The 142,837-nt window shown below is 34.5% G+C and overlaps 14 protein-coding genes, 2 long non-coding RNA genes, 1 other non-coding gene and 2 pseudogenes across 22 annotated transcripts; 8 read left to right on the top strand and 11 right to left on the bottom strand.

Annotated features, from left to right (window-relative positions):
- The first annotated feature begins 1,105 nt into the window (after positions 1-1,105).
- LOC142531444 (polyadenylate-binding protein-interacting protein 12-like) lies at positions 1,106-4,472 on the top strand. The gene is given in 11 exon segments (XM_075637560.1): positions 1,106-1,217; positions 1,220-1,623; positions 1,904-2,014; positions 2,100-2,144; positions 2,249-2,321; positions 2,404-2,516; positions 2,604-2,663; positions 2,746-2,793; positions 2,878-2,946; positions 4,030-4,091; positions 4,187-4,472. Coding segments are annotated over 11 exon segments (1,140 nt in total). The 5' UTR covers positions 1,106-1,120; the 3' UTR covers positions 4,245-4,472.
- A 481-nt stretch (positions 4,473-4,953) lies between these two features.
- On the bottom strand, positions 4,954-5,034 carry TRNAL-AAG (transfer RNA leucine (anticodon AAG)). Its single transcript has one exon. It is a non-coding gene; the product is annotated as a tRNA-Leu (tRNA).
- A 1,322-nt stretch (positions 5,035-6,356) lies between these two features.
- LOC142532017 (growth-regulating factor 7-like) lies at positions 6,357-8,598 on the bottom strand. Its single transcript, XM_075638315.1, has 4 exons — positions 7,992-8,598; positions 7,708-7,866; positions 7,226-7,583; positions 6,357-7,130 (listed from the first exon to the last, which is right to left on the bottom strand). The coding sequence occupies exons 1-4, from the start codon at positions 8,365-8,367 to the stop codon at positions 6,536-6,538; spliced, it is 1,488 nt and encodes a 495-aa protein (XP_075494430.1). The 5' UTR covers positions 8,368-8,598; the 3' UTR covers positions 6,357-6,535.
- A 19,101-nt stretch (positions 8,599-27,699) lies between these two features.
- LOC142531221 (uncharacterized) lies at positions 27,700-30,080 on the bottom strand. Its single transcript, XM_075637311.1, has 4 exons — positions 28,885-30,080; positions 28,671-28,814; positions 27,998-28,580; positions 27,700-27,859 (listed from the first exon to the last, which is right to left on the bottom strand). The coding sequence occupies exons 1-3, from the start codon at positions 29,464-29,466 to the stop codon at positions 28,035-28,037; spliced, it is 1,272 nt and encodes a 423-aa protein (XP_075493426.1). The 5' UTR covers positions 29,467-30,080; the 3' UTR covers positions 27,700-27,859; positions 27,998-28,034.
- A 6,535-nt stretch (positions 30,081-36,615) lies between these two features.
- Positions 36,616-38,924, bottom strand: LOC142531933 (uncharacterized). Its single transcript, XR_012816420.1, has 2 exons — positions 38,660-38,924; positions 36,616-36,867 (listed from the first exon to the last, which is right to left on the bottom strand). It is a non-coding gene; the product is annotated as an uncharacterized LOC142531933 (long non-coding RNA).
- Positions 38,925-51,443: 12,519 nt separating this feature from the next.
- LOC142531389 (pyridoxal reductase, chloroplastic-like) lies at positions 51,444-55,034 on the top strand. Its single transcript, XM_075637493.1, has 9 exons — positions 51,444-51,763; positions 52,041-52,269; positions 52,755-52,848; positions 53,104-53,227; positions 53,608-53,709; positions 53,880-54,031; positions 54,289-54,382; positions 54,470-54,651; positions 54,865-55,034. Exons 1-9 carry the CDS (start codon positions 51,638-51,640, stop codon positions 54,866-54,868), a joined length of 1,107 nt encoding a protein of 368 aa, XP_075493608.1. The 5' UTR covers positions 51,444-51,637; the 3' UTR covers positions 54,869-55,034.
- Positions 55,035-58,832: 3,798 nt separating this feature from the next.
- Positions 58,833-63,741, top strand: LOC142530479 (rab GTPase-activating protein 22-like; annotated as a pseudogene).
- Positions 63,742-64,262: 521 nt separating this feature from the next.
- LOC142531473 (cytochrome b5-like) lies at positions 64,263-66,118 on the bottom strand. Its single transcript, XM_075637602.1, has 4 exons — positions 65,960-66,118; positions 65,770-65,865; positions 64,790-64,856; positions 64,263-64,685 (listed from the first exon to the last, which is right to left on the bottom strand). The coding sequence occupies exons 2-4, from the start codon at positions 65,854-65,856 to the stop codon at positions 64,435-64,437; spliced, it is 405 nt and encodes a 134-aa protein (XP_075493717.1). The 5' UTR covers positions 65,857-65,865; positions 65,960-66,118; the 3' UTR covers positions 64,263-64,434.
- A 7,644-nt stretch (positions 66,119-73,762) lies between these two features.
- On the top strand, positions 73,763-74,311 carry LOC142530478 (protein S40-2-like). Its single transcript, XM_075636315.1, has one exon. It carries the CDS (start codon positions 73,763-73,765, stop codon positions 74,309-74,311), a length of 549 nt encoding a protein of 182 aa, XP_075492430.1.
- Positions 74,312-76,615: 2,304 nt separating this feature from the next.
- Positions 76,616-80,214, bottom strand: LOC142531471 (metal-nicotianamine transporter YSL3-like). 2 transcript variants are annotated; one of them, XM_075637598.1, is made up of 8 exons: positions 79,948-80,214; positions 79,313-79,742; positions 78,957-79,129; positions 78,697-78,794; positions 78,419-78,553; positions 78,139-78,328; positions 77,934-78,051; positions 76,616-77,827 (listed from the first exon to the last, which is right to left on the bottom strand). In XM_075637598.1, exons 2-8 carry the CDS (start codon positions 79,659-79,661, stop codon positions 76,893-76,895), a joined length of 1,998 nt encoding a protein of 665 aa, XP_075493713.1. In that variant the 5' UTR covers positions 79,662-79,742; positions 79,948-80,214; the 3' UTR covers positions 76,616-76,892. The 2 variants fall into 2 exon arrangements, with proteins under 2 accessions (XP_075493713.1, XP_075493714.1); XM_075637599.1 differs by lacking the exon at positions 79,313-79,742 and having other exon boundaries at positions 79,948-80,210.
- Positions 80,215-82,034: 1,820 nt separating this feature from the next.
- On the bottom strand, positions 82,035-83,382 carry LOC142530477 (uncharacterized). Its single transcript, XM_075636314.1, has 3 exons — positions 83,163-83,382; positions 82,594-83,016; positions 82,035-82,513 (listed from the first exon to the last, which is right to left on the bottom strand). Exons 1-3 carry the CDS (start codon positions 83,380-83,382, stop codon positions 82,035-82,037), a joined length of 1,122 nt encoding a protein of 373 aa, XP_075492429.1.
- Positions 83,383-83,555: 173 nt separating this feature from the next.
- LOC142530476 (uncharacterized) lies at positions 83,556-84,340 on the bottom strand. Its single transcript, XM_075636313.1, has 2 exons — positions 84,244-84,340; positions 83,556-84,142 (listed from the first exon to the last, which is right to left on the bottom strand). Exons 1-2 carry the CDS (start codon positions 84,338-84,340, stop codon positions 83,556-83,558), a joined length of 684 nt encoding a protein of 227 aa, XP_075492428.1.
- A 4,461-nt stretch (positions 84,341-88,801) lies between these two features.
- LOC142532070 (uncharacterized) lies at positions 88,802-92,023 on the top strand. The gene is made up of 5 exons (XM_075638385.1): positions 88,802-89,160; positions 90,068-90,368; positions 90,911-91,069; positions 91,240-91,535; positions 91,888-92,023. The coding sequence occupies exons 1-5, from the start codon at positions 88,963-88,965 to the stop codon at positions 91,966-91,968; spliced, it is 1,035 nt and encodes a 344-aa protein (XP_075494500.1). The 5' UTR covers positions 88,802-88,962; the 3' UTR covers positions 91,969-92,023.
- An 887-nt stretch (positions 92,024-92,910) lies between these two features.
- LOC142530475 (AAA-ATPase At2g46620-like) lies at positions 92,911-96,568 on the top strand. The gene is made up of 2 exons (XM_075636312.1): positions 92,911-92,949; positions 95,405-96,568. Exons 1-2 carry the CDS (start codon positions 92,911-92,913, stop codon positions 96,398-96,400), a joined length of 1,035 nt encoding a protein of 344 aa, XP_075492427.1. The 3' UTR covers positions 96,401-96,568.
- Positions 96,569-100,197: 3,629 nt separating this feature from the next.
- LOC142531420 (uncharacterized) lies at positions 100,198-106,188 on the top strand. Of its 2 annotated transcripts, none has more exons than XR_012816295.1 (5): positions 100,198-100,545; positions 100,735-100,792; positions 102,555-102,742; positions 104,070-104,436; positions 105,704-106,188. It is a non-coding gene; the product is annotated as an uncharacterized LOC142531420 (long non-coding RNA). The 2 variants fall into 2 exon arrangements; XR_012816294.1 differs by lacking the exon at positions 105,704-106,188 and adding an exon at positions 104,826-105,692 and having other exon boundaries at positions 104,070-104,741.
- A 1,677-nt stretch (positions 106,189-107,865) lies between these two features.
- Positions 107,866-111,283, top strand: LOC142531418 (putative UDP-arabinopyranose mutase 1; annotated as a pseudogene).
- A 14,722-nt stretch (positions 111,284-126,005) lies between these two features.
- On the bottom strand, positions 126,006-127,692 carry LOC142531959 (dof zinc finger protein DOF4.6-like). Its single transcript, XM_075638245.1, has 2 exons — positions 127,533-127,692; positions 126,006-126,947 (listed from the first exon to the last, which is right to left on the bottom strand). The coding sequence occupies exons 1-2, from the start codon at positions 127,557-127,559 to the stop codon at positions 126,135-126,137; spliced, it is 840 nt and encodes a 279-aa protein (XP_075494360.1). The 5' UTR covers positions 127,560-127,692; the 3' UTR covers positions 126,006-126,134.
- A 2,612-nt stretch (positions 127,693-130,304) lies between these two features.
- Positions 130,305-134,337, bottom strand: LOC142531472 (uncharacterized). Its single transcript, XM_075637601.1, has 8 exons — positions 133,936-134,337; positions 132,690-132,821; positions 132,438-132,561; positions 131,837-132,273; positions 131,614-131,690; positions 131,344-131,479; positions 130,961-131,164; positions 130,305-130,665 (listed from the first exon to the last, which is right to left on the bottom strand). The coding sequence occupies exons 1-8, from the start codon at positions 134,320-134,322 to the stop codon at positions 130,606-130,608; spliced, it is 1,557 nt and encodes a 518-aa protein (XP_075493716.1). The 5' UTR covers positions 134,323-134,337; the 3' UTR covers positions 130,305-130,605.
- A 1,531-nt stretch (positions 134,338-135,868) lies between these two features.
- On the bottom strand, positions 135,869-140,097 carry LOC142531255 (uncharacterized). 4 transcript variants are annotated; one of them, XR_012816239.1, is made up of 8 exons: positions 138,373-139,867; positions 138,194-138,284; positions 137,892-138,049; positions 137,757-137,808; positions 137,544-137,626; positions 137,339-137,432; positions 136,030-137,209; positions 135,869-135,925 (listed from the first exon to the last, which is right to left on the bottom strand). XR_012816239.1 is itself a non-coding variant. In XM_075637349.1 (8 exons), the coding sequence occupies exons 2-8, from the start codon at positions 139,243-139,245 to the stop codon at positions 136,680-136,682; spliced, it is 1,881 nt and encodes a 626-aa protein (XP_075493464.1). In that variant the 5' UTR covers positions 139,246-139,492; positions 139,967-140,097; the 3' UTR covers positions 135,869-136,679. The 4 variants fall into 4 exon arrangements, 2 of the variants coding, with proteins under 2 accessions (XP_075493464.1, XP_075493463.1); XR_012816240.1 differs by having other exon boundaries at positions 135,869-136,158; positions 136,496-137,209; XM_075637349.1 differs by adding an exon at positions 139,967-140,097 and having other exon boundaries at positions 135,869-137,209; positions 138,373-139,492.
- Between the last annotated feature and the right edge of the window lie 2,740 nt (positions 140,098-142,837).

Raw genomic sequence — 142,837 nt, 5'->3', positions numbered from 1 at the left:
GTGACTGTCATTTGCATGTGGTTGCTGCTTTAAATTTGGGAAGGAAAAAAGAAAAGAAAAGAAAAGAAAAATAAAGAAAAGAGAGAAGTCTAAGCCCATCTCCAACCCAACACCACGTTGGTGTAATACTCCATCGTAGTGTGAATTTTTCTTCTCCAACCCAACACCATTTCCTACTCCATTTTGGTGGTGTGCTACAGTATTGCACCAATAGCGTAAATCTATGTTAGTAATTATTTTAATATTGATTGTATGTTAGTAATTTATGTTCAAATTATTTATACGTGTGATTGCAATTTTTTTCCAGATTAATTAATTACATTAAATTAAATATTAAGCTTAAGTATGGTAAATACTAAAAATTTTAACGTAATTCAAAAAAAATTATTTAATTAAATTTTTAATTCATGTATATTTATAATGAATTTCGATAATGATATTTAATTATTGTGTTTAAAAATATTGTGTGAAATAATTATTTGTTGTGAATAAAATAATAGAGAATATTCTGAGAATATTTTTTTGGTGTAGAGTTTAGAGTTGATGGATTGGAAATGAGTTTTAGATTTAGTGTAAGAATTATACTATTTTAAAGTTAGTGTGACACTAAGATAGTGTAATGAGTTGGAGATGACTTAAGAAAACATATATTTGCCTAATTTTATCTCACTAAAACATTTGTATTTCTCTCTCTACATATACATACACCTTATGTGTGTATGTATGTGAAAGTTATCGTACTGCTGATACTCTCTTCTCATTTCTCATTTCTCATTTCTCCTCGGTAAAATATTCTGAATACTATAAAAAAAAAACAAACAAATACTAAATCAGCTCTGTTCTCTTTCTCGTTTGATATTTTTTCTTCGCTCGCGATCTTCCTGTTCAATGGGCACCGTTTAGAACTCACCCATCAGGTTAAATTTTATTATTATTATTTATTATCTTGATTTGTTGCAAAGGGGTAAAAAATTGATGCTTTGATCGATGGAAGTAGATAATTAATTTTGGGTTGGTTTCTTGCTTTTTCGGGTGTTTGTTTTATGGCAGAACACGTGTAGAAATACAAGAGATAAAGAAAAAATATTTAGTTGAGAAAATTCTCCCCAAGGGTTTGATCATGGCGGTGGTGGAAGATGCTGGGGGGCTTAACCCGATGACGTCATCGAATCGGGATGTGGCGCAGCACGGAGGCGCTGGGGATCATCAGCAGCAGTCAACGAAGCCGCCGCCGACTCCCAAAAGTCAACGAAGCCCACCGATCAGAGTTACCATCTGATGCAGCAGAAAGTTTCCAACGGACATCGTCAGCTGCAGCAGCACGCCATCAACGCCGATGGAGTGTCTCTGGAGAATAAAATTTATGGGGATGCTGATGGAGGGGAGGCGTTTAAGAGGGAAATGAGAGATTTAGAGGAAATGCTGTCCAAACTGAACCCGATGGCGGAAGAATTTGTGCCACCATCGCTGGCTGCCTTTAGCAGCGGCGGGCACCATAGGTTGCTGATGGCGCCGACACATGTTGCTGCGGCGGCTGCAGGGCACTTTGGGTACAGCGCCAACGGTTTTTTATTGCAGCAACATGCTAACTCGGGAGCTCCGACCGGAAATTCTTTCAGAAGGGTTGGTATTTTATTTGGCAATTTTTCTCCACCCAAATGAGTTTCTATTGAAATGGTTTCCCACCTTTTCTTTTCTTCGTATTTTTATGTTTCATTGTAATAATCAGGTTTTATAATTGCATGTTTCATTATTTGGTTGATGAAGATTAATTCTGAATTACATTAACTCAATGGTTTGAATGGACTATAGTAATCAGTAATCTCCTTTCACCATTATAATCACGTTTTGTTATAGGGCTTAAGTTTGTTTTTTATTTTGCTTACGGTATTGATATGTACAGAAGAGAAATGGCTATCCTCAAGGAAAACGGAGGATGAATAGCCGAACAAGCATGGCTCAAAGCGATGATGTGATCAGGAGGACTGTGTATGTATCTGACATTGATCATCAGGTACAGAGAATTTAGATTTTGAGGTCTGTGTTTTTCTAGTACCTCTTATAGTTTTTAATAACAGCATGTCTTGTTTGAAATACAGGTTACTGAAGAGCAGCTTGCAGCTCTTTTCATTAATTGTGGACAGGTAAGTGCCTGTTAGTAACTATTCCTTAAACTCTGTGGTTTTGAATCTGCTTTTACTACACAGTATATGTTTCAAGTGTTTTTACCAAGAGATTCTCGATGAAGGTGGTGGACTGCCGTGTTTGTGGCGACCCTAATTCTGTTCTACGTTTTGCGTTTGTTGAATTCACTGATGAAGGTAAGTTGGTCAGTTGTTTGGTGACGTATTACAGTTATTGACAGAGTTGTATCACATGACATTCTCTGGAGAAAACTTGCAGAAGGGGCTAGAAATGCTTTGAGTTTGGCGGGAACTATGCTTGGATATTATCCTGTGAGAGTGCTGCCTTCCAAAACTGCAATTGCACCGGTTAATCCGACATTATTACCTAGGGTAAGAATTTACTTCATTTTTATGCTACCTGTAACACGTATTTGTTGGGAATTAAACACTAACTCATTTCTGTTATTGTGCCACTAGTCTGAGGATGAAAGGGAGATGTGTGCTAGAACTATTTACTGTACAAACATCGATAAAAAGGTAGTTCTGGAGTTTATTGTACATTTGACATGTTGATGATAAGTATTTATAGAACATTGGCCGGTTTGCTTGTTTAATGCAGGTTACTCAAGCTGATGTCAAACTCTTCTTTGAGTCCATTTGTGGTGAGGTATGTCTTTGCTCATTCGATAACTCAGAATTAACTCATTTCTCGATAATTTTACCATCCTATGGATCACATTCTTTGGTTCAGGTTCATCGATTGAGGTTGCTTGGTGACTTTCATCACTCTACTCGTATAGCTTTTGTGGAGTTTATTATGGTAAGAAACACTTATTTAAAGATCTTGCTGGTTAGTGTTAACATATGAGATTTGATTAGTCTTGATTAGTCTTGGGTGTAGATCTTTTCCTTGTGGAGAGATCGACACGAGAAAATGATTTTTTGTGATATATTGGAGTGATAATTTAGCCACACTCAATACAAGATTTTCCACATTAACAGATTTTTTGCCGATTCAAGGGGAAATGCATCCTGTTTTGTTCATTCACCTTCTGTCAGGACATAGATTCCATCCAATGTGTGCCGTTTTAATTTTATGGAAAGTCTATTTACTAACATAAATAGCCTTTTTAACATAACAATGAATATCATTTGCAATTATGTCAACCTATTTGGAGTTTGTGCACGAGGTCTTAAGAGTATAGATTTTGTGGTTTGTTAAGGGTTAAAGAGCTGAAGGATTTATTTAGTTTTTTGTTTGTATTGAAGAAAAACCTGAGAAGTATTTGATAATTTAGTTCCAACTCACTCCTTAGGCACTCCAGATGTTTGTCAATGAATCCTTGCTTTTAAGCTTCTGGTGGCAAGTAAGTTTACCTGATTTTGACGATCTTAAATTTCAACTCGATTATCTTTAAACTTCATCGTTTTAATTTCATAATGTCATTTTCCCATATTAGTATCATTTTTTTTTTCGTTTTGCGTATAAATTGGAGGATGAGTTTAAAAAAATTACTTTCTTTTTGGTAATTCTGTGTTTGATGCCATTTATTGGCCCCTTTTCTTGATGTTTTGTAGTTTTGGTTTTGATTGTCCTCTTCACAGGAAACTACCAATTATTCTGGCATATTCCTGGGTAGAGTCTTTTCAGGCGCTTTTGCTTATTTTTTTCAATATTGGATCTTGATTTATGGTGGAATCCTTTATTTTCTTGTAAGACTGCTAGTATATCATTGTTACGTTGAAGACTGCATGACTGAAAAATTTTGCATCACTACACGCAGTCCCTTTCTTTTTTGGCCGTTTCATAGGAGGGGGATGGTGCGGGTGTGGGACAGATTTTCGGTCTTCTTCTTGTTGCAACTTGAGATGATATTCAACATAAGCATTTATCGTTTGGCAGGCTGAAAGCGCAATCGCTGCTCTTAACTGCAGTGGTGCAGTCTTAGGATCGCTGCCCATAAGGTTTGATTCATCCCTTTGTCACCATTTCATCTGTTGTTCCCATAACCTCTTTTCCTTGTGGACAAATAGGCCTCACCTTAATACAATTTCTGCAGGGTAAGCCCGTCGAAGACCCCAGTACGACCTCGTGCACCACGCCAGTCTATGCACTGAGTTTCTCTCATGAGCTAATTTTCTGATAAACACCTCTCTCTATATGTATAAACCCATTGCATAGATTCGGAAAGTTTTAAAAAGTATATTGTGGCATTTATGTTATTAGTTTTTCTTCTTATCGCGTCTATGGTGGTATCTTCACCCGCATCGGATATTTATGGTTTGCCTGTTAAGATTGTAGAGAACGACGACCATGTCCGAGACTTTAATTATCGTGTCGATTTCGGTAGGCTGAGCCTCAATGTACCTCTACTGTTTCCTGATTCTGACCTGAAGTGAAACTAAACTAATTTTTGCGAATTAATCATATCATCTTTTCTTTTATGATTTGTATTGTCGTATAGCAAGAAATTTTGTTGTTTAACAATTTAGTAGGAAAGATTTTCTTCATTCTTTTTCTGGTTTTGTGATGGCTATTTTGAATGATGAATCCAAACGTATTTTTGCGTCCTATTTTGACTCGACAAGTCCGGCTATATATATAGTCTAAAATATATATATGTGGATGAGGAGGATAGCTCAAAATTCGAGTTTAGTAAAATTAATGAAAATTCTCTAACCTCTTCAACCTAAATATTGTAATACATATTTTAACACTACTTATTGTTATTAGCATCTCATTGTTTACAGATCCTAAAAACCTTTTTTCCTATCTTAATGGTTTTATTAAAATGCACAAAAATGGGAAAAAAAAAAAAAGTTTATTTGTTGAGAGTGGGATTTGAACCCACGCCCTTTCGGACCAGAACCTTAATCTGGCGCCTTAGACCAACTCGGCCATCTCAACGGTTATGCATGTCACGCACCACAAAACATTTTTATTTTGTTTGTAGCACAACTATGAAGAGTGAATTATATCAATTGAAAGTTTGTATGACATTATATTGATTGTATTATTCAAAAAATGTAGAAGTGCCAAAGGTTCACCACAAATCTCAATTTATTACGCACAAGTCAATTAATTTGCGTTCCAAAATATTTTGTTTAATAATTTGAAGTTGGTCCTGAATTTTAATGTTTTAGTAATAATATAATAAAAATATAAGAGATATTTTGATCCTTTGTTTTCGATTGGCTTAATTCTAGCAAAACATATTAGAATTTTCGAATTTCCAATAGATATCGAGCTCAGATAAATCTTCTTCAAGTCAAAATCACATTCGATTGGTTTACCACTCTTAACCTCGATCCATCGGTAACAAGGGGGAAAGTTAAAATAGTACTGATACGAAAATGGCATGTGGGCGCCTGCCTACGTGGCACGCCCACAACCACACAAAATTTTTTGTTTTGTTTTTTAAAAAGAAGACTGACCAATCATGCACCGCCACGTAGGCGGTGCTCATGATACCCTGCACACCTGGTGTGCAGGATAACAAATTCGTATATATATATATATATATATATATATATATATAAACTTTAAAACAGTCAGTCTCGCACAAAACAAACTAGATATTTTTTTAAACTTTTAAAATCAACAAGTTTGCCAGTGTTAGTAGTGACACAATGTCCTCATTCAAATACAATCAAATTCTTTTCGTTAGGGATGTGAACGAACCAAACCGTTTGTGAACTATTCGAAGCTCGATTCGATAAAAGCTCGTTTGAGCTCGTTGAATGAGGCTCGTTAAGATAAACAAACCAAACTCAAGCTTTACAGTATTCGGCTCGTTAGCTCGTGAACATGTTCGTTGGTAAGTTCATTAGTAATCTTTTAGATGAAAAAATAATAGTTTTGATATTTGATTTATTGATTTTGCATATTATTTATGAAATATATAGAAAAATCTATTAAATTTATTTATTATAATAAATTTACAAATTTTAATAAGAATAATATATTTTTCTTTAAATATATAATTTATTTTTTAATTAATCTTGTTTAGGTTCGATAAAAGTTTGAATAAGCTCGTGAGCCATGCATATATTTATTAAATAAATTCGAGCTCGGCTCGATTATAAACGAACCAAGCTCAAACATTCAAAAATTCGGTTTGGCTCGATTACATCCCTGCTTTTCGCCAAACACAACCAATATGCATTTTGAACTGAAATATTTGAATTCCAAGTTAATCAATCAAAGGACACAAAAACCATTCCAATATCTCAAGCAATTCCATCAATTTTGTAATGTGAAATTATTAAAAATTCCACCTCAAGGTGCTCATACAGAGAATAAAGGTGACAAGAACAAAATACAACAACAATAAAGAGCCAAAAAATCCAGATATCGTATTTAAAGAACTAAGACAAAAAAAGGGGGGATTTCTTAGCTTCTCTTTGCTCTAATTAAGCCACTGGAACGCAGCTTCTGAAGGGGGAGCTGCAGGTGTTGGGCTATTGCAGACACTGCTATCCGAGTTAGAAAACAATGCTCTCTGATTAACTCCAGACGGCGAAGAAATCGTAGTAGCTGGGGTGCTGATCGAACGGTAAGGGGATGCTGGATTCGATTCCCCTAAAGCAACTGTACTCACTTGCAAGGCCTCGGCAAGCGGCCCTCCACGGGCAAATGGCTCCCAAGAAACTGGAGTTGAATCTCGCAAATCATCCTTGGTCTTGTGACCATCAAAATGCTTCACATTTTCAGCAGTCATATCCACAGGTAAGTTAACTGAAGGGGAAAGATTCCTCTGATCGCTGTTTAGATTATCAGTGGACCAAGCATCAGTGAATCTCGATGGGGGCTCGATTTCTGTGGCGGATAAATTTGAAAAAGGGAGCAAGTTCAATAGCTGCTGCTCCGGATAATCTTCATGAAAATTACAAATGGGGGAGCTTCCATTTGTTACTCCAATGTGCGCCTCCATCATATGTTGCAATTGCAGCTGAGTTCCTTCCAATGTAGCCAAGCCACTTTCTATCATCAAGCCCATATCCCTTCAACACACAATCAAGATTACAATACAGAGAAAACAAATTAACAAATCACAGTGCACCAAGTCACCCCCTCATAGAAGCCAACAATGTTATACCTGTAATTTCCTTTAGAGGAAGGCGTAGAGACACTAAGATCACTTCTAGGATTGTACAACAGATGGGGCTGATATGCAGCAGCAAACTGTTGAGAAGCATCAGTACTGGCTTGAACAGCGGCGGGAAGTGGGCCTTGTTCAAGGCGTGCTTTCTTTTGGGTTTCAGCATTGCTTTTAACTTCCACAGGCTTTCTTGAACGGGGACGGCCTCTGTGAAGGTGGCGCTCGCAGTACTTCTGTTGGGGCGCCACATCCCTTGAACACCTCCATTTCTTGCCATCCGTTCTCTTACACCTCCCAGGTTCTGGATCTCCTTTTTTAGAATATCTAGCACTGTACATACAATCGCCACCAGCCACTACCACCAGATCCCAATTAAAAAAAAAATAGAAAAGACCCATCTCAAATCTGATTCAAAAATAAAACACTAAAGAGGGGAAATTTTGAACAGAGAAGATAAAAGAAGCCATTTTTTTCTTTACATGTCACAGAAGAGTCCGGAAAATTTCTTGAAAGCGGGAAGAGAAGATCAGCAGGCACAGGAACAGATGCTATCATGTACTTGTAAATCATAGCTTGTCTTTCAAGCTCTTTCCACTGAGCAAACGTAAAAGGAAATCCCACACTGGCCACCATCCCTCCTGCATCAACACAATAGAACAACAAAAGGACATAAGAAAAATATGCAGTGACCTTTATCTTTCCAACACTGTTGACATAATGAAAGAGGCTATAAAAGGAATAAAAGATAGAATATTTAATTAACCTGAGCTTTTGTTGCGGGTGGTAGAACAATAAGGAAAAACTTGAAAAGGCTGCAAACTCGTACTCGTTAATTTTTCAGCACAAACACCAGAAGCTGAGACATTGTCAAGGTATATATTGGCCACAACCTCGTTAGCTCCGCCGCCACTGAGCCCCAAAACCCCACCACAGGTACTACGGCCTCCACCGCCACCATCATCAACAGCACAATCACTAAAATGGTGGAGATTATTTTTTCCATTGAAACCCATCATGCAAATCTTGGATAGGCATGATGCTTCTGTACCCTGTAGCTTCATCAAACAAACATCAGTGGTGAATGACGATTTCTTGTCTGAAACGCAAAACCCACTACTATTATTAGCTCCTTTTTCCATAGAACTGTTTCCTTGAAAAGAAATTTCCCCTTTGTTTCGATATAACCACTACAAACCAAAACAAGAAAAACCCCACCGCCACAAAAGTTCTTGTTACTGAGAATCGAAGGCACTACCACTCATGAACAGGACCCCCACCTGCCTTTTCCCAAATTATGAACCAAAATGAAATCTCAAGTGAAAAACTCTTGTAATTGGAGTTGTTTAAGAAACAAACGCTAAATAAACAGGGGACAAAGCTGCCCTTTTTTTTATTTACTACTACAATTTACTGACCGGGCCAAAAATACCAAAAACAAAAGAAAAAAAAGGTAAATTGATTTTAAATACTTAAATCCAAACTCAACTTTATGCTAACTTCTTATCAATCAAAAATTTTGTCCAAACTCCCAAAATAGTTTAAAATTTACAAAAATACCTTTATAATTTATATCGGTCGATTTTCCTGGGAAAAATGATATCAGAGCCTAATGTTAATTTATTTCAAACACAAATTTTATTATTATTAAGTAATTAAATGTTTGAGGAGGAGAATTTTCTCAATTAACATGAATCCGAACCCTGGTTCGAGATTAACTTTTTACATGATTTATTCCGGAACTCTAGAATATTTACAACAAGAAGATCTAACTAAGGTTAGATATCAAGAAGAAACTTATCAGAGTCCTAAGGTAAACTTATGATTCAAAATAACAGGTTCTTAGAGATAGTACCGGATTCCTCTAAACTCTCGGAAGATCTTAGAGAAATTCAAAAAACGGTACAAAATTATGGCAATATGCTATATTATGTACCATAGAATGTGGAGAAAATCCTTAAAAACCAGGAAGAACTTCTTGAATATTAAAGGATATTCGAACAAGAATTTAGAATCTAGAACAACAACCAAGTTCTAGTAAGAGGACTTCAGAATGAAGGTTGCCACCATCCTTTGGTACTGAACCCTCATTACATCAAAGAGGGAAGGCCAAGGTGATGCCAAAACCTTTAACTGAAGAAGAAAAGATTATCAATCTAATCAAAACAGTCTCAGAAAAGAAAATAATCTGATGACAACGTTAGAAAGGATTGGTCTAGAGGATCTACAAGAGCTTGCAGAATCTTTTGCAAACCTCAAAGTTGTAGATCTATAGATGAACACGACTGGAGGTGAACAACCTTCCATAACATGGTCATCTTCGCAAGAACCACCAAGAGAAAGTGTGGGATCTCAAAACATAAATATGAGAGAATCTCAACAGACTTTTACACTGGTGGAGAATAGCACCCTGCGGGAACAAGGTCAAGGAAGAATCAAATTCCCTTGCACCAAACACCCTACGGGAAATCTGTTTTAGAACATATACATCCTTACGGGGTTATGCTTAACCTAGATGTATTAGATTTCAAAAATAGAGAAGATCTCATAGATGATTGGACATCTGCTATGAGAATCGCAGCAGGAACATTTGATCTCAACAGAGAATGATTCATTAAACTTCTGGAAATGATTCTTATGGGATCAGTGAAAATTACTTGGGACATGACTTCAGTAGAAATCAAAGAGTCAGTCCTAGCAGGAGAATCTCTTAGTGAGATAGCCGGAAGAATGACTACCCTCTTTAAAGCACAATTTATAGGGGTGGACTATTTTAACAGTCAAGATACAGATAAGAAAAAGAAATACACTCAAGCTCTGTATAGTCTTGAATTACATGATAGTTGTTTAGTGGATGAATACATAATGTTATTCATTAAATATAGATGGAATTCAGGAGTCGAAGAAGATATAGCAATGCAGCTCTTCTTCGCCAAGATTTCAAGTCCCTGGAGAGAAATGCTCATAAGAGAATATGTACCTGGAAATCCAGATACATTGGCACGAAGAGAATCTTTCCTTAAAATAAAATAGGCAGAATGGTGCCATTTGGCAGCATTACAAAAGAATTACAAACGTTTAAGGGGTATTAATAAACGTACTCCTTTGTGTTGTAAGGAAAATGATATTCCAACAATTATTGGAAGTAAACCACAAAAGCATAAGAGGAAAAGTTTTAGAACGCATCCTTATGCTAGAAGTGGAAGATGTTCTTGGAAACCAAGAACAATTTGGTCTAGAAAAAAGGCCAGATCTTATAAATCTGGGCAAAGAAGTGGACCATCAAGAAGTAAGATATCATCCCAAGCATCGAGTACATCTCGAAGCACAGGAAGAACACTTACGAAGAAAACTTTCAGAAGAGCTCATACTCAAGCTAATGAAAGTTTCAAGGATTGTAACTGCTGGACATGTGGAGCAAGAGGTCATATATCAACCAATTGTCCAGAAAATGAGAAAAAAGGTATTAAACATTTAGATCCAACACCGGATATTGAAGAAGCTGTTTATTACCAAGATCTTATTCAGGTATACCGATTTGAGGACACTGCCTCAGATGAAAGTATATATGAAAAAGAAGAAGCCTTGAGTCAGGGAGAATTTGATGGAACTGAATCGGAATTTGACTGAGGACGAGGTGTTTCGACACGAAACACATGAGGATTTGTCTGGTTTCTTTAGGCAGACAACAATATCTCATAACATGGTCCAAAAGATCATGAAGAAAAATCCTAGTGTACAGAGATATCAGGGATTCTCTGCAGGACATGTAGAAAAGTTCTTAGGAAATCTTGGCCTAAAAACAGAAAATATCATCTAATCTATAAAGTCTCCATAAGAAAAATGACAATTCCTATGGAACTTACAGGAAATAGAATGGAGATGCAATTAATTCATTCTGAAGAAATTAAGGAGGAATTACAAAAACTCAAGATAGAAGTAGCAAAGACTATGTCCTGGATTCATATCAGAGCAATCCAGATTATGATAAAAGCTACTTTCAAAGAAGGAATATATTCACCTATTGATATTGCTATATACGATAAACGAATGGGAAACCTACAAGATTCAGTACTGGGAACTATCTCAGGAAATTTCTACGCAGGAAAAATTGTGGGAGTAATCTATCCGAGAATTGCCTACAACCTGGCAGATTGAGATTTCAGCTGAGCCTTGACATTACATCAAAATTTCAAGGAAAAAAGGCTGATGAAAGAAGGTAATAGATCATATTCTATTACCTATCAAATTTCATATGCTATATCTAATACACATCATTCAGAGTTGTTTATTAGAAATGAGTTTATTGAAATACCTGAGATATTTGGAAAAGTTGCTCAAGCAATTTATCCAGAAAGAGTTGAGTTTCATTTAATACAAGAAACAGATATCCAAATTCAGGACAAGCCGACTCTACAAAGGAATCAAAGTCTTAGATTGGAATCAAGAAGACTATCTTTTCAATGAGATATAATTACAGGTCACAGGTGGGAAAAAACACCTATCCAAGAAACGCAACAGGATCCAAAAAGTTTTTCTACAATAGGAAAGCTTAGATGCCCAGAATGGTGGAATTAATAGCCCAACCTTTTATCATGTTAATATCTATGGTTCATTATTGTTATGAACATGTTTTATGATTTAATGATTGAGATTATGTGATATGGTTATTGTTTATGGTGATGTTTATTGAAATAGTACTAGAATGGTTATGGATATGTTCATTGGAATGGTTTGATATGGTTATTGTTTGAAGTTATGTTTATGGTTAGTGTTGTTTATAGAAATGAATGAGTTCATTGATGGTTTTTGGATGGTTTGAGTTTGTGTTGGTATTGGATTTGATGGAGGTTTTGGAGTGGATGCTTTGATGACTATACTTTTTAGAAGATTGGAGTGCAGAAATTGTATGAAAATTATGGCCGTAGTTGTGGTTTTTAGCATAATATTTTGTATATTGATCTAATTGATGTGAGGCCACTTCCATTAGAAAGATAAGATATAAGGCTATAAATTTCATGTTCTGAGTTTTGTTCAAATCAATAGGGAAGACGAGCCAAAAGTAGCCCGAAGTGTGTCGTGTGTATCGTTGTTCCTGCACTGACATATGTTGGGAGAATGAGCATAACTCTTTGCTCAAACCTTCAAATGGCATGAGGTCAATTGGAGTGCAAGAAAACACATAGGGCTACAACTTTCATGTTGACCACTTTTGCAAATTCGGAAGTTAAAAATGAGTTTTTCGGCGGAATGTGGTGTTAGGTGGGATTTATTTAATGAGGTGGGGCCCACATTAAATATAATAATAAAGAAACTTGTTATCCTACATCGAAAGAATCTTAAAACTGAACGAATGAATTAGTTATAAATAGAGCTCAATTCCTTTAGTTTTTGTATCCCAAAATCAAAAGATTTTCAGCTTTGATAAAAAGAGAGTGCATAGAAAAAAAGAGAGTATTTTTTTCTTGAGTGCGGGAATTCTCTTGTGTGAGTTAGAGAAAATATTTTCTCGGTTATACTCGGGGTTTGGGAGTGAGAAATATTGAGTGTATTGGTGTATATACTTGTTGTAATATTTCTTACAGTTATAAAAGTTGCAGTGCTCCGTGGACGTAGCCTATATTGGGTGAACCACGTAAATCTTTTTGTTCTTGTTGGTTATTTTATTCCGCATTTTTTGGGTGCTATTATCATCGTGATCGGCATCGCTTCGGTGTAATCTCCCAACAACTAGTATCAGAGCCTTGTTGTGAAAATTTTTAAAAATTCTGAGTATGCTCTGTGGTTGCAGCTCTGTCTGATCTTCCACATCAGAAAAGATTTTTTAGATTTTTTTTTTAAGGCTAGAGAAGTGATGGCCGGAGATGATGGATTGGGACCGGGAATCAGCAAGTTCGACGGAATAGATTTTTCGTTCTGGCGATTACAGATTAGAGATTATCTGTATAGAAAGAAGTTGCATCAACCTCTATCAGGAAAGAAGCCGGAAAAGATGGATGATGATGACTGGAAGCTTCTTGACCGACAAGTGTTAGGTGTAATACGATTGACCCTAACGAAGAACGTGGCACATAACGTGGCGGAGGCAAAAACAACGGAGGAGATGATGTCCATTTTGTCGGACATGTACGAAAAGCCATCAGCAAATAATAAAGTTCATCTCATGAAGAAGTTATTTAACTTGAAGATGAGAGAAGATGCATCGGTGGCTAAACACATCAATGAATTCAACACGATTATCTCACAGCTAAAATCGGTTGAAATTAAATTTGATGATGAGATTCGGGCACTTATTCTTTTGGCGTCTTTACCAGACAATTGGGAACCAATGCGTGCAGCGGTTAGCAACTCTGTTGAAAAAAAAAAGCTACAATTCAATGATGTCAAAGATCAAATTCTTGCCGAGGAAGTTCGCAAGATGGATTCTGGTGAAGAAACATCATCAAGTTCTGCTCTAGATCTCGAGAATAGAGGAAGGGGCAGGAGTGACGAAAAGAGTTTTAACCAATGGCATGATAGATCCAAATCAAGAAATGGAAAAGACAATAAAACATTTGAAAAGAATATGAAGTGCTGGAGCTGTGGTGAGACTGGTCACTTGAAAAAGAATTGCAAATCAACAAAGAACGACGCTAATGTTGTTACTGAGGAGGTACATGATGCTCTATTACAATCCATGGAAAGCCCGGTTGATTCTTGGGTTATGGATTCGGGAGCTTCGTTTCATACCACTGGTAATCGTGATGTATTCGATAATTATATTGCGGGAGATTACGGAAAAGTTTTCCTGGCTGATGGAAAACCTTTGGAAATAATTGGTATGGGTGATATCCGGATGAAGATGACAAATGGATCTGTCTGAAAAATCAACAAAGTAAGGCATGTACCAAAGTTGACACAAAATCTGATTTCAGTGGGACAGTTTGAAGACGAAGGTCATAAAGTGACCTTTGGTGATGGTTCTTGGAAAGTGAAAAAGGGAGCCATGATTGTTGCTCGGGGAAAGAAGACTGGAACACTTTATATGACTTTCAGTTTGAGAAATAAATTAGCGGCTGTGGATGCTGGAGCTAATTCAAGTCTATGGCATAGTAGGCTTGGGGGTACGAGTGAGAAGGGAATGAAAATGCTTGTTTCAAACGGAAAGCTATCGGAATTAAAGATCGTTGAATGCAAGCTGTGTGAAGCTGTATTTTTTGGAAAGCAGAAAAAGGTGAGCTTTTCAAAAGAGGTTAGAGAACCGAAATAGGCGGATTTGGAGCTGATACATACTGATGTATGTGGACCATCTCCTGTGGCATCCCTTGGAGATCACTCAAGATATTATGACACTACTGTTGACGATTCGAGCAGGAAATTTTGGGTTTATTTTGTGAAAAATAAATCGGATGTTTATGAGACCTTGAAATAGTGGGAGTTAGCCATGAAAGATGTGATGGATTCACTGTCATCCAATCACATGTGGGAGTTGTCAGAACTTCCTGAAGATAAAAAGATTTTACATAGCAAGTGGGAGTACAGGTTAGAACATGACGGTAGCAAGCGGTACAAAGAAATACTTGTTGAAAAAGGTGAAAAGGAAGTCATTGGTTACACTGATATTTTCTCTCTGATGGTAAAGTTAACTACTATCAGGACTGTACTTGGATTGATGGTAAAAGAAGATTTACATCTGGAACAGTTAGATGTAAAGACGACGTTTCTTCATGGTAAGCTAGATGAAGAAATGAATCAATCAAAAGGATTTGAAGTACGAGGGAAAGAGAAAATGGTGTGCAAACTTCTGAAGAGCTTGTATGGTCTCAAACAAGCTCCAAGACAGTGGTACAAGAAGTTTGATGGTGTAATGAATAATGATGATTTTCTGAGGTATCAGGCTGATCACTATTGTTATGTGAAGCTTGATGGTTATTATATCATACTACTGATATATGTAGATGATATGTTGATAGCAGGAGCTTGTCTGGAGGAGATTGATAAACTCGAGAAAGAGTTATCAAAGGAATTTGCTTTGAAGGATTTGGGTGCTGCAAAACAAATCCTTGGAATGAGGATCCTTAGAGATCGGGTGAATGGAGTCTTGAAGCTTGAGAAGATTCCTGGAAGCAAGAATCCAGGTGACATGCTCACGAAGGCTGTTATCATTGAAAAACTGAAGTTGTGTTTGACTTCAGTTGGTCTCCTGGAGTAACAAAGGAGGTATGAGCTGCTACACTGATGGTGTGAAGACATGATTGAAATCAAGTCTTCAAGTAGGAGAATTGTAAGGTGGGATTTATTTAATGAGGTGGGGCCCACATTAAATATAATAATAAAGAAACTGGTTATCCCACATCGAAAGAATCTTAAAACTGAACGAATGAATTAGTTATAAATAGAGCTCAATTCCTTTAGTTTTTGTATCCCAAAATCAAAAGTTTTTTAACTTTGATAAAAAGAGAGTGCATAGAAAAAAGAGAGTATTTTTTTCTTGAGTGCGGGAATTCTCTTGTGTGAGTTAGAGAAAATATTTTCTCGGTTATACTCGGGATTTGGGAGTGAGAAATATTGAGTGTATTGGTGTGTACACTTGTTGTAATATTTCTTACAGTTATAAAAGTTGCAGTGCTCCGTGGACGTAGCCTATATTGGGTGAACCACGTAAATCTTTATGTTCTTGTTGGTTATTTTATTCCGCATTTTTTGGGTGCTATTATCATCGTGATCGGCATCGCTTCGGTGTAATCTCCCAACATGTGGAGGGCATATGCTCCTGATTTCGCGCCATTGCGCGTGTTGGACAGAACTGGGCGCGCATATGCGCCCGGAAGTCGCGCATATGCGCCCAACAGTCTGTATAAAAAATAAAAAACACGTTTTTAGGCACTAAAAGGTTTATATATTGCATTGGATAGGGCTTATTCTTATTTCCAATTTCCTTTCCCTTCTCCTTGATCAATCAAACCCTTCCTCCCTCAAGTTTTCTTCCCTTCAATTCTTCACTCCAAATTTAAGGATTATAGTATATTTCTTAGTTGCTCCTACCTAAATCATCAAACTTCAAGGTAAGAACTTACTATTCTTGGAGTTTATAAGGGTTTGGAGTATTGAGGGTTAAGTTGGGTTCATGATTCATTGGATTATTGGAGATGATTTATGATTATGATTGTGATTATTGTTGTAGGATTCATTCAAGATCATCATAGCCATCATAGTGATTGTGGGTAGTAAGTAGAAGCTTTTTCTTTTATTGCTCACATGATTTATATGTTTAAAAGCCATAGTTATTGATATCTAGCTCCTTCACTTGTTAAATTATTGATGTATGTATTGTTAATTTTTTATTGAGCCAAGAATATCATTGAATTCATTGATAAGGAGCTAGTACTCTATTGTTGCTTACCAAGTATTTGTTGAATTGCTTCAATGAAATTTTCCTTGATCAAAGCCAAGAAATGATAGTTATTACATGCATGTCATTGGCCAATCACATGATTATGAAGTATTTCTCACAGTTTTGATATTTATATCAAAGAGATACTTGCCACAGGTCACAGGTCACAGAACTGTCATTTCCTTCCTTTAATTCATGATACGATAGCCTTTACATTGATTTTAGATTTATGATTCATTCTTTATTGTCATTGCCATAGCCATGTTTTAAGCCAAAGCTATGTATATGTAATTGCTATGTACAGCTTCTTACTTACTGAGTTTTATTCTCATTCCAGTTAATGTCATGTGATGCAAGTGATAAAAAGGACTGAAATGGATTGTTCGAGGCGGGAGAAGTCATATAAGATGCCATGGGAAAGACTTGTTGGTTATGTCGCTTTGAATTGTGATGGAGTGAACATATGTAAAGTTTTAAAATATCATGTATTTTGGTAATGAATGATGATAAAGATTTTTATTGGCTTTTGATTATGTATAGATAATATGTTGTGACTAGTAATGTTGATAGTTTTAAAGAAATGGTTATAATGTAAATGCTATTTAGTACTTTCCTTTTAAATGAAATGCTTCCGCGTACGTTATTTTTGTTCAATGTTATTGTCATGGGAGTGGGTTGTTTCAATTGGTATCAGAGCAGGATATTCACAATGACAAAAGAGGGTGACAATCCTAATTCTTCAGTCATATCAGGTAATATTCTAATATCTGGCAAGGAAGCACTTACATTGAATGATACTGGTGCAACGCATTCCTTTATGTCTGAAGTATTTATGAACTCCTTATCTCGCGAGCCTACTATCATGCCTTTACAATTCAATTTTATGTTGCCTTCTAGTGATGAGATTTGTCATACTAGTATTCTTAAGGCATGTCCGGTACAGATAGGTTCGAGATTGTTGTATGCTGATTTTATTGTAATTCTGATGGTTGATTTCGATGTTATTTTTGGTATGGATTGGTTATACGCTTATCGTGCCGTGATTGACTGTGTGGAAAAGACCGTGAGGTTTTTAACTGATGATCATGAGGGTGATGAATTTGTTGGGCTAGGTTCCTCATTAAGTATTCCCCTTATTTCTTGTCTCTAAGCTACAAAATTATTGAATAAGGGTTGTACTGGTTTTCTGGCCTTAGTATCAGATGTGAATAGGGACAATAATATGCAAATTCAAAATATTGATGTGGTTCAAGAATATCCTGATGTATTTGCTGATGATGTGCCTGGCTTACCTCCTGATCGAGAGGTAAAATTTGTTATTGAATTGAGTCCAGGTACAGCCCCAATTTCTAAAGCTCCATACAGAATGGCTCCAACTGAAATGAAAAAATTGAAGAATCGATTACAGGAGCTATTAGATAAAAGTTTTATACGTCCTAGTTCCTCGCCATGGGGAGTTCCAGTTTTGTTCGTGAAAAAGAAGGATGGATCATTGAGATTATGCATTGATTATCGAGAACTCAACAAGGTAACTATTAATAATCAATATCCTTTGCCTCGAATCGATGATCTATTTGATCAATTACAAGAAGCCACTGTGTTTTCAAAAATCGATCTTCGATCCGGATATCATCAATTGAAAGTAAAAACTGAGGACATACCCAAGACTACTTTTAGAACGAGGTATGACCATTTTGAATTTTTGGTGATGTCGTTTGGATTAACTAATGCTCCTTCAGTGTTTATGGATTTAATGAATCGTGTCTTTAAACTGTATTTGGATACTTTTGTGATTGTGTTTATTGATGACATTTTGATATATTCTACGACACGAGAACTTCATAGGGAGCATTTGAGGATCGTGTTACAGACGTTGAGAGAAAAACAATTATATGTGAAATTAAAAAAATGTGAGTTTTGGTTATAGCAAGTGGCGTTTTTAGGCCATATTGTGTCAAAAGAGGGAATAGCAGTCGATCCATCCAAGATTGAATCTATTAAGCAATGGTCCATTCCAAAGACAGTTTCAGAGGTGAGAAGTTTTCTTGGCTTGGCAGGGTATTACAGAAGATTCATAGCGGATTTCTCGAAAATAGCATTACCATTGACGAGCTTGGCACAAAAGGCTATCAAATTTAAATGGACCATAGAATGCCAACAAGCTTGCCAAACCTTGAAAGATAAGTTAACTTCTGCCCCTGTATTAGTACTTCCCTGTGGTACTGAGGATTTTTTTGTGTATACAGATGCTTGAAAGTAGGGGTGTGATTGTTTATGCTTCTCGTCAGCTAAAAGAATACGAGAAGAATTATCCCACGCATGATTTGGAGTTGGTGGCGGTGGTTTTCGCCTTAAAGATTTGGCGGCATTATTTACATGGTGAGGAATGTGAAATTTTTACAGACCATAGAAGTTTGAGTTATTTGTTTTCGCAGAAGGAACTGAATTTGAGGCAGCGGAGGTGGTTGGAGCTGGTAAAAGACTACGATTGCACCATTAGCTATCATCTTGGAAAAGCTAATGTCGTTGCAGATGCTTTAAGCCGTAAATCCAGTTATTTATTGGGTTCCATGATTCAGAAACCGTTGTTACTCGATTTGAAAAGGAACGAAATAACTCTTGTATCTTCAGGTACAATAGATCAGTTATCTGCACTAGTTCTTCGCTCTACTTTGATTGATCGAATTTTAAAGGTGCAACAATTGGATATTCAGTTATTAGAGTTGAAGAATAAAAATGATTTAACATGAGTTTCTGAATTTGGTTTGAATCGTGATGGTTTATTGACCTTTCGAGGTAGAATTTGTGTTCTTAAAGGTGATGACATTCGAAAAGATATACTTATTGAAGCTCATACAGCACCATATTCAGTTCATCCTGGCAGTACCAAAATGTATCAAGATCTTCGACGTCTTTATTGGTGGCCAGGTATGAAGAAAGATATCATGTTATTTATTTCTGAATGTCTAACCTGTCAGCAGGTTAAGATTGAACATCAAAGACCTGCTGGAACTTTACAATCTCTCCCAATACCTCAGTGGAAATGGGAGCATATCACCATGGACATCGTAACAGGACTTCCAAGAACACCAAAGGGTTACAACTCCATCTGGGTGATTGTTGACTGGTTAACCAAATCGGCTCATTTTCTTCTAGTCAAGATAGCTTTTACAATGAACCAATATGCTGAAGTCTATGTAGCTGAAATTGTAAGACTTCATGGAATCTCTGTGTCAATTGTATCTGATCGTGACCCAATGTTTACTTCTGAGTTCTGGAAGAGTTTGCACAGAGCCTTGGGTACCAAGTTGGCCTTTAGCACAGCATATCATCCTCAGAGTGACGGGCAATCCGAAAGGGTAATTCAAATTCTGGAAGATATGTTACGAGCTTGTACAATTGATTTCCCAGGAAGTTGGGATTCCAAATTGCCTCTTGTCGAATTTACGTATAACAACAGCTATCAATCTTCAATCAGCATGGCACCCTACGATACTTTATATGGAAGAAAGTGCCGATCTCCATTGTACTGGGAAGAAGTAGGTGAAAGGAAGATGTTGGGCCCGGAGTTGGTTCAACAAACAGTAGATGTTGTGGCATTGATCCAAGAGCGAATAAAGACTACTCAGTCTAGACAGAAAAGTTACGCTGATGTACGTCGACGGCCTTTGGCATTCGAGGTTGGTGATCATGTGTTTATTAGAATAGCTCCTCTCAAAGGAGTGATGTGTTTTGGCAAGAAATGGAAATTAAGTCCTCAATACATTGGACCGTTTGAAATTCTGGACAAGATTGGAGACCGAGCCTATCGTCTTGCATTGCCACCGAACTTGGATCGAGTTCACAATGTCTTTCATGTGTCTATGCTACGCAAATATCTTCCCAATCCATCGCATGTTCTTCGACATGAATCATTAGACCTTTTACCTAACTTGAGCTATGAGGAAATACTGGTTCAAATTCTTGATCGCAAGGTAAAAGTATTAAGAAACAAAGAGATTGGTATTGTCAAAGTTCTTTGGCGGAATCATATGATTGAAGAGGCGACTTGGGAATAGGAGGAAGAAATGAAACATCGTTATCTCAATTTATTCATCGGTAAGCAAATTTCGGGGACGAAATTTTTATAAGGAGGGGAGATTATAATAGCCCAACCTTTTATCATGTTAATATCTATGGTTCATTATTGTTATGAACATGTTTTATGATTTAATGATTGAGATTATGTGATATGGTTATTGTTTATGGTGATGTTTATTGAAATAATACTAGAATAGTTATGGATATGTTCATTGGAATGGTTTGATATGGTTATTGCTTGAAGTTATGTTTATGGTTAGTGTTATTTATAGAAATGAATGAGTTCATTGATGGTTGTTGGATGGTTTGAATTTATGTTGGTATTGGATTTGATGGAGGTTTTGGAGTGGATGTTTTGATGACTATAGTTTTTAGAAAATTGGAGTGCAGAAATTGTATGAAAAATATGGCAGTAGTTGTGGTTTTTAGCATAATGTTTTGTATATTGATCCAATTGATGTGAGGCTACTTCCATTAGAAAGATAAGATATAAGGCTATAACTTTCATGTTCTGAGTTTTGTTCAAATCAATCGGAAAGACGAGCCAAAAGTGGCCCGAAATGTGTCGTGTGTATCGTTGTTCCTGCACTGACACATGTTGGGAGAATGATCATAACTCTTTACTGAGACCTTCAAATGCCATGAGGTCAATTGGAGATGAAAGAAAACATATAGGGTTACAACTTTCATGTTGACCACTTTTGCAAATTCGGAAGTTAAAAATGAGTTTTTCGGCAGAATGTGGCGCGCATATGCGCCCGATTTTGCGCCATTGAGCGTGTTGGGCAGAACTGGGCACGCATATGCGCCCGGAAAGTCGCGCATATGCGCCCAGCAGTCTGTATAAAAAATAAAAACATGTTTTTAGGCACTAAAAGGTTTATATATTGCATTGGATTGGGCTTATTCTTATTTCCAATTTTCTTTCCCTTCTCCTTGATCGATCAAACCCTTCCTCCCTCAAGTTTTCTTCCCTTCAATTCTTCACTCCAAATTTAAGGATTATAGTATATTTCTTAGTTGCTCCTACCTAAATCTTCAAACTTCAAGGTAAGAAATTACTATTCTTGGAGTTTATAAGGGTTTGGAGTATTGAGGGTTAAGTTGGGTTAATGATTCATTGGATTATTGGAGATTGATTTATGATTATGATTGTGATTATTGTTGTAGGATTCATTCAAGATCATCATAGCCATCATAGTGATTGTGGGTAGTAAGTAGAAGCTTTTCCTTCTATTGCTCACATGATTTATATGTTTAAAAGCCATAGTTATTGATATCTAGCTCCTTCCCTTGTTAAATTATTGATGTATGTATTGTTAATTGTTTATTGAGCCAAGAATATCATTGAATTCATTGATAAGGAGCTAGTACTCTATTGTTGCTTACCCAGTATTTGTTGAATTGCTTCAATGAAATTTCCCTTGATCAAAGCCAAAGAATGATAGTTATTACATGCATGTCATTGGCCAATCACATGATTATGAAGTATCTCTCACAGTTTTGATATTTATATCAAAGAGATACTTGCCACAGGTCACAGGTCACAGAACTGTCATTTCCTTCCTTTAATTCATGATACGATAGCCTTTACATTGATTTGAGATTTATGATTCATTTTTTATTGCCATTGTCATAGCCATGTTTTAAGCCAAAGCTATGTATATGTAATTGCTAAGTACAGCTTCTTATTTACTGAGTTTTATTCTCATTCCAGTTAATGTCATGTGATGCAGGTGATAAAAAAAGACTGAAATGGATTGTTCGAGGCGGGAAAAGTCATATAAGATGCCATGGGAAAGACTTTTTGGTTATGTCGCTTTGAATTGTGATGGAGTGAACATATGTAAATTTTTAAAATATCATGTATTTTGGTAATGAATGATGGGAAAGATTTTTATTGGCTTTTGATTATGTATAGATAATATGTTTTGACTAGTAATGTTGATAGTTTTAAAGAAATGGTTATAATGTAAATGCTATTTAGTACTTTCCCTTTTAAAGGAAATGCTTCCGCGTACATTATTTCTGTTCAATGTTATTGTCATGAGAGTGGGTTGTTTCAGAATCAATTTCCTTGTAATACCATATATTATTTAGAACAAGCGCTGATAGGGACTTACCAAGGAATGATTCAGATCGGAGAATTAGAAGTTCATATCAAAGGAATTTCAGGAAAAGAACCAGATCGATTGATTCTTGGATTAGATTTTCTCGAGGAACATAAGCCTTGGAAACGTCTAGAGTTTGGAATGGAGTTTATGGCAACTGACAGGATGTGAAAAATCCAATGACCACAAGATCATTCTCAATATACATTCCAGTAGGAATGTTGTATGAGAAATATAAGGCAGAATATTTTGCTGCTTATGTTGATTAAGGTACTGGAATCTTTACAACAAAAAGAAGAGTTTTTCCAAATAAATCGGGTATACATGTACATTAATCGGGTATACATGTGTTATAATCAGGTATACATGTACATTAACCGAGTACTAAAATTCATGTTATATGTGAATTTCATGAATTTTATATATCTTCAATTAGAGTACTCGATTTATGTACATGTATACCTGATTTTAAAACATGTATAACCGATTTATTGTGTATTGTACCTCGATTATTTAATATGTATAAATAATCAGACATTTTATGGTCTTCGAAATTGACATAATAACAACTTCTTTATAGAAGAATACATATATATGAGATACAATACTTCACCAAGTAAAGTAGAAGGATGGATATCATTTTATAGTACCATCACTTGATGTGTTGTACAAGAACTTCTAAAGCGTACAAGATCACTTCTCTTCTTGCTGTGTTTTGCGGGTGGACATTGGTTATTTTCAAGGTAAATCCAACATACTCATCTATATTTTGATGAAAGTACATATCATATGTTATGAGGTACATTACACAAGAAATCGGGTATACATGTGTTATAATCAGGTATACATGTACATTAATCGAGTACTAAAATTCATGTTATATGTCAATTTCATGAATTTTATATATCTTCAATTAGAGTACTCGATTTATGTACATGTAAACCTGATTTTAAAACATGTATAACCGATTTATTGTGTATTGTACCTCGATTATTTAATATATATACTCAATCAGACATTTTATGGTCTTCGAAATTGACATAATAACAATTTCTTTATAGACGAATACATATGAGATACAATACTTCACCAAGTAAAGTAGAAGGATGGATATCATTTTATAGTACCATCACTTGATGTGTTGTACAAGAAATTCTAAAGCGTACAAGATCACTTCTCTTCTTGCTGTGTTTTGCGGGTGGACATAGGTTATTTTCAAGGTAAAACCAACATATTCATCTATATTTTGATGAAAGTACATATCATATGTTATGAGGTACATTACACAAGAAATCGGGTATACATGTGTTATAATCAGGTATACATGTACATTAATCGAGTACTAAAATTCATGTTATATGTCAATTTCATGAATTTTATATATCTTCAATTAGAGTACTCGATTTATGTACATGTATACCTGATTTTAAAACATGTATAACCAATTTATTGTGTATTGTACCTCGATTATTTAATATATATACTCAATCAGACATTTTATGGTCTTCGAAATTGACATAATAACAATTTCTTTATAGACGAATACATATGAGATACAATACTTCACCAAGTAAGGTAGAAGGATGGATATCATTTTATAGTACCATCACTTGATGTGTAGTACAAGAACTTCTAAAGCGTACAAGATCACTTCTCTTCTTGCTGTGTTTTGCGGGTGGACATTGGTTATTTTCAAGGTAAATCCAACATATTCATCTATATTTTGATGAAAGTACATATCATATGTTATGAGGTACATTAAACAAGAAATCGGGTATACATGTGTTATAATCAGGTATACATGTACATTAATCGAGTACTAAAATTCATGTTATATGTCAATTTCATGAATTTTATATATCTTCAATTAGAGTACTCGATTTATGTACATGTATACCTGATTTTAAAACATGTATAACCGATTTATTGTGTATTGTACCTCGATTATTTAATATATATACTCAATCAGACATTTTATGGTCTTCGAAATTGACATAATAACAACTTCTTTATAGACGAATACATATGAGATACAATACTTGACCAAGTAAAGTAGAAGGATGGATATCATTTTATAGTACCATCACTTGATGTGTTGTACAAGAACTTCTATAGCGTACAAGATCACTTCTCTTCTTGCTGTGTTTTGCGGGTGGACATAGGTTATTTTCAAGGTAAATCCAACATATTCATCTATATTTTGATGAAAGTACATATCATATGTGAGGTACATTACACAAGAAATCGGGTATAAATGTGTTATAATCAGGTATACATGTACATTAATCGAGTACTAAAATTCATGTTATATGTCAATTTCATGAATTTTATATATCTTCAATTAGATTACTCGATTTATGTACATGTATACCTGATTTTAAAACATGTATAACCGATTTATTGTGTATTGTACCTCGATTATTTAATATATATACTCAATCAGACATTTTATGGTCTTCGAAATTGACATAATAACAACTTCTTTATAGACGAATACATATGAGATACAATACTTCACCAAGTAAAGTAGAAGGATGGATATCATTTTATAGTACCATCACTTGATGTGTTGTACAAGAACTTCTAAAGCGTACAAGATCACTTCTCTTCTTGCTGTGTTTTGCGGGTGGACATAGGTTATTTTCAAGGTAAATCCGACATATTCATCTATATTTTGATGAAAGTACATATCATATGTGAGGTACATTACACAAGAAATCGGGTATAAATGTGTTATAATCAGGTATACATGTACATTAATCGAGTACTAAAATTCATGTTATATGTTAATTTCATGAATTTTATATATCTTCAATTAGAGTACTCGATTTATGTACATGTATACCTAATTTTAAAACATGTATAACCGATTTATTGTGTATTGTACCTCGATTATTTAATATATATACTCAATCAGACATTTTATGGTCTTCGAAATTGACATAATAACAATTTCACCCAGATAATGACTTGGTGATCCTAGCGTGAATATATGAACTACTCTACGTTGTGCTGAATTGACAAGTCATTGTACTCGATTCATGTGTTCATTATACTCAATTTATGGGTACACTGTACTCAATACATTTGTACATTGTAATCAATTCATATGTATGTTGTGCTCAATATATTCATCTATTGTACTCAAATCGTGTTTACATTATCCTTGATTACTTAACCAATGTGTAAATTATTCTAGATTATTTAACTTATTTACTCAATTAGACATTTTACGTACCTCGAAATTGACACACTACAACTCTAGATAATATTATATCTTGGTGATCGATGGAAGAGATATTGTACTCAATAAACGTTTAAATTATCCTGGATTATTTAACTTATATGCTCAATCGGACATTTTACGTACTTTAAAATTGACATAATAACAACTTCACCCAGATAATGACTTGGTGATCCTAGCATGAATAGATGAACTACTCTACGTTGTGCTGGATTGACAAGTCATTGTACTCGATTCATGTGTTCATTGTACTCAATTTATGGGTACACTGTACTCAATACATATGTACATTGTAATCAATTCATGTGTATATTATGCTCAATTTGTGTGTACATTGTCCTCGATTAGTTAAAAACTATTGTGTGTTTACTAATGTATGACTAAATATTAGATTAGTTAGATATACTCGATTATTTAACATTTGTACTCATAGTTACACATAATATACCCAATGAAGCAATTTTTGTACTCAATTTTCTGTTCTAAATTGATATGTACCATTTAAAATATCACGTAAACCAAACTCTGAAAAGTGAACAAATGATACACCAAACTTTCCCGGAAACAAATAAATTTTAACAGAAATAGATATTGAAGTGCGTAACAGCTAACACAAAAACGATAATAATCAATTGTGTGTCTTCATTACATAATTTAAACCAACAAAACAACATAGACTTGAAATGTTCAAACTCCAGTACTACTGTAACTTCTTAACCATCAGAATAGTGAGGAGTAATTAATTACTCAAACTTGTTTTTCAACAATCCATTTTCATCAGATAATATTGTGGCTGCCAAACGTGCTCGATAAGTGTCCATCTTCACATCATGTGCATAGCTCCAGATCTCATCTGTGTCACGGGCTAGACACTCCAACCACATGCATGCATAGACGCCACAATCGAGGGTTGCACCTTGTTGATGACAAGGTTCTCTTAACACTGGCTCACTTATAAGGTCGAATCCCCATAAGTGACGTACGGAACCAACCAAAAACTTTGTCTGCAACAAACAATACTTTCAAAATTTAATCTAAATTTGTAAATATATTATGGTTAAACTTACATAAACTTTGGCTTTCCCAACTGCGAATGGATCATGCATGGAGTTCCACAGTTTAAATATCCCTTCATCTCTTTTGTAAACCAACAAAAACCAATGTCACCTGTCATTCATAGGGAAAATGATGTATCTGCATCTTCTAAATAATTCTCCAGTCAGTTCCTGCAGTCTACCCATCGTGACAGATGTCATCAGTGAAAGAAAAGCTCCATAATCATCCCGATGTACCATCGATCTTTTCCCATGTTGTTCCAATTTCGTAAGGACTTCTTTCTACACATTCAAGAACACATTTACTCATTTATCTTAATAAAGTAAAACGAAAACAAAAAAAACGTAAAACTCGGACTGCTACAAACCTGCACCATTGTGTCCATGCAATAAATCTCAAATCCATGCTGGAAACTTTGCTTTTGCATAATTCTCATGTAAACATTAATTATCTCAGACTCAACAGGATCACCAAAAAGAAAATGACATAATATCGGTCCACTTAAACTCATAACCGTATCTTGACAAACGACAACACTACAAAATAGAAAATTCAATTTCATTAAAAAAATTAGGACACATTATTACGAAAATAAGAAGAAGAAATATACGGAAGATCAATGTACTCCAATTTTTTTCTAGCAAGAAAGTTTGTCACCAATTTTCTCTCTTCATCATCAGCTTCTTCATGTCCACAGAAATCTGATCTACCTTGAAACTCATCCATGGCAACCTTGCCAGGAGTATTGCCTTTCTTCTCAACGTCTATAACTTCATGTCCAAAAGCGGCGATATATTCAGCAATTTAACAGAAAATCCAAACATCAATAACAACAATAGTACTGAAAAACAGAAAAACTAAATTAAACTTAATACAATCGATTTGGAAATAATTGACACTTCATTTACCTGTTTTGTCACCTTCCTCTTACGTCTTGGTGTAGAGCTAGGTGGAGTAACAAACATGGAGGCTTTTTTTTTTCTTCACACGATCATCCCTAGCCCTCACATGATCTGCAATTGAAGATTGAAAATTAGTTTTCTTCTTCACTTCAGAAGTAGCAACAAAACTACCACCAATGCTCTCATCAACCGAAGCATTCAAAGAATGTGATTCATCTAACTCTTTCTTTTCTTTAGCCAAATCAGAAACAATTTCTTTTACCACTACGTCAACAAAATCACTAAAGTTAGCTCTTGCATCATGTGCTAACTCAGAAGTCATCTTTTCTTCTGTTTTTTCAACATTTTCCTCAGATTCAACAACATTGTCACATTTATCCACCACAAACATTTTTCCCTTCATTCTACGTCGAACCTTTTCACCCTCTAATTCAGCACATCTCTTTCTCAGCATCTTTATATCATTCATTTGTTTCATGACAAGTTTCTCAAAACGTTTTACTTCAGATTTATTCGTTTCTTGCTTTAAAACAATATTCATGTCCACTAACAACTTCTCCTCCTCACAAAATGGATGTATCGACAGAACCTATTCACAAATAAAAATAAATACAACTGTCAATCAACTAAACATTAATTTTGCACAACTAGATTAATAAACTAAAATAATTATAAATACCTGAGTTGAATCTATGCGTTTCAACAATGCTTCAGTGTCAGCTGCATTTAGTGAGATCTTGCTTTTCCCCCAACAAAACAACCGAGGGTAAACATTTAAACCACGCCTTACTCCTAAAATTGGGAATATCTCATATAACCAAGCCTAAAACAAAAAATAAAATAAAAGTTAATGAAAAATACTAAGATCATAATTAGTAAAGCTGAATACCAACCATTAATCCAACCGTGCATCCATCAACATAAAGCTTTTTCCCGATCTGACATATTTCTCGATATAAAAATCGGAAGGCAGCATCTCCCCAAGCATATTTAAAAAATATCGTAAGATCATCGAGATAAGGAAATATAAATCCAGGAGTGATATAATTGCCCGTGGGAAATATTATGCAGTTGAAAATGAACAAAATGAAAGTTCTCACAAAATCATCAATATCACATTCATCGTCACTTCTTGCAAGGAAAATCAATTTTTCATAAATAGCTATTTGCTTGGCATTGGTGACCTTGCCGTCAAAATGACGTGTCAAATATTTGGACTCCATTTTCAGGTCCAAGTCAACTGGTTGTCCAATGTGATGTAGGCCGAGCACAAAAGAGAAATCAGCTGATTTGAAAGGGATGGTAATGTTATCACCAACAAAAAAAGAACATGAATCACCTTGAAATCTGTTTAGAAAATAATCAATCCGCCCACTACTAATAGCAAGGACTGGCATATCAATCCATTTGGCGAAAGGAGTATCATTTATCCGACTCATATGGTGCTCACCTAGAATTGACTTCAATTCTCCCATCACAGTTTTAAAATAAGGAGGGGAACATCGTGAAAAAAATTCTTTACCACTCTTCTTCTCATGATAATCATGAATTAGTTTGTCTTCTGCAGTAGTTTCTACATTAAAAAACAAAAAACAATTATACAATAATGATTAGAAACACAATTACAAAAAAGAAGAAGAAACAGAACATAATTGCATATACACAAAAACAAAAAATAGCATTTAGACATGTCTATTTGATCTACAAATCTAGCCATGGTATTAGACGCAAAAAATTTAATTGCACTGGCCACAACAGTAGACGGTAAAAAAATAATCACATAAAAATTGAATTGTGCATAACACAAGGATTCTGGAACAACAGCTTCGAAATCAAGCACAACTACTAATTTTTGAATTTAATCAAAATTTCATAAAATATTAACAGTACAACTAAAAAATCGAATGGATAACAATATCAAGAACAAAGCCTATAAATTGGGGGGAAAATGTTGTCAATAACCTAAAACAAGCAATAACAGTTTCAAAACCACAAAAAAATTTCCACAATTAACAAACCCTAGACATTGATGAAAATGTGGTTCTCGTTCGTACCTTGCTTGGATTTCTTCTTATTTCTAGTTCTTCGACATTTACTCGAGGTGGTAGCTTCTGCAGATTTGTTTGCCTTTTTTTTCCCCATTTGCTGCGTCTCAGTTGAAGCTTTCCCTCTTTGTCATGATATCCTTTCACTCGGCCGAACAAGCTCTGAAGAAGAAAGGAGAGAAGATATAATACAATAATAAAGTAATAGTATCAGCAAAATTATATAAGTAGGAGGGTAGTAATGGGCTTTAATCAAATATGAGGGTAATTCGGTATTTTCATCTTCATTGGGAAGTTTAAACATATAAATAAAATTTGTCAGGCATTGAATATAAATATATTAACTATTGGATACTGACCGTAAAGTTCAAAACTCAAATAGGAATTTATGGGCAATTTGCTGATGAAAAATTGAATTTGAAACTAAATAAACTATGTCGGTAATTTGGCTAGTCACTAAAATTTTGTTTAACTTTAATTTCGATATATTAAAAATTAGTTTTGATTTTTACTTTAGTTATATTTTCTAATATTAAACTACTAATCCTCATATAATACAATTAATGTTTAACAGTATGAGTACGATTACTGATTAATTGTATATAATTAATCAATTTTTTATTACAAATTTTATTTTATTTTTTGGGTAAATATATGTAGTTTTCTCATAATTTAAATAAAATATCGAGGCAATTTACGAGTCATTATTATATTATAATATAAATACAAGTATGGTTTAAAGTATAACATGATTTTATAAGCATGTTATAAATATCAAGTGAAATTATCGTTATCTTTTTAAAATTCTGAACAAATTAACCATTCTTCTTAAACACACAACAGATAAATATTGCAATATCAACAATAAGATAATCATGGAGAATTAAACGATAATCTATAAAAACTTCACTGAGGACAAAAATACACTTGTTTATAAATTTATTTTAAAACAAAGAGATAAATTATTGCTCGTAGAAGTCAAAAACAGAAAGAGGAAGAAAAAAATACCTTTAAAATAACCAACATTCAGCTAATAAACCATGTCAATATGAATGAATTCGTTATTATTTTTTAAATCTTATGATATTTATTTAAAAATTGTTGATTGTTCAAAGTAAAAATTTACGGTAAAAATTAAAAATCTCAAACTCTCAAAATATATCAAACTACATACTTTATAAAATTTTATCTCTACTCAGTTGTGATTTTCTTCACATATTGAGAGACCTATTTATAGAATTTCTCTGGAAATAATCCAAAAATAAATACATCATTACATACATCATCACACACTAATTTTAAATATTTTCAACTTTCTTATTTTCAACATTCAACTTTCTTATTTTCAACATTCAAATATTCCAACTAATATTTTTCAACACTCCCCCCTTGTGATGATGATCATCATACAATGATTGTCTTCATTACGTGTTTTATATTGCCTCGTTAAAAACCTTACTAGGAAAAATCTATTGGGATAAAAATCATAGTAAGGAAAAAAGAGTGCAGTCACGTAGACTCCCCCTCATGTTAACACGAACGATTCTTCACAAATTTCGTAGATTGCGTATCTCAATGTTATATATATGTTTTCTGAATATTGTCGTAGGAAGTGCCTTTGTGAAGAGATCTGATGAGTTTTTACTTGATTGAATATAACGAATATCAATATTTTTATTCTTCTCAAGCTTTTGTGTGAATGCGAAGAACTTAAGGGGAATATGTTTAGTTCTGTCGTTTTATGTATCCTTCTTTTATTTGAGCAACACATGCAACATTATCTTCATATAGTGTCACGGGCTTTTTGTCGAATGATAATCCGCATGATGTTTGGATATGTTCGGTCATTGATTTTAGCCACACACATTCACGGCTTGCTTCATGTAGTGCAATAATCTCGGCGTGATTTGATGAATTGTTACAAGTGTTTGTTTCTGTGAACGCCAAAAAATTGCAGTGCCTCCATGAGTAAATACATATCCGATTTGGGAACGTGCCTTGTGTGGATCAGATAAATACCCAGCATCAGCATAACCAATTATGCTTTGATTGGTATCTTTTGAATACAAAAGTCCCAAGTCTGTCGTTCCTCGTAGATAACGAAATATATGTTTAATTCTGTTCCAGTGAATTTTTGTTGGATATAAACTAAATCTTGCCAATAAATTTACAGCAAAAATATATCAGTGTCTTGTACAATTTGCAAGATACATGAGGACACCGATAGCACTTAGATATGGTACTTCTGGACCAAGAATAACTTCGTTATCTTTACATGTACGGAATGGATCATTTTCTATGTTTAATGATCTAACAACCATTGGAGTACTTAAGGGATTTGATTTATCCATATTAAAACGTTTAAGGACATTTTCTGTATAATTTGACTGGTGAAAAAATATTCCACATTCTCTGTGTTCAATTTAAAAACCAGACAATTCTTTGTTTTTTCAAGGTCCTTCATTTCAAATTCTTCCTTCAAGTACGACACAACTTCTTGAATTTCCTTATTCGTTCCAATGATGTTTAAATCATCAACATATACAACAATAATTACGCATCCAGATGTTGTTTAATGAAAACGCAATGGCATATTGAATTGTTTACATATCCCTTTTTCATTAAGTATTCACTTAGCCGATTATATCACATTCGGCCATATTGCTTTAACCCATCTAATGATCTTTGTAATTTCATAGAATAACCCATAAAAACTCATTTGTATCCAACAGATTTTACACCTTCATGTGTAAAGACTATAGGCCCAAAAACGTTTTGTTTATTTAGCGAATCAAATTCAACTTGGATGGCGTCTTTCCATTTTATCGAGTCCTGTCAATTTTTACATTCACCAAATGATTTTGGTTCATGATCTTCATTGTCATTTATGATGTCAAATGATACATTGTAAGAAAATCTCATAAATTTCTTTTATATCTTTTCGGTTCCATATTTTTCCAGTATTAATATAATTGATAGAGATTTCAAGATTCTCATCAGTTTGTGGTTTTGACGGAACATTTTCATCATCATGTATTTCTGCCGGAATTTCATTCTCTATTTTGTGATCATCGTGTTTCTCTATGATTTTTTTTTCGAGAATTTTTATCCTTGGAACCAATTGGCCTTCCACGCTTCAGGCATTTTATGACATCATGAGTATCTTCAATTTGTTTCTTTGGAATTTCAATTCGAGCATGGGCATTTACAGCATGTATATATGATTTAGTTACCCTTTTTGTGTCTGCAAATGCATCTGGTATCTGATTTGCTATTCTTTGCAAGTGCACAATTTTCTGTACATCTTTTTCACATTGTTTAGTTATTGGATCCAGATGTATACCATGTAATTTCTTTTTCGATATTTTTCTTTTCTCCCCCTAACATTGGGAAGATTTCCTCATAAAAATGACAATCAGCAAAACGTGTTGTAAACACATCGCCTGTCTGATGCTCAAGATATCGAATGATTGATGGGCTATCATAATCGATATAAATTCCGATCTTTCTTTGTGGTCCCATTTTTGTTCAACATCAAACCAGATGTAGTCTGTTGTTCTTCCTCTCCTCCAAGAACGGATATTCCAACAAGACCAAGAGCCATCAGTTGATCCATCAACGGAGAAGGTGCAATAGGCACATATACCATACATCCAAAAATACTCGGATGAGAAATGTCTGGTTCTTTACCAAATGCAAGCTGCAATGATGAGTATTTATGATATGCACTTGGTCTGATGTGAATTAATGCAGCAGCATGTAAAATTGCATGACCCCATATAGAAACAGAGAGTTTTGATTTCATAATCATTGGTCTAGCAATCATTTGTAGACGTTTAATCAATGATTCAACTAATCCATTTTGTATATGTACATGAGCAACATGATGCTCAACAGTGATTCTCATCGACATACAATAATCATTGAAAGTCTGGGAAGTAAATTCACCAGCATTATCAAGTCTAATTTTCTTGATTGTATCATAGGGAAATTGATTCCGCAATTTTATTATTTGAGAAAGTAATCTTGCAAATGCCACATTCCGAGTTGACAATAAACATAAATGTGACCATCTGCTGGATGCATCGATCAAAACCATAAAATATCTAAATGGTCCACATGGTGGATGAATTAGCTCACAAATATCACCCTGAATACGTTCGAGAAACATAGGTGATTCATTTTGGATTTTAGCTGGTGATGGTCTTATAATAATTTTTCCAAGAGAACATGTTTTGCATTGAAACTTATTATTTTGAAAGATCTTCTGGTCTTTCATCAGATGACCATGTGTATTTTCTATAATTCTTCGCATCATTGTTGAACCCGGATGTCTTAATCGATCATGCCAATTGACCGGTATTGAATAATTATCAACTACCATGTTTGATTCAATTGGACTTATATATGTATAATGCAATCCAGTAGGGAGCATTGGTGGTTTTTCAATTATATATTTCTTTCCTGATTTATATGTGGTAAGATACATATATTTCTCATTTCCTTCATTTATTGTCTGAGTATTATACCCATGAGAATATATGTTATTAAAACTCAACAAATTTATTTTCGATTGTGGTAAATACAAAGCATCATTTATCAAAAATTTTGTACCATTAGGTAACAAAAAATGTAGTTTACCACAACTTTTTATCAAGTCTACAGGACCTGATATTGTATTCACCATTGTTTTTGTTGGTTTTAGTTCCAAGAAATATCTTTTATCTCGGAGAATAGTGTGCGTTGTACCACTATCAGGTATGCAAACTTCCATAGGATTAGTTCCTTGTTTAGCTCTGTTCATAGCAGTTTTTATATTTGAACTTCAAAAAAATATGCAATAAAAAAATTACTGACAATACATATGTAATTTATTGAAAAATATAATGCATATCATAATTATACAATAAAACATTAGCATATGAGCACATGAAAAATAAAATATTTTACATTTTACTTCCACCAATATATTGATCATTTTCAGAGAAATCATTCAGAAAATCTGCAGCATCAAAATGAGTTGAATCACTCAAACGGTCACTGTGTTCAGTGAAGTTGGTCTATTTTTCTTTCCCCTTTATAGATTCTTTATAGAGCTTATAAAGATGTTCGGGGGCTCGACAAAAACGAGACCAATGTCCTGGTGTGCCGCATCTAAAACAAGAACTTTGAAATCGTTTTGAGTGATTTTCATTACCACTCATGTTCTCATGATGCATTTTCAGTGGGTGGTTCGTGACGTCCTTTTGAGATGAGTTATAAAAATAACTATCTCGATTGTTTTCAAAACCACGGCCACGACCACGACCACTTCCACTTCCACCACCACGACCTCGACCTCGACCAAAACCTTGTCTCTAAATTTGATTTTGGTTTCCAGTTTTAAATTCATTTTTACTTACAATATTTATTTCTGGAAATGCTGTTGATCCAATGGGTCGGGACTGATGATTTCTCATTAGCAGCTCATTGTTCTTTTCCGTCACAAGAAGATAGGCAATAAGTTCAGAATATCTCGCAAATCCACACACTCTATATTGTTGTTGTAGAGTTATATTTGATGCGTGAAATGTGAAAAATGTTTTTTCCAGCATTTTCGATTCCGCAACTTCATGTCCACAAAATTTTAACTGCGAGATTATTCGATACATCAACGAATTGTAATCACTTAGTTTCTTAAAATCTTGGAATCTCAACATATTCAATTCATCACGGGTGGTCGGAAGTATAACTTCTCTTATATGTTCAAATCTTTCTTTTAATCCTTTCCACAGAGTCATGTGATCTTTTTCGATAAGATATTCACATTTTAAACCTTCATCAAGATGTCGACGTAAAATTATTATAAATTTTGTTTTTTCTTGTGATGAAAATATACCATTTTCTTTAACAGTATCACTTAGACCCAATGACTCAAGATGCATTTCTACATCGAGAGTCCATGGCATATAATTTTTTCTGGTAATGTCGAGCGCAACAAATTCGAGCTTTGCCAAGTTTGACATGGTGGTACTATAAAAATAACAATGCATTTTATTAGTTAAGATCTAAATTTATTAATATGGCAATAAAAAATAACGGATAGATTATAAGTACAAGCATTCTTAGAAATAAAGAAAAAACGCGATGCGGATATTCTCCGATAAATACAAGACTGGTGAGTATAATAATCAAAATAATTATACAAAATATCCTTGAAAAACCATCTTCTTTTTTTTCGAAAATTTTGATTTAGAAAATTTTTAGGGATGAAGAATAAGTTTGGAGTGATTGAATGTGTTTGTGAAGTCATATTTATAGGGTAAAAACGACCGTTACAAAATTTTAAAAAATAAATGTATGTATATGTAAATTTTATGGTAATAATCTAATGTATATGTTAATCATCTTTAAATAATTATGTATATCATATCACAATATTATAATGAGGTGTCAGATATTCCTTTTATATAATAATGTGACATTATACATGTAACGTCTACTAGTTTTAAAAAGTACTGAAATATTTTTTTTTTATAAAGCTCACATTTTTTAAATATCATTTAAACGTTTTGCATGCATGCGCTGCACAGAAAAATATAACATTTAAAAATAATCTTAAATATTTGACAGTAAAAATAGCGCAGTTTAAAATAACCAAACTCGTCTAAAATCATACGTAAACATAAACGTATAAAAAAATCTTAAAATAATCAACGTAGGAAAATGTTTGTATGCTCCCAAAACTCGTAAATCATAATGCGGAAAACATGTGGTCCTCGGGTCGTGTCATTACACCAGGTCTGCCTACTCAGAGTTCGGCACCTCCAGTCTCCTCATCATTAAGCTCACCTGCATCACACACGCCTAGTGAGTCTAAAGACTCAACACACATGCACCGTTAATAACAAGTACATATACAAAACACACAGCAGTGAAAAATATCATACTCAACATATCTTTCATGAACTTAAAAACATAACATAAACGTGTATTGTAAAATCATATCGTGTCAAAACATGTCATCTCATGTCATCATATACGTATACGTGTCGGGTAAAATCATATCGTCTCAAAGCATGTCATCTCATGTCATCATATACGTATACATGTCGTGTAAAATCATATCGTATTAAATCATGTCATATCATGTCATCATATACGTATACATTTTCTTTTTAATTGAATTCAGTTCATTAGCTGTGACTTTCGTATCATCATGTCAGACGAGGGATCCATCTACTTGTAAAAACGGTACCGGGCGGCGGGAACATCAGCGAACTGAGCCCTGGCCTATCATATCATCATATCATGTCAATGGAAATACGATCGTCGGGCTCCCTCTGGGGCCTTTTTTCTCACGATATCTCCAATCATATCATCATGTCATCGTGTCATCGTGTTAGTCACAACTAAATCACTTCCTTCAAAATGTGTCATCATATTCATCACTTAATAAAATTATGCATATGCGTAATTTTTTTCCTTTAAACCAAGCATGCACCGTATTTATCATAATTGCGTAAAAATCGTAAACATGATGCATAAACATTTAAAACATGATAAAATGTACTCAGGGCGCTTCCAGGTCCAAAATCTCATCCCGGGTTCAAAATAACCATATTGCCCCTGAAAACCCAAAAATTATCGTTTTATCCCTACACGTAAAATTTCACGTTTCGTGCGGCGACTAAATCTCGGATAAATCCAAAACTCATTATTTTGATCTGAAGCTTACCAAACTCCTAAAAATATCCCATAACATAATTAAAACCATTCGTAGACGTAAACTCGAGCTCATTTCATAACTTAACTGAATTGTTTTAAAACTTGGACTCGGGTCCCGGTTTTAACCCATATCGAACCGAAACTTTTCTCAACTTTTTACCACATCTTAGTAACACTTAAAAGTCCTAAAATCATCAAGACTAAGCCCCTGAACCTTTCGGCCAACCCATAAATGCTGCTGGACATATTCTCCCACAACCCCACTCGACCCTAAGTGTCCCCTCTTCGCTATTTGCGTCTCTAACCCAAAACCAACTGAACCAACCCATACTCAGCTTATCATAAACCATCCTAGGACTCCTCTGGACTCAAGGCAACCACGGCTACAACCCCATGCACGGAACGCAGCTCGTACGCTCGAGGCTCACTCACAAAAGCTAGGCGAAACCGATCTCCCTAAACCAAGCTCGATCACCTACGAGGCTGGTCCAGCAGTTCTCGGGCCTCCCTAAACCGTCTCTCAGACCCGCAAGGGCCTGGTTCATGGTTTGGTTCAGCCCTCTGTGCCACTGGTCCAAGCAAATCAATCGAAACCTCTACCAGCTAGCTGAAGCCAACAAGAGTCGAACCACCCCCTCAAAACCTTACTCTCGGCCCTTCCCTTGCAGCGTCCAGCAACTGATCTAACTCACAAGGCAACTCCTTGACATCAAATACAGCCCTTATACAACTAAAAACAGCAGCCCCTTGCACCACAGAAAACAAAACGCGAGATGTATGCAACAACGTACAATTTTTGTGCCAAACCAAGAGCATAAAAGTTTTGTCATGCCAATACCGAAAAATGCATAAACATAACACACATGACAGCACATATATGACGTGAATGATGCGTAAAAGAAGATACATGGCGTGCCTTATGAGTTTGGAGAGCAAGAACGAGACGAGGGAACTCGGGAGAACTTTTCGTTTGCAAGAACAAGAGAAACCGAAGCACAAAGAGGTTATTTAATGAAGGAAATCGAGGAGAGTTGGCTGAAAAGGAGAGGAATTGATGGGGGTGGGTTGTGTCGGCTGTTGGGAGATGGTAATAAGTTTAGTGGAGCCTAGGATTTAATTAGGAAATTAATTAAAAAGATAATGGTTCCTAAATGATCTTTTAAGAACTTAAAAAGAGTTTTAAGTCCAATAAACTTAAAAATAGGCCCATTAAATCCAAACATACTCCCGCAAAATATTTCGTGTTGGAAAATTTTTGAAAACATTAGCCAAACTCTCAAAAATTCCCTCGATTCGATAAAATTTACGTTTCGTTAAAAAAAATTAAAATTCTGCGGTTAAAAATAGCCAATAAATCTCAATTCTTGAAAAAATACATTTAAAACATCTTATGTTAATTAATAAAAATTAATCGTGAAACAAAAATAATTTTCTTGAAAATTCTTCGGTTCGATCCCCATTCCTCGTTCGAGTGTGAAATGCATCTAGAAGCCATAATGCATGAACTTTTAAAATCTTATGAAATAATTACTACTATGTATTAATTATGCATAAAATGCATAAAAATAATTAAAATAAAATCCTAGATTGCATGCATTCAGGTTACATGAATTAAATTTCTTGACCTTACAATACAAATATATATATATATATATATATATATATATAATTATTATATATCACAATAAAAATATATAAATAGTGAAATAATCACATCACATTATTATAATGAGGTGTCATAGACTCCTTTTATATAATAACATGATATAATACATTAAATATATATACAATAAAAATAAATAAACAGTAAAGTAAATACTCTTACTTTTGAATATTGTTACCTTTTTCTTGTGTTTTGGAGTTTGAAAAAAATATGGAGAACCGAACCTTCGAGTATCGTGCTGATAACGTGATTAAAGTAAAAATTTAAGATAAAAAATAAAAATCTCAAACTTTCAAATATATCAAACAATACAGTTTATAAAATTTTCTCACTACTTAGCTGTGCTTTTATATATATATAAATTCAGTATTATAATAATCAGAAGTGTTAAATGTAATATTCACTTTCCAACTTTGTGATTACCAAGAACATTTTCTTTCATGTCACTTGTCAGTATCAAAATGATAGTGAAGTAATCTTTGGATGGTTCTTGAAATTTTTTTACACATGATTAAATGTGCTTGAATAATTATAGATTTTGTTCGATAATATAGCTTTTTACTCAAAGCTAGAAGGAAGAAATTAAACTTTGATGGAACGTAACAAAAGAATGTGATAGGAAAAGAGAGAAAGGAACAAGGGAATTATTACAAAATGAATGGACCCGACCACCTACTGTTGAAACATTAATTACTCTCCACCCCAACCAAATAAAATAACGATGGGATATCTCATCAACTAATACAATTTATTATTTTAATAAATAAAAAAAGTTGTTGAATGAAACCATAAATATCACCAATACTGCAACTAAGTCATTGATTACAGATTTTAGAAGAATCCCATCACTGATATTTTTGAGATTCAAACACTCCACATTGATTTTTATGACATCCAACCTATTCGTTCCTCAGGTTTAGTCTAGACTAGATAATATTTAATGTTCTTTTTGGGGAAAGAAAAAGGAGAGCAGGATAATGGTCAAATTCAAGATAATAAAAAAATACCATACACACCTCATAGATAATCATGCACACACAATCAAGTGGAGAGCTTTGTATATTGATGGCACCTCTCTGGTAGAACCCGTAGTACTCCTCCTTCAGCAGCTGCGTCAACAGCCAAGTATCCCTTGGCAACACCCCTGTGGCATATCACATACATTATTTATTCTGCTTATAAGTTTGAATGATCAAGATTTTCGATTAATTATTTTTTCCATTGATAACATATCTAGACCATTCAATTTTTCTTGTGACATTGTTGATCGGATATAAGTCTTGATTAGCTTCAACTTGGAGAATCTTCTTTCTGCAGATGTTGTGACACAAACTTTCACAAGAAACCAAGTAACAATATGGTGAAGAAAATACAGCAGACCAAAGCATAAAACAAAGCAAACCGAGGATCAACTTGGATGTCTATTTTCCAGGATATAATGGAATAACCAGCAGTAACCTAGCACGAGGCACTACGATGACGAAATGAAAAATACCTGAACTTTATCACGAGGCAGAGCAAAGGAGCAGCAACCGTAACAAGAAGAGAGTTAAACGAAATATTGGAGAGTGTGTTGCGTGTTGTTAAAGGACTTGAGGCTGCCTCTATATATAGTCACTCGGGTTCCATAAGGACAGTCACTGATCGGCCATCCGAAAGGCCAAAGGTTGGTCATCTGGAACACGAATAGTCAGTCTAGCTGGAGCACCAACAGGCAGAACATATTGAGAGTCAGGCAGATAGAAGGTCATCCAAAAATGAATTTTCGAAAATAAAAATAACAAAAGCTAGGTGATTTTAGGTGGGCAAATTTGCCTTGATTGGTCCGATGTTCGACGTACCTAGATCGCGCTCGTACGTTTTCACACAAGTAAAGCTTTTTCCAGTGCAAATCGGGCCCTTGATTTTCACCCCCTGCGCAGGCACGCGGAGAGAGACTCTCTTGACCAATCATTCTTATACATTCACAAAATGTAACTCAATATAAGTTCACTAATGCTATGATTATTTTCCTATATGAGACATTCTCCATTTACCATCTACTTATCAAGGCATTGATTGTCTCATATTCCATTCAAAATGAACAAGCCCAATAGGCCAAATGCTTTAAGTCCAACAATCCCCCACATGAATGTATATTGAAAGATATTCGACGATTTGCATTATAAAGTTCAACAGTTGAATCTTGCATAGAATAGGTAGGTATCACCCTTCAAACCTTACCTTGTAAAAACATAATAATTCACTGGTTGACAGTAAAAGTGATGTCTTTGAACTATACAGCCGTTTGTCTGAATTAAGATATACTTCACATAGGATTCTTCTTGATACTATTCAGTTCTCATGATTGTATTCGTTTTGGCCATGAACATATTTCTGGTTCTGCAAGAGGGTCTAGAATTGAGCCTTGTAATTCTTTTGAAGAGAATCCATTTCTCTATCAAATAGGTGATTCTATATTGCTTCTCATCCTAATCATTAAAATTCATGTGTTTATCATCTACATTCACTGTTTCATAATATGAATGAGCTAGGTATAACCCGTACACTGATCCACCAAATCAATGAGAGTAGGTTGTCCTATTGAACCTAGTTCTTGGGATATCCAGTCAGCTTAGGTTGGGTTTTCTTTCCAACAAATTTATTCTATAGGCTTGAGCCTCATTCCCCTTGACGATTTCACAACTAACTCTATGTTTAATCCTTTGGTTAGTGGATCCGCTATATTATACTTTGAGTTTACATAGTCAACAGAGATAACTCCAGTTGAGAGTAGTTGTCTAATGGTATTATGTTTACGATGTATATGTCTAGACTTACTATTATACATATTATTTTGGGTCTTTCCAATCGCAAATTGGCTATCACAATGTATACATATAGTCAGCACAAGTTTTTCCCATCTTGAAACATCTTCTAAGAATTGACGCATCCATTCAGCCCTTTCAGCACACTTGTCAAGAGCTATAAACTTAGATTTCATCGTGGATCAAGCTATTACAGTTTTTTTAGAAGATTTACATGCAAGTGTTGCACCTCCTAAAGTGAATATCCATTTGTATATTTTGAGTTTTTCATATCAGATATCCAGTTTGTATCACTATATACTTCAATAACAACGGGATATCCGGTATAGTGTAGTTCAAGGACACAAGTGTATCTTAAGTACCTTAACAATCTGATAATTGATTTCCAGTGTTCAACTCCTGGGTTACTCGTGAATATATTCAATTTGCTTACTGCATAAGCTAAGTCTGGTTTTGCACAACTCATTAATTACATTAGACTTTCAATTACTCGAGAGTACTCTAATTGAGATATACTCTCATCTCGATTTTTTGATAGATGTTGAATTGCATCTATCGAGAGTCTAGCCAATGCAGAGTCATCCTTATTGAATTTCTCAAGGATTTTGTACACATAATGTGACAGACTTATAATTAGTCCTTATGATGTTCTATGAATTTTAATTCCAAAGATCACATTTAATAATCTTATCATTCCTACTAATGATAAGTATGTCATCTACGTAAAGACATAAAATGACATATCCATTTTCAGTGTTTTATAAGTATACACATTTGTCACATTAACTGAATTTAAATCTACTTTCTATCATGGCTTTATCAAATTTTTCATGTCATTGCTTTGGTGCTTGTTTTAAGCCATATAGATATTTCACCAGTTTACAAACCTTATCTTCTTGTCCAGTCGCAGAAAATCCCTCAGGTTGTCCTATGTAAATTTCTTCTTCCAAATCTATATTAAAAAAAATTGTCTTTACGTATATTTTGTGTAATTCAATATTTCTCAAGGCGGCAATCGCAAGTATCACACGAATATAATTTATTCTCGATACATGAGAATATGTGTCAAAGTAATCAAGCTCTTCACGTTGATGGTAACATTCGATTACCAATCTAGCTTTATACTTATCTATGGTTCCATCTGATTTCATTTTCATTTGAAAATCCATTTACAACATAGTTGTTTGCTTCCCGAAGGAAGATTCACCAATTCTCATGTATTTTTTATAAAATGGATTCCATTTCAGAATTGATAGCCTATTTCCATAGAGGTCCCTCAGATGAACTCACTGCTTCTTTGAAGTTTTGATGTTCACTTTTCCATCATGAAAGTGATGAAATTTGGACCAAATGATTTCTCAGTCTTAGCTCTCTTGCTACGTCTAGGTTTAATATCTTGGTTAAGCTCTTGTTTTTTTTTTCAATTGTCTCATATAATCTTTTGGAAGAACTTGTTTCTTCCTTAGATTTGCATGGAAATATGTGTTCAAAGAACGAAATATTTCTTGATTCCATTATCGTATTCTTGTTAATATCAGGTATTTGAGATTCATATACAAGAAAACGATAAGCGCTACTGTTTTGAGCATATCCAATGAAAATGCAATCAACAGTTTTTGGTCATATTTTTACTTTCTTTTGAGTGGGTACTGCTACCTTGGCAAGACATCCTCACACTCGCAAGTATTGGTAGGAAGCACTTCTACCTTTTCATAACTTATATGGACTTTTATCTTGCTTCTTTCGGGGCACCTTATTTAAAAGGTAATTTGCTGTTAGAATACTTTCCCTCCCACATGTTCTGAGGTAAACCAGAACTTAGTAACAATGCATTCATCATTTCTTTCAAGGTGCGATTATTTCTCTCTGCAATGCCATTTTGCTGAGGAGAATAAGGTTCGGTTCTTTCGTGTTTGATCTTGTTGAGCACAAAACTCAGCAAATGGTGATTCGTATTCACTTCCACGATCACTTCTTAGCACCTTAATTTTCTTGTTAATTTGGTTTTCAACTTCATTTTTATGGCGGACAAAATTTTCAATTGCTTCATCCTTACTTTTAAATAGATACACATAACAAAAATTTTGTGTTATCGTCAACAAAAGTAATGAAGTATTTATTTCCACCACGTGTTTGCACACCTTTTAAATTATATATATCACTGTGAATTAGATCAAGTGATTCACTATTTCTTTTAGTTGTTCAAAAAGATGATCTTGTTAGTTTTTCCGCAACACAATTATATCATTTGTGTTGGTTATCAATTTGGAATGCGTTAATGCTTTTCATATTAATTAGTCTACGAATTATATCATAATTAATGTGTCCAAGTCTACCATTGCATAAATAAGAATACTCAAGCAAGTAAGCAAATTAATCACGGGCTTAATAGTCATTACATTGAATTTGAACAAACTATTGCTAACATAGCCTTTACCAACAAACATTCCACTTTTTGACAAAACAACCTTATCTGACTCAAAGACAATGCGGAAACCATGCTTGTTAAGAAGCAACCGGTACACCAAGTTCTTACGGATGTCTGACATATACAACATATTGTTCAGAGTCAGCTCTTTTCCAGATGTCATCTTTAGAACAACCTTTCTTTGACCCTTGATCTCAGAACTAGCAGAATTTCCCATGAATAGTTTATCCCCATTCTTGAATTCCTCAAGATTTGCAAACATTTTCTTGTCAGAGAAAACATGGCGAGTGACACTATTGTCGATCCACCACTCCCTTGGGTTTGAACCCACCAGATTAATTTCTGAGATGACTGCAAATAGATTCATGTTTGAAACCTCTTGATATATGTTCTCTACCACATTCACCCCTCAGTTTCTCTTCGGCTTCTTACATTCAGAGGCCTTGTGACCCATGTCGTCATAGTTATAGCATTTTCCAGATAACTTCTTCTTTGAAACGCCTCCATTGGGTCCCAGGTTCATCTTTTTGTTGAAAGGAGAGAAGTTTCACTTTTTCGAGCTTTGGCCATGCTCGACAACATTTGTTTGGCAGCAACTAGATAAAATAATCGTCTTTTAGAACTCTTATTGTCTTCCTTGATGCGAAGTCGAACAATGAGCTCTTCAAGATTCATCTCCTTGCGCTTGTATTTCAAATAATTTTTGAAATCCTTCCAAACTGGTGGTAGCTTCTCAATAACAGCAGTCACTTGGAAAGATTAGCTCAAAGGCATCCCCTCACCGTGAATCTCGTGAATAATCACTTGGAGTTCTTGAAGTTGGCTGATAACAGGCTTTGAATCCACCATTTTAAAATCCAGAAAAGTGGCCAACGAGAAACTTCTTGGCCCCGACATCCGGTTTTGTACTTTCTGTCAAGGGATTCTTTTAGCTTTTTGTCGTTTTCTTTTCGCAAAACACATTGTAGAGCGAATCGACCAATTCGTTAAATACATATTTTTGGCATAACAAATCAGAATGATTCCACTCATCCACAGCACTGACGGATTCAAAATCTCCCTCAACCTCTTTGAGTTTAAGAGCATCCTCGGACAGGAATCTGGATAGGTTCAGTATCGTGAAGTAGAATAGCATCTTTTGTTGCCACTTTTTCAAGTCCACACAGTGAACTTCTCAGGTTTTTCGTCGTGACTAGCTGGCACAGCAACAGCCGCAACACGTGGGGCAAGAAGAGGCGTCACAGTGGAATAAGGGACAACAAAACCGGTTTCCCTCAACACATTTGTTTTAGAAGCCATGTCTGAAAGTAAGCACGTAATGAGTATGTAGGGTCTGTTTTAAGATTGTTACGCAAACTTTTGCAAGAAACCAATGAACAATATGGTGAAGAAAATACAGTAGAACAAAGCATAAAACAAAGCAAACCAAGGCCTGTATGAAAAACAATGTCCTTAAAACAGATTTGTCTCCTCCGGTATGTGCTTTGAGGATCAACTTGGACGTCTGTTTCCCAGGATACAACGGAACAACCAGCAGTAACCTAACACGAGACAGTACTACGACGATTTGAAAAATACCTGAAATTTATCACGAGACAGAGCATAGGAGCAACAACCGAAACAAGAAGAGAGTTGAACGAAATATCAGAGAGTGTGTTGTGTGTTATTGAAGAACTTAAGGCTACTTATATGTCTAGGTACTCAGGTTCCAAATGGACAGTCACTGATTGACCATCTGAAAGGCCAAAGGTTGGTCAGCTGGAACACCAACAGTCAGTCCAGCTCGAGCACCAACAGGCAGGCCATATGGAGAGTCAGGCAGATGGAAGATCAACCAAAATTGAATTTTCGAAAATAAAAATAGCAAAAGCCAGGTGTACCTTGGTGGAAAATATTTCTTTGATCGGTTTGACATTCACAATGCACCCAGGTCGCGCTTCTTACATTCAGAGGCCTTGTGACCCATGTCGTCATAGTTATAGCATTTTCCAGATAACTTCTTCTTTGAAACGCCTCCATTGGGTCCCAGGTTCATCTTTTTGTTGAAAGGAGAGAAGTTTCACTTTTTCGAGCTTTGGCCATGCTCGACAACATTTGTTTGGCAGCAACTAGATAAAATAATCGTCTTTTAGAACTCTTATTGTCTTCCTTGATGCGAAGTCGAACAATGAGCTCTTCAAGATTCATCTCCTTGCGCTTGTATTTCAAATAATTTTTGAAATCCTTCCAAACTGGTGGTAGCTTCTCAATAACAGCAGTCACTTGGAAAGATTAGCTCAAAGGCATCCCCTCACCGTGAATCTCGTGAATAATCACTTGGAGTTCTTGAAGTTGGCTGATAACAGGCTTTGAATCCACCATTTTAAAATCCAGAAAAGTGGCCAACGAGAAACTTCTTGGCCCCGACATCCGGTTTTGTACTTTCTGTCAAGGGATTCTTTTAGCTTTTTGTCGTTTTCTTTTCGCAAAACACATTGTAGAGCGAATCGACCAATTCGTTAAATACATATTTTTGGCATAACAAATCAGAATGATTCCACTCATCCACAGCACTGACGGATTCAAAATCTCCCTCAACCTCTTTGAGTTTAAGAGCATCCTCGGACAGGAATCTGGATAGGTTCAGTATCGTGAAGTAGAATAGCATCTTTTGTTGCCACTTTTTCAAGTCCACACAGTGAACTTCTCAGGTTTTTCGTCGTGACTAGCTGGCACAGCAACAGCCGCAACACGTGGGGCAAGAAGAGGCGTCACAGTGGAATAAGGGACAACAAAACCGGTTTCCCTCAACACATTTGTTTTAGAAGCCATGTCTGAAAGTAAGCACGTAATGAGTATGTAGGGTCTGTTTTAAGATTGTTACGCAAACTTTTGCAAGAAACCAATGAACAATATGGTGAAGAAAATACAGTAGAACAAAGCATAAAACAAAGCAAACCAAGGCCTGTATGAAAAACAATGTCCTTAAAACAGATTTGTCTCCTCCGGTATGTGCTTTGAGGATCAACTTGGACGTCTGTTTCCCAGGATACAACGGAACAACCAGCAGTAACCTAACACGAGACAGTACTACGACGATTTGAAAAATACCTGAAATTTATCACGAGACAGAGCATAGGAGCAACAACCGAAACAAGAAGAGAGTTGAACGAAATATCAGAGAGTGTGTTGTGTGTTATTGAAGAACTTAAGGCTACTTATATGTCTAGGTACTCAGGTTCCAAATGGACAGTCACTGATTGACCATCTGAAAGGCCAAAGGTTGGTCAGCTGGAACACCAACAGTCAGTCCAGCTCGAGCACCAACAGGCAGGCCATATGGAGAGTCAGGCAGATGGAAGATCAACCAAAATTGAATTTTCGAAAATAAAAATAGCAAAAGCCAGGTGTACCTTGGTGGAAAATATTTCTTTGATCGGTTTGACATTCACAATGCACCCAGGTCGCGCTCGTACGCTTGCCCACAATTCAAGCTTTTTTCGTCCAAATCGGTCCCTTGATTTGCACCCACCTGCACAAGCGCGGGCGAAAGAGAGTTTCTTAACCAATCATTCTTACACCTTCACAAAGTGTAACTCAATATATGCTCACTAATGCTATAATTATTTTCCTATGTGGGACATTCCCCACTCACCATCTACTTATTAAAGCATTGATTGTCCAATATCCCATTGAAAATGAACAAGCCCAATAGGCCAAATGCTCTAAGTCCAACATATGCAATTCAGGATCGCCAACTCCATAAATAAATCATGCCCATCAATATTAGAGTTGTCATTGTGTCTCAAAGTTTTTTCCAAATTTTCACAAGATCTCAATAAACTATCATTAGCAGCACACTTTAACTTCTCCAAACTAAATAAAATCCCAAAAGTTTCTTCATATTTTTTAAATTGTTCAAATCGCGTATGTAGTGAAGAAAGAGTTCGATCAATTAAAAGGAGAAAATAATTAACCTTAAAGATTCTTCAGCTGATTGTGTTACCTCCTCATCACCATTTTCATCAAAATGCTTCTTTCTTCGAATATTACATTTGTCTTTTAATACAACTTCAACTACCATATAATCTGCAATTTGTTTAGCTTCAATCACGACTTTATCAAACCCAGATTCTCTATAGTCTTCCAAAGTCATAATAAGTCCTTTTAACTGCTTTATGTCGACATAAATATCTATGTTTTTAGCATGAAGAAATTTACCAAGTGTTGATTGCGTGCAAAAATTTGTGCCAAATTACCATCCCGATCAAAAATTCAAAGTTCCCAAGTTCCTATGTTGCTAAACATTCGGCTTCACTCCTTGCTTTAGGATTTTCACTTTTATCTACCAAGTTAATTAAAGTATCTCATATCTTTTAAGTTTGTTCTTTAATAGATTTCACACTTTCAGCACTAGTTTCTCAACATGTTTGTGACAATAGCTTAAGTGTTAGCCCTTCGACATGATCTTTAAAAAAATTTCATCATTTGATAGAAGAGAACAATGTATAAATGCGTTGTATTACTCCAAAAAATGACATAACTCTATGACAATAATTAACCATATGACATAACGCTAAATTAAGACCGTAACATCCACATAATGTATAAAAAGCTCTGGAATTTATCTCAAGTAATCTTTTTATATATCATTGTGTTTATTTTTCATATTTTATCTATTGTCATACGTTCAACCTCTTATATCATCAATACTAAACTCAAATTGTCCCAAAACATCTAGTAGTTTGGTAAAAAGTCCATGCCCTTATGCATCCACCTTAAAAAAAGTATATCCAATATTCTTCTACCACTACAAAGTTTGTTGAATTATCTACACAACATGTTACAAGAGACATTTATTCCTTGTGACACGCATATGAAGTACAATCTAGTATGATTGAGTAACATTTTGCTATTTCAACTTTTGTAATGATCCAACTTTTCGCTTTATGTGCCAACATTTGTATCAACTCATTTTGAGTTTTAGGACCAAGATATGTATATTAATGAATCTCATATGCTTGAATACACTGAATGTACTTTGGCATTATAGGATCAAACTCAATAATAATTTCAATAATTTGTAAGAAGTCGTAATTGTTTGCAACATAAATATTTTTTTTTTTTTGCAAGTCTTCTCATAACGTCATATATTATCTTTAACACTAGTTTCCAATGTTTTTTTTTTTTTTTTGTTAATTTCGACTTGCAAAATTTAATCTATTGTCTTATTTTTTTTGTAATATTCTTTCCAATTCAATCCATGTAGTCATGCAATAAATACGCTCCTTATTGCTTCATGATTTCCAAGGATCCGACTCAAATTATGCCAATATTTGTGCCCATCAATAGCCAACTGTGGAACCTTCGGTTCATTTCATCCTACATGTAGGGGCACTATCCCCATGATAAAATCAAAGGTCCAAATTTAGCCATACATACATGGGATCCACTAATGTTTTAAAATCACATATGTCTGTGAATCTTGTCCATTCAAACCATGTGAGGGCATTGCCCCCACATGTAGCATCGACCTAACCGGAACGTTCTCAATCACCCTTTTTTTTCCTTTTAATACAACATGGGAAATTAAGAAGTTTGTTGTCGCCACGGTTTGAACTGCGGTAAATGGTGTCAAAGTTAAAAGGGTTTAATGGAAGCTGCCACTTGTGGAACATGTTAGCTCGGGTGCAGATACATGAGGCAGTTAACTGCATTATATATTGTATATTGTATCATCAACGGTAGCTTCGATGCTACATGTTGGGGTACTGCCCCCACATGGTTTGGATGGACAAGATTCACACACATATGTGATTTTAAAAAAATTAGTGGACCTCATGTATGTGTGGCTAAATTTGAGCCATTGATTCTATCATGGGTGTAGTGCCCCTACATGTAGGATGGAATCAACTAGTAGCAATTGTGGTTGATACAATCAAGGTTGTAAGTAATAATAGTTGTATTAATTGCACGTTCATGTTCACATCTACAACAACACTTATATATAGTATGGATCTGATAGTAGAGAGAATTTGGGTGCACAGGTAGCTACAATTAAGATTATTAGTAGCCGTTACTTTTTTATGTGCAATGAGTAAATCCTCAAGATAGCAAACAGAACAATTTACAAACCACGTTAATCAGCTAAATTGCACCGTGTGAAATGCTTGTCCGAAAATTTTTTGTTTCACCAATTAAAGACGACAATGAGTTGGATTCGGATATGATTTCATATATTTGATCATCATCTCCATTTATTTATTATATTCATTCTTATCCTCGTTCTCATCTTTTTCATCATCATTAGATATCAATTTTCAACTACATCCACATATCTGTCGGAGGATTAGATATTCATACTTTATACAAATATCCTATAAAGTACAATTGTATTTTTTCAAATTTGAATTATTTTGATAAAGTTATGTATCTTTACCAAATTCTTAAGAGTCCATAAAACAAAATGTTGAAGTTAAAAATTAACAAACTAAACATCAAAGAAGAAAAAACAAAATATTAAAAATATTATATCCCAATTTTATTTTCTTAAAAGAAATAAAATCAGGTCTATACTAATATTTTTTTTAATCACATCCAACTTTCATCATTCAACAAAAGCTTTGTATTCAAAAATAATTATTCAACAAATAAGATTAAACATCCACAGAAACATTTTTCTATTATAAATAAATATATACTCATAATAAATATATATACATATATATTGTAATTTAATCGGATATTCGAGCATATGACCCACCTTCCAAAATCCAACCCGAAGATCTTTATCCCTTATTATTTGACGAAGTGCAAAAAATCACTTCGTTCAGATCGATTATCCTATTCTCAAACGAAGTTCGGTGAAAATTTACAATGACTCTCAACCTTTGATCTTGAATAGAGATCACATTGTCCAATCCAATTCCTTATCCATCCCCGACAGAGACAGACAGACCGCACTATTCTTTCTACTGCCAACTCAAAGAAAATTAGAAGCATCACTTAGCAGCAACGATGGCCCTTTCCATTGCATTTTCTGCGCCTACTACGCATGTTTGCTGCTCTCAGAACTCCACCATCTCCTCTCCAACCTTGCTGAAAAACTTCAAGTTCTTCCCTCGGTTCTGGCCCTGGCAAAAGGTAAACCACCACACCAACACCCCCCCCCCCCCCCCCCCCACCCAGAGTAACCCTTCGTCTGTTGAGCGTTGATATGAAGTAATCCTTCATTATTTTGAATTGGGTTTCTGAAATGAATTAAAATATTAAGGACCCAAAACACAATGTCCTACAGTTCTTCAATTCGTGGTGATTGGTGAATTGGAATTTGGAAGTGAAATTTATGATTTTAGAGACTGTGTGTGGCTTAAAAGGTTATGTTTTGTCCCCTTCATGTGTTGTATATTGTGATTTTCAGGTAAAGGTTGGCCCTTTAAGTGTATCTCCAATGGGATTTGGGACATGGGCATGGGGTAATCAGATTTTATGGGGTTATCAAGAATCCATGGACAGTGAGCTTCAGCAGACTTTTAATCTTGCTGTTGAGAATGGGATTAATCTATTTGATACAGCTGATTCTTATGGCACTGGAAAGTTGAACGGACAGAGTGAAAAGCTTCTTGGAAAGTTCATCCGTGAGCTGGAAGGTTGATCCTGTTTCTGTTCTGCGAAATGTAGTCTAATGAATTAAAATGGGGGTGAAAGGTTTGTAGCAAATCTCAGCTGATCCATGAATAAGTCTTATCTTACAATGATGAAGATATTGTTGCATTAGTTTTAGAATACCATGATGTCCGCCTCCTAAGAAGTCAAACTTCAGGTAGATTATATGTTTTGGCTCATCATCAGTTTAGACTCTTTCTGGACTGCAACTTTCACTTCAATGTCTTTCTTGGTTTGATTTACCCTCATTATCCAGAGATTAGGCTCGATTCCTCTCTTCGTACATGTGGTTCAAGTACTTATAGATAGGTTGGGGTCTGTCTAACACTCCATCAATCGGTGGTTTCCTTTTAATTTAAAAACATCTCCAGAAAACAATACTGTAGCGAGGTTCAAAGTTTGTTAATGAAGCAATCACTTTCTGAAGGCATCGATCTTATTTGTTTTGTTTTTTCTCTCTTTATTGAAGGGAAGAAGCAGGTGCAGGATAATATTGTTATTGCGACAAAATTTGCTGCATACCCCTGGCGCTTGAGACCTAACCAATTTGTCGATGCCTGCAAGTATGATTCGTTGTCATTTTTCCTCACCTGTATTTTTCTACTAAACTGTTCTTCGGAGAAAAATGCGGATACACACATTTTGGACATTTTTCTTGACCTGTTTGTTTAATTTCATCCTAGCATGTACAAAAGCCTTTGTTTTGTGATCTCTTGCAATTCATAAATGCATATACACACAAACTCTTCCTTGACATGAATAACTGATACTTTAATTTCATTCTCTCAAGTATATAAATCAACGAGGAATGTTTCCAGGTCGTCATTAAATAGGATGCAACTTGATCATATTGGAATAGGGCAGTTACACTGGTCGACTGCGAACTATGCCCCTCTGCAGGAGAGAGCTCTTTGGGATGGTTTAGTGGCAATGTACGAGAAGGTTACCATGAACATGTAAATTACTTGCAATAAGGGATCATATCGATTGCAACCATGAAAATGCCTCATTCAATAAGGGGTGGGCTGAATTGAGTATATTTTTTAGATCTCCCTCGCTATCCTGGATTTGCCACTGCACTTTGATACCAATCCCTGTTGTTGGTCATCCCTTCTACTAATTTTCTTAGCCCGTTTGTGAATACACTTGTTTTTTGTCATCTTGGTTCAATTATAAATTCCACGGCCCTAAAACTTTTCCTTATATTTTCAATTAAGAAGGATACCCCATTTCATTTTCTTGTTTTTATCATGATATTCATAGTCTTGTTTTGTTGTTGCACCTAGATAATCACTTTTTGGAATGATAATTTTTTGATGCAGGGATTGGTACGAGCAGTTGGTGTTAGCAATTATGGACCAAAGCAGCTATTAAAGATATATGATTACCTTAAAGAACGAGGAGTGCCACTATGCTCAGCTCAGGTCCTATATTGTCTTCACACTTTCCTATAACTTATATTTGAATTTAAGGGAAAATATATGTGCACATTATGATCAAGAGCAGTGACCTTTTGCTCTTCAGATTTCATTAAATCACCCCTCCCAATCTGACACCTAAACTGTAGAATTTAATTTTCCTAATCTATGAGTAGGTCCAGTTTTCACTTCTAAGCATGGGAAAAGACCAAATGGAAATCAAGGAGATATGCGACTCTCTGGATATTCGTTTGATTTCTTACAGTCCTCTAGGACTTGGAATGCTTACCGGAAAATACACTTCTTCCAATCTTCCAAGGGGACCTCGGTACATCAGAACTTTTACTTCGTCTATTTCAACTAGTAAACTTAGATTATGTGGCGGATCCAAGAATTCAGGTAAAAGAGTGGGGGCAAGATGGGGAGGAGGGATGAGATGGTTGGCTCAGTGGATTTTTGGGAAATGAAAATTTACGGTCTTACAAAAAATAATGAATAAATTCAGAAAACTTGTGTGAGAAGCTGGATCCGCCCTTCAGTAAATACATTATTGACCTTGTTGAATATCAATATTCAATCTTGTAGGGGTTTTGTATTTCGACAAATTTTACCTGGACTCGAGCCTCTGCTGAATTCACTCAAAGAAATTGCACAAAAAAGGAGGAAAAGCATACCCCAGGTATGACTTTGTTAGCTTGATCCTTATCACTATGCATTAGCCTTTGTTCCAGCTGATTTGTTGGCTAACATAAGATTATGCAATTAGGTTGCTATAAACTGGTGCATCTGCAAAGGTACAATTCCGATTCCTGGTGTAAAATCAGTTAAACAGGCTGAAGAAAACTTAGGTGCTCTTGGTTGGCAACTCACTTCAGATGAGTTGCTTCAGTTAGAATATGCAGCTCTTGAATCTCCTCGGAAGATGATTCAAAACATCTTTCAGACAAGGCAAGTTACGTTATTGTTTGGTTGGATAGAAATTAGCTGAAACCTACAACTTATTGTATTTCGGAAGCTCTAAATTTGTGTTTAGATAAATTATTGTTACTTTAAGATCCGTTTATCATGGTCTCAGCGGCTATGAAAAGTTTTCTTGATTTCGGTTTTCCTCTCTGTAGAGAAATTAACAGTCATTTGATTCTTTGTTTGCATGTACTACAGATGAGTCACTCACTCCTAGCATAGCGCAGTAAAATGGAGTAGGACGGGGCAATAAAATTTGCCAGGAAAGGAGCGTCATAATTAGAAGGAAAGTTCAAACGTTGATCGATATGTGGATGATTGTGGTTGCTGATTCTTCTTTGACATTGCTGTTTTTAGGTATATGTTGGCAGCTTTCTAGGCTAAACGTTTACCATGTAGTTACTAAAGCAGTGTAAATTCAGAGAAAGAAAACTCTTTGTGCCGCAGCTTTATCTGTTTTTGGTTTGTTTAGTAAGCCATGCAAAATTTACGTCAATAAACATGTTGGCAGGCTGTGTATTTTGATGTTTTTACGTGTTTTAAGGCACGGCATTAAGCATGAAGAGAACTGCATGTTTTATTAAACCCAATATTTTATTTAAACTTTTAGTATCTAATTCTTAACTAATTTATTTAAACCAATATTTTATAATTTCTTCACTTTACATTATACTAAATCAAGAAGACTATTTTTTAAATTAATTTATCTTATAAATATATGTGAATTAGGATAAAAATTATCATTCCTGTTTATTGTGAGTAAATATAAAAACGAAAAAAAATTAAAGCTCATTTTTAAAATTTTTTCGAAGATAGATTATTTTGAAAAAAAAACACATATATTTCCTAATCTAAAGTTTGGTCCAAAGTTTTTAATCTATTCATTTCATCTGTTTCGAAATATAAGACCGTCCATACACATATGTATATATATTTCAACTAATGTATGTTCAACTTTGTGTCAAATGAATGGCACACCATCATGCAAAATAAAGTTATCATCAAATTTATTTTCTACTAACTTGTTAAACTTGCAAGAGATACATTATTTTGAGAATATATAAGTAGACTGAAATAATAAAAATCTTACCTTTATCGGCCTTGAGATTCACAAAATTCGATCCTATCCTACTCGGAGTATGTGTGGCTTCACTATTCCCGAACCGAACACAGAGGATAAGCGGTGGGTCACATTTATATATTTACCTCGTCGCCGTGTTTTCTTTTCTTTAGATTAAGTTGTACGTGCATTGAAAATAATGTGCATTTCAGAGTGGTGATCAAGAACTTTCTTTAAAATCAATACTTTGAAATTGGTTTCACTACTCTCCAACTTTACTCAAAATGAGTTATGTATATGTTTTTTCACATGGTTGCATATGTAATATTGTATGGAAAAACATAGGGATATTTTCATTTCAAGCATGTTTTAAACAACACTAACTACCAAACATGATTTTGTCTCGCGTGACCATTCGAATATGGGAATTTTGGCTGAACGCTCACCAAACATCTTTATTATTTGCAAATAACACATTTGTTATTATGCAACCTAATGCTTGAGTACGACGTCGTAACAAGTTGGCCGGTCCCTTCTCTATATGATTTTCTTCATCAGCTCCGATTGCGACTCTCCCCCCAAAATTTCAGAGTAAGAGCTAGCTAACCAAGTTTACCACATGGGTTATGTAACCACGGAGTTAAATTAAAAGCAGGCGAAGAAAAGCGAAAAAGCAGTGGTTTTTGCTTTTATTTTGTGGTGCAAAAATCTACTACTAGCCGTGTTGCGGCACCACCGGTCAGCTAGGAAGAGCGGTGTTCATCGGAGGTGACGGATTGCGGTGGAAGGGCTGGTCACCAGAATCAACTAAGTATTTTGGAGTTTGAGATAATGTGAATCACAACATGAGAACCGATCGAAATAGCTATTAAAATCTATTATGATTTTTAGTCTTCTTCATCGAAAAACATCCACCTTTTCTTTCATTTCACATGTTTATGCAGAATCGATCGAAATAGCTATCTCTATTCTCCTCTCTCTGTAAAATCCTTCACAAAGAGCAAACAGTGGGTTAAGTTAGGTGGAGTAAATGAATTTTTTCAGGTAAAATAATAAATAAAATCTTGAAATCAATTTCATACGATTTATTTTTCTTTTCTGTTTAAGTATATGTATCCTTCGTTCAGCTGCCCTTATTGTCATCAAAGATCCATAAATTAGTAAAAAAATATTTTTAACTAAACGATTTATTATTAATAAATTATTTGTGTTTGAGGTTAAATTTTTTTTTAGTAAATCATTTATAAAATTGTTTTTGCATGAGTTCAATTCTTAATTTTGAATATTCTCTTTGATATAAGTATTTTATGAGTGACGTTAAACTAACAATATCATTCATTCTTCTCCCTAGGTGACCGACCGTTCTTCTCTTAGCTCCATTGAAATTTTCCATCAATCAATGGTCTAATTCACTAATCAAGGACCATTTAAACAACCATACATTTAACATTTATAATTAAAATGGCAGAAGAAGAAGTTTGGGTAAGTTTATCGTTTTATATGATTTTTATAGAGTTTTTACTTTTAGTTAGATTTGTGGAATTGAGTTTTTGTCTAAACTTTCTTACATATATGTAACTGATAAATGAATAAACTATTTGTGTTTTTGTTGATAAATTGTGTTCAACATTGTATTTGTTGTTTATGTTTGAAAAATATTTATATTTTTTATATCATTTATGTTTTTTTGAGTGTTGGTAAAATTGAAACCTCAGTTATTGAGAAAGAATCACTTTGAATGCAAGTTAAGTTTAAACTCTCATTTCAAAAGTGTATCAGAGACTATCAAGGAATGTCTCAATGATGCAGAGATGCATAATATGATTAATGGAACTCAATTTGGTAATTTAATTAAGTATGTAAGAGATTACATTTTATCCAGTCAGATTATATGGTTTTTGATGGCTAGTTATGTAAGACCACTAGTGATGAGTTGTGGATGGTTGTGAATCAACGACCATTGAGATTTTCGAAAATGGAGTATGCACTTATAACTGGGCTTGATTGTTCAGAAGATTTTCGAAGTTGGAGAGACGATGCAATTTCGGGATAGACATTTTTGTCAAAATGAAAATGTATATATTGAGGAGGTGGCGACAAAGCTAATTGAAATGAGAAAAACACCTTAACGCACTACAAATTTGGAAAAATCGAAATTAGCATGTTTGTACTTTGGTGCTGCTGTTCTTTGGCCAGTTTGACAAAAGACGGTTCCTCAAGTTGACAACATGCTTTTGAGTTTAGTGGAGGATTTGGATTTGTTTAACAAATATCCTTGGGGTACGATAGCTTATAACGAAGTTCTTAAAAGTATAATGCGATATTTAACTTCAATCAAAATGAAGAAAAGGAAGAAGAACGAAAAGATTGTCGAATATGGAGCGTTTACTTTGAACGGATTTGTTCATCCATTTCAAGTAAGATATTTATTTGTTTTGTATTTATTTAGTTAATTTATTTAATATTAAGTTGGCTATGAATTTTTTTAATGCAGATTATTGCATATCAATGTATTCCTGGCATTGCAAAGAAGTTTGCTAAGTGAAGAGATAGATATAACATGATACTTCCACGTATGTGTGGATGAATTTCAAATGATTGGCATGTGAAATCATCTCCAAAGTACAATGAAGTTGTTCAAGCATCACATGTGTGTTTAAATAGGGTGAGTATTTTGCTAATTATTTATTTAATTTTTCAAAGATATTTAATTGTAATTGAGTGTTGGAATTTTATAATTTGAAATATACAGATAGTTATTGGCGTGTTGACACCTACAAAGTTGGAACTACAAGCCTCATACATCGCAAATGGTCAATTTTCTGATTCAGATCCTAATTTATCGCATGTTCTGCCATTGTTGTCGGAGAGACAAAATGTATACTACTATGCAGATAGCAGCCCCGAAAACGTTATCAACCCTTAGAAGAGCAAAATTCTTTTGAAGATATGCAAAGCCAGAGAGCAGATGCACATGACAAACAATCACCTCCACTTCGTCAAGAAGAAGATCGAGCACACACCTCCACACATATTGATCCGAGTGCTTATGTTGGAGAGGTTCCCAGTGTCCCAAATTATTTTGTCCAACTTCGAGATTATATAGATGAGAAGTTTACAAAATTGCAACCATACGTGGATGAAAGATTTACTAAGATTGAGGAGAAGATTGAAGAGTATCTGTCCAGGTAAAATAAAGGAAAAAAATACAGCAGAGACATCACGTCGACCAACTAGTATACTTCCAGAAGCAAAGAGACAAAAGATGTTTGATATCAAATGTGTTAATGAAGAAGTCTTGCCATCAGAAGGTAAGTCACATGCTTTAGTGGATAAGTCATGTCACCTGATTAAATATTTTAAGATATATATATTTTTACATACAGGTTCTACATCTGCTCAAAATGGACAATCCTTGATCCAACCAAGCAAACATATCTTGCACACTCCCCAACGATTCGTAGTTGATGAAGGAGCTTCCAATGCCCAGCCAGTTGGAGATGGAAACAATAATGATGATAAGAAAGCTTACAATAACATGTTATTAACCTATGTCAGGGTTAAGAGGCAAATCAAGAAGTCATCGTACTTATCGTCGCCCTTCATGCAATTGTCAGAGACGCCCCCTGTATTAGTTAGCCATCAACTTGGATCATGTAGTGGCACATTTCAACAACTTCAAATAGCAAAGTCACCGAAGCTCACTATAGCTTTGAAGGAGCAAATTAAAATAATGAAAGGCACTCGTCAATGCCTAATGGCCGCCTACGATAAGAAATGGTTTAATGATTTGCTCTTGCCTAGGTCGTGGCTTGGATCTTCTGTGGGTATATATGATTTCATCTATATAATTAATATATATGTTCTTCATGTGTTTTGTGCTAATCATTAATCTTTTTCTTATTTATAGCATATTAACGAATGCATGAATGGGTTTTTGGTGCTTCAAAAAAAGTATCCTTGTTTAGTGGCACAAGACATTGCTATAAAGGGTATGTCTCTTGCTCTCTCTCTAAAATACCTCACTGTCACCTTTATATTGTTTTGTTTTCCTGCTCATACTTTTTGATGGGTGATTCAAGTTCAGATATTGATCTTGCAATTCTCAAAAGTTTTTCTTTTTAGAATCTTGATGGTTTTCCTTCATTATCTCCTTAATAGCTTAGTCCATTTCTGTAAAAGCATTTTGGATTTCTTATGCTTCAGTTTATTTATGTTAGTGTGTGGATTATGACATGTATTTGTACTTTGACTCTGTAATTAAATACGACTGATATTATTTCCGGTGGTCAAAGTTGTGCTACAAACTTTGATGGATTCATATGATATGTTTTTTTATGTCCGAGTTAGACGCCCTATTTTATTCAGTCCATAATTGAATTTTGTGGAAATGAAACAGTAACGTGTTTGTTTGATATTTTCTTTTTAAATTTAAAGATTAATGATTGGATTATTTCTTAACATTTCGACGAAGTTAAAATATTTATATTTCTTTTTTTAAAACCAAGATATTAATGTTTCTGATTTGATCCAATTGGAAATTGACTTGAAATATATGGGAATGATATTTTAAATTTTTGAAATTATTTTATTGATCTTTTATGGTACCTATATTTTCCCACTTCTTTACCCTTTTGAGTAAGGTGGAAAGTTTCAAGTTTCGAATCAAGTCACGTATTTATGCTTAAATGCTTGAGTGGCTTGTAGAAAGGTGAAGGTTTTGTACGGAACCAAAGGATTGCTGACCATAAGAGTCTTGTCTCTACATTTCTGTTCGAAGATTTGTGGTTCTTAATATTTCTGGGAAGTTATTTAATTGATTTCCCTATGGCCATCAAGGCTGCCTTTGTTTTGGCATGCCCCGCCTCAACCTGCTTGCCATCCAACCTTAGGTTGAGAATTTGATGCCCTTTTAGACTTTTAGTGTTTTGATTGTCAAATTTTGTACTGATGATAGAATAGAGTGTGCAAATGTCTGTATATATTGTTGTAGAGATAAGAATTCTTTTAGCACCCGTGATGTAGATCTTCAGTCGTGGCGCATACTTATTTTGTGATGGAGAGAGCATCAGAGAATTGTGTTTGCTTTAGCGTCCGTAACATTTTAAAGCTGCGCTTTGTGAATAGAACCTACAATCTAAGTTTTCTAGTATAGTTGCGGAGTTACGTCACTTTGTCTAACATGGTTTTCACCCAATATAATCAGATTCTCTCTAGAAAAACTTTTTTTTATAATGACTGGAACTCATTGTTTTCATTATGTTAGCATGACCTGGTTTATCAATCTCTGTTCAACTGAAATGTTCATGCTACTGTTAATTTCTGGGGTCATCTCAGATCCCCATGATCTCGAAGAAAGAGAAAGCGTATACTCTCATTCCAGCAATGGAGGACTTTCTTCACGCCAGTGGGAAAACTTCGTGACAGTGGCGCTAAGCTTTTGAAGAAACTTCGCGGTGGCGTGGGTTATGCTTCATAATAACTTTTCAAGTTTCTCTGTTTGATAGTCCATGATTGTGTGAAAAGTTGCACTTGGAAAACCATTTGACTTTGATTTTTGCAATTGTTTTTGTGTAGGGTATTGATTTGAGTATTCGTGCAGAGGTTTGGCCATTTCTTCTTGGAGTGTAAGTTGATTTAACTTCTGGAATACACGTCTTAATATCATTTTTGCGCCAACTTTGTGATCTGAACTGTTCTAGAATTGCCCTTTAATGCTGAAATGTTTTGATTCAGACCTGAAAGAACACCCAACATTCTTTCACTTCAGATATCTTTTGTAAATGATTTTACCTTGTGTTGCAAAGGAATTGAATCGAGCTGAATACCAGCTATTTTTATACTTGAACTCGGATCCGAATTTTTCTCCCATTTCTTTCTAACCTTGTTATTAGCTCTTTTCTCCCCACTTTCATTTTACCTTTAGTATTCAAATTCTTCTTTGCAGGCAAAGAGAATTTACTTTTTTTAAAAAAAAATCATGATAATTGCCGAAATAACCATGGTAAGGTCATACTGGACATCTTTCTTTGGTAGCATTTTATCCATCCTGGCTGATGTTCTTATGGTAAACGATGTTCTTGTAAAGTATTAAATGAATGCCTTGTCACTTAATTGAACAATGTACTCTCGTCTGATTGTTTTCACGATATTCCCTTGCCCTGTGTTCGAGAAAGTCGAGATGGAAAATTCTTACCTGCTTTGATCCCAAGTTTTTCTTCCTTTTTGGGCAGTTATGATCTAACCAGCTCCAAAGAAGAAAGGGATGCTATTAGAACTCAGAGAAGGTGCAGTCAAAAACTTCAGCCCTTAACCTGTAAACTTTTTGGTTTCAAATTTATTTCATGTTGATTTTTCATTGGCATTCTGGCAATGCTTGCAGAGAAGAATATGAGAACTTACGAAGAATATGTCGCCGACTTCGTAAACATTATAACAAAGATTTAATTTAAATAGAAATGAGAGTAGCAATGGAGATGGTGGAAGTCCAACTGCTGGTGTGGATTCTCTCAGCTCGGAAGATGTCGTGAGTGCTAGAGAGTCCCTTTCTAGTGTGGAAAGGTTCCCATTTAATGAGGACTCAGAACTGACTGCTGGAACAAAGGTCAATGGTTATGCTAGTTCTAAACGAACCACAGATTCAAATATGGCCCCAGACTCTGAATCCTTGGATTCTAGTTCATCTGAGGACCCTGAGGTAAGTCAAGCTTTCAACTTCATGGAAATCGAAGAGGAGAATGCTAATGACATTCCCTCAAAGATGGATTTGTCTCCCCATAACGTGGAAGTTCAGTCAAAACCTCGAATTTCAGAAGATTTTGTCATGTGGCGGCGAATAATCCGCCTTGAGTACGTTAACCGATGCCAAAGCCCGACGTTCTACTGAAATTGTGGGATTGAAGGATTATGATCACCTCGATCCTCGCAGGATCTTACATTCTTCCCGTTTAGTTGCCATTCTTGAAGCTTATGCACTTTACGACCCTGGAATTGGATATTGCCAAGGAATGAGCGATCTGCCCTCTCCCATAGTATCTGTGATTAGGGAAGACCACAAGGCTTTCTGGTGTCCTGTGGGTTTCATGAAAAGGGCCCGTCATAACTTCAGGCTTGATGAAGTGGGAATCAGAAGACAACTGAACATTGTTTCTAAAATATCAAAATATAAGGATTCACATCTTTACAGGCACTTGGAAAAGCTCCAGGCCGAGGATTGCTTTTTCGTGTACAGAATGGTGTTAGCACTCTTTAGAAGGGAACTGACCTTTGAGCAAACTTTGTGCCTTTGGGAGGTCATATGGGCCGATCAAGCTGTGATCAGGGCTGGAATAGGCAAATCAGCTTGGAGCAGAATAACGCAACGAACCCTCCAACCGAGGATTTACTGCTTTATGCAATAGCTGCCTCTGTTTTGCATAGGAGGAAAAAAATCATAGAAAAGTACAGCAGCATGGATGAGATTTTAAAGGAGTGCAACGCAATGGCTGGGAATCTCGATGTATGGAAGCTGCTCGATAGTGCCCATGACTTGGTAGTGACACTCCATGACAAAATTGAAACTTCGTTGTGATACATATCTTATCTTGCCTGATAAAAACAAGTAACCTACTAATGTAATGGTTTTAGCTGTAGCCAACTTGTTAAAGTCAAAAAATGGCTTTTTGTATTTGAAAGAAAACTCGAGGTTGTGTGGGGAAGTTAGGAAGCTAATGCCACGGTCCTCTAGGAGATAATGCCCTGTGTATGTGTCCTGTAAGTGCCAATTTTTTTGGCCGATCGGGACGTGTTGGATTTCATGTTCGGCGGATTGGATTGGATTGGATTGGACATGCATGTAAAAGGAATTTTTCATGGATTGTGTGAAATGCGTGCATTCAAACTCAGCAACTTTCGTTTTGGCTGTTAAAAGTGGATCCGAGTCTGACAATGGTTCTTTCAGTTACGAGTGGAGGATCAGTTTCACTTTTTTAATATAAGAATCTGATTGAAACCTGAATCCTAAATATATCTTTAGGGTGCGTTTGGCTGGAGTGATTAGGTGGGTTTATCATATACTTAAAAATCGTACCAAATGTAATACTATTTTACATCATATATTACATTTCTATCATAATCATTTTTTTTATCATTTACATACTAATCATTAGTTTATTTTATCCTCCTACCAAACAGAACATTAGAATCTTTTGTATATGTAAATAATTTAAATTTTCTGGTTTATGTAAATTATTTTGTTTTTAAATGTGAAATGTTCTTGCCGTCAAAAACAAAATAATAAATTTCGGTTTGGTTCATATTCTTAATAATCGAAACCAATTCATATCAAAGCAATTCGATACGACAAGATAATGCTATTGGGATTATGCAACGGGGTCGCTGTCGTTCATGTGGGTGGGTTTTATGCGATTAATATAGGAGCTCTATGTTTGTGATCCAGGTATATTATCTTGGATGTAGGAAAAGTACTACAAAAAGCTAAAATTGAAATTATAAGCTAAACAAAAAAAAAAGTAGAAATGCCATGGGAAAATACTCATAAATATAATCAGATGCAAAAGAGCTTTAAAGTGGACTACGATGGACCAGACAAGTACTTCGTTCCAAACTTGAGTACGCTCAAGCTCTGTGGAGGGTAGTTTTCTTCGTTCAACACCCACAGAAGGTCCGAAAATAGAACAAGGCAACCGGTAAATTTGAATTTTATGCTATCATTTCTCTTTGGCGTAATGACGGACAGCAAAGGCCAAGCCCAGTATCAAGAGAGGCACAAGGAACTGCAAGATCTTAATCACAAACTCGGAAGTCTTGTCCGGATTGTACGGGGCTTGTGTTGGAGGGACATATGCGTGTTTCAGGGGAATGGTTGACATGTCTACCTCCCCAATGTAATATTTGTCCATCATTTCCCTAGCGGAATCACTGTGTCCAACGTCTTCAAAGTCATTGGTTGCATCTTTCCCTGGAGATTGCCAACAAATTTATTGAATTAGTATGTGGTTTTGCATGATACCTATGATGAACAAGGAATGGTATTAAGGAATGGTATTGTATTGGCTACATGACCTGTTGCTGATAGCAGAACTTCGTCACCTCCAGGATGATCATCCATGAATGGGGTTACATCATAAACCTGACAGATAATCAAACAAGCATATTACAAGGAAGCTCCAAGAGAACCAAACAAAATGGCACAGAAAAACTATTATGCAGCTGTATTGTTTCTTTCTTAAAACAGGTGGGACGTATTCCGATTTCCATGTCCTTTCTAGTTCGAAATAACAGAAAGTAGAGCTTTTCAACAGACAAGAATTTAGGTGCATGCACAGATTACAATCCAGAGATGGAATTGTTTAACCAGTTAAAGTAAATAATCATAATTAGAACCGACCAAGTGGATATAAACAACGTAATTAAATGCTGTGCAATTGGAACAACTTATGCAAGCAAAGTAATTCACAGATAGGCCTTCAAGGAGAACTCTTGAGGTGGGGTATTAGTTTCAAATAAATGTATTTGGATGTTTTCACCAAATATTTGATATCTACACGCGGCATTCTTCTCAAGCCTCTGCAACAAGAGGGACAAGATCCTAACTCACACCCATGTTTTTCCAAGTACAAAGCAAAAACCTCGATAAGAAATTTCGAACTACACGATGCAACGGCGACATACATAAACATCTAACTACTGGCAAACCATGCAAATGAAAGAGAGTCAACTGAAAAGCTTGTGTTAATTTCAATACAGAAATCATAGCTACAAAAAACTACTTAACCCATAAATAGATCTCCATAATACTCAACACTAGTACAAAACATAGTGAACAAGAAATAATTCACATACATAGGCTAACAGGATCACACCCAAAATCATCATCAAACTTCTCAGTCCAAAGCCGAGAGCTCATCAATTCAAATTACAAAAAATTTTCATCAGTTGAGCTCAACAACAAAACAAAACATAGATCAAGACAAGATCTCAGGTCGGTAGATAAGCATCCATTACAGCGACAGGGCAATAGCACAAACAAGAAGATATCTGACCTTCCCATTAATAATTAGCCAGCAATCCTTAATCTTGTTATGGCTCGAAACCTCCTCAAATGAGCGAACTTTCAGATCTGACCCCATTTCCCTTCCCTTCAAAAAATAACCATTGATCAAACACATTTCGATATAAAATACCCAAATCTACAGAGTTCGATTGAAAAAAAAAAAAAAAAGGCTTGCTTACCACAGAATCTGAATTTTCTCAACTTTGTTTCGACGGAATCGAAGTTTTTATTTTTGTATATCCAGATCCAGAATCATCATATTTGTGAAATGACTGTTTTAGTCTTCAAATTGATGAAAATTACAGAGTGTGACCCATTTCCTTATGCTTGGACCCCAGAAAACTTGAAGTACGCTTACTTCCAGAAAGTTCTGTTTGACTTATTTTTATTTGTCTACAGGAGTTGACTTACATTTATCATTTTATTAATTATTAATATTAAAGAAAATTGAAGATAAATCTCCATATCAAAATTCAGATTGTTTTTCACTCTTTATACCATAAAAATTTTGATTAAACTTCCCAGCCATGTCAAAAATATCCTTAGTTGTTTTACTGGACCAGAAATGTTACCAGAGTCGGAGTAAAATTATTTCAAATATACAATATCATTATTACTGTGTAATAAAATGTTTGAAGATAAGATTTTCTAAAAAAATTATGGATCCGAACTTATGTTCGAAATCAAATATTTATAGAAATTATTCCAATACTTTGAAATATTTACAAGATTAGCTAACCAATGTTAGACATAAGGAGCAAATAAAAACACAATAGAGTCTTAAGGTAAGCTTATGATTGAAAATAATAGGATCCTACAAATAGTATCGGGTTCCTCTAAACTCTCCGAAGATCTTAGAGAGATCCAAAAGATGGTACGAAACTATAACAATCAACTATAGTATGTACCACATAAAATTGAGGAAATCCTTGAAAAACAAGAAATTTTTTTTGAAACATTAAATGATATTCAAACAAGAATCCAAACTCTAAAACAACAACCAAGTTCTAGTATAAGGATATCGGAAGGAAGATTAGCACCATCTTTTGGTACTGAACCCTTATTACACCAAAGAGGGAAGACTAAGATAATGCCAAAACCTTTAACCGACGAAAAAATGATCAATCTGATTAAATTGTCTCGTAAAAGAAATTAAGCTGATGAAAACATAGAAAAGATTGGTCTAGAAGGTCTTCAAGACATCGCACAGAGTCTTTTGCGAATATCAAAGTCACAGATCTGAAGATGAGTGCAATAAATGGCGAACCTCCCTCGATAACTTGATCATCTTCCCATGAACCATCAAGGAAAAATAAAAGATCTCATAATATAAATATGAGAGAACCCCAAACAGATATTCAAGTAGGTGGAGAAGCAAACCCATCGGAAACAAGATCAATAAAAAATCAAATTCCCTTACACCAGACACCCTGTTAGAAGTCTGTTTCAGAAGCAATACATTTTTATGGGGTCATGCTTAACTTTGATGTACTGGATTTCAAAAATAGAGAAGATCTAATAGATGACTGGATATCAGCTATGAGAATCGCAGCAGACACATTTGATATCAACAAAGAATGATTCATTAAACTTTTAGAAATGAGTCTGATGGGATTAGTTAAAATCTCTTGGGACATGACTTCGGTAGAAATCAAAGAGTCAGTCATAGCCGGAGAATCTCTTAGTGATGTAGCTGGGAATACAACTACCCTATTTAAAGTAGCAATTTATAGTGGTAGACTATTTTAATAGTCAAGACACATAGAAGAAAAATAAATATACTCAAGCTATGTATAGTCTTGAAATACATCACATCTGTTTGCTAGATGAATATATTATGTAATTCACTAAATATAGATGCAATTTAAGGGTTGAAGAAAATATAACAATACAACTTTTCTTTGTAAAATGTCAAGTCCCTCGAGAGAAATGTTAATTTGGGAATACGTCCCTGAGAATCCAGATACTTTGGCATGAATGATCTCTTTTCTCAACGAAAAATTGACATAATGATGTTATATGAAGCATTACAAAATAATTACAAACAATTAAGGGGTATTAATAAACGTATCCATTTATGTTGTAAAGAAAACGATCTTCCAACAATCATTGGAAGTAAACCACAAAGCCATAAAAGAAAAGACTTTAGAACTCATCTTTATGCCATGAGGGGAATAAGTGGAAGTAGTTCTTGGAAACCAACAACAGCGTGGTCTAGAGAAAAATTCAGATCTTAAAAATCTAGACAAATAACTGGACCATCAAGAAATAAGATGTCTCAAGCATAGAACTCATCTAAGCAAGAGGCGTACACCAACAAAGAAAACTTTCAGAAGAGCTCAAACCCGAGCTAATGAAAGTTTTAAAAATTGTAATTGCTGGACATGTGGAGCAAGAAGTTATATTTCGATCAAGTGTCCAGAAAAATACAGAAAAGAGATAAAATATTTTGAACCAACTCCAGATATTGAAGAATCGGTTTATTACCAAGGTACAATACAAGTACACCAGTTTGAAGATATTCCTTCACACGAGAGTATATATGAAGAAGAAGAAAAAGAAATCTTGAGTCAAGAAGAATCTTATGGAACAAAATCAGAATCTGACACGAAACACATGAAGACTTGGTTGGTTTCTTTAGCCAAACAACAATATTTCATGACATGGTCCAAAAGATCACGAGGGAAAATCCTAGCCTACAGAGATGTTAAGGATTCTCTGCATGACAGGTAAAAAAGTTCTTAGGAAACCTTGGCCGGAAAAACATAAAACGTCATCTAATTTATAAAGTTTTCAGAAGAAAAATAACAATCTCAATGGAACTTAAAAAAACTGGATGGAGATTCAATTAATTCTTTCTGGAGAAATTAAGTAAGAATTGCAAAAAATAAAGATACAATTAGCATGAACCATGTCCTGCATTCATATCGGAGCATTCTAGATTATGATAAAAACTACTTTTAAAGAAGGAATAGAATCATCCATTGACATTGTTGTATGTGATAAACTAATGAGTAATTTTAATTTAAAGATTTAATACTGGTAACAATCTCAAGGAATTTATGTGCAGGAAAAATTATTAAGAGTAATTTACCCAAGATTGCCTACAACCTGACAGGTTCGAGATTTCAGCCGAGTTTTTCAAAGAAAAAATGTTGATAAAAGAGGGTAATAGAACATATTCTGTTACCTATCAAATTTCATATGCTCTATCTAATATACATCACTCATAATTGTTTATTATAAACGAGTTTATAGAAATATCAGAAATCTTTGGAAAAGTTGCTCAGACAATTTATCAAGAGAGAATCTAGTTTTCTTTAATACAAGAAACGTATATTCAGATACAAGACAAACTGATTCTACAAAGGAATCAAAGTCTTAAACTGAAATCAAGAAAACTATCTTTTCAAAGAGATAAAATAATAAGACACAGATGTGGAAAAACACATGTCCAGTAAACACAACGAGTATTAATAATCTTTTCGATAATAAGAAAATTTAGATGTCCAAAAAGGTGGAAAGAAGTCAAAATAGTATTTGATTATACAAGACAAAAAAATCAATTTACATGTGATACAATATACTATCTAGAACAACCTATAATAGAAACTTACCAATGAATTATCAATATTGATGAATTGAAAGTTCATATTAAAGGAATACCGGGAAATGAAACATATCAATTGGTTCTTGGGTTAGAATTTATTGAGGAACACAGAACTTGGAAAAATCTAGATAATAGAATGAAAATCATGGCAGAGAATAAAATGTGGAAAATCCAATGACCAAGAGATATACATCCCAGTAGGAATGTTGCATGAACAATTTAAAGCAGAATATATTGTTGCTTATATTGATTCAAGAGCCGGAATTTATACAGCAAAAAGATGAGTGTTTTCAAAATAATTGAAAGAAGAACTACCTCAGATTACTAGATGAGATTTATCCAATTGAATCTTAATTTTACGTAAAGGGATTAAGATGATATAAATATTAATCGGAGGTGCTGGACAAACACATTGGTACAAGATGAAAACACCACTGATTTATTTTCATGATACACGAGCAGACATTCTTCTAGGAAATAATTTCTTGCAAATGTTTAGATCCTATACACAAAAAATTGAGAGTAGAAGATTATTGTTCACAACACCATGTTGTCACAAATTCATAGTGCAGAGATTAAGAAAGACATTTTACAGAAAATTTTCAATCCAGTTTTGCAGCAAGCTTGGTGATAAAGAAAAATTTATCAATTAAAAAATAAAATATTATAGATGTTTCGAGAAACAATGTTTCAATTAAGTGCAGATCAAAACCTCCAACCATAATAAGTAAAATTCCTCGAAATAGCTTTACGCTAGAAAGATGATGAGTTCGAAAGAAAAGTATCCCTAGAAGATGCTAAGAAAAGATCAAAGAAAATTACAGTGAAGATCTCTTGGCATGATGAGACAAAAACCAACTCCAAGCCAGCCTTAAAATTAAGAAAGACATAGAATATGAGTTCGTCAGATTTAAACATATCCCGATGAACATAAATGATCAAAAAGATATGCAGATTATTATCAAAGAACATTTAGACCTTGGTTTAATCAAAACATAAATATCATCATATAGCAATCCATGATTTCTGGTAACAAAAAGGAACCAACCAGATTATTAATTAATTATCAAGAAATTAGTAAAATTATGGATTTTGATGGGTATTTTATACCTAATAGAGAACATTTAATCAATTGTATATGTAACGCCAAAATATTTCCTAAATTCGATTGTATGTCTGGATTTTATCAGATTAAGATGAAGGAAAAAACTAAAAAATTCACAGTTTCTTCTACACCGCAAGGTCATTATATTTGAGAAGTATTACCTATGGGTTTGCTAAATGCACTTCAGATATTTCAAAGAAAAATAAATAATATATTTTAAGATTATTTTAATTTTATGTTCGTTTATATTGATGATGTTTTAATAACATCGAAAAATATGAACGAAGATATTAAATATTTATAGATTTTATCTAAGGTTTGTAAAAAAAAAAGAGAAAGATCAATCATATCTGAAAAAAAGATAGTTATTGCTACAAGAAAGATTGAATTCCTTAGAATATGAATAAATTAGTCAGAAATAATTCTGCAAGAATATATAATGGAAAATGTGCAGAAATTTGCAGATGAACTTAAAAAGAAAAATAACTTCAAAGTGGATCGTTAACTTTGCTGGAATGATCATTAAGAACCTAGCAAAACACAGAAAAATATTTAGTTCATTACTGAAAAAAGATGCAAGATTTATATGTACAGAAGAGCACACAAATGGAATTAGCTAACTAAAAGAAATTTGTAAAAATCTTCCAAAAATAGTTATTTATCAAGATGAAGATTATCTGACATTATATACATATGACAGTGATCATTGAGGAGCATTAGTTCTTACAAATTTCACATCAGGCGGAGAACAATCATGTATATATTGTTGTGGGCTATTCTCATATGCAGAAGTCATACGATATCATATCAACAAAAATGCATTTTATGCAATAAAAAAGACTTTTGAAAAATTACCATTATTTTTATTTGCAAAGAAATTTTCCTTAAAATTTGATAATACACATGATGGATAAAACCAAATTCTTATCCCAAGGAGTTAAAAGCATGATATGAATTTGAGCCTCTTGCCTCAGTTTATACTCAATCACACAACTTCTTAGAAATCTCAGCACTACCATAATATATACAAGAAGTTGTTCATGAAACATGTGCAGATAATGATTATTTGTCAAGAGGATATATTATGGAACTTTATTTTTTTACCGCAACACCAGAACCAGCTGTAAAAGGATCACATGAAGCCTTTTACTTCATCAAGTTGAGAATAACATACATGAACATTCAAACGATCATTAAGGGTCCTTTAGATGATGAAAACCTCTTGTTTCATCACTCTCTGAAGATTACATCTCCACTAAACGAGCATGAAGATTATGAGTCTATGTCATAGAAATAGACAAAATCAAATTTTCATCTAAGCTTTGTCAAAATTTTGTAAATGTATCTTTTCTGTTAAATATCATGACAGAAAAAACTTCAAGATTAACAGAAGAAATATTTGAAAAGAAAAGAAATTTTATGTGAAACAACAAGCTATCAGTGAGTGAAGAAAGTCGTTGAAAATTTTGCAATATGGCTCATGTGAAAAGATGATCAGAAGGAATCTCCCAAACCAAAAAGAGCCAAAATTCAGGAAAGGTTTTCGGCCTAGATCTGACCGAAAACATATTGTAGAGACAACTCCAAGTGATGAAGGTCCACACAAATCAGGTTTTCCACGGGAAAGGGACCCTACAAAAGTAAAAGATTCTTCGACAAAGGAAGAGAAGATATGTGATCCAACAAACTCCATTATTGAAGGATGAACCACTCAACCACCACAACATGACATATTACTAAATAGTGGTAGACCAACTAAAAGATTCTGTCGGCCACAAGTGACAATGCAATTCACAAGTTTGAACTCCTGATTAAACCACCAAGACTTCTATATATCAAGACATAAGAAAGACGAAGACATAATTCAACATCTTCATTTTTTGTTCAAAATGAAGTTTGTAATATTTTTAATTTACGTGTGTTGTAATTCCAACCACTATAAGTAGCTAAATAAGTTTCTACTCCTCTACATGAGATTACTAGGTCATAATATGTTGTATGTTTGAATAAAAAATCAAGGTTTACTGTCTCTCTCATGTACTATTTCAAAAATTAAACTTCTTCACTATACATCTTGATGTAGGAAACAATACATGGTTATGCTAAGTACTGTTGAAGGGATTTACGATAGGAACCATCTATTGCGACTGTGTGGTTGTGCCATGATGAACAGTTTGTAAAACCCGGTGGATAAGACCTGACGATAAGCTCTATATATATATATAATATAAATTATGGTGTAAATCTTGAAAATATTTATGTAAACAGGGAGCTCAAACAAAAATTTCATGAGTTAAAAGTTAAAATAAATTGAAATTCGAGAATGAGGAGTTATTGTCAATTTACCCTTAATGTTACCAACTCAATTAATCATTAAAAATGTCACTTGTTTGATTAATATTTTTTATTGATTATATGATTTTCTGCCTATAATAAAACATACAATACATCCTATTTTCACAAGTAAAATAATATTTTTGAGTATGAGCTGAATTATATAATTTGTTTGGAGGGACACTTTTGTGATCATATGAAACTGAAAATTTAATAATGTGTCGTGCTTTAATTATGTGAAAGGTGACATGAAAGAGTTATATGATGACTAATTCAATCCATTTCTTTTATGTCTTTTCAATAGTATTTAGATGTCATTTTAAAAAAAAAATATTTTGATGTGAAATTTTATATTAAGAAAATTATCAAATAACAAACAACTTAAAATAATAATAACAAATTGAACGGCTTGAATGCGACATTTGAAATATGGAACATTAATTTTAAGTGAAATATAAACAAATAATACCTTCAAAAAAATATCAACAAATAAATTTAAAAAGTAGGAAAATATATGAATTTATAAATTATAGTATTACAAAAACTATGATAAATACAAACTATCAAAACAGTGAACAAAATATATTTATAATAATTAGTTAAAAGAAATTAATAAAAATTGGGAAACTTTGACTCTATTTTTTGTTTATTTCTTTGATAAGGTTTTCTTTTCTTTAAAAATTAGAAATATCATTTTCTTTGTTTTTTTTAGAAAAAAGAACATAATCGATAAGTTATAGTTCATCCTAAACAAAATTCTAAATATAAAATATTGAATATAAAAATTGTAATAAACCCGTCCTCGTGTGGTCTTGGTAATGGGCATCTTCCAATCAGGCGTTAGCTCCACTCCACTCCACCCATCTCCTCTCCTCTCCTCTATATAATAACTAATAATATAGAATTTTCATTCATATATTGCTGGTGGAAACCATGGTGGAGTTGATCGCCGGCGCCACCCGCTCATCCTCCGGCGACTTCCTCCAACAACCTCCGCTCGAGCTTTATGAAAGTGACGTCGTTTGGTCCTTCCTCTCGTCCCCCGATTCAACCTCCCCTTCTCCGCCGTTCATGCACGATCGCCGCCGCCACAATCGCTTTAGTACTCCTCAATCCGGTCTTTCGGCCGTGCTTGGCAACGACCATCTCCGCCTTTTCAGCAGCCAATCGAAGATAATCCCAGCGTCGCCGAGGTCGGAGAATGTTCAGGTGAAATTCCACCAGTCGGCTCCGGTTAATATCCCCGTCTGGCCGAAGCAGTTTCACGGCAACTTTAATGAAATTAATGACGGTGATGGTTATCTGAAGAGGTTAGATGAGGTGGAGGAGGAGGAAGATGAGAAAATGGTGCCGCCTCACGTGATCGTGGCGCGATCGCACGTGACTTTCTCGGTTTTCGAAGGCGTGGGGAGGACGCTGAAGGGAAGGGACTTACGCCGCGTTCGAAATGCGGTGTTTCGGAAAACAGGTTTCATTGATTGATTGATCGAAAGAAATTTTGAAAGATGGCCAAGGAGTAATATTAGTACTGAGTCTCCCTTTGTTGTAATTTATGTTTCTCCTTTTTTTTCCTTCTTCTTTCGATCTTGATCATGGTGATTGGGTGAAATTAAATTGATCATGTTTGGGAAAAAAAGGTGTAGTATGATATGGCCTTTGCCATAGAATCGAAATAATTGCTATTTCTGTGCAAACATGTATATCTTTTTCATTATTTCCGAAATAAGGAGCCATTATTGTGAACCAGAGCTGGATTTGAGTTCCATGAATGTTCACTTCCTTGATGTCAAGAAGTTATATTTTGTCACTAACAATTTTTTTAGCTACCCTACCGTACTCGGTGGTATCTTAAGCTTATATTCTTGCACTTGGAGCCTGGTGTAGCCTCAAAGGATCAAAGATACTCTATGTTTCGCTTGATCTAGCCTTCTACTGCAGAAAGTTCATGTCTTTGTGGTTCTCTATTGCTATGTAGATATTAAAGTTATCTCTTAGATTGACTCCTGATTTGTTAACTTGAGATTCAACAGCACCTCCAAGATTGAGGAAAAAGGACATTTTGTTGAATCGCATGTGAGCCAGGGTGAGATATCTTGTTTATAAAATTAAAGCGAGTGCATGGCCAGCAATCTTGTTTACAGAAATAAAAACACGTGCGCGTGTCAGTGGTGTTGATGTAGAACGATCATTCATGTCAGCTTACAAGCACTCGCTGCGCTAAGCATGGCAGTATATGAAATCTGTTTCTGAGATTTTGTCCGAAGATATGAGGTGCGGATTGTTTGATTCCCCATGATCTAACCTCCAAACCACTTAATATGGCTTTGGATACAATATCTCTAGTGGATTCCTTGGACCATTGGCATTGGACGTCTTATCGTTGAAGTGAGCGCGTGTATTCAGTTTTATAGACTAAACTAAGGTTCAGTCATTTGCTTAAATCCATTTTGGCATGTTATATACAGAGAAATTATGTACTTATACCTTGACGTAATGAACTAAATATTCTTCTGCTATTACTTTCGCATGATGATATGCATCAGTTGGGAAGACTCTGTCTGTTTGATGTTCTTGGATAATGCGAATTGTCGGATTCACAGTTCAAGAAATGCCTTGCCGTGCTGTCTGAGAATTTATACGAAGAATGTTGTAATGTGGTTTTGGTCGTTCTTTTACCTACTCACTCTTATTATTTCATTGTATCTTGTATGTAGTTGGGTGTTATTTTCATTGGAAAAAGGGTTTTATTCTGAAAATGACACTATTATACTGATATAGTTGAATCTAGAGTGGGACAGAGATGCATTTTAGAAAACTGACAACAAGTGTGGTTCTATGCTGCAACACTTAGAGCAGATAACATCTGTCAGGACATGGGGTTCTCATTTACTTTTTCATTGATCAGACATAACTATCGTCGTGGAATCCTCTAGGTGCTTTTACTTTTCACTGGTTGCGATGTATCTTAGGATTTTCAGTCTGAAAGTTAGTTGTTGCTGACGGGGATGCACCTAGACTAAAGGATAAAGCGGAGAATCTATCAGATGTGGAGAAATACCTGTGGTTAATCCTTTATTGTTGTTCTTTCCTTTTCTTCCTTTTCTATCTTCAATGTCCTCCTACCATGCCTTTTTCTCTCCCTTCAAAATTTTCATGTCTTTCATGCCTGTTGTGTTATGTTTTGATGAACTTAACGTGCTTCTTAGTGGCATTATCAGTGCTGTTCCAGATCAATTAGTTGCACTCATGTTTTGTTACATCCTTGTTACATTTCAAGGCTTTTGATTATACATAATCGATCCTAACTTGTTTACCTAGGTTTTTGGAACTTGGAAGTGTGATTTCTATCACACGTGCCATGTCTATCATAACATGTTTTGCCTTGCTTGGAACTTGGAAGTAGTTTTTTTAGAATGACACACCAGTTGATCGGGACTACTCGTATCTGCCGAGTACCTAAATAAGAAGTTTGTCTGATTTGAAGGTCCTTTTAGTCGTGAATTTTCTTGTTTCTCTATCCATCCTTGAATCTTTATAAATTGATATCTGAAATTCAAGATGAAACACTATTTTAGAGAAGTCTTGCTGCTCTTTCTTTCTTTTCGGCTAATAAGGTTGTAATTAAGCTAGGTTGGGCTTGATTAGCATTCAAATGGCACCGAACTTGGGTCAAGTTGCTTAGCTTGACAAGGTCCATACTTGAGCGTAAAATACTTGACTTCATCATGAATCAGTCGAACTTGAGTTGAATGTAGTTACAACGCCCTTAAATAGTAATAAAATAAATATTTATAAGAAATAATATTATTTAACACAGATAAATCGAGGTTGAATAACTCGAGGAGCATATGTTCCTATGTATTAATTATTTTAGTTTGAGACAGCCGCTTACACCTTACTAGCAGCTCCAACAGCTTGCAACACTAGTTACCAGCACAACTAAAATTATTCTTATATCTGATAAATATAATTTGCTATCCATCTTAATCTCTATGATTGCCAAAATTGTTCGGTATTCCCATCTCAATTATTACGCTATGCACTTCTCAATTTTACTGATTTCTCATGAGCTCTTTCCAGGCAAGAAGTTCATACAGATTGGAGGATGAACCTTAGCTAAAGCAAGTATTGATGACGGAAGAATCCACAACCCATCGCCACAAATCAAACCTGAAGCCACTGCTGGCACCATCAAACCAGCCTTCCTTCTGTCAACCTTACGCCAAACACAGACAACCAAACTCCCGACACACATATCAATGGCAAAATAACCCCCCACAAGAAATGGCACCGCCATAGCCATAGGAAGAGGAACCCATTTTCCGAACTTATAGGGTATTATATCTCTCAACAGATTAGTCAACACTGCAAACGCAAAAAACCCATAACAGAGTTGCAAGCAGTGTTGAGGCAGAGCAGAGAAGCCCTCCACTCCGAGAATCGCCATGTTTCGGTATACAAGTGCATAAGGAGCCTTATATTCACCATTGGGATTCCCCACGTCAAAGGCCGTGTAAAAGAGGAAGAATGAGAGAGGAGCCACCACACACCCAATGGCAGTCCCAATACCTTGACTAAGAATCATGGATCGAGGGGATGTTAAGGTGAGATGCCCCGTTTTCAAATCATGCATCAAGTCCGAGGATATGGAAGCAATGGATTTGATTAGGCCGCATCCGATGAGTCCTGCAACTACTCCATTGTCTTCCCCGGCTAAGGCTGCAAGAACGAAGAGAGCCACTTTCCCATAATTATAAGCCATATTCATGTCGGTTAAACCAGCACCATAGGCATTGCAGAAGCTTAGACACGGTGCAAGAATATAGGCCACAACAACATAGTACCACTTGAGCTGAGGAAACATTATTGGGACCACAATTACAGAAATTACAGAGAAGAGCATGTAACCGACACATGCTATCCATATAGGAATGTTTTCTCTTATGAATACTTCATTTCTTCGCAGATCGTCCAATGGTTCGTCTTTCTTGTCTGAAACTGATGCAAGAAACATATTTATTTCAGTGCAATAAAATTTTAAAATACTTGCAACTTCAAATCCTCTCCTGAGATTTTAGAATAAACCATAGTCTTAGCAGCTTGCCTGATATAACCGCATTCTTCTTCTTGAATGCAGCATGCATGCTTCTGACAGTAAACAACAGCGTCTTGAGAAAATTGTAGAGACCATCACCTAAAATAAGAGCGATAGAAATGAAGACCTGCGTAAAAGTGCAAATTATTCATTTCATTTTCTGAATCAAGGAAAAATAAATCATCCATCAAGTAAAGATTTCTTCTGAACTAACCTTGTAACCATTTAAACTCTTCATGCTACTTTCCTTGATGTTTTGAGGGTACCATTCTCCGTTCTTTTCGCTTATCAATGGCCATATTACACCCCAAGAAATCACAGCTCCAAGAAGCAAAGAAAAGTTCACAAGGTGGGAGCAAATCATTCCAGCTCCTACATACGTCATGCTGAAATCAAAGTAAAATCTGCCAAAAAAATAAAAATCGTATCACCTCTGGTTGAAGAATTGGTGTATATTAAAACGTAAACTTACAAAGAAAGTGTTTTGTATGTACGTTTGTTTCCAAGATTTCAATCCGAACGTAGGGAAATTGACAAATCCGCAATTTTCCCCACCAGAAAAAAACCACTGAAAGAAACTCCATATGAAACTAAGTGAGAAGAACTTCATGAATCCGCGAACCTGTTTCCTGAAATTTGAAAGAGTAGAGTCATTCTCTTCAATCCCCACGAGAAAATAACAAAAATTCCCATGAAACTTTACTTGCAACTCTTCCATACAAAATCTCGACTCCATCTGTATCCATAATGGAAGGATTTAAACTTTGCTTACTTTGCCGTCTTGTCTCCTTTAGTAGTGTGAAATCCATTTATAAGAACAGCGGTTGCAGTTCCACTTGGGTAAGGTAATTTATAATCTAAGATCATAACCTGCCAATTATAATCACAAGCACAATCAATCAGAGAAATGTATGAATGAGGACTTTAAAGATGGCAAAGAAAACAACAAAATAAAGTCATTCTACGCAATGGAGGTTTCAATAATTTCGAACGGGTGGGGCGAAAAATCACATGACGCAATTATGAGCATACCTTTCGTAGAGGAACCAAGGCAAACAACCCCACAAAGCTAACAACAAAAAGAAATCCAATCATCCAATCAAGCTTAGGCTCTTTATAACTCCCAGTGGGATTCCCTTCTGTATCAACTCCAGCCTTCACAAGTGTCTTTTTGTCCAATCCAAGAAGATAAGATCCAAAGCCACCTGATTAAACCATAACCAAACAAAACAAAGCTCAACATCATAATGTTTTGAAATTTTATGTAATCGTATTTTATAAAACAAGTTTCACCCCCTGAAGCATCCAATAAAATGGATCCGCCTCTGCCACAAAGAAATCACATTGTCCTAGAAAATCAAAACTAATCAAGATTTTGAGTTTCCAACCTCCTAATGCAATACTATAGCAAGCCACAGCACAAGTCTGAATGGTTGTATTTTCTTGTTTAGTAAACGGAGTAGTGACGAAGTTGGCCTTCTGAAGAATTTTTGTCCATGTTCTTACAAACACAAAAGCAAGAAGTGCGGCTGATACATTGAGATTTGGTACAAGTCCAGTCGTGAGATTGAGCTTCATTACTATGATACTGTAAATAATCCCAATCACTAAACTAGCCACAATTCCTCGAATTGTTATCTGTTTATTCCATGGAGGAATCCTATTCATCTCCTCCGCCTGGCCTCTCGTTTCTTCCAAATCTTCATTCTCCATTTCTCTATTGTCACTGCTCACCATATTGAAGCAATTCTATCACTTTCCCTTCTTTTATTGAACAATTATCCGATTAGTTGTCGGCCTTGTGAAAACTAAAATATGCTGAGAATAAGGGAAAAAATCAGATTAAACAATTCTATCACTTTCCCCGATTTTGACAATTCTATCACATTCCCTGCTTTTTTCACAAAATCTTCGGCAAATGTCAAAATTAAATTGATATGAATGTCAAAAAAGACGATTTTTTTAGACACATTACCAACGTAAATAAATTTCATCTCATGCATGAGAGAAGAATCAACATTACCTAGCGGTTGTTTTTTGTTCCTCGGATTCAGATGATCACTCAAAAACGAATTTCTCCAAAAACCCAACAAAAAAAAAAGGGATTTTTAGACACCTAAACAGAAAACCGACTTGATTTTTTCTCTTTCCCAACCTGCTGCATCTGACAATCGAGAGAATTATAACCATTACATACTGGCAATCTTGACTCTTGTATGTACTACCATTTGGTAGTGGTAGTACGACCCGAAAAGGCATTAACTTTGATTGTACTCCAACCGCAATAAATAGAATCCCGTTTTAAATTCAGAAAAATTTTCACATTCTTGGTTTTGGTAGCTTCCCTTTCTTGACTGCCTTTTTATACTCGGAAAACATTTCATCACACACTTTCTCATTTCATACACAAATGAATGGTACGTGGTTTCTTGAATATTTTACTCAATGGATTGAGACTTAACGGGGTCTATTCAATTCAGAGTTTTGATGATTTTTAATGATTTTTTCAAATGATAGGCTTTTATGAATTCGATAGATTTTTATTTACCTCTACAGAATCTCACAGATTTATAAACAGATTTACGTGGATTCATGTAGATTTTTTAACAAGATTTTTATAGATTTTTAATTACACGTCTTTGTCTCCGAAACTAAGTTTTTATTGATTATTTATAAAAAACTAAACGGTTTTTATTGTTTAGTTTTTTATAAAAGTTTTCCCCTTTTTGTTGGAAGGATAAAATCTGTGATTAGCTGAAAACTCGGATCTGAATTAAAGTGTTCTTCTAAGGGCACCCACATTGGTGCATTAATGGGTGATTATTAACACCCATTAATATTCATGCACCAATGTGGGTGCATGAATTATTAATCTAAATTCATCAGAATGAACGGCATTATTTCGCAAATAGCGACGGTTTTTCGTAAACCGTCGCAAATTGAAAAACGTCGCTACTTGCGACGGTTTCTCAAACGGCTATATGTAGAATATAATGCCAAACTAGCCGTTTAAATAAAAGAGTCCAATATTTTTTTCATTTTTTAATAATATTTTAATGAATATTGAAATTAAGTTATTTTTAAAATAATAATACTATTTATTTTTAAAAATATTTGTTATAAAATTTAACAAAATTAGAAAGATATTGAATTAATTAAAATTAAAAAAAATGAGTAAGTGGACAATGAGACCCATAAATAATGAAAGTTGATATTAAATGAATGTGAGTGTGTGTTAATAATGGGAAAATGTTAATGTAATGAATATGTGGCTCGTGGACCCCATAATTTTTTAGGAGATGAAAAGTTAATAACATAGATTAATGTGGACGGATGCGGATGCCCTAATGATTCTGTTTGTTTGAAACTTCTTGTCCCCCCGCGTAACCAGTCAACTTGTTTGGTTCCAAATTCCAATCATCTTTCGAGACAAAAGAAGCTTGGGCTACTTTAATATCACTCGATTAGTGATGAGTGTATATTACGTCGAGAATAGATTTTTTCGATATTTTTGCATAATAGGATCATTAGATGATCTTATTTGAAAATAAAAAACGAGAAGTTCATACATATATTTTTATTTTATAATATGATGATCGGACAATCATTTTATACAAACAAACCGAAAGTATTTTCGGTGTAGTATAGATCCATTCTGACTAAACAATATATTATTTTTATTTTAAATATTGCACATAATGAACTTTTGTCTTATAAAAACTTGTTTTTTATAGAAAAGTCTTAAACTAAGAGCCCGTTTGGTATCAAAAGTTTTTTGATTAAAAGAGTGTTTTTTTAAGTTGGCTTTTAAAAGTGCTTTTTTAAGTAAAAGTTGTGTTAATATTGTGTTTGGATGAATAGATAAAAATCACTTTTTAAATTAATAAATGTGTTTGGATACATATCATTAAAGTGCTTTTTTAACTCATTAATTTATATATATATATATTTTATAACAGATTTTTAACAAGTGTGATGTATAAATATAAATAATTAAATCCATACCAAAACAATAAAATATTGAAATCTTAAAAACCATAAAAACAATTGTTAATAACAATGGTTAATGATTACATTCTACTTTAATTTATTTAAATAAAAATTAATAGTTCAATGTCGACCTTGTATTGGCAGTGAATTTCTTATGTCATCTCTCAATTCTTTCATTTCCGTAATATTTTCTTGTGTTGGCTCTTGCCATCTCGTACCTCTGTCATGGACATAAACATTTTCACCATCTTGCTCGATTTCTTGTAAATCATCAATATTTTCGAGTTGTTCAAGAATATCTTCAGCCGCATCGTATCGCCTTATGAAATTGTGTAAAGCAAAACATGCCACTATAATTTTAAATTGAGTATCTTGACAAAATGTGGGCATATTTTGTAATACCTTCCATCGTGCTTTGCACACTCCAAATGTTCTTTCAATAATCGTCCTTAAACTGGAATGATGATAATTAAATACTTCATTTTTTGATCTGAACTTTGGAGCCAATCGAAATTGAGGTAAATGATATCTAGTATCTTTATACGGTCCCATAAAGCCTTTGAAAGTAGGATAACATGCATCAACTAAATAATATTTACCTGCAAAAAATAAGAGTTAAAGTGTAAATATTTATCTAACAATTATTTAAAAAAACATATAAGATATATTAATATCAAACCTTCAGGTGGGAGTGGAAAATGCAATCTCTCTCTGGGCATAGCCTCTTTAAAAATTTTAGAATCATGAGCAGAACCTTCCCAACCAGCCCATACAAAAGTAAAGCACATGTCGAAGTCGCATACAGCCATAACATTTGTTGAAGTATACCCTTTTCTTCCAATGAAATCTATTTGCTTGCTAGGCGGAACACGAATGCATATATGTGTGCCATCAATAGCCCCTATACAATCTTTAAAATAAGGCCAATATCTTTTGTCATTCTTAATATATTCAGAGACATCTGTAAAATTAAGATCGATAGGTTTGATGATATCTCTCGACAACTTCCATATGGACTCTAAAACGCTGTGAAACTGTCTTGAAACAGTTTCCCCCGAGTGTTGAAAACGCTCTTGAACATTTCTAACTGAAGCAGGTTGACCTATTATGTACAAAAATAATCCCACCTTTCATAGATATCAACTCCTTTTGTTTGCTGTAAGCTATATTTTTGGAGTAGATCGTCACATAGTTTATAAAAAACATGTTTCCTCATTCTGAACATTTCAAAGCATCGTGTCTCATTACCATTCAATATCTCTGCCACCCATTGAGACCCTGATAACCACGATGTCTTACATTTTTCTTTAACAATATATTTCAAAACATAATTCGTAACACCACACAAGGATAATAAAACCATTCTTTTCTTAGAGACATGTGTATTTCTAATAGAATCAACGGAAATGTCGGAATCACTTGATGCATCAGAGTTATCTGATATAGTGGAGCCTGAACTCGCAGACATCCTGTGAAAATATATGAATAAAGATAAATATATAAAAAAAACAATAAACATTGAAAGTTTTAGATTATTGCATTAAAAATTTAAATATACTACTTAGTAAAGTTGACTCATCAATCAATAAAAGAAAAAACAAGTGCATTATTCAAGTATTTTTCCTAAAAACATAACTCATGTTAATAACGCTTCAAATCATCTTTAGTGAATGTCTTTGCCCAACCAAGCTGCAGTTCCGAGTCCTTCAATCCGATAAATGTTTGCCTATTATGCTTTTTACCCAAAACTCTAGTAACTATGAAGAATTGCTCACTGCCAACCACCATACCAGGCAAACTACGAAGAACCTCCAGACAATTTTCAATGCTACATGGATCATCTTTTGGTGTTTCATGTATAGACTTTTGAGTCTCAAATTCTTGAAGGACACGATCAAGTTGATCGGCTAACCTAGTGGCAATGGGACCTCTTTTTTCCCCACTCTCCCTTCTTTTTCTCTTCCTTTGCTGCATAGAGTTGTCAGCTCCCATTGTTGAGTTTTCCATAAATTCTTGGCTTTCAACATTAATATAAACATCACTTTGAAACTCTCCATCTAACTGAACATCCAAATCATTTGTATCATCGTTGAAATTATTATGAATTGGTTGATCCTCTGATGGTGCTATTGCAGCATAGCCAGTTGCTATAGAACCTTTAAATATATTTTCCAATAAATCTAAATTCTTGGGTCTCCTCAATCTAAACTTTGCATACTCGGGATTTTCTTGTAATTTGCAACGTAACAAAAAATAAATAAAAATAATTGATTAAAAATTTAAAATGTAGTATATAAATTATGTACCTTAATCTTATCCTCCCACTAACTATTATCAGCTTGCACGGTCATCTTGTTATGATCCCAACCAAGGCCAGTCTCATTATTTCCAATAAGTTGTGCCCACAGTGCAAAATATTTTCTCATAGAATCTCATTTATTTTTGAATTGTTTTTGATTCAAAGAAAGTCACGTTCTCTCATGAAATTTTGAAACTAAATTTGTGTACCCCGTTTTGTTTAAATGTTTGGTAGGCTTATTGCCGGATTCAATTTCTTCCTCACAAATTTTTAAAAATATTTCGGTATTCTGATCAGTCCAATCCGTCTTATTATTTCCATCAGCAACAAATCCAGGTTCAACAGTCTCAATCGTATATCTAGGTAACTGACTTGGATTTGATAATCCTCGTTTAGGAGCTAACTTCGAATACATTCTATATTCAAAAAATAAAACATAAAAAAACAATAGATTATCTAATTCACAATATCATAAATGAAAAAATAATACAAACAAGGATTAAATAATATTACAGTAATATTATGGTATATAACATATTTTAATTAATATAATATTATATACGTAATACACAAGAATTGATGAATATTATATACGTAGTTGCAAAAAAATGGAATAAGCAAATACTTTCCCCTTCCTGACTTCCTGGATTTATCGGATCATTGACCGAATTGTAACATAATTATCTAATTCACAATACGTAATACAGACGTAAATGAATAGGGAGTGTAGATTCTGCAGCAAAAAGAAAGCAGAAAAAAATGAACGAACAAAAACCTCGACGGAAAAAAAAAATTGTACCTTGTAGAAGAATGGAGAAAAGATTGAGAGGAGGCTACTGGTGGATTTTTTTTAAGGTTATTAAAAAAGCTAGTGAAAAAAGCTCTAAAATAGGGCTTTTAAAAAAGCTCTAATTTCAACTTACTAGAAGCCCACCCAAACAAGTTAAAAATTAAAAAAACACTTTTTTTTTTTAAAAAAAACACTTTTTTAATTGTAGCTTCTTATACCAAACGTGTTCTTAATCTGTTTGCTAAAATGACTACATGATGACTACTCTATCTTTATATGTTGACATTGCTACACGTAAAATATTTAAACTTTTATTTAATTTATATGACCAATTTGTTGCTATTTAATTTTGATTGGACTACATATTCATCTTCATGGGGACTACCTGAATTTTATTTTTTTTTTAAGCTGTTGTTGATTGTGATTTTGGGTTGAAATATTTTTCATCTCTCTCCTACCATGGGTATCTTTATTTTCTTCTCCTATACTTGAATTTCATAGAGCACTTTTGGATTCAATTTTACTTTTTTTTTTTTTGAAGAACTGCGCAGAGATCATGCTGAAGAGTTTGAGAAATTTTGATTACATTAGTTTGTGAATGTTAAGAACAAATTACATTTTAGTTTCAAAAAAGGAACAAATTTCCGAACTCAAGAACTCCACTGTTATCTCACATCTTTTCACTTCCTAGAATATTTATCTAAAACATCTAAAGATTCGTGCACGGAGAATACGGGCGAGAGTGAAACTAATCGAACTTACAATGTCCATAATCAGCCAACCCCACAGGTTTTTATTACATTTTTGTGTTTTCCAGAAATTCACATGTATTGTAATTTATATCATGCTGTCTGTGTTGAAGAAGAAATCATGATTCAAACATATATTAAAATCTCATGTTTATCTTATTTTTTTGGGTTATTGTCATGAAGCTCGTGTCATTATCTAAGAGCAGATGCTACTGTAATTAATCATGAATGCTGTGTTCCATTACAATGTGTCACTTGGATATCATTCTATGCAGGTGCATGGATTTGTCCTGAGGTTGCCGAAGGATGGAAAACATTGTTGTTTGTGGTATTCAAATATGAGAGGAAAGCAAGAAGAAAACAAAGAATATGGCTTGTAGAGGCAAGTGTTTAACACTTTCTCCTTAAGAAGAATTTGCCCCTCACAATGTGCTAGAGGTTGTGGCAATCTTCTCCCAAGATACAACTACAACTCTTGAATAATGAGCACTCAAATATTCAAGTTCTATAACAAAGAAATGAAGGAACTCTCTCTTGTTGAAGAAGGAAGAAGAAGAAGATGCAAAAAGATGTTATGTTGTGTATTATGTATTTGATTTTCAATAATCAATCATTTAATGTTTTTCATGTAAAAGACATGATCTTTCATTCATATGGGGTGTCCCTTGGCCATTGTAACTGATCACAATCATCAAACAATGCCAAGGAAATGAAAAAATATCAGAAAATTCGAAGGGACACGAAGACCTGCAGGCACCCGCTCGCGCCTGCACGCGCGCGCGCTGCCGAGCTGCTCTCGGCAGGCGCGCGCACCCGCGCGCCTGCTACTGTACATGCCGATTTTTTTTTTTCGTTTTCGTCCCTTACATGTTCCGACTACTCGTTTTAAGTTCTTTCAACATTTGATGAACTTGTTTCGAGTTTAATTCAGAACCACCGAACTTAATATTCGTTCATTAAGCTTCGTTTTTCGTTTCGAATTTTCCCAATCAAATACATTGATTTATTTGCTTAATTTTCATTCATTAAGCGTCAAAATTCCAACAATCATGTCATGCAACGTGACTGACTACCATTTGTTTTCCCTGATGAAAATTACATACTTTTTTCACATGCATGATAAACTAACAATGTAACATTTTTCTTTGCATATGCCGGTTTCGAAGAGAAACCGGCCGCAACTGGTAAGTGAGACGCTCTTCTCTTTTATGTGAATTTTAAGGTTTAGGAACCTAATAATTTTATATTTTTTGGGGGACTGATATTTGCAGGTTTAAGAACCTAATCACAAGCGAAGTTGCTAAAAATATAATGTTCTCAGCAATTGGAAATCTTTTTTAATACTTCTTGGATACTTTATCATCAGTGAACTCAGTTTTTATTTTATTTTTTTTTGTAGAGGTTATTATGATACTTATATGTACTTGATGAAAATGCATTGAAAACATAATTAGTATTAACAAGGAAGGATGTTACTTTAATTTCTCTTTTCAAGGCTAGATTAAACTATATACGATTGATCCATGTAATTTATGTATGCCTTTATGAAATAACAGAATTTTCGCCTTCCCCAAGATAACAAAAAGGGCACATTGCATATAGCATAGTAATTATTATGTTGCACTTAAAATGTTGAATTCATGTGTGACAACCTCTTGAAGTGGGATCTTATTCTTTCAGGATTTAGTTTAAATTCCTCATCTGAATTTGTTCTTTATATTGTTCCCTTATATTTGAATTAAAGTAGTACTACAATTAAACAAGGTTGCTTCTGGTAACTTTCTTTGAATCTCCATTACACATCTCTCTCTCTCTCTATACCTCTTTTCCCCACCCCCACACATTTTTTAGTTATAAATGATGTTTTTGCATAAATAAATTATTGTTGCATGGAGTACATAGTAGTGTTGCATGTTCAGATGTTATTGAGCTCGAAACAGCAATTTCCTTTTACATCTATCCATTTTAATGTTGGGTCAATCTGGGCGGGCAATTGCTTAAATTCCGGGATTTTCACATATATATATATATATATATATATATATATATATATGTGTTTTCAATTATTTCTGTCAATTTCAACTCCTTCTGATGATGTTTCACATCTCAAAAATCATGTAGTTTGTACAATTTTGTTTTATATTCATGCGATTTTTAACACCTTTACCGCTACTAATCATACAATGTGAAACAGGAAAATACGTAAGCAGAGGGGTTTTGTGGTTTCTAATAAAAGCTAAAAAAAAGTTTTAGCGAAGGTAAAATGTAAAATAAGGTTTGATTTATTTGATCAATTTTATTGTATATATAGTTTATTTATCACTAAATTTGAGGTTAACTTTTCCAAAAAACTAACGTATAACATAAAACAATGAGCGTGTATTTTAAAAATAATAATTATATTTAGTGTTTTTTGATACATGAATTAACGAAGGTCGCTATGTTTATTGTGGATATATATTTTTAGGTTGTATATGAATTGATGTATTTCAAATTCAATCATTTCAAATGTATTTTTTGTAGACATTATAAATTTCGAATTCATCACTTGTATGTTTATATAGTGTTTTTCATATTAATTATGATGAATTTAAAGTTCACTCAATAATGGAGATATTTAAAATCAAGGCAAAAACTTGTGTGAGACGGTCTCGCGGGTCGTATTTGTGAGACGGATATCTTATTTGAGTCATCCATGAAAAAATATTACTTTTTACGCTAAGAGTATTATTTTTTGTTGTTAATATGGGTAGGGTTGACCCGTCTCACAGATTAAGATCCGTGAGACGGTCTCACATGAGACCCACTCTAAAATTAATTATACTTTGTGTAAGTAATTAATTTATGAATTTAAGATTTTATCTATTGTTTCATCGTTAACAATAAAATTATAATCGAAATCCATAAATTTCAAATGCATAGTTCCAAATGCAACCTCAAAGAATTTATGTCGAATGCATGTAGCTAACAACAATTCTCCTATTTGAGACAAGATAGCGGATATTATATCCAATTATACAAATCAATTCTAAATTTAAAAAAATACAAACATTTAATTTTATAAAATTGATTTAGTATTCTGCCTCGGCGGTTGGGTTTCCGTTGAATGAAATCATAGCAAAACGTACCCGTCTCCTCTAATCTGCCTCAGATTCTCTGTTCCAATTACAAGCGAGATAACCATCCTAGAATTGGGTTCAAAGAAGAGAAATGGGAAACGGTTCGGAGACAAAATTCGTGCAACATTTGATTCTATACGCCGCGAGCGCCGCGCTTAGCTGTTTGGTGTTGTTCGTGGGACTCAAGCATCTCGACCCGAATCACGAAGCCTCCAAGAAAGCTCTGGAGCAGAAGAAGGAACTCGCCAAGCGTTTGGGCCGACCTCTTGTGTTTACAAATCCGTATGAGGTTACAATGCCTCTTTTTTTTTGGATTCGAAATTTGGGGGAAGTTTTTTACTTACTTTCTGCTGGGGTACTCTCTGTTTTAGATTCTGTGATGTTTTTCTTTGCGTATTATGCATAAGATTTAGGAAGACTATGCTACAATGACTACCATTTAATTTGGTGGTAGTGATTACGGTTTGTCCTAAACGTGATTCATGTGGAAACTTGATTGTGTATCTGAAGTGTAGTTATTATAACGGTTGGAGTTTGAATTTGCGGAAGGTGTAGTTATTATCTTGCTTGGAGCTTGAGCATATATTTTCACTGGTTAGATAATGAGGGTAGCTAATAGATTATATTAATAAATAGTAAAGATATGTTTCTTGGCGTAGCATTGCATTTGGGCTTGGGTTTCAACATTCTACACAGGCATGCCCCTGTAAGATTACGATTTTTCGTGCTGTTGGATGTTACTTCATAGAGCTGTCTGATATCTCTGGCACCATTTATTTTCTTATTGTTTTAGTTTTAGTTTTGAATCCAACCGCAACCCCCATCTGGTCTTGACTTGATTTTACCTTCTTACTGTTGATGGTGCATTATTGTAATCTTGGGAAAAATATTCAATGATTTATTCTTATTTGAAATATCATTATGAACTGATTTTTTAATTAGAACTATCATTTTGACTCGAAAATTTTATGTAGACTTTCATTCCTAAGCAGAGCTATAATTTTCATCCTCTGTATTCTTTTGCCACTCCATTGTGCGAATGTAATTAATATTGACTTGAACCTATAACAGATTCATGGTCAGGTGATTCAAACTACCTAGATTTTCATCTGTTGAGATTAGTTACATGCAAGGTATGTCTAAATATACATGCTTTGCTTATTGATTATTTCTTTTTTATTTTTAATGAAATACAGGATGTTGTGGCCTGTGATGTGGTCAATCCCGTCCATATTGATGTGAAATTTGACTCGATTGGCGGATTGGATGCCATTAAGCAGTCCCTGTATGAACTAGTTATTCTTCCTCTACGAAGACCTGAGCTGTTTTCTCATGGGAAGCTTCTTTGCCCAGAAAAAGGTGTTTTGCTATATGGACCGCCAGGCACTGGGAAGACAATGCTTGCCAAAGCAATTGCAAAAGAGTCTGGGGCTGCTTTTATCAATGTGAGGATATCATGTCTAATGAGCAAATGGTTTGGTGATGCACAGAAACTAGGTGTGTACATAGGAAATAACATCTATTAAGTTTCTTCTCGCCTCTCGTCCGTGTGTATTCCCTGCATCATTATGTTTTATCGTGTGTGCAATACCTTGAAGTCTTGCTTATAAGGTAGCTAATGTAATCAAACATAATACAATTTAATACTTGGTTGCACTTGCTCTTTGCGACTTCGAAACAATTGTGAAAGATGGGTTTTTATATTCCAGTTCACAATATATTTTTCGTAGTTATGAATGATGGATATTGTATGTTCTGTAGTAATCAGGACTATTTGAATGATTTTGAATTTTTTACCCCTATTCTTACAACAGATTAAAGAAAGAATCGGTGGTATGGGGTTTGTGGGTTGGATAATGTTTTTTTTTTATCTATTACAAAGATTCTTTATTTTATAAAAATGAAACGTGTTTCTATATTCCTTATAACAGAATGAGCTATTTTATTTCAAGTCTTATGCGAATTGCAGAACTTTTAACACTGAAATTGCAAATTATGTTAGTGCTTTTTAGATTTGAACACTTGGTTCTTATCTGCAGTGACTGCTGTGTTCACTTTGGCATACAAACTCCAGCCAGCTATTATTTTCATTGATGAAGTGGATAGTTTCTTGGGCCAGCGCAAGAGTACTGATCATGAAGCGCTAACAAACATGAAGACTGAGTTTATGGCTTTGTGGGATGGTTTCACCACTGATCGTAAGTTCTTCCATAATCTCATAAAAATACGGTGTCTCCTACTTTCTTTTTTGAGTTTCTAGACAGATTGTTGTTACGAGTTAGATAAGGTGATATCAATGTGTTAATATTAGTTGGTTAAGAATTTGAATGGTTCTTTCAGTTGAAATGACATGTTTTTGTTGATTCAGGGAACGCCCAGGTGTTGGTACTCGCTGCTACCAATCGTCCATCGGAACTTGATGAAGCAATTCTTAGACGACTTCCTCAAGCATTTCAAATTGGGATTCCTGATCGTCGGGAAAGGGCTGCAATATTGAAGGTTATATTGAAGAATGAGAAAATAGAAGTTGGCATTGATTATGACCGCATAGCCAATCTCTGTGATGGATACACGGGTTCAGATCTTCTTGAGCTCTGCCAAAAAGCCGCCTATTTTCCTATCCGAGAACTACTTAATGATGAGAAGAGTGGAAAACCATCTACGGTCAGTAATTTATTTTATTGCTCTCTTGTACATGTTTCTTGCGGACTCATTTCCCTTCAGCATTACCTCTGAGCTCTTTTTTAAAGTTCCTGTGGAAGATGTAAGTTTAGAGTTTCTGTCAAGGTTTCCCTTTTAATGAAAATTGCATGCAGATAGACCTTGTAACTTAATAGCGACCTTGTCAATTTCTTATTTTTGCATGTCTAACCCATGGTGTGGCATGTTCAACCTAATAAATTAAATGCTACGTTACATTTGAATTCTTGTAAATCAACCTATTGCCTGAGATCCATGGTATTTTGAGCTTCACGTCAAACATTTTCTCTTATCTTGGTGTTGTTCTTGCTTTTAGGAGCCAAGGCCATTATCAATGGTAGACTTGGAGAGGGTCATTGCTACAACCACACAAACAAAAATTGCTGCAAGTGAATAGAGACAATTTAATTCACAATCATCAGGATGGTCACCACAAAGAGAATCAGACGATTGTCAGGTCCAAGCCGCCATTAATGAGCTTTCTAAGCTTGTGGTTTCTCAAATTTTTAACCTATAGACAGATGCTCGAGATACTTAATTTCCATTTACTACTCCCATAACTAACACTAGGTTAATCACTTGTAAAATCCTGCCTACATAATTAATTTTGGATATCGTTTTTAAATATATGCACGTGTGAATATTAATTATTATCCGATTTCTGAGATTTTTGACACACATCACACATGGACTTCACTTCTCCACAAAATCTTGATCTTTATCAGCCTAACCCATAATCTTGTGTTAATTTTACTGAATTGCCTTTTTTTTTTTGTCATCTTTTTTTCACTGCCAGGATTGACTGGACTGCAGGTAGGATTTTTAACCTTACAGCTAGAATTCTTATCCTTGGGCTGCTTCTGAGTACTGGTACCGAGGTTAGTTATGTTAAAATCACGAGATAATTGCAAGCTCGTTACCTCAAAGATCTGTTTCCAATCCAGATCTGTAAAGTTTTAGTTTTGGGTTTCAAATGACGTACCAGTTTTGCCATGGCTTGTGGTGCTATGAAGACAAGACAGCGACCTTAGTTTCTTGTGAAGGCAATTGCGTATTATTTGTTATTCAGCTGCTTTCCAACTGCTCCAGGGGCACCCGCATTCGACCTAACACTGATTTTTTTTTTTTTGAACATAAGACCTAACACTGATAAACCATTGTGTTTGGTCCAAATCAACTAAACAAGGACCCAACTTGGCTGTGAGCAATTTAATTAAGCAAAATCCATGAAGCCCAAACCACAGCCCAATATAAGAAGCCCAAGTGAAATTGCAGTTGGCCCAATGAAGAAACGTAGTATCAGTTGCTGCCATTGCCCGATGTGGAAGAACGTGGAGTGATGGGGGAAGGGAAAACTGCTGTGCAGAATGTGACAAAAGTGAGGGAAGGAAATCAGAAAAGGGCCCCCGACAAATTCACACAAAAAATCTACAGCAAAAACTCTGCAGAATTCATTATCAATTTTATGCAAAATTTCTCTTATTTGCTCTGTTGTTCATTGTCATTTCCAGCAAGCATTCTATAGATTTTAGCAATGTCCATCCAAGTCTCATGTGAAAGCTTTGTTCGAATTTATAACGGCATAACATATGTTGATGTTGTTTATGAGTTCCCCCTTTAATTTCATTATATTCGTCTTTTCAAGTTCTTATTTTTGGAGCCATTTTGAGGGAATTAGAACGAACGATCGAATCGAGATTCGCAACGTTTGATTAGAAGTCGGATTATTTCACAAATTTGGCACGAACACGTGCCTGGCACGCCCGCAAATTTTCGCGACAAACACATTGATTTACCAAGAATAAATGTTCATTTTAATGCAAGTTTATATTTATCTCCTTTCTCAGTCTTGTGGGATTTCTATAGCTTCATCCACATTTTTTTATTTCACCAACTTTGTTCACCTTATATGCAGATGAACAACACTGGCAATCACATTTAATTTTGTTTCTTGAAAGTGTGCATCATAATCTACATACACAAAATCAGATTATGGCATAATCATGAAGTTTACTAGGATCTTAGTGTATTTTCGAGTGAAATTTATTTATTTTAAAAATATACTTTTATTTGAGTGAAATGAGTGTAACTTCTTGTAAAACGAGCCTAAACTTCGGCTCTTGGTTCCTTTCTATCTCATCGGTGGAACTATCTGTGGGGGCAGTGTCCCATAGGATCTGGGCCATTGATTTTAAAGAAATTGGTGGACCCTATGTATGTGTGTATAAATCTGGGCCTTTGATCTTTTCATGGGAACAGTGTCCCATAAGGTAGGATGAAATCTTCCCTCATGCGTCGAGAATCGGGATGTGATGGAAAACCAAAGCATAAAGTCATGTCCATTATTAATTTTGCTTGACTTTTGATACATGTCAACGTCGCATATTTGACATTTCCTTTCGGTATCTCTTTGCGATTTAAGTTTGTGTTTTATTAATAAAAATAATAATCTCTTTTAATTGATGTGATTTTTTTTTTATCCCGCCATCTATTTTAACTCAAACTACCAAATTTACTCATCTCACTTATTTATCATCATATTATTTCATATGAAGTATTATTTAAATTATTTACTAAATGATTTATGAGAGCATATTTGTAATCTACATTTATATTTAGCCAAATTAAAATAGTTACATTTATGATTTTGTAAACTTGATTACCAAACATTGACTTAAATAAAGCCTAGGTTTGGCGGTCCAATAACGCGACCTGAAACCCTTCGTTTGTTTCAAGTTGATGTCTCCAATTAAGAGAGAGGTTTTGTATTGATTTTTTAATGAAAAAGATAAGAAAATCATTTAAATGATTTTTAACATTAAGAAAATATTAATTTAATATAGAAAAAATATTTATAGTCGAGCTTTTGAACTTTCAGACGATCATATAATAGCATAAATTTGATAATCTAAGTTAAAAGATCGAGTCGAATGATTTGCGTTACGCCCCCTAAATGGACCATATTGCATTAAAAAAAAAAACTTACTATAATATAATACGATACACCGCAAATATTTAACTGGTGACTTGCGATCATATGTGGAGTTATGGTCATATTTTGTGAGAATAAAATAAGCAACCACAGGTAATTATATTCAAACAACATACCATTAAATTATGATAACTTGAAACCTCAATGGTCAATGAGTCATTGTCTATTTTGACTCTAAAAGCATATTTTATGCAATAAATAATAATAATAATAATAATAATAATAATAATAATATTCCAGTAAATTAATGAATATTTTAGTACAAATTATTATAAAATTTATTATTTCAGAAAAATTTAAAATATTTTCTTTAATATTTATCCAAATTTTTGAAATTTAAAATGTTTTTTAAAAAGCATATAATTTCTAATAAGAAATCTTTAAAATAAAAAAGTTGCAGGCAACAAGTTCAAATAATCGTTATTATTTAATTAATCATATAGATATTCATTGATTTATCAACTGCAATTAGCAAGTGAGAAGAAATTATGAAATTATTTAAAAAATGCTGCAAAATGATTGCGAATTTTTCTTCACCGTTGAAGGGGGTGGATTCGACCATGCCTGCTTTTGTATTACGCGCGTACGAATTAAATTATTATTATTACCCGAATTCCCCCGCATTTAAGATTCAATTCATCAATCAATCACATATCATTCGTTGGTTCACTATTTATCTGTTTGCTTGTCAAGTTTATATTCGCACACTACATATATGTTGAAATCAATATCTGAGTAAAATTACGTATAAAGCTGAATAAATTTTACATGTTGAGAAAGATTATTGCTTAAATATGGACTTTGTTCATATATTATATTGACCAATCTAGTTATACCACAGAAACTGGCGCTGGAGCAGAAGATGAAAGAGGTGAGTTTGTTCGTTAAAGTTCACAGAAACGGGCGGTGGAGATCGATTTCGCTCACGCATCCCGCCACCATGGAGATGGTCGTGATGGATTCGGATCTGAAAACAAGAATCAAATCTGACTTGGACAATTTCCTGAAACCCAAACAGTTTTATCATCGTTTGGGCAAAGTATGGAAGCGAAGCTACCTGCTCTACGGGTCAGCGGGTACGGGTAAATCCACCTTCATTGCCGCCGTGGCCAAATTCTTGGGATATGACATCAACGAAATCAATCTGCACAGAATCACGAGCGACTCCAATCTGAAATGCCTCTTGCTGCAAACGACGAACAAATCTCTGCTAGTGGTAGAGGATCTGTACCGTTATTTGGGCGACAAATCGACGGCCGTGAGCTTATCAGGGATCCTTAACTTCATGGATGGAGTCATTTCTTCCTGTGGAGAAGAAAGGGTCATGATTTTCACGATGAACAGCAAAGAGAACATCGATGCCAGCTTTCTCCGGCCCGGCAGAATCGACGTTCACATTTACTTCCCCCTCTGCGATTTCACTGCGTTTAAATCCTTGGCTAACAGCCATTTGGGGCTAAAAGATCACAAATTGTTCTCACGAGTGGAGGAAAATTTTCAAATTGGGGCGACGTTGAGCCCGGCTGAGATAGGAGGGATCATGGTCTCGAACCGAGGCTCTCCGACCCGTTCTTCGAAAACCGTTATCACGGCTTTGCAGGGCAACCTGGCGAGTCGGGTCGGGAGACGATCGAGCGGGTCGACCTCAGGTCGGGATTCGGAGGAGTTGTCGGATTCCAGCGCGGTCACGAAAGATGGTCAAAATGGAGTACATCCCATGAAAAAGATCAAGAACTTATATGGACTATCGAGGGCAAGGAGTAGTAGGAAGGCTTCTATGAAGAAATTGGATATGCATATGAATGAGAGGGAGAACTCGGATTTGAACACCACGTAAACTTGGTCGGGTATTGAAATTTTTTCAGCTTCGGATGGAATATTTTCATTGATTGGCATGTCCAAGACCAGCACAACTTGTATTATCAATCTCCCTTGATGTAACTGTAGCATCATTCATTGGCCAGTAAGTCTCTTGTGAGACAAGTCAATTATGTCTATATTTACAATAAAAAACAATACTTTTTTATGACTGACCCAAATAGAATATATATCTCACAAAATTAATCAGTGAGACAGTCTCACAGAAGTTTTTGTGTTCATTGGTTCCATTTAAAACCAATTGATGTCTGATTTGTAGATCATGCAAGGGACACCATACAAGTAATGGCTGTAATATCGACAATATGTGATAATAGTGTTGCTTTGGATTCATCATATCATTAGATAACTTTTAGATTACTTTCATTTGTTAAACTCCAGAATAACAACAAACAAATTGGGGGCAATGACGAAGTAGAAGAAGATACATTGATGGCAACATAGTGCGTGTTGATGACAAATCTACAACACACATAAAGTTAAATCCCAACCCAAAATATTTTACTCATTTAACGGGAGAGAATTGCCATGTTTGATTTGATCCACGGTCTTGTGGCTTTTGTGACTATATTCTCCTTGAAGACCATCCGCATAGGCTAGGTGGCCTATTTTTGGTGCTTTTCATCCCATTTAGTTAAGCCATCGTCTCCTCTAGCTGATCCTGATTACATTATCTCTAATGTTTTTTTTCCTTGAAAGATCAATCTTATCGTCTAATGCGTGGTAGCTGATTTGATAAAATATCGTTGATGGATGGTCTTTTTATTCGTGATTGTTTAAAACTTTTCATCTGTAATTTTTGTTTTTCGAAAAAACTGTAATAATATTAGTTTTATGTATATTTCTTTATTTGCGATTTTGAGCTTCTTTATTCTTCAATTTTAGTTTTAGTTTTGTATCTTTTAATTTTTGACAATTTATTGTTTTTTCAGTATGAAATTTTGACACGACACTACACTACACTACACTACACATATCAATGTCACTAGACTAAAATTGCAAAGATTATCGATACAGAATAAACAAAGTAATGTCGCAGTTTTTCTTTCTCTAAAAAATTCATTTAGCGTCGTAATATGTCAAGGCTATAATACCTATTTGAATATTGCGTTTCAGGTTTACATGCATAAAGGTTGGGGTTCTTCTCTCTAAGTGATGATATATATATATATATATATATATGTGCCGGCCGTTGGGGCAAATAAAGTCCCACAACCAAAGCAAAACTCCGGTGGTACTGTGTCAATTATATTTTCTCACACCCTAATAAATTTAGCGTTTGTTTGTATGAAAAACCCACAATATCAATCATATGTTATACAGAATTAATACAACAATAAGGGCAACTTGCTCTACCATATTTAGACATACGACTTAAACATACCAATGATGTCATCTTTCTACATGGCCATGCATGTATGAGAGATAACTGTTTCTTCATGTTATTGAAGTATAAAACATGTGCATGCGTATCTTTGCTATATCAAATAATTGAGTTTATTTTATTTATTTTTTTATTCTTGACCTAATAGCTAGGTCCTCTCAATTTCACGTCGTCTGTCAATTTTCTTGATCGAAATACCAGTGCGGAGTGCTGCTACATCATGGGATTTTGGGAGTTTAATGGAAGCATGTGATAATAGATATTACTTAGAATGAACATATAATATTAACCTTTACATTGCAAGCAGTATACAACAAAGAAAAAAAAGTTGATAAGCGATTATATGATCAAGTGAACGATCATACGGATTTACTGGAAGCCCAAGACGTCGAGTGAAATGAATGTCAATGATGAAGTTGAAGTAAATAATGTTATAGAATATGATTTGCGTTCATTGGAAATTGACAATCAACTCGGTATCAAAAATTATGTTCAAGAATAAAAGCACTAGTGCATTTATAATAACACTGTCATAGATGAGTCACAACCACAACTAATTTATATCAGACAAATGAATTGTAAAATTAACGAGTCCAAAACAGAATTAATCAATACATGGAGGTTTTCTTGCCTATTTTTAGTTTCACTTGTCTTCTTTACTTCTAATGCTTGTCATTCATTGTATGTAGCAGGTTTAACCGAAACCGCAACAATTGCTTCAACCCTCACAGCGGATTCGAGCTGTGATTCGAATTTACCCATGTACTCATGACCTGCAAAACAACTGAGAGATACATTATGACAAATAAGTAAGATTTCGTGGATTTAGAAAAAAAAAAGCTCACTGCAACGATAAATAGCTATTGTGACACTTTTTTGTAGACACTTTTAATTAAATATTGTTATAAATACTTAGTGGGGTGTATTCAATTCAGACTTTTGATGACTTTTTCAAATTATAGACTTTTATGGATTTGATAGATTTTTATTGACTTATACAGAATCTCACAGATTTATAAACAGATTTACTTGGATTCATGTAGATTTTTTTGCAAGATTTTTATAAACTTTTGTGAATTTTTTTTATAGAATTTTATAAATTTTATACTCAATTATAACATATTATGAACTAATAATTAGTTGACATATATAACATATTCAGTTTGAAATATTTTTTCGACATTTATATTAATAAGTAAATTTACTTATTTAAAAGCTAAATCATTTAATCCTTACATATGTATATATGTGCGTTTGTATGCATGTTTGTAAATTTTTAATATAAATCAATTGATTAATCTGTAACGTTGTTTTTGAATTGATAATATACATGTGAAAAAATATTATTTATCATTATGTGGATATAATTTTGTATAAAAATATCATAGCTTACACATAAATTGATACTGCCAAAAAGAATTTAAAAAATCATGGTTGTTGCGAGAGTATTCAATTATTAAGAATTAAACGACATTTTTTTGGATCATCTTTTATTATTATTGAATATTACATTAATTTGTATAAATCATAAATTAAAAATCACAAAATCAAATATAGAATTCAAAATTTCTTATGATATTAAAATAAAAAATTATTAAATAAAAAATCAGTCAAAAATGAAAAATTTGATAAGGAAAAATGAAAATATAGAGATACATTTCAAAAATTTAAGAGAGCGATAGAGATAGATGAGAGAAGAGAAGATAAGAAGAGAAGTGATGTGAAGCGACAGAGAGAGAAATAAATAGCTTGTGTATGAGTTAGAAGTTTAAAAATCCATCCAAATCTTTGGGTTGAACCAAATACAATTTTTAACAATTTATAGTTGTACCTTAGGCTTTAATGTTTGTATGTTAACGAATTCCATGAAGTTATTAAAAGTCTATTGAAAATTTGAATACCACCAGAATTTTATAGAGTTTTTAAAAGTCAATGTTGAATACCACTTGACTTTTTAAAACTCCATGAAAGTCTATTTTGAATACCACCAGACTTCTGTAGAGTATGTAAAAGTCTTGATTGAATACCTCTATACTTTTAAAATCTACAAAAGTCATTAAAAGTCAATAAATCTCCTACATTGAATACACCCCCTTAATAATAACACTTGTAAAAAATTAATAATGTGTAAAATAAAAAAACATATTAGATTAGTTATCCTGATATTTTTAATTGATGTCAATTTTTTATATGAAGTGAAACAATTAGTTTTCCTCTTCCAATATTTATTAAACCCAAATATTTCTACATTTATTTTATCTATTTTTTCTATATTATAAAAAAATCATTTAAAAACTAAAAAAAATGTAATTAAAAGGGAAAAAAAGGAAAACAGCAAAACCCATCCCCAATTCATTCCCGTGAAAGAAAGAAAAAACTTCCCCAACCCTACTCCCATTCCGCCAGAGCACCGGAAAAGAAGCCTAGAGTTGAGGAAGTTCTTCCCCACACATACATATTACACACTTATAAATAAAAGAGAAAAGGAAAGAAAGAAAACCCAACCCAATCCCTAGCCCTGTACGTTGCTCTCTTCCCCTCCAAATCTCAAGCCGACGCCGCCGCTTCTCAACGCCAAGGAAGACCGTCGACCACCGTGCGATATAGCCATAAACTTCACTACCTTGGTTAAGCTCTGAATCGAAGTTTCCAACCGAGCTTTCAGCTGCTTGAAGCTGCCGTTCGGGGATGTTTGTTGCTCGATTTCTTGATCGATTTAGGTGAGTTTGGGTTTTATTTTCTCCTAGTTATCGTGGTTGGTTTGTTAAATGATCAAGGTTTTGTTGTATTAGTGCTTCAATTTTGTGCAACAAATCGAGTTTATTTTGCTCCTAATTATGGATTTTACTGCGAGTAATTATCGATCGTATAATTAGAGTTTATTCGTGGACTAATAGAGGGTGCTTTAGGTTTCTTCTGCATCTACAGCTTTTGCTTCACGCTCTTCGATTGTTCATCCTCCTCCAGGTAAAATAGCTATTACATTGCCTCTTTCTCACTCTATTATTATTAAACACCATAAAAAAAAAATCAAATGTGATCACATGCTGCGCCTATGCTCTTAATTTAAGATTGAATAAATCGTGTGGAAACACATAAGAATCTTCGTTTTCAACGATTAGTAGCATAACGTGGGTCATGTTGTTCCCACCTTATAGACTGTTCCCTTGCTCTCCCTTTCATCTTTTCTTCCTACCTTTTCCTGTTTGGTTTTTGAGCTGGTATTGGGATTGTTATCGCAGGTGTACTTAGAGGTACATGGGAAAGTAAGAGATGCAGTTATATCTCTGGTATTAAAAACATCATGAATTAGTTTCATAATCCTAACCTTGTGGGAAGTTGTGTGTTTTAAGAAACAGTCATTCACATATGCCATGAATTTGCCGTGGAGCTCGATTACTCTTCTGACAAAAATCTGATTTCCATATACTGGTTACTATTAACATCTGAAATCATATTGAAAAATAAAAGTAACTAAGAAAAGCTTACATGTTCTTGTAATCCAACAACATCCTTCTTTTCTGCCTGTAAAAGACAATCCTTCAAGTCAGTTAAGTTAAATAGTAAACTATTACATAAAAGCTTTTGCATAATCATCCCATGGAAAAATATGGCAGAGTTTCTATAAGACCTGCTCCGAAAATATGTTGTTACCATAATGAGACATTTTAAATTCACCTTATAACCTATCATTAGTGACATTTTTTATTGTCACTATAAATAACATACATGATACTTTTAGTTGTCATTATAAATGATTTTAACCGACATAAAAATTTGTCATTATTACTATAATAACAATGTATGTATAAATGTCTTTAAAACATGAGTTTTCCTGACATTTAAAATTGTCATTATATGAATAATTAGTAACATGCAAGAAGTTGTCATTAACATCTTATAATGACATTAAAAAATGTCAGGCAGTTTAAGACGACATTGGAATGGAGGGCATTTGTTGGAGATGTCACTAAAACTTAAATGTCATTAAATATTGAATACGATGACATTTATGAATGTTACCATTAGCATTTATTCCAGCATGTGGCTGTAAGTAAATAGTAGCAAATATATTACTAGCCAATGGCGCGTGTATAATGTCATGCACGCATAACCGAAAGTTTTATAGTAAACGACGACATTATTCAATGATAGTTTAACATTGTACAGAAATTCTGGTATAGTTTTCCCTACAATATGAAGTTCCAATAATTATATATATAGAGAGAGAGGCAATGCGCGAATAAAGAATTAATGAGACAACCAAACGAATATAAAAAATCAATTCTAACATCTATTTAAATTATAAGTTCTTGTAGACTAAGACATTCCTATGTTTTACAATTCAAAGTTGAAACTTAAATTGCTGCACGAATTTTTACACTACCTGCTATCTGGACCAACATAGAAAACAATGAACGAAATGAGTGGAAATTGTGCAGACCAATTTTTACGTTTAAAGATGGCATAAAAAGGCGATTTTGTCAATATTCAAAAAAAAAAAAAAGTCAAATCGTTTCAACACAAAATCTCCGAATAGAATGTCATATTTTTAAAATTTACCACGACTCATTAGACTGTGAAGCGTAATAGCTGCATATATATCTATATAATATAATAATAATGTTAACAAACCAAATAATCAAATGTCGTCAGACGTTTGTTTATATTCATTACACTGATGAATTGTAGGTATTAGTTGAGTAATGGACTTCATTACTTATTGCAGGGCAACAATAATATTAATGGGCCTATGCTTATATCCAATCTTTTTGGCCCAATCATAAGCCTGAAGAACTCGCTAAAAGCTTTTCGACTTGTCAGTAGGGTTTATGATCGTACCCAAGGCAGCTGTCTCCGTATTCTCCTCGGTGGAGGCTAAGCTGAGGAAGGAGAACAGGGACACAAAAAAAAAAGGTGAAGATCGACGTTTACATTACTTTGTTTCTCCATTTCTTTTCGTATTTGGTTTTGCTCTTGGATCTTTGTCTATCTTTATTTCTCTTTTGAGTTCTTTTCTCTGATCTGCCGCCGGCTATAAGCATCTCTCCCGATGAGTCCGCTTGAGTGCTTTGTTTCCTCTGTAGTTCTTTGGCTTGAACTGTCACAGTGATAGATTGCTCTCTCCCATATAATATCCTCTCCAATTGGTTTGATAATGTAGATTATGTTCATATCATCCACAACACCAAGTAACTCATGAGGAATGTAGGAAATATTTTCCAGAAAAATAAATGTTCCACAAATCGAAAATCATTGGAGATCTCCAAAGATCATCCTACAATGATTTCATGGAGACAATGATGGAGACAGTCTATGTTGTTGTGTGCAAATGCCCGCCCCAAATTCTGATTTTGTGTTCCATTACCTATAATGTATTATTTCACACCCCCTAAAAACTTGTATGGGATGCAAATTATTACATAAATTTTTATGGAATGTAAAATAAAGCTTAATATGCACGATTGCAGTGGAACATTTTTAAATGATAAAAAAGAAGCATACGTCTGTTACCCTTAATTAAACATATCATTAATATTTTATTTTTTTCGTCTTAAATTATTTCATTTTTAAATTTATTACTGACTTATGCCAATTTTACACGAACACACATGATATGCTTTGCTTAATTAATATGGGGAAAAAATATATTACTTAATTATTAATTGAAAATTGCGATATGCATGGAAAAAGAAATGCTTAATAAGAGTTGTTACTAATAAAATAATTTTACCTAGAAACTAAATTTCTTCATTAAGTATAAATTAATTTTTAAAATATCAGGAAGATAGTAATGTTATATCTTAAATTCAATAATTTATTTTCATATAATTAAATTAAGTTGGTTTATAGAAAATAATGTTACAAAGATTGTAAAAATGTACTCTTGAAATGAGGTTATGATTTAAAATTTCATTATCCAATTAATTATTGCAAAATTTATGCAAGGATGGCAATCTAACCAATTTTTCATTACCGGATCGGTTATTGAACCAGTTTACCTTAAAAAATGGTTCAACGGTCAGGGGCACAAGAATTGATCGATAAACTATTGCCCTAAATTGATGGTAATTTGATATTTCTTCGAAATATTAAATTTTAAACTTGGATAAATATATTTTTTATTATTTATTATATATATATATATATAATAAGCTGAAATACTGGCTTTCATATGATTTTTCAAAACATTTCTTTCACCACACCCAAATCATTAAATTTGAGAAGGCTTTCAACTTCGTAGTAGGGTTTTTGGTCGTATGCGAGGCAGGCGTCTCCGCATTCTCCTTCCCGTAGACTAAGCCGTCGGAGGAGGAGAAGAAGGAAAAGTAGGAGTGGGCTGACAGAATGGAACTGATGGCATTTCGGAACAACATCGAAAAAATGCTTGAGGATCGTGTCCGAATGAAAAAAGAGGCTAGGAATATGCACAAAAAATGGTGAAAATCGACATTTACATGAATTTGTTTCACAATTTCTTTTCATTCACTGAAGTCTATGCACTGTATTTTGTCCCCCCATTCAAGCAATTTTCAAACTTGGATACTTGTAGGCTTTTTGTTAAAGCATCTCCTGGATTTTCCTCAGAAGCTATTTTCTCGACCGTGATAGTACCACTAGCTGTTATTTCTTGAATAAAATGTTGCTTTATGTCGATATGTTTTGATCTCTCATGGTATACTGGGTATTTCATTTGGTGAATAGCACTTTGATTATCACAGTATATCCATCACCTCCTGAGCTATTTCAAGTATGTTATGGTGTTGTATGCATTGAAATATCGATTGTCAACAACTAAAAATAGGCAAGAAAACCTCCTCGTATTGCTTCTGGTGTACCGTTTATTAGGACTCATCAAGTTTACAATTCAATATTTTGTCTAACGTAAATGAGTTGTAGTTGTGACTCATATATGGTGGTGCTATGTTTTGGTTCAAGAGAAAGTCTTTCTTCCCCGCCCGCCTTAAATCATGGGTATGGAGCCAGCCTCGCTTCACAGCGTGGGGGATTATGGTGAAAAAAATACACCAGTGCTTTGTTCTCGAGCACGATTCTTGATAACGAGTTATGGTTGTGACTCATCTGTGGTGTTGTATGTCATTTTTTCACAAAAATAAAGATCAAGCACCAAATGTCTGGTAACCCGGGTCTTTACCAGCAAACAGTTTTAGTTTTTGGCGAAGAGATATTGAATTATGTGTTCCATGTTGGCCAAATATATGCCCCCGTGATCTGTTAGTTTAGGGATTATCTTGCATATTACCTTTTTTCTTTGTTGCCAAAATCCGCTCTGAAAGAAGTAACAAGCCTTCAAATAACTGCTGAACGGCCTTACCGATGTTGGAAGCATTTGCAGAAGCTGTTGATGTTTCAAACACACGGATGTCTCGTCCATACTCTTCTTTTTGCCTAGCCTTTGTGACCAAATACGAATAACTTACTTGTAGAAGATCACATTGAATAGCAAAATGACATGAAGCTTCACAACAATGTTTAGAGACTAGAATGTGCAAATAAAGTGGCGGATAGGAAGCAACATAGCCCGAAAAAGCATAAATAGATACTTAAAATACAAAATCCGATCAAATAATGAAATAAACAACTCACATGCTCTCACATCTTGCTCATGCTACAATATTTTTTTTAAAAATTATAAAAAGTTTGTCATTCTAATATTATCTGAAAGGGCTTTGTCAATGCTATCCCTTTCACAGCCCAAGCCCTTTGATTTGAAGCATGATATATTGTATTTGTTAGTTCAATAGATATCAGCCAACTAAAAGTTTAGTTTGATTGGAAAATGAGTGATCTGCAGCACCAATTATTTTATTTCATGGAATACTGAGCACTTTTGTTTCCATGTATAATCTTGTTTAGGTCAACATGAGGTTCTTGCTTCAGGCCAATTGAGGATCTTATAGCCCATCATGAGCATATGTAATATAAATTCTACGTGAGCTTCCCAACCCCACCCCCTTTTAAATTTATGTCATACGTTATGTTTCAGTATCACATTATATGGTTCATCTTTGCTAGCAGTGAAGCTGCTAATTTAACTCTTGAACGATTAGACACTGATAGTTTGTCAGACAACAAATGCCTTCAATTTCCCATTAATTGGGTCTACCAAGCCCACTAGTTTATATGGGCCAAGCATGATAATCTCATTTGCCATGTCCTCATCTCGCTAATATATCTGATATAACTATTTCTTAGGCTGGTAAATCTCTATTTCACGACAAAAAAATGATCGGGCTTGTTTTTTTTTTGGCTATCAAAGTTGAAATCCGTTGATTCCAACTCCGCTTTTGGTACTGTAATGGGCGCGGCAGCAGCTATCAACATATTATCTTTCGCAGAGGAGATGCTGGAGAGGGAGGGAAGACTGAAGGATGAGAAGAACGCTCAGATAGAGAAGATGAACGTGAATAACGAAGATAGAATTGAACGAATGTTGTTTCATAACAACCTCCTAACAATGTTATCTCAACCGATGAAAATTGATTAAAAAGAGCTGCAGGAAGGAGGTGAATATATTAACATTAATAGTAACTACTGTAGTTTTGTGATTAATTCTTCATTGATGGTAGAAATGATGTTCCACCACCGCCGGCAACAGCAGCAAGTCAGGATGGAGCACCAGCTTTTCAAACAACAAGTTCTGGTTATGAAGAGCAAAATAGGTTCCTGATTATGTCTTGCTAACTATGTGTGTAAGAAAGTAAATTTCTGGGATTTCAAACTCCGTGTCACATAGCCTTCTATTGCATTTTCAGGACCAATCCATTCCTCTACAGGCACTTGCCTGGCAGATTCTTCATCTTTTTTCTCCAGAATCTTCGTCCGAGTCAAACCTAATTCTCCATTCTTGCCCATATGAGTCCGAAATTAACCCCTCCTTCAAAACTAGCAGAAATTCACTTTCCCACACACATAGTTAGCAAGACATAATCAAAAAACCTATTTTGCTCTTTATAATCAGAATCTATTGTTTGAAGAGCTGGTGCTTCATCCTGACTTCTTGCTGCTGTCGGTGGTGGTGGAACGTCACTTCTACAATCAACAAAGAATTAATCACAAAAATACATTAGTTACTATTAATGTTAATAAATTCACCTCCTTCCTGCAGCTCCTTTTAATCAATTTTCATAAGTTGAGATAACATTGTTATGAAACAACATCCGTTCAATTATATCTTCGTTCTTCCTGTTCATCTTCTCTCTCTGCGCGTCCTTCTCCTCCTTCAGTATTCCCTCCCTCTCCAGCATCTCCTCCGCGAAGGAGAATATGTTGATAGCTGCTGTCGCGCCCATTACACTATCAAACGTGAAGTTGGAATCAACGGATTTTAACTTTGATAGCCAAAAAAATAAGCAAGCCCGATCATTTTTTTGTCGTGAAAGAGAGATTATCGGCCTAAGAAATAGTTATATCAGATATATCGGCGAGATGAAGACAGGGCAAATGAGATTATCAGACTTGACTCATATAAATTAGTGGGCTTGGTAGGTCCAATTAATGGGAAATTGAGGGCATTTGTTGTTTGACAAACGATCGAGCATTTGTTGGAAGCTCATGGGAAGATAAGTGTTAAAACTTTGAGCCCTGGAAAGCTTAATAAAGTTTTGAAGGAGGGGTTAATTTCAGACTCATATAGGGCAACATGGAGAATTAGGTCTGACTCGGTTGAAGATTCTGGAGAAAAAAGATGAAGGATCTTCCATGCAAGTGCCTCTAGAGGAGTGGATTGGTCCTGAAAATGCAATAGAAGGCAATGTGCAACGGAGTTTGAAATCCCAAAATCAAATTATCTTTGTATATTTGGATTTCAAATTTATTTTTATAATTTTAGAGAAATGAGATTATAAATTACTTATGTAGATGTAATGTTTCATATTAATTAAAATAAATTTCAAGATCGCGAAAAATTTGAAATTTATTCTACGTGGCTATGTATTTGAAGCAACACTTCATGTAAAAAAATAAATTAAGAGCTCTCTTAAAAGTATAAGACCTATGTTTACTTATAATATAATTAAAGCGAGTAATCTCTCAAATTGGCCAGTTTCCTTCCGGTGATAAGTTACCCCCATAAAACGTGGCTCTTCCACAACATCACACACCATGGACAATTACACGTGGGATTGTCTATGCTATCCACCACACCTGCACACCACAACACTGCAAGTGGGTTTGCTTCATTTTTGCCTTTTCGTTTTCATCTTCTCTTCCTTTGATTCGGAACCTCCGTCTTCGTCTTTCAACCATTTCACTGAGCAAGTTTCAACAAAAAATTTGCTTGTTGTCTTCTCTCCCTCCTTGTTGCAACCTATCGTTTTAACTCTGCTGCGGGGAACTTTGCTTTGGAGCCTCGGCCTTCGTCTTTCCACTCTGTAGTCAGTCCTTTCTCGTTACGATATTACGCGTATTCCACGCCCCTATAAATTCCAGCCCGAAACACCCCCATCACTCCGCCATCACCACTCCAAGATCTGATTGATTCTCCATCTCTATCTCGGAAACCCATGTCGAAACCAGCAACGCCGGTGATGCCGCCGCTCAAGATGAGTTGGATATAGTGATACCCACCATCCGAAACTTGGATTTCTTGCAAATGTGGAGGCCGTTCTTTCAGCACTACCATTTAATCATCGTCCAAGACGGAGATCCGACCAAGGTTATCAAAGCTCCTGAGGGAATTGACTACGAGCTCTACAATCGGAATGATGTAAACAGGATTCTTGGCTCTAAGGCCTCTTGCATCTCCTTCAAGGATTCTGCTTGCAGGTGCTTTGGTTTCATGGTGTCTAAGAAGGAAGTATATCCACACCATCAATGCTGATTGCTTTGTAAGTTCTTCGTTTTCCCGATTCTTCGATCTTTAATTTTTCCGGGTTTTGGGGATCTGGCAAGATAACGGTCATTGAGAATATGCTTTGAAAGATATTCCTTTTAGATTTATTTAAGTGTGAACTAACCATGTATTATACGTTTGAGCATGCTCATATTACATGTCTGTGGTAGAATATGCTGAACAAAGTATACCGGAATTGTACGTACAATGTACATGTATCTTTTAATTCGTATGTGTAATGTTTTCAAATGCTTCTATATTGTTTATCATATAATTTTTCAATACTCCGATGTTATTTAAAACTGACTGTTGAAATGTAAAAAGGTGACCAAAGATCCAACTGGGGAAGACATCAACGCATTGGCTCAACACATTCACAGGCTGCTCACTCCATCCACACCTTTGTTTTTCAACACATTGTACGATACATTCCTAGAAGGAGCAGATTTCGTGCGTGGATACCCTTTCAGCATGCGTGAAGGTGTGCCAACCGCGGTTTCTCATGGACTCTGGCTCAACATTCCCGATTATGATGTCCCCACCCAGCTTGTTAAACCTCGGGCACGCAACACGAGGTTGGTTGATGTGCTTGATCTTGTCGCGCTTTTGTATCATATCTTGTCTCTAGATACTGCAAAATAGTAGTACATGTGCACTTATGTTGGTTTGTAAACATAGGTATGTTGATGCTGTTTTGACTATTCCAAAGGGCACTTTGTTTCCCATGTGTGGTATGAATCTTGGGTTTGATAGAGAACTCATTGGTCCTTTAATGTATTTCGGCCTCATGGGTGATGGCCAGCCTATTGGGAGATATGACGACATGTGGGCTGGTTGGTGTACTAAGGTAGCTTCTTCACACGATCTCCTTGCACACTTTGCCCACAGTTTATAATTTTTAGCACTGTGATGAAGTGTCGATCTCAGGAACAGAGATTTAGGTTGCATAATTTAATCGTTGGTCATTGTCATATGTGTGGGGGTAAATGTACAGGGGGCTGAGCATGGTGATTCACCCCTGCTTCAAAAGGGCTAAAAATATAATTCTTCAAAATTTCAATACCACATACCTTATCCCGTGACTCGGCCCACAAGTGACGGCTTCTACATCCACATCTTGACAACCTAGACCTATTGAAATGCAATCAATCATCCCCTGTTCCATAAATCATTTTACAACTCAGTCGATTATTCATATCAGTAATTCTTTGGTCCATTGAATTGTGCATCGATTTATATATATGTGTGTGTGTGTGATTACCATTGCCTGTGACAGAGCTGTATATGCCAACAGATTTGGTGTTCCCAATGTGTATTCCATCTGTGTTTGGGCTTAACTTAGGGGAATAAATCGACATCTTCTTGATTAGGATACTTGACATCCGTCGAATTTCATGTGAAACTGTGGGCTGTTTTGGATACGCAAACCGGTCACCCCCAAGTTCGAGCTCATGAAAAATCGATTCAGCTGTAAATATATGCAAATGGAATCGATTTCATTAGTTACTAATCACCGCCCGACAATTTTTAACTTGGAGATTAACACTCACCGCCGGGCTATAACATGGTCCAGGCAATGTTTTTCCATTAGGACACTAAAAAAGACATATTTTGCGGCAAATACTGTCATTTTCTGTTCCAACTGTTATGAATATTGTTCTAAATTACAAAGGTAAACAACATATACAGAGAGGGACACAACATAATTTCTTTGTATGTATGCATAATGTATATGAATCATGATTTTCGTTACCTTGTGAGGTTTGCACGGAAGATCCCACCACTTCTGGCCATTTCCTTCAATGCTCCCAGCTCCAGTGAAAGTAAAGACGTCAATATTGTAAAGCACCAGCCACTGCTTAGTGCTGTCAGATTCTGCCCAGGAATCTGGTCCATCTGGCGGCATTAGCACCCCATCCACCTTCACAGGTACGGCAATTAATAACATTACCTTGTAATTACTTCGCATACTACACAATTTTTGATTCAAAATTCGACACCATTAGGAAACAACTCTGATCTCACCTGAAAAACGTGCCCCCGGCTCACAGGGTCCAGGAAAAATGGTTAAAGTAACAAGAAACACCTGATCTGATGGGACCAGAACCACTCCATTTTCCACTCGGCATGCCTCCTTCCATGCATCTTTGAAGGCATCAGTTTCATCAGTATCTCCGTCTCCAACTGCACCACAGTCAGACACATTGAAAATGCAGCTCGTGCTCGATAAGTTCCCGGGCTGGGGAAGGGGCGAGTCGCTGGAAGAGTGGGAGGTTGGTCCAGGGAATCGTCTGGGGTAAGTTCAGGTGAAATTTCACTCTATTGCTTCTTGTTCATGTGATTATGATGTCTCCCTCCATCCTCATTGGCTACATTTTGGATCAAGATTTGTACATTTAAGATCCGTAACACGAATAAGCAGTGTATGATTTCCATTGTTCACACAAGGCAAATTAATTAAGAAATTTGTGATAGATGGCAGGGTTATCTTTGTAGACTTCTCTGAGACTGAGTGACTTATTGTGGGAATTTAATGCAACTTATTTTTTTCCTCTGTCATGAAGGAAAATTAATTAAGAAGATGAAAGCTCAAAGAAAGTGGTTGTGTTGTGTTGTGTTGTGTTGTGTACTGTACATTAGCAACTGGCAAAAAACACATGGAAGTAGAGGCTAAGTTTTATACTGACCAAGTTTATTTTTTGCATTCTCTTAACATTTACCAATGAAATCAAACATTATTTTAACCATTTTTAAAACTTATTACTTTTGAAAAAAAATAAATCCTTCTTATTTACATCAGTGTGTCTAACAAGTAGTTTACTTCAAATATTTTCAAATATTTAAAAATGTAGTACAAATTAACGGTCTTTTTTGCCTTGTTTTCGTTGTGTAGAAGCATAACAACAAATGATTTTTTTTATATTAAAAAATCATTTTTCTAATTTTCAAAAGTATCTAACGTAAAATGTCAAAAACCGAAATAAGTGCCAACGTACTTCAAATATTTAAAAATGAGGTACAAATTAACGGTTTTTTTTCCCCTTGTTTTCGTTGTGTAGAAGCATAGCTGACATATGATTTTTTTTATATTAAAAAATCATTTTCTTATTTACAAAAGTATCCACTGTAAAAGTGGCAGCGATCCAATTATTTTATACCTTACTGAATTGATCACTATTTATTGAATTCAACAACACCAAATATACATATGTATCTATTATCAAATATTAAATAGGATAAGAAGATTATATAAAAATTCTTCAGAAAAAAATATATATGATACCTAAAGTAGCTTAAATCTGAGCTTATGTTCAATTGACATATTCAAATAGATACCATGAATATTCACACTTGTTATATTGTATATATTTTGTCGTTAGTCAGTATTTTTTAGTGTTACGATAACATTTCAGTAAAAAATTACTAAAATTGAAACTATATTTAAGTTAAACAATGAATCGTAGATTCATCGATTACAAAACAAAAAATAAAACAAAAAATAAAACTGTGTAAATTACGATATTGAAAATATAATTTTCTACGTAATGAGAAGATTAAACTTGATCAGAATACGCGTTGAAATTTATGTTAGAGAACAAGACAATAATATTTTGGTGGAGTTACTATTATCGTTTATTATTTCAGACAGAACTAAGATTTAATAATTAACTCTTTCGAATTGTGATGATATATAGCGAGTCACTCTAGGTTGAGATGTAAAAATTTACAATATTATTTAAATTTTTTGTAGAAAAAATTTGCAAGATTGTTATTTTCGTGAAAGTTATAAATAAAAGAAAAGTTAGGTGATTGATCGAGTGATGTTTTTTTTCCTTGGATACAAAGAGAAAAACATACTTGCTATTTTTAAATTTCTCAACACCCATCCTTGCTAATTACATGTTCAATATATCAACCAAATTCAATGGAAAACAATCATTAATGTACATGTATCGACTGTTGACAATTTCAATACAACTATCTACTTCAGAAAGAAGTTGAAGAACTCATAAGAAGATTTTACTTCAACTCAGTATGTACCGTTAACTTACGAAGAGTGCTTAACATGGAATCAAAGCTCTTGCTCCTGCTAGACTGTGCAACAGACATTGAGATAACCCTAAATACCAACTAGCTCCATCAAAACATCCATGTACATTAAATGAATAATATAACATTTACCTTATAGTATAAAAAATGCTTAGTAGTAGTCCACGTGTGTTGACATATTATAAGTTTTAGATTATGATTGATCAAATAAACATATATGAAAACTGCTCTCCACTTCGTTACTTTATGTATTTACTTTTTATTTTTCTCATAATATATCGACCACCTCCATGTTACTTTCTTTTGCTTACATGTTACTGACCTGCGTTTTCTTCTTAATACGAGTTCCAAACAATTTATTGATATACTTTGACTTCTTTTATTAGTCTCTCGTTGTACATCTATTCAGCTGTCTTGCGAATTAAATTGATTCTCATGTTAAAATATCTTACAAACTCAAAGTTACAAAATTCATAAATATATCAACTAAATTCTCAAGTAAAAAATGTTATATTTATTGAAATCCTATCTACATTAACGAGTTTTCAAAGCTCTTTCATTACAATAAGATTTTAAATGCTCTTATCGATTGTTTAATGATTCATATTACAACTAATATTTAATTTAAAATTATCACGTTCGTAAATCCATTAACGTCAACCATGTCATTAAGTGTGGCACCCTTACAACCACTACCCTGATTTAAATATGGATGCTCAATTTTCGAATTTATAATAACATATTTATGGAGTAGATCTATGCTCAATTTTCGAATTCCTCTTTGAGATTTACTTTGAGTATGTCAATTTCCAGCCTATCTTTGGTAGTTATTAACATGTCATCTACATACAAGTAAACTTGACTTGTTCTTCCATCCCTTTTGATCCAACTCCAATTTAAATATGCCACCATTGCTAGAATGAATCGAATGGGGGTTTGATTTACTACTGGTGAGAATATTTCATTGAAGTCCACTCCTTCCTTTTGAGTAAAACCCTTTGCCTCTAATCTAGCTTTATACCTAGGTTCTTCCACACCACGTATCTCCTATGTTCTTTTATAAATCCATTTGCAACATACAAGTTTTTGGTTTGTCAACTATAATCCATGTCCTGTTCTTGTCCAAGGAATCCATCTCTTCTTGCATTGCATGGACCAGACCCACTTCGAACTTTCTCTACAGCTTACTGCCTGTTCAACACCAATTGGTTAACTTCATCAAGATCAGATGCCACCACCAGGGCACGTGCCTTCAAATCAGCATATCTTAGCCTTTGAGTAGGAGTGATTACTGTTCTCTGTCTATCTCTGGTGAGTTGATAAATCTCCTAGATTTCTAGTAGCAACAGCTTCTCCTGCAAACAACCCCCCCTTTTCATATCGACTTTCACCTATAGACTGATCTTGAGCACTTTGTGCATCCACTTCTACCCGAAGATTACCAGTGTTAGATTTTTTATTTGAACCGCAATGGAGTCAGTTACCTTTAGTGGTAACTCGTTCTCATTAAAAGTCACGTCTCGACTTATGATGGATGTATTTTTCATTTCCTAGTTCTACAACTTAGGCGCAGGCCCTGCAGTGCATGAGCTTGATCAAGATACGAATGGCAGAGAAATGGAGTGGGCTTTGAAAGGGCTCAGCTGTAACCCCACGGTGCCTGCTGTGTTTATTGGCGGGGTTTTCGTGGGCTCATCCAAAGATATAATTTCTCTCCATGTTGAAGGTTCTTTAAAGCAAATGCTCATAATTAATGCCAAGGCCATTTGGTTTTAGCGAACTCGTTTTTTAACGTTTGTGACGAAAATTAACTGTTCGACAACTGAGCGGATTGGATTTGCGTAGTATATATCATCTTGAGTGTGGAGGAAAAAAACTCCTTTTTAACATGTAATAGCGAGGGAGCGTGTAAAATGTAAAAAGGGCTTCCTGGTTTTGTCAACTTTTGTATTGGAACAAGTCTACTTTTGGTGACTTCTGCTGTGATGGGATAGAGAAACTTCTCAGTTAATATCTTGTCTTTTTGCTCGTATTTGAACCATTTCTTGAATTTGAGTGGCACTAACAATGTGTGAAAATTTAATTTGAATTGAAAGAGACTAATGAGAGAGTGACTTTAAAACAGACAGTTTTCGATTTTATGCCCAAAACTGATATTTTCATGTTCAAATAATTGGAGGATTTCATTCATTGTGTTCTCTCCTTCACTAGCACCAATACGAGCAGCTAGCTTGGGAGTGTTACCAATATAGAATAATCTAATTGTCCTCCTCGGTCTTATCATCCATATGGCACAAGTAGTCTAATTTTATGGGGTGTTAGGTTCATCCAAAAACCAGACAAAGCTTGTTGCCCAGCCACAAGTTTTGGTAATAACTGATTTGGGCATTTCCTTATTTTGTTTTCTTGTAAATAATTCACTTCCTATTTTACATTTTTCACTTCCAAATAATCAAAGGTCATGCATTTATTTTCATTACGCTGATTAATTGTAGCTATTAGTTGAGTAATATTGGACTTCATTACTTATTAGAGGTGAAAAAGTTTAACAAATTTTCAACAATAATATGGAAGGGCCGATGCTTGAGTTTTAGATCCAATCTGCTTGGAAAATACATGGAAGAAATACATCAACCACTTGCAATCAATAATTAAACACGATTATTCGTATCGGCGAGCCCATCAATTTCACAACACTAATAATAGCTACTACACTTTGATCTCAAACTTTTTTACTACTATTGTGATTTAAAAAGTTAATATAATAAATTGCATTGACATTAATATTATTTTTATTTTTATTAATTCAATTTTATATTAATAAAAGCATGGCTATTTTATTTTTATATATGTACGGTAATAATAATTTAAAGACTATGAAATTCCTAAAATTGTATAGAAAAAAAATTTATATAAGTTTGGGAAGTGTTCAAAATGGGTAAATATGACCGAAAATGATTTAAAGGGATATATATGGTGTTAGAATTAAAGTTTCGGAGTTTGACAAATCAAGTTTTTGAAGGTTGCAGAACTGATCGGTTCAACTGAATTAATTCGAATTGAAACTACTTTAACTGAAGTTGCCCGAACTAACGAGTTAAATAATCGGAGGCAATCAGACTGAATTCATGAAGGTAACTGAACTATCAGTTGAAACTGAAGAGAATCAGTTTGACACTTCATCAGTTAAGCGCGGCTATCAACCGACTGATTGTACACAGCCGACTGAAACCAACAATAGGAGCGCCACATATCAGACTGCAACAGTGTACTATTGTCAGAAGAATGTTGACACATGCAGAAAGACAAATCAACGGATATGAGTCATTTAATGAAATCAATGTGACTGTTGGAAGCAAAGCATATAAATAGCCGAGGACTTCAACTGAGACAAGAACTTTTGAATCATTACTTCGATTGAGACTGGAATACATCTCAACTGAACAACAAGCAGCAGACATCTTCACTAAGCCACTATCCGAGACTAAATTTTCTTATTTTCGCAATATTATTGGATTAGTTGATTTATCTTAATCTTCTTAACATTGTTATATGTTGATTCATTTCCAGGATTAAGTGCATGAAATAATAAAGCATAAAAGGAAACCAGCATTAAACATAATACAATTTTATTGATAAATTTGAGCTTTTACAGTGGAGATTTCTCTATCTACTGCCTCCCTCTAGCAGGACAGCCAGGCGATTAATCCGTCGGTGGAGGTCTTCATGAAGTCTTATGAGAATGCAATCTTTCTCAGAACCTTCTGCTCCTTGAGGAGCATCAGAAGATAGACATCTTCATTCTTGAAGATGTCAGCAGCATGGGCGACGCAGAGACGCCGCTATAGACTGCCGGAATTATTCTTCCATATCCGTTTGACTTGAACTGCTTGCCTTATCCATTTGCTAATGCTTCGGTTTTGAGTTATCCACTTAAAATTTTCAAGTGATTTTGTGACTAACTAGTTTGCCCTTATTTATAGATAGACTCAAACCATACAAAGAGTCGTAATCATTATTACTGACCGGAGGATATGAAGAGATCTCTGCTCACCAGCGACGGTTCATTCTCCGAGGATGAGATTCCTTAACCATAGTTAATGCATATATTTAGGGGGAACGATGAATTATGGTTGGTTAACTGATAATACAATTATCAGTTCGTCTTGAACTGAACTGATTTTATTTCCAACTGATCGTTCAGTTCTTGACATAACTGATCAAATCATATATGTTAACTGATTATCGATTCAGTCAAGATTCCACAATAAGCTTTGTGACTTTCAAAATTACTTCATTAACTTTGTTATTCATTGAATTTTATAGAAACTTCGGTCCCAAGTAATTCAATCGACTAATTTTCTATATTTACATTTACATATGATGTAAATGCGTTTTATTCAAATTTATTTCGAACTGCCACGTGTCCAAATTTGAATAGTCACAAACATATATATTCATGCCACCTACATTCAGTTCACTGCACTCTATTCTAAAACTCTCAAGCATTCACACACTCATAGAATTTCTTTTGCAGAAAATCTTTGATAATGGCAAGCCAAACCCCAGCCTTCATCCTCAATGCAATGGTCATCGACTTCGACTCTGTTCTATCTGTCTCGGATGAAGCTGTTAGAAGCGTATTTCTGAAAATCGAAGTTGCTGGTCTGAAGAAAGTGTATGTCAACAGAAAGAATTCTGATGATGGCAAGATCATCATGACCGTCAACAATCAAATGGTGACTGTGGACGAAGAATCCTTCAGAACCATTTAGTTTTATTTCATGGAATACTGAGCACTTTTGTTTCCATGTATAATCTTGTTTAGGTCAACATGAGGTTCTTGCTTCAGGCCAATTGAGGATCTTATAGCCCATCATGAGGGTATATAATACTGGTAAATTCATTGTCTACGTGAACTGTCCTTAAATTTATTCTTACGTTACGTAATGTTTCAATTATCACATTATATGGTTCTTTTTGGTGTTAGAGTAGGTGCCCATCGAGTCAAGTGTTGGCCGAGGGATCACATTGAAAGTATATGTATAAACAATCTTTATTTTAATAATATTTGAAATTATTGTTTTGGCACATATTTATCTGTATACACATGCTTGTTGCATAGATAAAGTCCTTGAATATACAAATAGTAGAAATAATATGAGATGCTCATATTATGAGTGTCATGAAACTCATATTTAGAATACTGTATATTATAAACAGTTCCTAGTCGATTCAGCCGCCGCTAAGAAGGATAAAGGCCGCTCGTGTTTGAGACTAGTATCTGCGATGTGAGTACCATGTTTCATTGGTAGGGGACATTGTAATGTCCGAGCATGCAGATAGGTGCTCCTTGTAGATTGCACTGAACAACCCTCCATAAAGGACTTTCCAAGTGATTCTCACTTATCGAGTGGAAACGTCTTAGTTTATGGTTGTACACCATTAGTCCTTATGATCCAGGACAACATTGTGACTCTATATGCTAGCATTGCACTTTGACTTGTTTACCGACTCATATGGGGTCATCAGGTGGCAAGGTTGAGTGTTTTGTCGAAACATATAGGAGTCTATGCATTGTAGTCGGGGATTCACCGCTTACCTTCAGGTATGGATATCTATGTGTATGTAGCTTGAAATATCTGATCAGAGTGTTGGTGGTAATTAAGAAAGGGGTTTCATAGATTACACCATCGATGCAACTACGACATGACACATAGTATCGATTCTTTGGCAACTCTCAATATACCAATAGTTGTCGAATCGGTCGGTATATATGAGATGAATGGACTGTACTGTACGCTAACCATAATAGAATGGTTCTTACAGGTACTATCATTTGATACCTAGAGAATCATGTAAGCGATGCTGCTAGGTGTTTAAAATTATTGGTTGGGTACTATCAGACTTGAGTTCTGACGTTCTTATTATCAAGGAGTTGATAAGTAAGAATGGAGCAACTGAGGCATGCTCATATAAGGACATGTTTAGTCCCGAATCACATAGAGATGTGAACTCACTACTAGTTGTATCAATGAACCATTGAGGGTCATATGTTCTAATTTTCTAGATCCCGTTGAGAAGTAAAATAGTTCAATGTGTTGAACGGTTTATAAAAGAGTTTATAATTACAAAGAAAAATAGAAGTATGACTTCTATAAGAGGATTATGGAGAATATAACTTTTAATTTGTGGAAGTGTTCCTAAATTAAAATTTGGCTCAAATAAATAATGTATATGAGAATTGTTATTTTCATAAACATTGTTATGAACTAAATTAAATTAATTCAAGTGTTGAGTTAATTAAACACTAGTGGACCTAGTAGAGTCTAAATAATTAAATTAATTAAAGTGTTGAATTAATTAAATAATATTGGATCTTGAAAAGCACGATTGAAAATAATTATTCAACTAGTGGGCTTGAGTAAATTCAAGTAAAGATTTAATTAATCTCAAATGTGTTTGGGATATTTAAATAAAAGTCCATGTGCTATGTAAATGTTACAATCCCAAATAATATGCATGGGAAAGTGAAGAATTGAGAGACAACTTTTTCAATAAACAGGGCATGTGTCTCACATGCACTTTAGCTTTTACACAACCAAGAAAATTTCCTCCCCTTCTCTCCTGACAAGCCTTGGCTGAAATTTTCTTCATTTTTCATAAAATTTTTGCTTCTTCAATTGTTGAGGAAAGAAAACAATTCTCAGAGAAAAATGCTCTAATTTTTCTATTGCAAAATTAGAGTGGATCTTCCTAGTTAGTGGTGGACCTAATTTGAAGGAAAGAAGGAATTTGATCAAGGAGTGCTCAAGGAAAGCTTGTAAATTATATACCTTCAAGAGCTAAGTTGTTTACAAATTAGTTGGAGTCAATAATCGATCTTCATGATTGATAGGTAAACTTCTAAAAACCCTATGTTTGTGTTTATTTTGATATTTGCTACACATTAAAGGGGTTCTCGGTTTGCTTGTTTAAAATATGGTCGGGAAAGTGTCAATCCAACTCACCATTACGTGGCTGGGCAAACACCGACTCGGTGAACTTAGCCGATTTTGAGAGATCTAACTTTCATATCATATGGGACAGGAGGGTTGACCCGTCGTTTTGACAGAGTAAGAAATAGCGCCTCGCTCATTTTGTTTTGACAACTCCATTGACTCGACCGTTGACTCCATGGCCATACTAACATTTACGTTAAATGAAACTTCCAGAAAAATGCACTTTAATGCATGGGAAAGACACGTGTATGATTATATTACTAATTTATTCTTTGCTCCTTTGACTTTAATTGAGTGATTATTATTATTATTATTTTGTGCTTCATGGAACATTACATAAAAATATAGACTGCCAAAAAGAATTTGGGCTGGGATGGAAAAACTTGCTATATTTTGAACATAGAAAACTTAAAAATTTCGAAAATATTTTCTAAATCCATCCCTCTCGTAATTTGCATACATATATAAGAGGCATGCAACAAAGATCGTAATTAGTTCTTTTCTTGTGTTCTTTTACCCATGATTTATTGTTAAAAATGATTGTATTTTTTATTTGAGTCAGTAGTCTACATTATTGCAGAGCTCTGCGTTGTTTATTTGCATGCACGTACTTACTTTCCTGAGTTTCTATGTGTCCTCGTATCACACATGTAGTCGGGGATGTATGGTTTCGTCCACCGTTGCGGGATTGGATTCTCCAGATTAGTGTGGAGAAGAAGTGGAATATTTGTTAGAAATTTATTATTATTTAAGAGACCAGTATATCTTACATTGAAAAGTTCCCTCTGGCTCCTGGTAATCAATCATCATCCCTTGTGCAAAATTGTTATTTGATTTTTGGAAGCTAAAGCAACATAATGACCTTCTTCAGATACAAACAAGGAAGCTAATCTTCTTGGTCTTCTGGGTCGCTTCTATAGATAGTCGCTCCATTTCTCTTCAAGTTGTGTAATATCCTTAGCAAAATATAAGAAGATAAATGCATCAGAATAAGGAATAACAAAAGCACCAAAAAGTCTATCGCACAATGAAGAATAGAAATGATCCATTGGAACAGTTGCACATTTTGATGCTGAGATCTAGACAAGCCAGAAATAGTTCATACTATATCCAATATCCCTTCCTCCCCTATAAGCAGGTATTATATTCATCCTTGATTCAGCAATAGCAGCTCACTTGTGTATTTTTCAACATCTTTTCATGCTAAAGCACAAGTCGTCTTCAATCAGGATTAACGTTCGGAAGCAGAGTTCAAAACAAGTGCATGACTTAAAGCAACTTCTTAGCACTTAACAGATCCCCACAATACCAATCTGGCTTTATACTTATCTATGGTTCCATCTGATTTCATTTTCCTTTTGAAAACCCATTTACAGCCTAGTGGTTTACTTTCCGGATGAAGATTTACTAATTCCCACGTATGGTTTTGTAAAATGGATTCCATTTCGGAATTGATAGCTTCTTTCCATAGAGGTCCCTCAGATGAACTGATTGCTTCCTTGAAGCTTTGAGGTTCACTTTCCATCATGAAAGTGATGAAATCCGGACCAAAGGATTTCTCAGTCCTAGCTCTCTTACTACGTCTAGGTTCAGTATCTTGATCAAGCTCTTGTCCTTGATCAATTGTCTCATACAATCTTTTGGATGAACTTGGTTCTTCATTAGATCTGTATGGAAACATGTGTTCGAAGAACGAAGCATTTCTTGATTCCATTATCATATTCTTATGAATATCAGGTATTTGAGATTCATGTACAAGGAAACGATACGCGGTACTGTTTTGAGCATATCCAATGAAAATGCAATCAACAGTTTTTGGTCATATCTTTACTTTCTTTGGAGTGGGTACTGCTACCATGGCAAGACACCCCCACACTCGCAAGTATTGGTAAGAAGGACATCCACCTTTCCATAACTCGTATGGACTTGTATCTAACTTCTTTCGGGGTACCTTATTTAAAAGGTAATTAGCTGTTAGAACAGCTTCCCCCCACAAGTTCTGTGGCAAACCAGAACTTAATAACAACGCATTCATCATTTCCTTCAATGTGCGATTCTTTCTCTCTGCAATGCCATTTTGCTGTGGAGAATAAGGTGCAGTTCTTTCGTGTTTGATACCGTGTTGAGCACAAAACTCAGCAAATGGTGATTCATATTCACCTCCACGATCACTTCTTAGCACCTTAATTTTCTTGCTAAGTTGATTTTCAACTTCACTCTTGTATTGGACAAATTTGTCAATCGCTTCATCCTTACTTTTAAGGAGATACACATAACAAAATTTTGTGCTATCGTCAACAAAAGTGATGAAATATTTGTTTCCACCACGAGTTTGTACACTTTTTAGATCACATATATCACTGTGAATTAGATCAAGTGGTTCACTATTTCTTTCAATAGTTCGAAAAGATGATCTTTTTAGTTTTGCCTCAACAGAAGTTTCACATTTGTGTTGTTTATCAATTTGGAATGCAGGAATGCTTTTCATGTTAATTAGTCTACGAATTGTATCGTAATTAACGTGTCCAAGTCTACCATGCCATAAACAAGAAGACTCAAGCAAATAAGCAAAAGTATTAACTTTATTCATCACGGGCTTAATAGCCATTACATTTAGTTTGAACAAACTATTACAAACATAACCTTTGCCAACAAAAATTCCACTCTTAGACAAAACCACCTTATCTGACTCAAACACAATGCGGAAACAATGCTTGTTAAGAAGCGACCCGGACACCAAGTTCTTGCGGATGTCAGGTACATACAACACATTGTTCAAAGTCAGTTCTTTTCCCGATGTCATCTTTAGGACAACTTTTCCTTGACCCTTGATTTCAGAAGTGGCGGAATTTCCCATGAACAGTTTTTTCCCATTCTCAGATTCCTCAAGAGTTGCAAACATCTCCTTATCCGAGCAAACATGGCGAGTGGCACCCGTGTCGATCCACCACTCCCTTGGATTCGAACCCACCAGATTAACCTCTGATATTACAGCACAAAGATTCATGTTTGAAACCTCCTGAGAAATGTTCTCTACCACTTTCGCCTCTCGGTTTCTCCTTGGCTTCTTACATTCAGATGCCTTGTGACCCATGCCATCACAGTTATAGCATTTTCCCGAGAACTTCTTCTTTGAAACGCCTCCTTTGGGTGCCATGCTCAACTTTCTGTTGGAGGAGGAGAAGGTTCTTTTTTTCTAGCTTTGACCAGGCTCGACAACATTTGCCTTAGCAGCAACAGGAGAGGACAATCTTCTTTCCGAACTCTTGTTGTCTTCCTCAATACGAAGTCGAACAATGAGCTCTTCAATATTCATCTCCTTTCGTTTGTGCTTCAAGTAATTCTTGAAATCCTTCCAAGCTGGTGGTAGTTTCTCAACAATAGCAGCCACTTGGAATGATTCGCTCAAAGTCATCCCCTCACCGTGAATCTCGTGAAGAATCACTTGTAGTTCTTGAACTTGACTGATAACCGGCTTTGAATCCACCATTTTAAAGTCCAGAAAGCGACCAACAAGAAACTTCTTGGCCCCGGCATCCTCGGTTTTGTACTTTCTGTCAAGGGATTCCCACAACTCTTTAGCCGTTTTCTTTTCGCAAAACACATTGTAGAGCGAATCGGCCAATCCGTTTAGTATAGTTTCGGCATAAGAAATCAGAATGATTCCATGCCTCAACCGCACTAACAGATTCAACATCTCCCTCACCCTCGTTGAGTTTAGGAGCATCCTCGGTAAGGAATCTGGCCAAGTTCAGCATCGTCAAGTAAAACAGCATCTTCTGCTGCCACCTTTTGAAGTCGACACCAGTGAACTTCTCAGGTTTTTCTCCGTGGCTGGCTGGAACAGAAACCGCAGCAGCACGTGGGGTACCATGAGGGACAACTTGAACAGTTTCCTTTTGCACGTTAGTTTCAGTAGCCATATCTGAAACAAAGCTCGTAATAAGTAATCTGTTTTAAGATTGTTATCCAAAATATATGGAATGGTACAGAGCAGAAAGCAATGTGCAAAACTTGTATATTTTTCCCTTTGTCAATAAATATCAGTTACTACCTTAAAAAAATCAACTACTAGTTACCCATTAAATATTAATTTTTAAAAAACTCTCACGCATTATTAAATGCGTTGAGATTAACTAAACTGATTCATTTTATCAACAAATCGTGTGTGTATATATATAAAATAAAAATTAACTTGCAACTAAATCAGAACAAAACATATAAATGTATAAAAAAGTTTACTTCTCAATTATTGGAAGTGACCTTATACCTTAAGCCAATGTAGAATTATATTGATTCATATCATATAAGTTTTAAATATCGTTTGGCTCGGAAATGTTATGATGAAAAATGTATGATATGATCAATATATATCTATAATATGACCAAATATCTAATGAAAAAAAGATACGTAACAACTAACACATCATCATTTGTATCAAATTAATAGTGCCTTAATATCTCTACACATGCTCCTCTAGATCTAGTTTAATTAAAAGTCTGCCTAAAAAAACTATTTAGTCTTATGAATATTAATTCTACTATTAAAAAAAATTCTATAAGCTCGAGCCCATCGGAGAACTTCTCAAGCTTATAAATGGTTATGTTGTTTGTTGACAAGTTCAGTTTCCTTTCCTCTATCACCAAGCTTCTTGAAATTCCGCCGATTTATCGACAAGCCCAAATGCGATCGTACCAGTTAATATCAAAACCCACACCAAATATTTCTAATGTGATCCACATTTTCGTGCTTAATCGACTCCATACCATATAATTGTAATTGAAATTTTTTAGCAGTAGACCACCGAAGGAAGGTAGCGTTTGAGACATCACGTGGAAAAGAATTTATTATTTTATTTATAAATAAAATAATAATCGTGGTGGGTACTGTGCGGATTCATCAGTGAGTTGGAGAGGATAATTCTTCAGCACGCCTGTCGGAAGGAGAATGTTTCTGGGCCCCACATTCCTCTTACTTTTTTTTTATTATTAAAAAAAAAAAAACCCCCCGAAATTTGCTATTGCCAAGTCAAGGCAGGTTTTGGTACACATTGCATCGAATAAACGTAGGAAACTAATGTTAATGGGGATGTAAGTGGCATCGATCAATTTTCTTTGAAAATTTTATACCCACTTAAATCATAATGTTCATTTCTTTGAAAATTGAATATAGTTAATTTATTGACCCCAACACCAAACAAGAATTTGTTTATTAATATAATTGTGCAACATCAATTAATGTTTTTTTTTTAAAAAAAAAAAATAGTACTCTACATGCAAATTGTTATAATGGCCGTGACTCATGATCTTGAATCAAAAAAATTGATGTCGATAAAATTAAAAAAAAAAAAAAAAGAATAATATAGTACAACCTCTCAATTTGTCAACCATTTTCAAGTCGTCCATATATATTAGTTTAGTGCTCGCTAGCTACAATCCCCATGTCATAAACGGAAACATAACTTGCTCAATATATAGCATTCTTTTCATCAAGTGCTAGCTCTACCATGTGATGATCCACGTAAAGTTTATGAAACATTGGCCAAAAAACAGTTATTAATTCGTATTTATTTCGATAAATCCTTCTTTGATGTGCTTTAATGGTTGGAATAATCTTACTTTATTTATTTATTTATTTATTTAAAACACAAATATTTATATATATAATATTGAGTGGCTACGCATAAAAAGAGCCATATATATAATACAATCAACTAATTAGCTACAATATTACTAATCAGTGTATTTTAATACTCCAATTGTTTCATTCTCGATGGGAATAAAGATCATAAAACATAGTCTTGGTAATATAATAAATCACCAATCCCACTAAGTTCACTTTATTGTAACTCCAATAAATTAATTAAACCTAGCTTTAACATTTTTCTTTAATCAAAAGATCTTTATTGAACCACTAAAAATTAATAATTTGAAGACATGGTCATCACCATTACAAGAAACTGATTGCCTAAGCCCTATGGACCATTAATTACATAAATACATGCAAGAAAAACAATTAAAGTATTGCCAAAGTTTGAATAACAATATTCCAAAAAAGGTTCGATTTTTGCTTCCAATTTAATGTTAAAAAGTTTCATACGTACATATATAGGACTCATGACCGTGTGAAAGCGAGTGGCAAATCTAATAATTAAGTAAACTATAAAATTGCACATATATACGCAAAACCTAACTGTTTGTTAGTTCTGATATATATATTATACTGTCAAGAGCAAATTAAAACAAATGAAATCACTCGCAAACTGCAAGAGGGAAAAATAGGAGAAGATCAAATAAACAAACGATAAAGAAATACAATGCACAAAATAAACCACCCAAATTTTAGTTTAAATTCATGATCAAAGTTTTTTTTTTTTAATAAGATTATACTATGTAGAGTTTTTCACCAAGAACCCTCCGCAAGCATTCCATTCCAGTATCCATTTGATTCTGCCTGCTCTCTATCTTGCTCAAATTGCTCATGATTTGTAGAAACAGGCTTCAGTTCTTCAAAAGGGAACGATATCCTCGATGAGTTTGTGTGATCTTGCAGATTCCCATATCCATTTTGATTATGATCAACTAGTCCACGATCTAATGAAAAACTCAAGCTTGATTTGAATCCATGCACGGGAAAGTTATCACCAGATGAAAAAACTGAGTTGGGATTATCAGAAACTGGTGGGATATTTGTCATAAACGAACCCACTGATCCCATTGAGCTGATCCCGTTCTTAAGAAACTCCATGACTGGAAAATAAGAAGGATTCGAAGAAGGGTTATTAGGGTTTTGAGATTCAAGATTTTTTGCGTCACTTCCGAATGGAAAAGGAACGAATTCAGCGAATCCATTGTAGTGGGATGGATTATAAGCTAAATTCAGGTCCTGCCCTTCGTGGATCTTCGGATTCTGAGGTGAAAATTTTGGTGGGCTCGGGACCACTAATTTCTTGGAAGAACTTACGGAAGGAAGCACAGCAGCAGAAGATCTTTTGTTTTTTCTTGATCCTCCACCAACTGGAACATTTCTTAAGGTTCCACCTTCGGTCCAGTACCTCCTACAAGTCTTGCAAAAGTACCTTGGCTGAGAGAGACTGTAGTTGTTGTAATAACAGAACTTTGTGTTTGTAGAACTGCATCTAGGGCAATTTATAGCTTGTTCCTTTTGAGGCCTTGGCTTCTTCTGATCAACTTGTGGTTTCACAACTCCAATTCCCTTGAAATATGCAAAAAAATTGGAACGAAAAGGGAAAAGGGTGTCAAGAAAACAACACATCAGCGCAAGATATGGCCAAAAAATATAAGATGAATCGATGAATCTTTTGTGTTAAAAACAAAAACAAAAAGAACAGAGAATAATTAATCCTAATAAAGCAAGAAAAGGCTAAACATCATTAATCAAACAAAAGAAACAAGAATTAACTACCTTTTCTTGTTCCGATCAAATCCTTTTCAGATAATATATGGGGGGAGAAAAGGGAGAAAGAGAAGGGAAAAAGATAAAGAGAATTTTAATTGAGCTAGCTAGGGAGCACTACTTTCCATACAGATTAAAACATTAGGTAACAAAGATGAAAAATTCAAGCAAAAGATGATTGATTATGCATAAGTGGGGTTTGTTAGATGAAATCATCTCATCTTCTGGTAAAGCTATCGACTTTTAAATTAAAATGGCCATCCAAGAAAGTAACAAGAAACCAAAATATTTCAAATCCCAAGTACCCTAGAAAGAAGAAAATAAAAAAGGTTGCAATGATATCATTGAAGAAAGGAAAATTAAAGATGTTTGTGTTTGCTTTACCTGTGGCCACTGAACATTAGTATCCATAGCACTAGAGGATGAAGGAAAAAAGGGGGAGAAAGAGAGCAACTTTTGAGTAGAGAAAGAGAGATTTAAAGCAAGAAAGGAACTTGGAGGGTTTGTGTTTGGCGGTAGCGCTCGAGTTTGCTTCCAATTGCTATATCGAGTGTCCGAAGGTAGTGGGAAATAAAGAAAGGATCAGTTTTTGTCCACTTGCTAATATTTTACTCCATATGGATGAATATATGTCTACCATGTGTAAGTATATGTTTATGTGTGAATGGGGGAGTGTATGCAAGTAAATTTGTAAAATAAACTTTTGAGATTGGTATTTTTAAAAATATTGTATGTATTTGTGCATGTTTGTAGAGTACGGAAAATGGCATAGGGCTTTTTTATAATTTTCTTTAGAAATTTAGTGATAATTTAATTTATATTTAAGAGGGTTTAATTTATCCATTTAAATTAATTGATGACATAGTTATGGAATTGGCCATATATAATTATAGGGATGTAATCGAGTCGAGCCGAGCCGAACTCTTGAATGTTTGAGTTTGGTTTATTTATAATCGAGCCGAGCTCGAGCTTTATTTAACGAATATATTCATGGCTCACGAGCTTATTCAAGTTTTTATCGAATCTAAACGAGCTCAATAAATATGAATTGTACATTTAAATATTCATTAAATTCATTAAAAAATAAAGTATATATTTAGAAAAAAATATAATATTCTTATTAAAATTTGTCAATTTATTATAATAAAAATAATTTAATAGATTTTTCTATATATTTCATAATTAATGTGTTAAATCAATAAAGTAAATATCAAAATTATTATTTTTCATCTAACATATTACTTATGAATTTACTAACGAACATGTTCACGAGCTAACGAACCGAATATCGTAGAGCTTGAGCTTGGTTCGTTTATCTTAACGAGCCTCATCAAACGAGCTCAAACGAGCTTTTATCGAATTGAGCTTCGAATAGCTCACAAACGGTTTGGTTCATTTACATCCCTATATATAATCATATTCCAAAACAGAAAATAATTAATAAAAAAAACAATTTTTACGGTGCAATGAAAAAAGCTTATTATTCTGTGAAAATATTCTTCACGTAAACTCAAAACAGTGAAATTAATTAATAAATTAACCGCCAAACAGTTTTAACGACGACTGAATCTGAAGGTCAAAAACCAAAGCGCCACGTGGCCGAGGGTAACGGGACCCGCCGGAGCTAACGAGAGAACGAAACGTTTACATGCTGGGTCCCACTTCAAGGAGCTAATCTCGACCGTCAATTCAGATACGCAGATGATTGGACGGTGGCAAATGTCAGACATGTGTCACCAATATGCGTCACACTTGTCTTAATACTCACTCGTTCAATCCTTAATTTCGTGCGTTGCCATCAATCATCCCAAACTATGAGGTTAAAACTTTTTTATTACCAAAAATTTATATGATTAAATGTTTAATTGATAATTATATAAACCAAAATAATTGTTAGTGAGTGTGATATGCAATTTGTCTTAAAATCAATAAAAATTTTGTTTATAATTTTTCTAAAATGTAAACAATATGGGCATAGGACTGACTAGTAATCCCATAAACCAATACAACAATAAACAAATCTGGCGATAATGCATCTGATTTGTTCAAGTCATAATATATATACTATTTATATACCGTAGAGTAACTACAACCACGTAATAATTATAATCATCACCTTTATTTTAAATTAATTTATTAATATTTATTTGATAACTTATCTAACAAAACTGAGAACAATATATTTTTTAAATAAATAAATAAATATTTTTATATAACTCCCCGGGATAACTTGGTAAAAAAAAGAAAGAAGAAGAAGCTAGATCTTTCATAAAAATAAAAATACAAAAGAAATATATATATATATATATATATATATATATAAACATACAAGGCGTGCATATGATATACTATTTTCATCACATGCAATTCCAAAAATAAGTAATGTAAGGTATGTGGTGCCGTATCAGTAGAATATTGCACAAATTAGACAATTATGAAAATATAAGATTGTGACCCTGTCCACCAAACATAATACAAAGAAACACATCACCTCCCTTTCAGTTTTCCCAAAACGAAACTCTTTTTCACACAAAAGGATAAAAAGAGTAGACATACCTTTTTTACATAACAAGTCGTTTTATACTTTTACCACAAGGACAAAAGAATTTTAGGTTAGGACTACTAATTGGTCAAAATCTTGATTAATTTATAATAATCACTTGAATTTAAATTTCAAACAGAACACAATAAAAAAGAAGAAGAAGATGTTCCCTTAGAAATGGAAATCTCAGTGGGTTGATTTGACGAAAACACTCACCAACTCGCTTGAAATTTGTGTATATTTTATTCAAAGACTGGGCATCTTCATAGTGCTGTCCTATGCAAGTGACATATAATAAAACCTCACAACAATATCATTTAAAAATGTTAGTGCTTCGCCAGCTCAACTCAAAAGCTATTCAGAGTACTATATATATATATATATATATATATATATATATATATATATATATATATATATATATAAAACCAATCAGTCAATCTTTTAATCAGTAAATGGGATTAATTATAGCTCATATAAGCTAAATTATGAGGACCAACAAAGTGTATTATTCGATGATCATCATCATAGTAACAATGCCATGTGTTCGCAATAAGTCAACAAATTTACCTCAAACATCGGGGATGTGCTACATATATCACGCTTTCCAGTGATTTTGATAAAATTTTAAAAATTGAATTTAATTATGAATACATTATAACATAGTGCATTTGTACTGGATATTAAGTAAAATCTTTATTTGGTTGCACTTTTACAAAAGAAATGCATATATACAGTGTAGATGTTCTAAGTTACTGGTTGGTGGGTTAAGTTGAATCAAGCAAGGCATGCGTTTCTTCATTAGCGTATCAAATACATGTATGAGTTATAAACGACTATATTTCCCTATCAAAGGACAGCACTCCTACCTTTTTCTTTAGGATTTTCCAATTGCCAAATCCATTGGCCTCGAGTTTACTCGTTTAGCTTGCAAACGTCCATAAACTTCTGTATTGCATTGTGATACTGTGTCCCCTGCAAAAAAATTGTATGAAAAGGTTTTAGCATGACTCGCCAACAAGTCTAGCAGAAATGGGAATTGAGGAGGAGGAAACAAATGGGAGAAAGAAAGGGCCTCAATTTATTTGTGCTGACAAGTATCAGTTTATATCCACCAGAATAAATCTCCGTTGTGTATGGAAAATGCAGTGAGATTGCAGAAGTTTGGTTAGCTAGCTATTCTCCAGGATGAACGCAAATGGTGTATGATATTTCAGAGAGAAGTGAAAAAACAAAGCAGGAGCCAGGAAGTTAATCAGATGAGGGCTACCTCCCAGTAAAGTTGATGGCAGTCCATGCACTTCCAAAACTCGATATTTTTGTTGAACAAGCAGTTAGGAATCACTTGAAATCCCTTGGATGCCTCAATAGCTTCTTCAGTTGTCAGTGGCTTTTGGATGAACCTCCCATTGCATTTAGTGCACCTTGTCATTAGCTGATCTTCAGATATTTTAAGTTGAAATGTTTCTATGACCTGCACCATTTCAAATTTTCAATTCAAATTAACATAGTATGATTTATTAGTTAGCTGATATGATTTTTTTTCCTTCTGCAGGGAGGGATTTTAAGCAACAGAAAAAAGTAAGTTAAAGCAGTACAAGGAGCATAAATAAGAGATGAAGAACAGAAAATGTGATAATCCGAACCATTTACCTCAAGAAGCTGTTCATTTTTAAGGAGACTCTTCACCTTGTATAGTTGGTTTTTTATCAAATATTCATGTCTGAAAAGTTTGGCATCTCTGGTTAAGAGCACTCGCTTCTCTTTTAGTGCTTGATCTATCAAATCTCTGAAGAAATTTAGTTCCAAATTAGTTAATCAAGCTTCCGTCATTTCAAGATTTAAACTAATAAGATACTAACTCTTAATAGTTTGTCACAAAAATAAATATACCACCTAAAGAAAATTGATTATAAAGGTTACCTGGCATCGGGTCTCTTCGAATATGGAACTGCAGCATCTACCCCAACACACCGCAAATGCTTCGCCAAGCCTTCAACCTGAGGGAACCAAGATAGAAGATTCATCTATTTCATATAACCAGCTATCAAATATTTGAAAAATAAAACCCCTAAGCTACATAAATTTCAGCCAAAGAAAATCTTGCAACGGAAGTTTATCTTTAACCATTATCTGATAAACATACCATCACATCACATAAAAACTTAGGGGATCCGTCACCGCCCAAGGAGGGATCCCATGGAGAGGGGTCATGCCAGCTGTCTACTACTTCCAGGGTCTTTTGCTTGCACTCCAGTACTGTAGAAGACTTTTTGGTTTTCTTTTTCGAAATTTTGGGCTTTCCATCGGAATCCTTTAACAAGATTCTGTCACCGTACTTCCTAACTATCCACGAGAGGGTGTTATCCACTTCTTTGTTGATTTTATATGAATTCGAGGAATCCACCTTCTTAGTTGTCTCTATGCTGCCACACAATTCTGGCACAGTTGTGCGGACCACATCTGAAGCTTCAATATATTTAATACTTCTCACCAGACTACAATCATCAGACGTCTCAAAGATCTTCAACCCAGGATCTAAAACAGATGGCCTGTGTTTATTGCAATTTTCACCATTGTTAGCTGCAAAGAACATCCATCAAAGCACTCGCTTTAAGGTAATATGCTCAGAACTAATGGTACCTGGTGCATGCAGATGTAATACGGCAAACAAAGGATATTAAACCCGAAAACTTTAACTAAACTAAAAGGCGACCTTTCAAATGGTCATTTAAAGAACATCAAACCTTCTCTAACAACCTTGGCTTGGAAGACATTAAATATCTCAACCAAACAATGAGCATCTGCAGCCGCATATATCTTCTGCTCTTCTGTCAAAGGACGCTTAGACCAGTCACTACACTGAAGTTCCTGATACAATATATATATACAATTTTAAAATCCATTTCAGAAATATAACTTTTGAGAGCAATAATTAAATACTTTCACCAGTTGTCATCAGCTGAAATTGGGCACTTAATAATTCATAGGATGCACACCTTTGACAGCAAAATACCCAAAACTTCCTCGCAGACTGTTGCTAAGCTCTTATGTTGTTTTGGTACCCTTTGTCCGGGTACTTTGGGTCGTAAATAGTTGTATATGGCCGTAATGTCAATGAAAGGTTCAACCTAACCGAGAAAATTTGACAAAAGTATGTCAGAAAAACAATCAAACGGTAAACTCTGCACTTCTGTAATATCAATAAGAGGTTCAACTCAACAGAAAAATTGACAAAAGCAAGTCCGGAAAACAGTTAACTCTAGACTTTCTTTTATCACAGTGTGTTTGAATCCAAAAATTGGGCATAGAATAAGCATAAAGTTCAAACCTTTATACTAAGTCAGAATACTTCTAGTGCCGATGCCAATATATACAGCCACCAGAAGGCAAAAAACACACAAAAAACAAATACAATAAAGCAACTTAATCTAACTGAACCTTCTCTGTGCACATGAGTGTGATTGTAATATAAGGCGAGCGAAAATTGCAAAGATGTGAAATTGTAAGCAGTGCTTGATGTTTCTACCAATCATGCATATATAATGAATCATAATTTGGAAACATCAATCAAACTCTACACCAATTTTGCAATAAAAAACAGAGAGATTAACTTTTTTCCATAGTTCTACTTATTGCATCTCATAATATAGAGAGTTGAAAATCCTCACTATCCCACAGGTTTTCATCCATCAAGTTCGGCACTTTTTAAGATTGAGAACATGACAATTGCAATTCGACTAAGAAAACAAATATCGAGAATGCATACATCTTTTCATATTGCATGTAACAGAACTCCATTGAAGAAGAGATTGAGAATATAAATCTGTGTGTAACTTAACCTAAATTGTACACATGTATTAACATTTCATGCAGCTCGTAATAAAGACCAATGATTCCCGGGAAAAACCGGAAATGTGTGAACTCCTTCCACAATCTTCCTGTTCTCAATATAACTGAAAATTCCAATTAGAAAATCAATCTTCTTAAATGCAGAAACTAAAGAAAAATGAAGTTTACGATCTTCCTACACTTTGAGGAATGAAAATCAAGCGCAACAGAAGTGCAGATTAAAGAAAATTGAAAACTTATGTAAACTCTTGAATCAATGATAACTGATCATCCTAACTAACACGTCAAAATTTTCTACCAGCCAAAATTCATCAAAATGCTACATACTAAACAATAGTTCGATCATCAACATCTGAACAAACAACCAAAGCTAAAACGAATAGAAAAACTTACTCTGTCAAAACCAGGTTCACACCCACGCTGACAAAACGTATAGGACAAGAACACCAAATCCTGCTTAAATCTGAATCCCAGCTTTATAGCACTCGGTGATACAAACACGTTCTTCAACAATTCATACACCGACAGAAGCTGAATTTCCTGAAGATCGACCAGAAAAACCTGTAGCGCGTCGGAATCTGAGGAGCTAATGAGGCGGCAAGCAATTTGGAGCAGAGAAACGGTGGGGTAGGTGGAGGCGCTGCGATTAGGCTTCCACTCTGCGTCGAGGCCGATGACGGAGGAATGAGTCAACGCGTAGCTGAAACGAGTAAACTCCGGCGAGTTGCCGGACGTGACTAGGTCGATTGCGGGGGCCTGTTTCTGGTCTTTGGGTTCCATTGTAGTGCAATGGTCAAATGGTGATTTAGTTTTTATACCAAATAATTTATTAATTACAAGTTTTATTATTATTAATTTTTCAGTTTTTTCTATTTTAAAAATAGCTTTTATGTTTTGAATGATAAATAAAAGATAATCATTTTTATTTTTGAAGTAAAGTTGAAATGGAAACCTACAATCACATTATTTTATTTGTTACTTTTTTTTATATTTTTTTTTAAGAACTTTAAAAGCCCAATAAAAGAGCATTTTGAAAACATATTTTGGTAGATTAACCTTTGGTTAATTATCATATTAGCATTTAGCACATAAAAGACCTAAGTATTGTCAAGTTAAAATTAATTATATCACATATGAAATTGCATCCATTTTTATCATCCCCACCCACCACAACAGGTCTCATAGTCGACGCCCTCGGTCGAAAGGGATAAAAATTCGAACCAAACTATATTACATAGATTTTACAAAATTTCAAACAAAACTATGAAATTTTTATAATCAAACCAAGCCAGACCATTAATTTTTGTTTTGTCTGATTCGGATAACTAATTTTAAATTTTGTGTTTAATAATTAATTAGTACATACAATATTATAATATGGAAAAAGCAATAATTACATATGATAAAATTTGAATGATCATTTTATTGAATAGTTGACCAGAATGATTATAAGTAATTACTTAAATATATATTAAAATACTTTTATAAAGTTTTGTAATTTACAAAAAAAAAAAAAAAAAAAACCTACATTTTAAGGTTATAATTATGTTTACTTGGGTTAAAATATTAAATAAATAAAGTTTAGACGTAACTAAATTGTTACAAAACTCACTAATAATATAATAAAAAACTAAAAATCAAATAAAATATTCATATATCGAAAAAAAATCACACAAATTTTTTTATTACGACGATTTTTTTATATTAATGTGTCCAAACCGTAATTGTCTGAAACTGATAAAACCATGTGGTTTAATTTGATTCAGTTTCTGAACACACACATTCTACCTATGTGAAGCTTAATGTATTTAACATTCACTCACGAACTTATTTTATGGTCTATTCAATTTATCTATTTCTTGATTTATCCGTCCAGTCCACCAATCATATCATTTTTCCCATTTCAAAATCTCAATTAATCAACATAATTAGTACATCATATACTTTATTTTAAATAAATAATGTACACAACAAACATAGAATTGAACTCGAGTCTTGTCATAACAAAACAACATTAAACAAAACAACATTAATAATTATTATTATATCAAGAAAATTTCATTCCACTAATTTTGAAAACAATTATAAGGTCTGAAGTCGGACAAAAAAGGTAGGCAGTAGGCGAATCACTATACATACCATTTCCAAAAAAAATGGCTATAAAGATTTTGCAAGTTCTTCTATGCAGCACAGTAGTTATTATTTCTTGAAAAATGTAAAATCTATACACCAAGAAACTACTCAAACCTGTACATAAACATGTTCCTCGATCTTGAACTTTTTAACTTTTACCATCTCAGTTCGGTTCTTGTCGAAAGCACGAATCTTGCGCAATAAACGGCATCTGAAGCCGTAGATTCAACAGAAAATGGCCTTTTCCGAGCTAAAAAATGGCGGATAATAATAACTCAGAATGATTCAGACCATTCGACAAACTAAAAACATGGTATTCCCTACCGTATGTATTCAAACAAAATCAACCATCACCTCATTCACTCTCGAGTCCACATCGATGAATAAATTGTAGAGATGTTAGGAGGGCATTGGATCAACTTCATCAACCGTGATCCGACTAACATTTCAAGTATGAAACCGAGTGAATGGAACCGCGAACATCTACAAGGCAAAAACTCCTTGGTTATGTATTACTAGATGCCACATTTCCATTGATGCAACTTCGTTGACAACTGAAGGGCCAATACTCCAGACGCAAATCCGAACTCCTCCATATCAAATATATTTTTTTACACGAATTCGAGCCCCCCCGCAAACTTCAAAATAATTATTGAAATTTTAAAATATATTTAAAAATCAAATTAGCTCACAAACTCGAGCTATAATTTAAATTTTTGTTTGATAAAACTCGATGATTACTTTTGAATCAAAATTGCGCGAAAATTTGAGCGATATTCAGCTCGTTTGCACCTAGGTCCCAATCAGTCAGTCAAACTACCTTCAACATGCAGCATTATAAAGGACTGGGTCGGGTCGCCTTCAATACCGCCAAGGATACCTACATGTGCCAGCCTAGCTTGCATTAAAGTCCAGTCACATCACGAGGAGCTGGATCATTTGTAAGTGCTGCATTCTGTAAGTGAACATATATCCCTTTCCTCAATAGTTTTTGTCTCCTTGTCTTACAGGGGTGCAGGTAAACCGTAATTGTAAAATGATCTAATTCGTCCATCCCAGTCTCCGGTAACTATAACTAGACCCCAAGCGTGAGAATTCTTTAAACTCTGGCAAGAAGTCTTGAAAAGTTTGTGCTGAGACTTACTCATTGAAGAAGTATATGCCCCGAGATTCAAATTTGATGGGGGGAGTTTTTCTTCTGGCCAAGTCGCGGATCCTTTTGAGCCAGAGTCTAGGATAAAATCTTGACATAACGAGCAATGGGTGAATGGCGATAATGGCAACGACTGAATTGAGCTGTCGGAGGGTTTTTTTGACTTCAATGTTTCCCCTGAGTTCACGATTCTTGAGCCAGGCCAAGGTATGGCAACAGAGGCATCAGAGGAAAAACACTCAAATGATCTATAATTGGCTTTTGAATCTTTCCGACCAATGTAGTTCCAAATATAAACATTTGAATCATCACATGCTGAGATGATATGTTTCCCATCTGAAGTAAATGAAGCAGAAATATGATTCCCTGCACTTCGAAGGCCTGGAGATTAATGAAATCACGATTATAGAGTTTTGGGATGATACAAGGTCCAAAAAAGAATATCATACAATAACAAGCACTTCCATGTTGCATATGATTTTACGCTACTAAAAATACGCATTTATGTACCTTTATACTTTGCGATTAAATCCATCCCATTAATAATTCTGACACATGAATCAGCAGAAGTGACCAACACGGTGCTCCAATCTTGCAGTAAAAACTGCACCTCCAATAAAAAAAAATCAGAAAGATTTTTTTGCATCTTCTAATATACTCATGACAAATACAGGAATCAAGATGGCATTCTTATCAAAGCAACTGACAGAGTAACCTGAAAGCCAGTTATCCTTTTACAGGGAGATGATTTCTTCTTAGTGTTCAAACACATTTGAGATTCCAATCGCAAGTGATTATCTGATGCACAAAATTCGAACAGGTATTATTTGACTAATTATTGAAATTCGTTAATTTCGTGTTTCACTAAAGATAGCCAAGATTTCAAATCCAAATATCTAATCTTGTCCAAGATTTCAACAAAAATTACCTGATATGTTAAAAAAGTAGCACATGCCGGCGATCGAGCCGACAACACCAGCCTATAGAACAAGTAATGAAATAAATCCGCCTCACAAAATTTAAAGCCATTGCTATAGCATGTAAATGAGAAGCAAGAACAGACCTTTCCGTCTGGGCGAAAAGAAATAGCAGTGATTATGTCCCTTGTTTCAGTCCAGTCGACAACTTGACAATCATCGATTGCCCAAATTCGAACAATTCCATCTATCGAACCACTGACGAAGTAATCATCATTCACAGGATTAAACTGAATGCAGGTCACTGCATGTGTTACATTGGTTTTCAGGAAAAAGAAAAATAATAAGGAACTTTATGGAAGAAATCTATTCCACTTTTTTTTCATCCCATAAATTAGTAATGATTACTAGTCATAACAGCATCGAGATATTAAGGATTCAGTTGTACCATAATCACTATGCTGGAAGACCTTGAGGCACTGATCGACTCCAAGCCGCCACAAACGAACAGTTTTATCAACGGACGATGAAAGAAGACACTGCAAGCACAAAAGGAGAAACTATTGCTTAATTTCACTGTAACAAGTTTTAGAAAATATCAGAATAAGTTACACAATCTGTTCATACATTATTCTGCGACCATGAAAGATCCAAGATCTCCCCACTGTGTCCTTGAAACACATGCAACGGTGTCTCTATTATTCGGAAAATCTTAGGCGGCAAGACAATACATGCTGAATCCGTCGTCTTCTGCCAAGGTTTCGATTTCATTTCATCTTTCCCCACCACAAGAGGTCTCTGTTCAGAAAGTTGATTCATCGAGAAATACATGCATGACGGATCCACATCTGGAATGTCCATCACACCCAATCTTTCATCTTCCACTACTTGCCAGACCTTAACAAGCTTATCTTCACCGCCACTGGCTATATATTGTCCGTCAAGACTAAATTTCATTATCAATATTGACCCCTTGTGCGCCTGAATCTCTTGTCCTGAGAAAAGGGCTGAGAGTTCCTTCAACCTTTTTTGACTATGGCGAACATTGACCCTCCGGACCCTTGTGCCATGAACTTGGCTAAAGCTACTCGATTCGATATTATCATCTTCAACATTCCCACTCATCATACAGTTTATCAAACGTAGTTTACACCACCACCTATCCCTCAATTTACTCATCGTTCTTGGTGCATATTCATTAGCTTCGGCTTCATTTTGAACAATTTTCTGAACCGAAGAAGAAAATACGGAAACATTCTCAATCTCCCCATTCCTACATTCACTTAAATCCATTCCACGTTTTGATTCCAAACCATCCATGTTCTGACTTGATGACGAAGGACCGTTAGAAGAAATTTCTTCTACAATACTGGAAGTTCTTAGCACATACCCACCATCCTCCTTATTCCTCCTACCATCTTCCCTAAAAACACCACTTTCACTGTTACCATATGTATGTACAGAATTTTCTCCTCCAAATTCATCTGCCCACAATTCCATCCATTTAATAAATTTGGTACGCCGATCTCTAACACTTTGAGGAGTACCAATCCACACATCATAGTCCCAACTTTTAAAATCAGATTCAAAATCAGATTCTGGTGAAATATGCTCCAGAGCATCAAAAAAAACGAGATTCTTCGGTGTCGTCTCTGAAACTATCCATGATTCTCGAGTTCAACCCATGAAAATCTGAAATCCCACCTCAAAAAGTCAAAACCTTAAGCTCCAAACAATGCGCTGATGCCTTTTCACTGTAACCTTTAATCAGAAAAACAAACAATCAAGGTACAGGACTAATAGTCGATCAGCAAACATGAACACTATAGACAATGTTTCAGTAACAAAATCAACAATGATAAACAAATAAACTGACACGGTCCGGGAAGACCATAAAATAATCATTGATTACAGTTCACAACTATAAAATAGAACAACAAATCTAGAATGAATCCTAATCCACACGCACTGAACCTAGCATCCCACTAACTAAACTTCCCGCCATTCAAAAAACACATCCTTTTCCCCTTGCACCAAGAAAATAGAAACCAAGTTTCCCACATCAAAACCCAGATAATTCAGCATTCAGCATACCAAAAGAAACTAGACAGCCAAGTTAACGAATTTTTGCACTGTATGTCACAAACTTGATTAAGTTTCAAGCAATGGGAATACACACACACACGTATATATACACATAGAAAAGTTCATATCCGCATACCTGAAAGCAAAATCTACAGATGCAAAAGACATACACAAAGGGTTGATTCAGACTGAAGAGATTGAGTTAAAGCAGAGAGATCGAGTGGTTGGCACTCTCCAGAAAAGAGACAACGAAGAGTTGTAGCGTGTCACCATTAAAAATATGGGGCATGGTGACCAATAGTAATTAGTCAGAAGATAAGGACTTAACTGCAAATTCATTATCGGTGAAAAATACTATTTGGAATTTCTAGTTTTAATCATCTCAACTTCATCCGGAGTATAATTTCGTTTGTCGAATTTTTGTTAGAGAAATGCCGACTTTAAATGAAAATTGGGATTTTTTTTATAGTATTTGGAAGAAATCGAAATTTATTTTTTTTATAAAAAAGGTTAGTGCAATCACATGTAAAAAAAAAATTAAAATCGAAAAAATCCCTTATAAAATCAGTCACATTTAGGTTTTATGATTTTTCACAAAATGGTCTGGTTTAGTTAAGCACTTCATAATTATGTTGTTAACTTAGGGGGTGTATTCAATATAGGAGATTTATTGATTTTTAATTATTTTTATAGATTTTAAAAGTTTATATGTATTCAATTAAGACTTTTACATACTCTATAGAAGTCTGGTGATATTCAAAATAAACTTTAATAGAGTTTTAAAAAGGCAAGTGGTATTCAACATTGACTTTAAAAAATCTATAAAAGTCTATAGGTATTCAAATTTTCCATAGACTTTTAATAATTTCATGGAATTCATTAACAAACAAACATTAAAGCCTAAGGTACAACTATAAATTGTAAAAAAATTGTATTTGGTTCAACCCAAATATTTGGATGGATTTTTAAAATTTCTAACTCATGCACAAGCTATTTATTTTTCTCTACGTCGCTTCACATCACCTCTCTTCTTATCTTCTCTCTATCTCTTCTATTTCTTGAACTCTCTCAAATTTTGTAACAAAATCTTTAGCAAAAAGATAAAATTTATCAAATTAATTTAGACATAAGAGTTAAAACGACGACGGAGTATTGACAATGAAAAATGAAGTGCAAATAACAATAATCATATAATATAGTTATAATTAATGAATATTACAATTATAACCACATAATGTTCCCAAAAAAGAAGCAATTATCATGTTATGGGTATTTGGTTAACCAGTTTATTTAAGGTTAATTTTTTCATTTATCTCTTAGTTGATTAGGACATAAAAACTATTTTTGTTTTTTTACTCTCAAATATATATTTGATGTGTCTGTATGAATAAAATAACTTTCTCTCACTCCATATTTTCTCGTATTTGACATGAATATGTGTGTATAGACAAGCTGGTTATAATAAAAGCTTGAATCGACCTTAAATCATATAGTCAATCTTCGTTCGACTATTTTTGTTTTAGAGCATTTTTTGTATAATAAAATTTTGTTTTTGGTCTTGGAAAAGTACGTAGCAAGTTAGACAAAATGATTTTTTTTTAAAAAAATGTTGGTTGATTATTAACATGTAACACCACTTTTGAAGGAGGATTAATAAAGTCAAAAAGGTGATAAGTAGCCTGGTTTCAATTTAATCAAACAGCTTTCGTTGTTTTTAATAATTATTTCCATTTAATGTTTCCCTTTTACCATATATTTCCCGACCAAATCATTGCGATCTAAGTGTTTAGTACAGACAAATTAGTCACAATATTTGAAAGCATTGGGTTAAGACAAATTGCCTTATTTGTTGATTATAATGTTATGGTTTCTACGTACAGAATTCTTTGATTTATTGCCCAACAAGTCAATTTTCACTCATTACGACTTATAATTTCTATTATCGAAATTAAGTATTGATTTTATATTTTAGACATTTTATATGGGAAATGTTTGACATGTGAGTCGTCGATCACGTGTGATCATATTGAAATCGACTTCACATCATTATAACATCGAAGAAAAGATCAAATAAACAACGATAGTCTATTAACACTAAAATTTTATTATATACATAATTTTTCTCCATGTCCCGATTAATATTTGATTTGAATGTGATAAAACATAGAGTTACCATGAATATTGAACCAGAGCCGAAGATGGATCAGCGGGGAAATCTGGATATGTAAATGAAGAGCTCTCGAGCTAAAATGAAGCTTCCAGCTGACTTTGAAAGCGAGCCCACAAGCTCTAAAAGCTCGAGTTAAAATCTGAAATCAAACTAGTTCTAACTTAAAAAGATGTATATATAATTAAAAATACTGATTTATAAATGTAATACTTTGTACAACTTGAGTCAAACGTTGAATGAAGCAAATATGTATAAAAAACTAATGTCTTTCTTAACAAATATTTTATGATTTTATAGAAAGATTTACTTAGAATGGAAAGTGATTATGAATGTATGACATATTATTTCCATTTGTTATGTCTTTGGATGATAAATCAAGACAAAACATTTCTTGAGATCACAAGATACACTTCAAATTGGTGCTTCCACAATTTCATTTCTTCGTGTACACATATGCCTCCTGCAAATCCACGCAACTCAGCCATCATCCATGTACCGAATTCGTCATAATCCAAACTTCTCAGCAATGTCTTTTGCAGTTGAACATCTCGGGTCCCTCAAAAAGTCCACTAACCATTGTTGTACGTGCAGCGATAAGTTCTTGTTGCGTATCTTTTGAGTTCCTGTTTCTGCTTCTATTTCCGATTATGGCCGCTCCTGATATCCCAGCAGCAGCAGCACCAACTGCTCCATAAAGAGCTGGAGAATCCATCATATGTGCAACCTCCCTGCCGAGATCAGGAATCATTTGTCCCATTCCTACTGCTAAATTGGCTATGATTATTAGAGCGAATATCAATAATGTCATGAACTTTTTCATGTATGGAGCCAGAGATC

The sequence above is a fragment of the Primulina tabacum genome, chromosome 17, assembly GCF_025594145.1.
Source record: "Primulina tabacum isolate GXHZ01 chromosome 17, ASM2559414v2, whole genome shotgun sequence".
In the NCBI taxonomy this organism is placed as follows: Eukaryota; Viridiplantae; Streptophyta; class Magnoliopsida; order Lamiales; family Gesneriaceae; genus Primulina; species Primulina tabacum.
Note: the sequence above shows the minus strand (reverse complement) of the source record. Positions and strands in the feature narration are given on the sequence as shown.

What these genes read in the sequence shown, in the direction of transcription:
- LOC142532017 (XM_075638315.1), bottom strand. Translation starts at nt 8,367, where the DNA reads ATGGAAAAAGGAGCTAATAATAGTAGTGGGTTTTGCGTTTCAGACAAG. An exon ending in TCCGGACTCTTCTGTGACAT is followed by an intron (nt 7,584 to 7,707) that starts GTAAAGAAAAAA and finishes ATCTGGTGGTAG; the next exon opens with TGGCTGGTGGCGATTGTATG. An exon ending in TCCTCTAAAGGAAATTACAG is followed by an intron (nt 7,131 to 7,225) that starts GTATAACATTGT and finishes TGTGTGTTGAAG; the next exon opens with GGATATGGGCTTGATGATAG.
- LOC142531221 (XM_075637311.1), bottom strand. Translation starts at nt 29,466, where the DNA reads ATGGGAGAATTGAAGTCAATTCTAGGTGAGCACCATATGAGTCGGATA. An exon ending in GATGCACGGTTGGATTAATG is followed by an intron (nt 28,815 to 28,884) that starts GTTGGTATTCAG and finishes TTTTTGTTTTAG; the next exon opens with GCTTGGTTATATGAGATATT. An exon ending in AACGCATAGATTCAACTCAG is followed by an intron (nt 28,581 to 28,670) that starts GTATTTATAATT and finishes ATTTGTGAATAG; the next exon opens with GTTCTGTCGATACATCCATT.
- LOC142531389 (XM_075637493.1), top strand. Translation starts at nt 51,638, where the DNA reads ATGGCCCTTTCCATTGCATTTTCTGCGCCTACTACGCATGTTTGCTGC. An exon ending in GGTTCTGGCCCTGGCAAAAG is followed by an intron (nt 51,764 to 52,040) that starts GTAAACCACCAC and finishes TGTGATTTTCAG; the next exon opens with GTAAAGGTTGGCCCTTTAAG. An exon ending in TGCCACTATGCTCAGCTCAG is followed by an intron (nt 53,710 to 53,879) that starts GTCCTATATTGT and finishes ATCTATGAGTAG; the next exon opens with GTCCAGTTTTCACTTCTAAG.
- LOC142531473 (XM_075637602.1), bottom strand. Translation starts at nt 65,856, where the DNA reads ATGGGGTCAGATCTGAAAGTTCGCTCATTTGAGGAGGTTTCGAGCCAT. An exon ending in GGCTAATTATTAATGGGAAG is followed by an intron (nt 64,857 to 65,769) that starts GTCAGATATCTT and finishes ATTATCTGTCAG; the next exon opens with GTTTATGATGTAACCCCATT. An exon ending in AGTTCTGCTATCAGCAACAG is followed by an intron (nt 64,686 to 64,789) that starts GTCATGTAGCCA and finishes GGCAATCTCCAG; the next exon opens with GGAAAGATGCAACCAATGAC.
- LOC142530478 (XM_075636315.1), top strand. Translation starts at nt 73,763, where the DNA reads ATGGTGGAGTTGATCGCCGGCGCCACCCGCTCATCCTCCGGCGACTTC.
- LOC142531471 (XM_075637598.1), bottom strand. Translation starts at nt 79,661, where the DNA reads ATGGTGAGCAGTGACAATAGAGAAATGGAGAATGAAGATTTGGAAGAA. An exon ending in CCTTGGTTCCTCTACGAAAG is followed by an intron (nt 78,795 to 78,956) that starts GTATGCTCATAA and finishes TATAATTGGCAG; the next exon opens with GTTATGATCTTAGATTATAA. An exon ending in GAAGAATGCGGTTATATCAG is followed by an intron (nt 77,828 to 77,933) that starts GCAAGCTGCTAA and finishes TTCTTGCATCAG; the next exon opens with TTTCAGACAAGAAAGACGAA.
- LOC142530477 (XM_075636314.1), bottom strand. Translation starts at nt 83,382, where the DNA reads ATGTCTGCGAGTTCAGGCTCCACTATATCAGATAACTCTGATGCATCA. An exon ending in GGTGGCAGAGATATTGAATG is followed by an intron (nt 83,017 to 83,162) that starts GTAATGAGACAC and finishes TGTACATAATAG; the next exon opens with GTCAACCTGCTTCAGTTAGA. An exon ending in TTTTCCACTCCCACCTGAAG is followed by an intron (nt 82,514 to 82,593) that starts GTTTGATATTAA and finishes TATTTTTTGCAG; the next exon opens with GTAAATATTATTTAGTTGAT.
- LOC142530476 (XM_075636313.1), bottom strand. Translation starts at nt 84,340, where the DNA reads ATGAGAAAATATTTTGCACTGTGGGCACAACTTATTGGAAATAATGAG. An exon ending in GACCGTGCAAGCTGATAATA is followed by an intron (nt 84,143 to 84,243) that starts GTTAGTGGGAGG and finishes GCAAATTACAAG; the next exon opens with AAAATCCCGAGTATGCAAAG.
- LOC142532070 (XM_075638385.1), top strand. Translation starts at nt 88,963, where the DNA reads ATGGGAAACGGTTCGGAGACAAAATTCGTGCAACATTTGATTCTATAC. An exon ending in TGGTGATGCACAGAAACTAG is followed by an intron (nt 90,369 to 90,910) that starts GTGTGTACATAG and finishes TCTTATCTGCAG; the next exon opens with TGACTGCTGTGTTCACTTTG. An exon ending in GGATGGTTTCACCACTGATC is followed by an intron (nt 91,070 to 91,239) that starts GTAAGTTCTTCC and finishes TTGTTGATTCAG; the next exon opens with GGAACGCCCAGGTGTTGGTA.
- LOC142530475 (XM_075636312.1), top strand. Translation starts at nt 92,911, where the DNA reads ATGGGGGAAGGGAAAACTGCTGTGCAGAATGTGACAAAA. An exon ending in CTGTGCAGAATGTGACAAAA is followed by an intron (nt 92,950 to 95,404) that starts GTGAGGGAAGGA and finishes GTTATACCACAG; the next exon opens with AAACTGGCGCTGGAGCAGAA.
- LOC142531959 (XM_075638245.1), bottom strand. Translation starts at nt 127,559, where the DNA reads ATGGATACTAATGTTCAGTGGCCACAG. An exon ending in CTAATGTTCAGTGGCCACAG is followed by an intron (nt 126,948 to 127,532) that starts GTAAAGCAAACA and finishes GCATATTTCAAG; the next exon opens with GGAATTGGAGTTGTGAAACC.
- LOC142531472 (XM_075637601.1), bottom strand. Translation starts at nt 134,322, where the DNA reads ATGGAACCCAAAGACCAGAAACAGGCCCCCGCAATCGACCTAGTCACG. An exon ending in AGTTTTTATGTGATGTGATG is followed by an intron (nt 131,691 to 131,836) that starts GTATGTTTATCA and finishes TGGTTCCCTCAG; the next exon opens with GTTGAAGGCTTGGCGAAGCA. An exon ending in AAAATGAACAGCTTCTTGAG is followed by an intron (nt 131,165 to 131,343) that starts GTAAATGGTTCG and finishes GAAATGGTGCAG; the next exon opens with GTCATAGAAACATTTCAACT.
- LOC142531255 (XM_075637349.1), bottom strand. Translation starts at nt 139,245, where the DNA reads ATGGAATTGTGGGCAGATGAATTTGGAGGAGAAAATTCTGTACATACA. An exon ending in CTACTTTTTTAACATATCAG is followed by an intron (nt 137,627 to 137,756) that starts GTAATTTTTGTT and finishes TTTGTGCATCAG; the next exon opens with ATAATCACTTGCGATTGGAA. An exon ending in AAAGGATAACTGGCTTTCAG is followed by an intron (nt 137,433 to 137,543) that starts GTTACTCTGTCA and finishes TTGGAGGTGCAG; the next exon opens with TTTTTACTGCAAGATTGGAG.